The 141112-nt window shown below is 48.4% G+C and overlaps 4 protein-coding genes, 3 non-coding genes and 1 pseudogene across 17 annotated transcripts; 6 read left to right on the forward strand and 2 right to left on the reverse strand.

Annotated features, from left to right (window-relative positions):
* Positions 1-45474: 45474 nt before the first annotated feature.
* On the reverse strand, positions 45475-51302 carry LOC110569262 (small ribosomal subunit protein eS27-like). Its single transcript, XM_064379726.1, has 2 exons — positions 48525-51302; positions 45475-46957 (listed from the first exon to the last, which is right to left on the reverse strand). Exon 1 carries the CDS (start codon positions 49388-49390, stop codon positions 49208-49210), a length of 183 nt encoding a protein of 60 aa, XP_064235796.1. The 5' UTR covers positions 49391-51302; the 3' UTR covers positions 45475-46957; positions 48525-49207.
* A 419-nt stretch (positions 51303-51721) lies between these two features.
* Positions 51722-77496, forward strand: MSI1 (musashi RNA binding protein 1). 10 transcript variants are annotated; one of them, XM_021675482.2, is made up of 15 exons: positions 51722-51780; positions 51940-51980; positions 52542-52623; positions 52723-52807; positions 56055-56096; positions 57664-57756; positions 61450-61498; positions 62580-62662; positions 63434-63551; positions 66994-67074; positions 69231-69287; positions 72723-72791; positions 74207-74394; positions 74867-74929; positions 77028-77496. In XM_021675482.2, the coding sequence occupies exons 1-14, from the start codon at positions 51722-51724 to the stop codon at positions 74906-74908; spliced, it is 1089 nt and encodes a 362-aa protein (XP_021531157.1). In that variant the 3' UTR covers positions 74909-74929; positions 77028-77496. The 10 variants fall into 10 exon arrangements, with proteins under 10 accessions (XP_021531157.1, XP_021531160.1, XP_064235791.1 ...); XM_064379721.1 differs by lacking the exon at positions 51722-51780 and adding an exon at positions 53737-53869; XM_021675485.2 differs by lacking the exon at positions 69231-69287 and having other exon boundaries at positions 74240-74394.
* Positions 77497-90680: 13184 nt separating this feature from the next.
* On the forward strand, positions 90681-97815 carry PLA2G1B (phospholipase A2 group IB). Its single transcript, XM_012469452.2, has 4 exons — positions 90681-90822; positions 93033-93192; positions 94025-94152; positions 97621-97815. Exons 1-4 carry the CDS (start codon positions 90789-90791, stop codon positions 97734-97736), a joined length of 438 nt encoding a protein of 145 aa, XP_012324875.1. The 5' UTR covers positions 90681-90788; the 3' UTR covers positions 97737-97815.
* Positions 97816-113547: 15732 nt separating this feature from the next.
* Positions 113548-113654, forward strand: LOC135276312 (U6 spliceosomal RNA). The gene has a single exon (XR_010343880.1). It is a non-coding gene; the product is annotated as a U6 spliceosomal RNA (small nuclear RNA).
* On the reverse strand, positions 113643-125296 carry SIRT4 (sirtuin 4). 2 transcript variants are annotated; one of them, XM_064379485.1, is made up of 4 exons: positions 125239-125296; positions 123187-123411; positions 114752-115046; positions 113643-114002 (listed from the first exon to the last, which is right to left on the reverse strand). In XM_064379485.1, the coding sequence occupies exons 2-4, from the start codon at positions 123408-123410 to the stop codon at positions 113850-113852; spliced, it is 672 nt and encodes a 223-aa protein (XP_064235555.1). In that variant the 5' UTR covers position 123411; positions 125239-125296; the 3' UTR covers positions 113643-113849. The 2 variants fall into 2 exon arrangements, with proteins under 2 accessions (XP_064235555.1, XP_064235554.1); XM_064379484.1 differs by having other exon boundaries at positions 122914-123411.
* Positions 125297-129254: 3958 nt separating this feature from the next.
* On the forward strand, positions 129255-129395 carry LOC135276294 (U4 spliceosomal RNA). Its single transcript, XR_010343863.1, has one exon. It is a non-coding gene; the product is annotated as a U4 spliceosomal RNA (small nuclear RNA).
* A 625-nt stretch (positions 129396-130020) lies between these two features.
* On the forward strand, positions 130021-130161 carry LOC135276292 (U4 spliceosomal RNA). Its single transcript, XR_010343861.1, has one exon. It is a non-coding gene; the product is annotated as a U4 spliceosomal RNA (small nuclear RNA).
* Positions 130162-131948: 1787 nt separating this feature from the next.
* Positions 131949-132763, forward strand: LOC105709931 (small ribosomal subunit protein uS5-like; annotated as a pseudogene).
* Positions 132764-141112: the final 8349 nt, after the last annotated feature.

Raw genomic sequence — 141112 nt, forward strand, 5'->3', positions numbered from 1 at the left:
CACACCACACACCACACACACGCATTTTTTTGAAGCCTCTTGTTTCTCAGAGAGGTTTTATTTATAGGCCGCGCCTCATTGTGAATGTGAAAAGGAGAAAGCCCAGGCCCTCCGTAGACTTTTCATGTGTAAATCAGCCCGGGCCTGGAGCACGGGGTCACCAGGAGGAGGATTTCACTCTTAATTACTCCTAGAGAAGCGGGCGGGAGGGAGCCTCTCTGGGAGCCCAGGGCCTCGCCTGGCGCCGGCCCCTCGCTCTCCAGGCTGGGGAGGAGCGCTGGCTCTCCCGGGCCCGGGTCGGGCCAGAGCTGGGGCCGACGCTTCCTGGGCCTGGCCTTGATTTCTGCTGAACCTGGGCCAAGGCAGAGGCGCAGGTGCCTCCAGGGAGCAGGGCCCCAAGTAGGTTTCTTTGAGGGCAAGTTGTTTGGACGCAGAAAGAGGGCACACAGCTTGGCAGGGCTGGAGGTAGCCAGGGCGGTCTGCTGAAGGGCCAGGCAAGGGTCATTCAACACATTTTTTTTTTTTTTTTTTTTGAGATGGAGTCTCACTCTATTGCCCAGGCTGGAGTGCAGTGGCGCGATCTCGGCTCACTGCAACCTCTGTCGCCCAGGTTCAAGGAATTCTTCTGCCTCAGCCTCCCGAGTAGCTGGGATTACAGGCGCCTGCCACTGTGCCTGGCTAATTTTTGTATTTTTAGTGGAGAAGGGATTTCACCATCTTGGCCAGGCTGGTTTTGAACTTCTGATCTTGTGATCCTCCCGCCTTAGCCTCCCAAAGTGCTGGGATTATAGGTGTGAGCCTCCGCGCCCAGGCTCAACACATTTTTTAAGGTTTTAAAATTCATTTATGGTGTAAAAATAACACACTCTATTATAGAAAAAAAGAGTGAAAAGATTCCTACCCAGGCCTTTAACATTGTTTATTTCGAGGGGTAAATTAATTAATTAATTTATTTATTTAGAGATGGAGTCTCCCTCTGTCCCCCAGGCTGTTGCCCAGGCTGGAGTGCAGTGGCGCGATCTCAGCTCCCTGCAACCTCCGCCTCCAGGGTTCTAGTGATTCTCGTGCCTCAGCTTCCAGAGTAGCTGGGACTACAGGCACTTGCCACCACGCCCAGCTAATTTTTGTATTTTTAGTAGAGGTGGGGTTTCACCATATTGGCCAGGCTGGTCTCATCTCAGGTGATCCGCCCACTTCGGCTTCCCAAACTGCTGGGATTACAGGTGTGAGCCACTGCACCCGACCAAGGGGTAAGTTTAAAAGTAAAGAAAGGGACATTATTAACATTTTCTTTATATATTTTTTAAAAATTTTAAACTTATTAAAATGACTATGTATTGCTTTTTTTTTTTTTTTTTTTTTTTGAGACGGAGTTTCGCTCTTCTTACCCAGGCTGGAGTGCAATGGCGCGATCTCGGCTCACCGCAACCTCCGCCTCCTGGGTTCAGGCAATTCTGCTGCCTCAGCCTCCTGAGTAGCTGGGATTACAGGCACGCACCACCGTGCCCAGCTAATTTTTTGTATTTTTAGTAGAGACGGGGTTTCACCATGTTGACCAGGATGGTCTCGATCTCTTGACCTCGTGATCCCCCCGCCTCGGCTTCCCAAAGTGCTGGGATTACAGGCGTGAGCCACCGTGCCCGGCCCTATGTATTGCTTTTTTAAATGAAAAAGCACAAGGTTAGTTTTCACAGTATCCATGGTAGTGTTTGCTGATTACAGAAAAGAAATTATTTATTTATTTATTTTATTTAATCTTTTTTTTTTTTTTTTTTTAAGGCAGGGTTTCAGCTGGGCACGGTGGCTCGTACCTGTAATCCCAGCACTTTGGGAGGCCGAGGTGGGCGGATTGCCTGAGCTCAGGAGTTGGAGACCAGCGTGGGCAACATGGTGAAACCCCGTCTCTACTAAATACAAAAGATTAGCCGGGCATGGCGGCCTGCACCTATAGGCCCAGCTACTTAGAAGGCTGAGGCAGGAGAATTGCAAGAACCTGGGAGGCGGAGGTTGCAGTGAGCCGAAATCGCAACACTGCAGTCCAGCCTGGGTGCCAACCTGGGCGACAGGGCGAGACTCTGTCAAAAAAAAAAAAAAAAAAAAAAAAAAAAAAGGCGGGGTTTCACAGTGTTAGACAGGATGGTCTCGATCTCCTGACCTTGTGATCTGCCCACCTCAGCCTCCCAAAGTGCTGGGATTACAGGCGTGAGCCACCACGCCCGGCTACAGAAAAGAAATTAATATTCGATAAGACACTGAGAAAATAAAGTATAAAAACTGTGGCTCCACTGAAAAAATATCATTTTTTTCTTCCTTGATTCTGCATTAAAGGAAATCAAAGAAAAACGCTTTTAATATTTAGGTATATGGCCTTATATGATTTATATCTTGGCTAAGCTATTCATTTTTATTTTTATCTTTTGTTCATTTGGCATACTTATACCACAAAAACACTTTGGGTACAACTTCACACATGAGGTCTTCTTCTTCCATCATCTGAATGATGGCTGTGCTTTATATGCAGCCATCATTCAGTGTCCCTGGGGGATTGATTCCGGGACCTCCCTCAGATATCAAAATCCACAGATGCGCAAGTCCCTGATATAAAATGGCATAATATTTGCATATCATCTACGCATACCCTCCTGTATACTCTAAGACATTTCTAGATTACTTATAATCCCTAATACAATGTCAACACCCTGCAAATCGTTGCTATTCTGTGTTTTTTAGGGAATAATGGTAAGGAAAAAGTCTATATTCAGTACAAATGCAATTTTTTTTTCCAAATATTTTCCATCCAAGGTTGGTTGAATCCAGGGATGGAGAATAAATAAATGCAGAGGGCCAATTACATATATTTATGTTACTGGATGGCAATAATTTGAAATATGGAATACACAAGCCCTTGGGGTCCAGCAATTCCATATCTAAAATTCTATTCACGTGAGTAGAAGTAGGTAACTAGTAGAAACAAATTTGTTCATTTTGAAGGTGTTTATAAAAGCAAAGGCTAGGCAGGGCACAGTGGCTCATGGCTGTAATGACAGCACTTTGGGAGGCCGAGGCAGCTGGATCACTTGAGGTCAGGAGCCTAGCCAATATGGTGAAACCCCATCTCTACTGAAAATACAAAGATTAGCCAGGCTTGGTGGTGCATCCTGTAATCCCAGCTACTCGGGAGGCTGAGGCAGGAGAATTGCTTGAACCCGGGAGGCAGAGGTTGCAGTGAGCTGAGATAACGCCACTGCACTCCAGCCTGGGCAATGGCCTGGGCAACAGTGACTTATCTCAAAAAACAAAAAACAAAGCAAAAATAGCTAATAGGAATGTGGTTTAGGGATGGATGCAGTGACTCACGCCTGTAATCCCTGCGCTTTGGAAGGGTGAGGCAGGTGGATCACCTGAGGTCAGGAGTTCGAGACCAGTCTGGCCAACATGGTGAAACCCTATCTCTACTAAAAATTAAAAAATTAGCTGGTCTTGGTGGCGGGTGCCTGTAATCCCAGGTACTTAGGAGGCTGAGGCAGGAGAATCGTTTGAACCCGGGAGGTGGAGATTGCAGTGAGTGGAGCTCACGCCACTGCATACCAGCCTGTGTGACACAGCAAGACTCTGTCTCAAAAGCAAAACAAAACAAAAGAAATGTGGCTTTTCTATATATAATTCTAATATATATTTGTTAAAGAAAATACAATGTCCATTAAATAAACACAAAGTTCCCTAAAGAAATAGTGTTGGGCTGATGCCATTTTTGGCCTTAGCCCACCTGCACCCAGGTGATAAAAAATAATTTAAAAAAAAAAGGAAAAAAAAAAGAAATAGTGTTGATTAAATAAAATATAATCCCCATACCATTCAAAGACAACCATGTTAACATTTTAATTTATTTCCTTCTAGTTTTATCTCTAAATATATATATTTACACATTTTTAACATTTTACAAATTTTTTTTTTTTTGAGACAGAGTCTTGCTCTGTCTCCCAGTCTGGAGTGCAGTGGCGTGATCTCGCTTCACCACAACCTCTTCCTCCCAGGTTCAAGTGATTCTCCTGCCTCAGCCTCACAAGTAGCTGGGACTATATGCATGTGCCAGCATGCCTGGCTAATTTTATATTTTTAGTAGAGATGGGTTTTCACCATGTTGGTCAGGGTGGTCTTGAACTCCTGACCTCAAGTGAGCCATATGCCTTGGCCTCCCAAAGTCCTGAGATTACAGGCGTGAGCCACATGTTGCCTGGCAATATTTTACAATTTTTTTTTTTTTTTTTTTAAAGATGGAGTTTCACCGTGATGGCCAGGCTGGTCTTGAACTCCTGACCTCAGGTGATCCACCCACCTTGGCCTCCCAAAGTGCTAGGATTACAGGCATGAGCCACCAAACCCGGCCTACAATTTTTTTTTTTAAACAAATAGAGATGGAGGGTCTCAAACTCCTGGCCTCAAGCGTTCCTCCCATCTTGGCCTCCCAAAGTGCTGGGATTACAGGCATGAGCCACTGAGCCTGGCCTCTCTCTCTCTCTCTCTCTCTGTGTGTGTGTGTATATATATATATATATATATATATATATATTTTTTTTTTTTTTTTTTTTTTTTTTTTTTTGAGATGGAGTCTTGCAGTCTCGCTCTGTCACCCAGGTTGGAGTGCAGTGGCGCGATCTTGGCTCACTGCAACCTCCCCCTCCTGGGTTCAAGCGATTCTTTTCCCTCCACCTCCTAAGTAGCTGGGATTACAGGCACCCACCAACACACCCAGCTAATTTTTGTATTTTAGTAGAATCAGGGTTTCACCATGTTGACCAGGCTGGTCAGGAACTCCTGACCTAAGGTGAGCCACCTGCCTGGGTCTCCCAAAGTGCTGAGATTATAGGTGTGAGCCACCACACCCAGCCTAAATATATTTTTTTATCTTAAAAAATATACAAATGAAAAACATACACAAAGGGCATATCTATTAAAAAATAACTACCACTCAAACCTTATTATTCAGAAATAACCACTGTTGGCTGAGAGTGGAGGCTCAGGCCTGTAATCCCAGTACTTAGGGAGGTTGAGGCAGGAAGATCGCATAAGCCCGGGAGTTTGGGACCAGCCTGGCCAACATGGTAAAACCCTGTTTCTACAAAAAATACAAAAATTAGCCTGGTGCGATGGTGTACACTTGTAGTCCCAGCTACTTTCGAGGCTGAGGTGGGAAGATCACTTGAGCCTGGGAGGCAGAGGTTGCAGTGAGCCAAGATCACGACACTGAACTCCAGCCTAGGTGACAGAGCGAGACTCTGTCTCAAAAAAAAAAAAGAAAGAAAGAACTACTGTTTATATTTAAGTGTATAAACTAAATCCTCTGCAGAGCTTTCTTTGGGAAGGTGATTTTAGTCTTCGTTATACCATTCCTTCTATATGTATAAATTTTTGTTTTGCTTATCTTCATTAGATATTTCTATGCTTTTTCATGTTTTTATAAACAACATACAAATATAATTTTAAGAGTTATAAAATATCCTAGCGATAAATAATCCTTTCTTTAAACATTCTCTGTTAATGAACACACTAAGTTGTTTCCAAGTTTTTGTGATTATAAACAACTCAGATGAACATTTTATACTTACATTTTTTTTCCACGTATCTAATGACATCTTTATGTCTCAGCAGTGGAGTTACTGGGCTAAAGGAGATACCCATTTTCCAGGGTCTTAAAAACCGCTGTAAGCTGGGTGTGGTGCTCACGTCTGTAATCCTAGCATTTTGGGAGGCGGAGGTGGCAGGATCACTTAAGCTCAGGAGTTTGAAACCAGCCTGGCCAACATGGTGAAACCCCGTCTCTACTCAAAATACAAAAAATTAGCCAGGCGTGGTGGCAGGCGCCTGTAATCCCAGCTGCTTAGGAGACTGAGACAGGAAAATGACTTGAACCTGGGAGGTGGAGATTGCAGTGAGCCCAGATTGCCCGACTGCACTCCAGCCTGGGTGACAGAGCAAGACTCCATTTCAAAAAAAAAAAAAAATCGCTGTCAAATTATTTCTCCAAAGTGTTATACTTCTGGCCAGGCGTGGTGGCTCACACCTGTAATCCCAGCACTTTGGGAGGCCAAGGTGGACAGATTGCTTAAGCCTAGGAGTTCAAGACCAGCCTGGCCAACATGATGAAACCCTGTTTCTACAAAAAATACAAACATTAGCTGGGCACAGTGGTGCACACCTGTAGTCCCAGCTACTCGGGAGACTGAGGCAGGAAAATCACTTGAACCTGGGAGGTGGAGGTTACAGTGAGCCAAGATTGCGCCACTGCACTCCAGCCTGGGCGACAGAGGGGCTCCGTCTGAAAAAAACGTGTTACGCTTCTTTACATCTCCATGCACAGTGCATGAGACATCCTGTACGTTGCGTTAAGTATGAAGGGCACAGGCATTCTGGAGCGGGAGAAAAGATGGGAAAGGAAGGAGTTCTGCTTGGCAAAATAGGGTGGGAACACCTAGAATCTAAGTATCTACCTTTAGGTCTGGCTCGCAACTGTAATCCCAGCACTTTGGGAGGCCAAGGCAGAAGGAACGCTTGAGGCCAGGAGTTCAAGACTAGCCTGGGCAACATAGCAAGACCCCCATCTCTACAACAGATTTTAAAATTAGCCAGGCATGGTGGTGTGCACCTGTAGTCCCAGCTGCTCAGGAGGCTGATACTCGAGGATCACTTGAACCCTGGTATTCGAGGCCACAGTGAACTATGATGATACCACTGCATTCCAGCCTGTGAAATAGGGCGATAACTTGTCTCAAATAAGCACAGAAAGAAACAAACATCTCCACCTGTTTTGCTGCTAGCTCTCCCTTTTCCTTCCTTTCTTTTTTTTGAGACAGAGTTTCACTCTGTTGCCCAGGCTGGAGTGCAGTGGCACGATCTCGGCTCACTGCAATCTCCATTTGCCAGGTTCACGCAATTCTCTTGCCTCAGCCTTCCGAGTAGCTGGGATTACAGGTGCGCACCACCATGCTGGGCTAATTTTTTGTGTTTTTAGTAGAAACGGGCTTTCACCATGCTGGCCAGGCTGGTCTCGAACTCCTGACCTCGTGATCCGCCTGCCTCGGCCTCCCCAAGTTCTGGGATTACAGGCGTGAGCCACCGTGTCCGGCCCTGTCTTTCCTTTTCTCTAACTTTGCAACAATGACCACCAATCATTGAGCGTTTACTTCTTGCCTGGCACTGTGCTTCACACTTTACATGCACTATCTCATTTATTTCTCACAAAAACCCTATGTGGTTGGTGGTTTTATCACCCCCACTTTACAGATGAGGAAACCGAGGCTTAAAGTGGTAAGTGTCTTTTTTTTTTTTAGACAAAGTCTTGCTCTGTCGCCAGGCTGGAGTACAGTGGCACGATCTTGGTTCATTGCAACCTCTGCCTCCTGGGTTCAAGCTATTCCCCTGCCTCAGTCTCCCCAGTAGCTGGGATTCAGGTGCATGCCACCATCCTGGCCAACAGGGTGAAATTCCATCTCTACTAAAATACAAAAAAACCCTGTCTCTACTAAAATACAAAAAATAATTTTTTGTATTTTAGTAGAGATAGGATTTCACCCTGTTGGCCATTATGGTCTCGATCTCCTGGCCTCATGATTCGCCCGCCTCGGCCTCCCAAAGTGCTGGGATTACAGGTCTGAGCCACCGTGCCTGGCCAAAGTGGTAAGTGTCTTTTCCAAGGTTATTTAACTGGTCAGTGGTACGGCTGAGCTTAGAACCAGGCAATCCAATTCCCTTTGCCCGATTTTGCATGATCAAACTCTCCTTTACAGGTAGAAAAATTAAGGCCTGGAAAAGTGATGTGACTTGCCCAAAGTCAGGGAAAGAGCCCAGCCCAGATCACGGGATTCTTTCCACTGTGTTCCATTATCTGGTTGCAGGATGCTGATCTAGGGAATTGACACCTTAGGAACTTCAAAACACAGTCACAGAAAATCTTCCCGTAGGCCTTTTGGGTTACAGCAAGATTCAGAGCCTCTCAGAACCACGGTCTCAGCAGTGCGTCTCCCCTCCATACCTGAGTGCTGCCTGTCCATTTATTCCCCCTCTGTCTGTCTTAAAGGAAATAGCAGTTAAGCACTCACATGCCCAGACAGGGAGGAAGTCGGGCAACCCCAGTGCATGTTCAGCCACGGCCAGTCCACGGTGAGGACCATGAAGCATTGAGAGCAACAGAAGGGACATGAGAGAAGGGCAGAAAAGTACCTGAAGAAGGAGAGAATACTGGGGAAAGGCTGCAAAAAAAAAGCCGTGGAGAGGGAGACGATGCCCCGAAGAAGGGAACTGGGAATTGCCTGTTCTCCAAAGGTGAAAGAGCACCAAATGCCCTGGGCTGAGCTCCCACTTTAGTTTTCTTTTTTTCTTTATTTTTTGAGATGCAGTCTCGCCCTGTCGCCCAGGTTGGAAGTGCAGTGGTGTGATCTCGGCTCACTGCAACTTCTGTCTCCCGAGTTCAAGCGATTCTCCTGCCCCAGCTTTCTGAGTAGCTGGGATTACAGGCATGCGCCACCATGCCTGGCTAATTTTTGTATTTTAAGCAGAGATGGATTTTCACCATGTTGGCCAGGCTGGTCTCAAACTCCTGACCCTACCTGCCTTGGCCTCCCATAGTGCTGGGATTACAGGTGTGAGCCACCGGGCCCGGCTGCTACTTAAAAGCATTGTAGGGTGTCTGGACTAGAAGTTCTAGCTAGCGTATTTTACATATGAGGTCTCTGCGGCACAGCAAGGAAGGCTCTTTCCAGGCCACAGAGCCGGCAAGCCTGGGATTCTGCCATTGCCTGTGAGGTCTCATTCAGTTACATTGGCTCGTCGTCTTTTGGCTGAAGGTCTGAGCTCCAGGAGGTGAGAATCTCCATCTGTCCTTTTTACTAGGAGGGCTGAGCTGTGCTCCTTGCTGATGTGGACCCAGATGCTGCTATGCCAAGAATGGAGAGGAAACTCATAGGATGGACAATTCCAGGAAGGCCAGATAATAGGTATTCATTTATCTATCCATCCATCCATCCATTCAGTCATCCATTCATTCCAGGAAGGCCAGGATAGTAGGTATCCATCCATCCATCCGTTCATCCATCCATTCATTCCAGGAAGGCCAGAATAGTAGGTATCCATCCATCCATCCATCCATTTATCCATCCATTCATTCCAGGAAGGCCAGGATAGTAGGTATCCATCCATCCATCCATTCATTCATCCATTCATTCCAGGAAGGCCAGGATAGTAGGTATCCATCCATCCATCCATCCATCCATCTGTCCGTCCATCTGTGCATTCATCCATCCTTCTGTCCATCCACTGACTCATGGATATCCATCATCCATGTTAATACTCACCACTGATCACAGGGGCATGCTGGTTAAGACTGTGAGTTCTGAAACCAACTCTGAGTTAGAATACTGGCTTCATCACATACAACCTATGTGACTTAAAGCAAATTACCTAGCCTTTCTGTGACTTAGTTTCCTCATCTGAAAGTGCAGATAACAATATTGTATTTACCTCATAGAGTTGTTGTAAGCATTAAATGAGTTAATTCATGTAAAGTACTTAGAACAGGCTGGGCCCAGTGGCTCACGACTGTAATCTCAGCACTTTGGGAGGCTGAGGCCGGTGGATCACTTGAGGTCATAAGTTCAAGACCAGCTTGACCAACAGGGTAAAACCTCATCTCTACTAAAGAAAATACAAAAATTAGCTGGGCCTGGTGGCACACACCTATAATCCCAGCTACTTGGAAAGTTGAGATAGGAGAATAACTTGAACCCAGGAGGTGGAGGTTGTAGTGAGCTGAGATCATCACACCATTGCACTGAGATTGTGCCACTGCACTCCAGCCTGGACAATAGAGTGAGAGTTCATCTCAAAATATAAATAAATAAATAACGTACATAGAACTGGTTTATTTTTAAATTTAATTTAATTTTATTTTCTGTGAGACAGAGTCTCGCTCTGTTGCCCAAGCTGGAGTACAGTGACACAATCTCAGCTCACTGCAGCCTCCACCTCCTGGGTTCAAGTGATTTTTGTGCCTCAGCCTCCTGCGTAGCTAGGATTACAGACGCCTGCCACCATGCCCAGCTAATTTTTGTATGTTTAGTAGAGGGCTTTGCCATGTTGGCCAGGCTGATCTGGAATTCCTGACCTCAGATGATCTACCCACCTTAGCCTCCCAAAGTGCTTAGATTACAGGCGTGAGCCACCACGTTCGGCCATAAAGTGCTTAGATTTGGTTTATATATCACTTTTTTTTTTTTAACAGGGTCTCATTCTGTAGCCCAGGCTGGAGTGCAGCGGCACAATCTCAGCTCACTGCAACCTCCACCTCCTGGGCTCAAGCAATCCCCCTTTCAATCTCCTGAGTAATTGAGACTACTGGCGTATGGCACCACACATGGCTAATTTTTGTATTTTTTAGTACAGAGGGGGTTTTAACATGTCGCCCAAGCTGGTCTCGAAAACCTGACCTCAAGCCATCCACTCGCCTTGGCCTCCCAAAGTGCTGGGATTACAGGCGTGAGCCACCGCGCCCAGTCACATCGCTTATTATTATTATTCAAGGAATGTGCTACATGAAATAGTGAGGTTTGAACAAGGTACCCTGGAATACAGAAGCAAGAGCAAACAGCTTGGTGGGAGGCTCCTTGTTCCTTGACTGGCTGTTTCCAGGGGTCTTTGTTTGGAGTCCAGAGATGAGAGGAGGAAAAATGCTCCCACCACCTACCAGCTGTATAATGTAAGGGATCCAGCCTGATGTCCCTTTAGAATCCATGCATTTCTCTAGCTGCTGGAGGTGCTGGTTGCTGACAGCTCACAGCTGAGTCCCTCTGTGGTTTGGCCACACTGAAGGGAGTCATCACTCCGAGGTCACAGCCCCTTCCCAGCGCAGCTCGTATCCTTGGACTGGTCGGCACAGGTGTAAATACTCAGCCTCCTCAACTCAACACAGAACAACTCTGATGGGTCATCTCAGCTTCAGAACTCCCGAAGGGGCTGGCCGAGGTCTCCGCTGAGACTGGATCACAGCACCACCCTTCCCTCTGCCCGATCCGGCTTCCTTCCTTTTCTTCGGTGGGTGTTGCTCCCACAAGCACCTCCTGATGAAGTTCTACATCCCAATCTCCATCTCTGAGTCTGCTTCCCAGAGAAGCCGACCTGTTGGATAGAGGATATAGCATCACTTCAAGGCTGTTTATTGTGTGTGTGAGAGAGATCTCATATGTAAACCATACCAGCTAGAATTTCTAGTCCAGACACCTTACAATTCTTTAAACTCCCAACAGCAACCCAAAGGAACAGATGCTATTATTACGCTCATTTGCAGATTGAAAGATGACAGGGTTTGCCCAAAGACTCGGCTGGTATTTGGCAGAACCAGGATTCAAACCCAATAGTCAAGAGCAGAGTCCATACACTTGACCTAGCTATTCTGCCTAATGAGGTTCTTTTTTTTGAGACAGAGTCTCGCTCTGTCACCCAGGTGGGAGTGCAGTGGCGCGATCTCGGCTCACTGCAAACTCCACCTCCTGAGTTCAAACGATTCTCCTGCCTCAGCCTCCTGAATAGCTGGGATTACAGGCGTGCACCACCATGCCCAGCTAATTTTTTTTTTTTTTTTTTGTATTTTTAGTAGAGACGGGGTTCACCATGTTAGGCTGGTCTCAAACTCCTGACCTCGTGATCCCCCCTTCTTGGCCTCCCAAAATGCTGGGATTACAGGTGTGAACCACCAGGTCCTGCCCAGGGGCTGGACTCTTAAAACATCAAACTGGGCCAGGCGCGGTGGCTCACGCCTGTAATCCCAGCACTTTGGGAGGCCAAGGTGCGCAGATCCCTTAAGGTCAGAAGTCCTCCGCTCCCCTCCCCTCTCCTTCTGTTTCTCTTTCTTTCTTTCTTTCTTTCTTTTTTTCTTTTTCTTTCTTTCTTTCCTTCTTTCCTTCCTTTCTTCTTTCCTTCCTTCCTTCCTTCCTTCTTTCTTTCTGTTTTTTTTGACAGAGTTTCACCCTTGTCACCCACACTGGAGTGCAATGGCACAATTTCGGCTCACCGCAACCTCTGCCCCCCAGGTTCAAGTGATTCTCCTGCCTCAGCCTCCCAAGTAGCTGGGATTACAGGTGCCTGCCACCATGCCCAGTTAATTTTTGTTTTGAAGTTTTGCTCTTGTTTCCCAGCCTGGAGTGCAATGGCATGATCTTGGCTCACCGCAGCCTCCACCTCCCGGTTTGAAGTGATTCTCCTGTGAGCTCTGTTCCAGGCAGATATTTGCCGCCTACATGTCTTTTATTTTATTAAAACAAAAGTCATTAGAAATGACTCTTCAGCATATACTATTATTTTAATCAAGTAGCTGGGACTACAGGCGCATGCCACCATGCCCGGCTAATTTTTGTATTTTTAGTAGACATGGAGTTTCACTATGCACTATGTTGGCCAGCCTGGTCTCGAACTCCTGACCTTGTGATCTGCCCACCTCAGCCTCCCAAAGTGCTGGGATTACAGGTGTGAGCCACCACACAGGCCAATTTTTGTATTTTTAGTAGAGATGGGTTTTCACCATGTTGGCCAGGCTGGTCTCAAACTCCTGATCTCAGGCGATCCACCCGCCTCAGCTTCCCAAAGTGTTGGGATTACAGGTATGAGGAACCACGCCTGGCCCTATTTTATTTTATTTTTTGTTTTATTTTAAAGAAATAAGAGATGGGATCTCACTATGTTGCCCAGGCTGGTCTCAAACTCCCGGGCATAAGTGATCCTCCTGCCTCAGCCTCCCAAAGTGCTGGAATTACAGGTGTACACCACCGCACCCAGTCTGTGCCCATTTTATAGATGAGGAGACTGAGCTTGGCAGTATGAAGTAACTTGTCCCAGGTCACAGAGCAAGTAAATAACAAAACTGGATTTCAAATGCTGGTCTGCCTCCAATTCCAGTGCTCCCTCTGCTACCCCCAGCTGCCTTGCTGTTTGGCCTAGAAGCTTTAGGGTTGTGGCAACTCGTCCTGTAAGCTCTGTTCTGTGCAGATGTTTGCCATCTACATGTCTTTCTCTCATGTTGCCTGCTCACAAGAGAATGTGTAGGGATTTGCAGGTGGTCAGATTTTACAGAAAAAAAATAGACATTTCCACATAGAAACACGAGTGAGACAGTTGAGATAGTTGAGCAGGGAGTTCTTGGAGGAAAATGGGAGGTTAAAAGGCAATTAATGCTTCTGTCTGAAACTGTAAACAGATAGTTACTGGCTCTGACACCACCAGCGCATAGACAAAGGGCAGACAAACAGCGCACCACAAGGAAGCTGGGCACAGACCACGCCCAGGGTGGAAATTAAATGTTTTCCTGAAAGCAGAAAGGAGAACCATAGTTACAGCCAAGCCATGACTCTAAGTCTGTGACTCCATGACTGTGGAAGTTCACTGAGGAGAGGCCCTTAATTTGTACCTAGGTGGTGGTGTGAATCTTAAGGCCTTACTCGACATTCTCTCTTGACCTCAGTTTGTAAAACAAAAGCAATAATTAGAAATGACTCTTCAGCATATACTGTTATTTTAACCAAATATATATATATACACACACACACACACACTATAGATACATCTATCTATCTCTAGATATCACGCTATATATATATATATATTATCATATATATGGAGAGAGAGAGAGATGTATGGCTGGGCACAGTGGCTCACATCTGTACTTTGGGAGGCCAAGGTGGGAGGATCGCTTGAAGCCAGGTGTTGAAGATCAGCCTGGGCAACATGGCAAGACCCCGTCTCTACAAAGCAAAACAAATACATACACACCCACACTCACACACACAACCACACCCACATTTTATATATATACACATATATATATTATATATACATATATAATATATATATTTTGGACAGAGTCTCACTCTGTCACCCAGGCTGGAGTGCAGTGGCATGATCTTGGCTCACTGCAGCCTCTGCCTCCCAGGATCAAGCGATGCCTCCTGAATAGCTGGGACTATGTGTGCCACTGCATCCAGCTAATTTTTGTATTCTTAGAAGAGACAGGGTTTCACCATGTTGGCCAGGCTGGTCTCAAACTGCTGACCTCATGATCCGCCTGCCTAGGCCTCCCAAAGTGCTGGGATTATAGGCATGAGTCATTGCACGCATATATATATATATATATATATATATATATATATATATGCCAGGTGCAATGTGTGTGTGTATATATATATATATATATATATACACACACACACATAGAAAGAGAGAGAGAGAGAGAGAGAGAGAGAGAGAGAGAGAGAGAAGGCTGGGCATGGTGGTTCATGCCTGTAATCTCAGCACTCTGGGAGGCCAAGGCAGGTAAATCACCTGAGGTCAGGGGTTCGAGACCAGCCTGACCAGTATGGTGAAACCTTGTCTCTATTAAAAATACAAAAATTATCCAGGCGTGGTGGTGTGTGCCTGTAGTCTCAGCTACTCGGGAGGCTGAGGCAGGAGAATTGCTTGAACCCAGGAGGCAGAGGCTGCAGTGAGCCAAGATTGTACCACTGCACTCTGGCCTGGGTGACAGAACGAGACTCCTTCTCAAAAAATAAAATAATATAAAATAAATAAATATATATATGGAGAGAGAGAGAGGGCACACATTGGCACACTGGCACATTGTTGGCAAGTTTCCTCAGCATTCTTGGTTGTAAATGACAGAAAACTCAACTCACTGATGCAAACAAAGCAAATAATCACAATAATAATTATTATTTACTGACTTACAACTGGATCAAGGAGGTAAAAGATTCCATTTCATGTCTTTACCATGTCTTGGCTCTGCTTTCTTCTGTGGCTTCAGTCTCAGACAGACGCTCTCCTCCCCAGGGTGACAAGAAGGCTCTCAGAAGCTCCACCCATGCTTTTTCTTGTTGGTTAAAAAAGAGTGCCTCTCTCCAGCAAAAATCTCAAGTCTCCCACTGATTGGCTCCCATTGGGTCACATGCCTGTTCTTCCACCAATCCTTGTGGCCAGGCTAGATCCCAGGCCCTACCCTGGAGCCAAAGGTGGGTGGAGTAAGCTCCATCCCAGATACAGGAACTGATATTGGGGGAGGGGGAGTTCCCCAGGGAAAACTGGGGTGCTGTTTCAAGAAGACACACGTTCACCATCTGGTAGTTGCTGCCTCTCTGTTAACCAAGCTTAATGAGAGGCTGTCATCAGGAATAACAATAATCAATAACAGTAATAACAGCAACACTTACTGAGCACTCGCTATGTGCCAAACATTGCTCTATGCCTTATATATGCTATGATATTCATTCCACACAACAGCTCATGTTTCTTTCTCTTTTCTTTTTTTTTGAGATGGAGTTTTTGCTCTTGTTGCCCAGGGTGGAGTGTGGTGGCGTGATCTCGGCTCACCACAACCTCCGCCTCCTGGGTTCAAGTGATTCTCCTGACTCAGCCTCCTGAGTAGCTGGGACTACAGGCACATGCTACCATGCCCAGCTAATTTTTGTGTTTTTAGTAGAGACAGGGTTTCACTATGTTGGCCAGGCTTGTCTCGAACTCCTGACCTCGTGATCCACCTGCCTCAAACTCCTGAGCTCAGGCAACTGCCTGCCTCAGCCTCCCAAAGTGCCAGGATTATAGGTGTGCCACTGTGCCTGGCCATGTTTATTTCTTATCCTCATCTCACTTCATCAGTGGACAAATTGACAGAGACGTTAAGGAACTGGCCCAAGTTTACACAGAAAATAAGGAGTGGAGTCAGGACATTCTTTCCAAATTCTGTGCTTTAGTTTTTCCAGGAACTACACTTAGAGCTGATCTATCTCTTAGAATTGCCAGCTTTGTGCCAATGAGGAAGCCCTGAGCCTTCTAAAGGACCACCTTGCGAGGTTAACCAGTGTGGGATGACAGATATCATCTGGACACTCATGAGGGTTTGTCCTGGAGCAGCACCTGGACACTGACTGAGAGGTGTGACCACAAGGCAAGTCTGATCCCAGGATCATTGTGGACTCCGGAGCTGAGATTCCTTGGTAGCCCCGCTTGCCTCCCCACAGGATTGGAGGAGAAAGAGTGCAACACAGAGAGAAGTGCCAGGACTGAGCCCCTCACCTGCTGCTAACCAGTTGTTATGTGTCTAGAAGAAACTCCTTTAAAATATTTGCTGCTGGGCGCGGTGGCTCATGCCTGTAATCCCAGCACTTTGGGAGGCTGAGGTGGGCTGATTGCCTGAGGTTGGGAATTCGAGACCAGCCTGACCAACATGGAGAAAACCCATCTCTACTAAAAATACAAAATAATTCTTGCTTGTCACCCAGCTGGTGCTCCTGAGCTTGGTGCTCCTGAGCTTAGTGCTCCCCTCTCCATATTGTCCGCCTTCTCCATCCCCCAGACTCAGCAGGAGCAAGGCAAGAGAGAAAGGAAAGTACCTTTTATCGTTTCCCGGGCCTGATGGGATCTCCTCCCCTCCTCCTCCTCTGCCCGGCATCTACAACAGCACAGAAGAAGCACCAAACCTCGCGTCGTGTTCCTGGGTTGGAGTCCCAGCTCAGCCATCCTCTTCCTAGGCTTGTGACCTTGGATAAGTCCCTGTCACCCTCCGCAGCTAAAGAACATCCCTCCCTCCCCGAGTCTGATGAAAACACCCTCAGTAAGCGTGCCTGGCACATGGTTTGTTGATTTCCTGGGTCTGAAACGGTGAAAGGGACAGAGCTGGGTAGGTCGTGCTGCCTTGGGCAGGGCTTTGGTCAGCAGAGGGGCCGGCTTCACTCCACTTCCCATCTCCTGAATAATTCATGACAAACAAAATAACTGGGCCAGACCTGGGCCCTCCCTCCTCCTGTCGTGAAGGCAGAAAAGTTTCTAATTACAGATCAGCCGGCCAGGCTCCCCAGGGCCCCTGGGCGCTGCACACAGGGGGCATTTATGGGAAGAGACCATGGAGGGGAGGGGTTCCGTCCCAGCCCCTTTCCAGAAGAAACTCAACTCCTTTTGAAATTGTAGCCTTGGCCTGCTAAGGCCCAGGGAGGGACTGGGGAAAGAAGCTTAGAAGAGGAAGAGAAAACCCTGCCGAGGGGTCAGAGAGAAGTGCCCAGACAAAAACATCAGGTCAAGGAGGAGATCTGGGGAAGTCCTGATGAGAGGAATACACAGGCCATCAGGGGAAGAGGTTTGCTCAAGTCCCGTGGAAAGCACGACAAAGCTGGGCTTCAAAAAGAAGATGTCTGATGAAAATACAGATAGAAGGAATAAGATCTAGAGTTCTACAGTACAGTAGAGAGACTAGAGTTAATAATTTGTTTTAGAGTTCAAAATTGCTTGGCTGGGCGCGCTGGCTCACGCCTGTAATCCCAGCACTTTGGGAGGCTGAGGTGGGCTCATCACCTGAGGTCAGGAGTTTGAAAACAGCCTGGCCAACATGGTGAAAAACCCCATCTCTACTAAAAAAAATACAAAAATTAGCCAGGTGTGGTGGCGTGCGCCTGTAATCCCAGCTACCTGGGAGTCTGAGGCAGGAGAATCGAATGAACCCAGGAGGGGGAAGTTGCAGTGAGCTGATATCACACCACTGCACTCCAGCCTGGGCCACAGAGCGAGATTCCATCTCAAAGAAGAAGTAGAAGAAGAACAAGAACAACAGGAGGAAGAAGAAGGAGGAGGAGAGGAGAGGACGAGGAGGAGGAAGAGGACGAGGAGGAGGAAGAGGACGAGGAGGAGGAAGAGGACGAGGAGGAGGAAGAGGACGAGGAGGAGGAGGAGGAGAGGACAAGGAAGAGGAGGAGGAGAGGACGAGGAGGAGGAGAGGAGAGGACGAGGAGGAGGAGGAAGAGGAGAGAACGAGGAGGAGGAGAGGAGAGGACGAGGAGGAGGAAGAGGATGAGGAGGAAGAGGACGAGGAGGAGGAGGAGGAGAGAACGAGGAAGAGGAGGAGGAGAGGACGAGGAGGAGGAGAGGAGAGGACGAGGAGGAGGAGGAAGAGGAGAGAACGAGGAGGAGGAGAGGAGAGGACGAGGAGGAGGAAGAGGATGAGGAGGAAGAGGAGGAAGAGGAGAGGACGAGGAGGAGGAGGAAGAGGACGAGGAGGAGGAGGAAGAGTACGAGGAGGAGGAGGAAGAGGAAGAAGAGGAGGTGGAAGAAGAAATAATTGCTGGAGGAGAGGAACTGGGATGTCTCCACATGAAGAAGGGGTGAATATTCGGGTTGATGGATGTCCCAGTTATCCTGATTTGATCGTTACATATTGCATGTATGTATCAAAATACCACACGTGCCCCCAAAGTATGTACAATTATCATGTATCACTTTTAAAAAAAAAGGAAGATGTCTTGACTCCAAAACCACAGTCACTCAGTTACACTACAATTTCCTCATTTATCTATAAAATGGGGAGATGCCCAACACCTACCTACCTTACAGCATTATTGAGGAGTTGTACGAGTTAATATACGTAAAGTGCTTAGAATACTGCCTCGCACATAAACTAAAAATATATATTAGTAGTTGTAGGGTTATTTTTTACATTATGCTCCCTCCATAGAGTGGTCAGTAAAGGGTGAAGGTGACAAGAAGAGAAGATTGAGGGAGGTTGTTAGAGAGGGGAACGATTGTGAGGTAGTTTAGTATGGTGATTACGGTAAGGAGCCCATACATAATACCATAATAAATGATAAGAAAAGAGGCCAGGTTGGCCAGCTCGGTAGCTCACGCCTGTAATCCCAGCATTTTGGGAGGCTTAGGAGGGCGGATCATGAGGTCAAGAGATGGAGACCATCCTGGCCAACATGGTGAAACCCTGACTCTACTAAAATACAAAAATTAACTGGGCATGGTGGCAGGCACCTGTAATCCCAGCTACTTGGGAGGCTGAGGCCGGAGAATCGCTTGAACCTGGGAGGCAGAGGTTGCAGTGAGCTGAGACTGAGAGACTTCGCCTCCAAAAGAAAAAAAAAAAAGAGGCCAGGTGTGGTGGCTGATGCCTGTAATCCTAGTACTTTGGGAGGCTGAGGTGGGCAGATTGCTTGAGTTCAGGATTTCAAGACCAGCCAAGGCAACACGGTGAAACTCCATCTCTACTAAAACTACAAAAATTAGCCAGGCCTGGTGGAGGGTGCCTGTAGTCCCAGCTACTTGGGAAACTGAGGCATGAGACTTGCTTGAATCCAAGAGGCGAAAGTTGCAGAGAGCCAAGATGGTGCCACTGCACTCCAGCCTGGCAACAGAGCGTGATTCTGTCTAAAAAAAAAAAGACCAGGGACGGTGGCTCACGGCTGTAATTCCAGCACTTTGGGAGGCCAGGTGGGCAGATCACAAGGTCAGGAGTTCGAGAACAGCCTGGTCAATATGGTGAAACCCTGTCTCTACTAAAAATACAAAAATTAGCTGGGGTGTGGTGGCCTGCACCTGTAGTCCCAGCTACACCAGAGGCTGAGGCAGAAGTATCACTTGAACCCAGGAGGCAGATGTTGCAGCTGAGCCGAGATCATGCCACTGCACTCTAGCGTGGGTGACAGAGGGAGACTCTATCTCAAAAGTAAAATAAAATAAAATAGAGGCCAGGTGCAGTGTGGTGGCTCATGCCTATAATCCAGCACTTTGGGAAGCTGAGGTGGGTGAATTGCTTGAGTCCAGGATTTCCAGCCTGGTCAACATAGTAAGACCCTATCTCTACAAAAAATACAAAAATTAGCTGGGCATTGTGGTGGTTGCCTTAATTCCAACTACTTGGGAGGCTGAGGTGGGAGGATCACTTGAGCCTGAGAGGCAGAAGCTGCGGTGAGCCAAGATTGTGCCACTGCTCTCCAGTTTGGGTGACAGAGTGAGAACCTGTGTCAAAAAAATAAAAAAAGTAAGCACTACAGAACTAAGTTGCCTGGGTTCAAATCCCAGCTCTGCCTCTTACTAGCTGTGTGATCTTGGGCAACTTTGCTGCAGGTCTCCGAGCTCCTATTCACCATCTATAATAAACAGGAGCCACTGCAGTTAATGGAGAGTGGTGAACAAAATGGCCAAGGTCCCTGTCCTCATGGAGCTTACAGTCTAGCAGGAAGGGAATACTAAGCAAGAGCATTTATTGCATGCCAGCTGTGTGCGTGCAGGTCCTGTGCACTCTGCAGACATTCTCTCAATGAAATTTCACAGAATCCACCCCTGTTTTATAGAGGAAGAGGGTGAAACTCAAAGAGGTCACAAGCCGAGAGAGGATTTAGAACTGAGAGGTCACTCCACAGTATGGATGAATCACCACATTAGCATGGTGAGCGAAAAAAGCCAGATGCAAACGAATACACATTGTATGATTTCATTTATATGAAACTCTAGAAAATGCAATCTAACTTATAGTGAGAGAAAGCAGATCAGGGGTTGTGTGGGACGGGGGTGGGCCGGGCATTCACTGCGAAGAGCCTGAGGAACCTACTTGGGGAGATGGAAATGTTTTACATCTGACAGTGATACTAGTTACATGGGTGTATGCATTTGTCAATGTTCATTGAACTGGACACTTAAAATGGGTGCATTTTCCTGCATGTAAATTACACCTCAATGAAGCTGATCTTTTTAAGGGGGCGGGGAAGATATACCAGACTCCAGAGCCCTGTAACCCTTCTTACATTATTCAAGTGTCTGATTTCAAGTTCATTTGTGGGCAGAGACTGTATCAGATTCATCTTTAGGTCCTTCCCTCACTTCCCAGCCTGAGGGCCTAGCAAAATTCTTTTTTTTTTTCTTTTTGAGATGGAGTCTGACTCTGTTGCTCAGGCTGGAGTGCGATGGCAGTCTTGGGTCACTGCAACCTCCGCACCCCCTCCCCCCGTGCTGCTGGGTTCAAGAGATTCTCCTACCTCAGCCTCCCAAGTAGCTGGGATTACAGGCGCCCACCACCACACCTGCCTAATTCGTGTATTTTTAGTAAAGACGAGTTTCACCATGTTAGCCAGGCTGGTCTTGAACTCCTGACCTCAGGTAATCTGCCCGCCTCGGCCTCCCAAAGTGTTGGGATTACAGGTGTGAGCCACCGTGCCCAGCCAAAATTCTTAAACCCAATAGTTCAGATTACCAAATATACCCTGGGCACCTTCTTTGTCCTGGGTGCTGACGTCACAGAGCAATCAGTCTAGTGGGGAACACAGAAGGGAAAGGCCAAATAGACACAGTACAGGGGGGTAAACGTGCGGATGGAGTAAACAGGTCATCATTGGGCCTCAGCAATGAATCCTGCATAGAGCCTGGAACTTGGGATGTGAAACTCTCAAGCTTTCAATCGACCGCCTGCATTCAAATCTCCACCCTACTTCTTGCTGTGTGACTTTGGGTGACTCCTTCAGCCTGCCAAACCTCAGTTCCCATCTCTGGAAAATGGAGATCACAATAGCTCTAATCTAGAGGGTTGTTATGAGAATTAAAGACAGAAAATGTCAAATGTTTAGCATGGCAGGCATAGGAATGACTCCATAATTGATAGCCATTCTTACCGTGATTGAAGAGCAGGGAGGTGGGGAGAGGCACACAGGGTGTGCGCGTGTGTAGCGGGGGTTCACGACCCAACCTGAGGTGGGAGAGGGCTGAGAGGTACTTTCCCAGAGAGGTGATACTTGGAGGAGGAATTGGCTCATTTAAGTGGCCATGGAGGCGGTACGGAGTGGGAACAGCTTGGAGCAAATGCTCGATAAATATTTGCTCAATAAATAAAAAAATAGAGACTGTGCAAAACCTGCCTGTAACCAAGGGGACAGAGAGGGCCTGCCAGAGTAGACTGGGGGGTCCTCAGGAGGCGGGGCTGGGTGGCCCCCACAGGCAGGCTCCAGACTTTCCTAGCCTGGCCCGACCCCACCCTGTGCCCTGCCCAGTTCCCCTGATACCTTTGGATAGCCCCAGACCTGAGGCCTGGAACCCATGGGAGGAGGAACGGTGGGGAGGGCCGGCGGGACAGGGGTCCTCGAGGGCCTTCTCCCTCTAATGAGAATGGGCCAAGCCCCCGCAAGGCGCCTCCCGCGCCCCGTTGTCCGAGCCACAAAGGGCCAGGATCAATGGAAGGCGGGAGCGGCCAAGGGGCCTCCTCTTTGTGCGGCTGTCTCAGGCCTGTTTGCGCCGCCGTCTCCGCGCCCCCATTGATCAGGCATGTGGAAAGATTCCGCCTGCCGGGCTCCCTTTGTGGCTGCGTTGCCAGGCTGCGCCCGGCGTGACTACACCGCGCAGGGCGCACCGCCTGCGGTGGGCACCGGGCTGCGAGACGGGGCGGGATCCCAGGAAGGCAGGGTGGTCAGATTTAGCAAGTAAAAATACAGGACGTCCAGTGAAATGTGAATTTCTAATAAATAACAAACAAAAGCAAAAATAAATAAATAAATAAAGTATAAGTATGTCCCAAATATTGCATGGGACATACTTACACTGAAAAAGTATTTGTTGATGATCTGAAATTTCAGCTTAACTAGGCATCCTGTTTTATCTGGCACCCTTTGAGGGGGAAGCTGAATACATGTCCATTGCTTGGCACTTACATTACCCCCAACTTCGGTGGTTGAAGTGTTGTTTGCTGCGTTGTTTTTTGTTTTTGGCCATATTTGCATACCCCGAACTACTATTTAGATACAATTTTTCTTTAAATACATTTATTTTTTAAAAACTTACCCTGGCAGAGTGTGGTGGCTCAAGCCTGTAATCCCAGCATTGTGGGTGGCCAAGGGGGAATGATTGCTTGAAGCCAGGAGTTCAAGACCAGCTTGGGCAACAAAGCAAGATCCCCTCTTACAAAACAAAACAAAAAACTCCCTTAACCTATTAACGATGATTTATTGATGCATACTGCATATACATTAGCTTGAACAAATATGAAATGTACCTGTTGATGCATTTTTGCCTACAAGGACACTGATGTGACCACACCCACATCAAGATATAGAATATTCCAGGCTGGGAGAGGTAGCTCATGCCTGTAATCCCAGCACTTTGGGAGGCCGAGGTGGGCAAATCACTTGAAGTCGGGAGTTCCAGACCAGCCTGGCCAACAAGGTGAAACCCCCTCTCTACTAAAAATACAAAACTTAGCCAAGTATGGTGCTGGGTGCCTGTAATCCCATATACTCAGGAGGCTGAGGCAGGAGAATCGCTTGAACCTGGGAGGCGGAGGTTGCAGTGAACCAAAGTGGTGTCATTGTACTCCAGCTTGGGTGACAGAGCAAGACTCCGTCTAAAAAAAAAAAAGATATAGCATATTCCCTTCACCCCAGAAGATTCCCTGGGGTCCCTGGACAGTATCCACCTCCCCACTGGCAGCCATATATTTGCTTTAGCTGTTTTTGAACTTCATATCAATGGAATCTTATAGTATAATATGTACTCTTGAGTCTAGCTTCTTTCACTCAATATTGTTTCTGAGGACAGGCATGTGGCTCACCCCTGTAATCCCAGCACTTTGGGAGGCCCAGGCAGGCAGATCAGGATCACCTGAGGTCAGGAGTTTGACACCAGCTTGGCCAATATGGCGAAACCCCGTCTCTACAGAAAAAACAAAAACTAGCCGGGTGTGGTGGTAGGTACCTGTAATCCCAGCTACTCGGGAGGCTGAGATGGGAGAATCACTTGAACCCGGAAGGCAGAGGTTGCAGTAAGCCGAGATCATGCCACCGCACTCCAGCCTGGGCTACAGAGCGAGACTCCATCTCAAAAACAAAATGAAACAAACACGCAAAAAAATGTCTGTGATTTGTACCCATTGTAGGTTGACCAGTGGTTTGCTGCCTTTCGCTGCTGGCTGAGAATTCTGCTACACGGCTGTTCCATGGTTTGTTCCTCTATTCTCTTGTTGATGGGTGTCTCACTTGTTTCCAGTGTTTGCTGTTATGAATAAAGCTGCTATGACCATACTTGCACTGGTCACTGTATGAACTTAAATATATTTAACCTAAGCAATACTATTTGTGAATCATGAGCTTAAAATGCTACTTTTTTTTTTCTCCTGCACATTAAATATATACCGATGACACATGTTTCTGGGAACATCTTTCGACCAAGCTCACCTTTTGCACTGTCAATGGCCACATACCAAACTGCAGAATAGACGTTAAGGGAACACTGGCTTGGGGTAGATCCTGAGCAATGGGTCAATCCCTCTGGGCCTTGGTTTCTTCATCTGTGCAATGGGGATGATAATGTTAATTATCTCATAGAGTGACTGGAAAGGCCAAATGGGGTAATGCTTTATAAAAAAGCCAGCCATGGTGGCACACACTTGTAATCCCAGCTACTCGGGAGACTGGGGCAGGAAGAGTCGCCTGAGCTCAGGAGGTCGAGATCAGCCTGGGCAACACAGTGAGATGCCCTTCTTTTTTTTTTTAGATGGAGTTTTGCTCTTGTTGCCCAGGCTGGAGTGCAATGGCACGATCTCAGCTCACCGCAACCTCTGCCTCCCAGGTTCGAGCGATCCTCCTGCCCCTCCTGCCTCAGCCTCCCGAGTAGCTGGGATTACAGGCATGTGCCACCACATCCTGCTAATTTTGTATTTTTAGTAAAGATGGGGTTTCTCCATGTTGGTCAGGCTGGTCTTGAACTCCCAACCTCAGGAGATCTGCCCGCCTTGGCCTCCCAAAGTGTTGGGATTACAGGTGTGAGCCACTGCCTGGCAAAGAGGCTTTATAGGCTTTTTTTTTTTTTTTTTTTTGAGACAGACTCTCACTCTGTTGCCCAGGTTGGAATGCAGTGGCATGATCTTGGCTCACTGCAACCTCCGCCTCTCAGGTTCAAGCAATTTTTCTGCCTCAGCCTCCCAAGTAGCTGGGGATACAGGTGCCCACTACCATGCCCAGGTAATTTTTGTATTTTTTTCAGTAGAGACAGGGTTTCACCATATTGGCCAGGCTGGTCTTGAACTGCTGCCCTTGTGATCCACCCACCTCGGCCTCCCAAAGTGCTGGGATTCCAGGTGTGAGCCACCATTCCTGGCTTGTGAGGCCCCTTCTCAAAAAAAAAAAAAAAAAAAAGATACAGCACAGCACAGGGCTGACACACAGTGGGTGCTATACACGGGGTAGGGGGAGCTACTATCCAGTGCTCAACTTGGCAGAAGCAATTGAACTGGCTATGTTAGATACCTGTTCTCATTCTATTCTCATTTCAACCCTTTGAGGTAGCTACTGTTATTATCAACCTATTTTACAGATTAGGAAACTGAGGCTCTGAGAGGCAGTCACTTGCCTAAGATGGCATAGTTAGTAAGTGGCAAAGGCACCACCCAGTGTGTTTTTCAGAGCCCAAGGGGGCGGGAGGGACCAATGAAGCTGTCATGCCTGGAGATGAGAATGAGTTAAACAGGAGGAGGAGCTGGGTACCTTCTTTCTACCTCTGCGTCCCCAATTAGCGCCCAACTTGAAGGCAAGCCGGTTTCTCTCTGGAGGGTGGGAGGAGCTGGCCTGGACTTTTTGGACTTCCAGCCAACGGGCAGGTGGGAGGACAGGCAGGGCAAGTCTGACGGGATGCGGGGGGAAGAGAGGAAGCCCGAAGCCAGAGGAAAAGCCCGGCCTCCTGCAGCCACAGCCGCTGGGCAGAGCCCAGCCTCGCTACCTGCCATCTGAAGGGCACGGGAACTGCTGATCTCAGGCGATTAGCATAACAATCCCTGATCCAGCGTCCTCGGGTCCCAAAGCTGGGTCTGCACAATCCCATTTCAAGCCAGCTCTTTCTTTAGCTGGTTAATTAGGGAGGGCACCGCCTACTTAAAGGGACCCATACACAGGGCCCTGGCTGGAGCTGGGAGCAGGAGAAGGCCCGACAATACCTTCAGTCCTGGCAAGCATGGGTGATGCCATAGTGCTTCACCCCAGGCCGGGCAAAAAGGCTGCTCTCAGCAGGGGTTTCACCAGCCTCGTTTCCATCCTCCAAAGCCCCATTAGCACACAACAAGGATAGATGTGGCCTGTTCACAGCTTATGCCAGTGCTTGAACAGAATAGGTGCTCAAATATAACTTTTAAAATAAGTAACTGGGCCAGGCGCAGTGGCTCATGCTTATAATCCTAGCACTTTGGGAGGCCAATGCGGGAGGATCACTTGAGTTCGAGACCAGCCTGGCTAACATGGCAAAACCTCGTCTCTACTAACAACACAAACATTAGCCAAGCATGGTGGCACACACCTGTAATTCCCATCTACTTGGGAGGCTGAGGCATGAGAATTGCTTGAACCTGGGAGGTGGAGGTTGACGATTGCACCACTGCACTCCATCCTGGGCGACAGAGCAAGACTCTGTCTCAAAAAATAAAAATAAAATAAAATAAATTATCCAAGTGTGGTGGTGTGTGCTTGTGGTCCCAGCTACTTGGCAGGCTGAGGCTTCAGTGAGCTGTGATCGTGCCACTGCATTTGTCACAAAAATAAATAAAATAAGTAACTGAAGCCTAGAGCCCGTGGTCCAGAACTCAGGACTCTATCAACTCATATAATGAGGCTCCAGGTTGGATGCTAACAGAGGGTACAGGGGCAGCCCCAGCCTTGCAGTTCCCTCAGGGTCCTAAGCCCTTCCTTCCCCTTCCCTGGCACTGGAAGTCCAAGAGGGCACTTGGATTAGAGTAAGCAGAACACAGTCTTTGGGATGAGATCGAGGATAGAGCTGGGTTAGAATTCTGGCTCTGCTACTCATTAGCTGTGTGATCTTGAGGAAGTCTCTTAACCTCTCTAAGGCTGTTTTCTCTTCTGTAATTGGGGATGATCAAAACCTGCTTCAAAAGTTATTTAAAAGTATTGGTTAAAATACCATATGAGAGCGTCTGCCACACAGAGTTGGGGCTGAGGGAAGGGGAGTCCTCCCTCTTCTGTAGAAATATCCACTGCCTTTCTACTAGCGTGGCTAATGTTTCCCAGTGCCCATCATGTGCCCGCTCGGTGCTTACGTTCTCTCTGCCATCTTCTTAACACTCTTGTGAGGTAGGTTCTGTACTTTTTTTTGAGATGGAGTCTTGCTCTGTTGCCCAGGCTGGAGTGCAGTGGCATGATCTCAGCTCACTGCAACCTCCACCTCCTGGGTTCAAGGGATTCTCCTGCCTCAGCCTCCTGAGTAGCTGGGACTACAGGTGCACGCCACCATGCCCAGCTAATTTTTGTATTTCTAGTAGAGATGGGGTTTTACCACGTTGGCCAGGATGGTCTCAATCTCTTGACCTCGTGATCCATCCGGCCTCCCAAAGTGCTGGGATTACAGGTATGCGCCATCGCGCCGGATAGTTCTGTACTTTTTAAAGGGGCCCCGTGGCGCAGTGGCTCATGCATATAATCCCAGCACTTTTTTGTTTGTTTGTTTGTTTGCTTGAGACAGAGTCTCGCTCTGTTGCCCAGGCTGGAGTGCAGTGACGCAATCTCAGCTCACTGAAACCTCTGCCTCCTGTTCAAGTGATTCTTGTGTCTCAGCCTCCCGAGTAGCTGGGATTACAGGCATGCGCCACAACACCTGGCTAATTTTTATATATTTTTTAGTGGAGATGGGTTTCACCCTGTTGGCCAGGCTGGTCTTGAACTCCTGACTTCAGGTGATCTGCCCACCTCGGCCTCCCAAAGTGCTGGGATTACAGGTATGAGCCACTTCAACCGGCCAATAATCCTCGCACTTTGTAAGACTGAGGTGGGAAGATCATTTGAGGCCAGGAGTTTGAGATCAGCCTGAGCAATGTAGCAAGACCCTGTCTCTTTAACAAAATTATATATTAAAAATTTCAAGGCTGAGTGTGGTGGCTCACGCCTCTAATATGAACACTTTGGGAGGCTGAGGTGGGAGGATGGCTTAAACCCAGGAGTGCAAGATCAGCCTGGGCAACATGGTGAGACCTCATCTCTACAAACAAAAATTTTGTTAATAAAAAAAAAATAATTTGGCTGGGCGCGGTGGTTCATGCCTGTAATCCAGAACTTCGGGAGGCCGAGGCAGGCGGATCATGAGGTCAAGAGATAGAGACCACCCTCGACAACATGGTGAAACCCCATCTCTACTAAAAATTCAAAAAGTAGCTGGGTGTGGTGGTGCATGCCTGTAGGCCCAGCTACTGGGGAGGCTGAGGCAGAATTGCTTGAACCCAGGTGGTGGAGGTTGCAGTGAGCTAAGATCATGCCACTGCACTCCAGCTGGGCGACAGAGGGAGACTCCATCTCAAAATAATAATAATAATAATTTTTAGGCCAGATGCAGTGGCTCACACCTGTAATCACAGAACCATCGGAGGCCAAGGCTAGAGGATCACTTGAGGTCAGGAGTTCAAGACCAGCCTGGCCAACACAGTGAAAATCCGTCTCTACTAAAAATATTTTTAAAAATAGGACCTGGCGCAGTGGCTCACACCTGGAATCCCAGCACTTTGGGTGGCCGATGCTAGCCGATAACGAGGTCAGGAGATGGAGACCATCCTGGCCAACATGGTGAAACCCCATTTTGACTAAAAATACAAAAACTGGCTGGGCGTGGTGGTGTGAGCCTGTAATCCCAGCTATTCAGGAGGCTGAGGCAGGAGAATCATTTGAACCAGGAAGTCGGAGGTTGCAGTGAGCCAAGATCGCAGCACTGCACTCCAGCCTGGTGACAGAGGGAGACTCTGTCTGAAAAAAAAAAAAAAAAAAAAAAAAAGGCAGTGACTCATGTCTGTAATCCCAGCACTTTGGGAGGCTGAGGAGGGTGGATCACCTGAGGAGAGCTCGAGACCAACCTGGCCAACAAGGCAAAACACTGTCTCTACTAAAAATACAAAAATTAGCTGGGCATGGTGGTGGGCACCTATAATCCCACCTACTCAGGAGGCTGAGGCAGGAGAATCAGGAGGTGGCAGTCACAGTGAGCCAAGATCATGCCACTGCCCTCCAGCCTGGGTGACACAGCAAAACTCTGGCTCAAAAAAAAAAAAAAAAAAAAAAAAAAGACAAGAGTCTTGCTCTGGCACCATCTCAGCTCACAGCAACCTTCACCTCCTGGGTTCAAGCGATTCTGCTGCCTCAGCCTTCCGAGTAGCTGGGATTACAGGCATGCAGCACCACACCCAGCTAATTTTTGTATTTTAGTAGAGACGGGGTTTCACCATGTTGGCCAGACTGGTCTCGAACTCCTGACCTCAAGTGATCCTCCCTCCTTGGCCTCCCTAAGTGACGGGATTACAGGCATGAGCCACCGTGCCAGGCGCCATCTTTCTTTCTTTCTTTCCTTCCTTCTTTTATTCCTTCCTCTTTTTCTTCCTCCCTTCCCTCCCTCTGTCCCTCCCTTCCTTCTTTCTCTCTTTCCCTCCTTCCTTCCTTTCTTCCTCCTTCCTCCCCTTTTCCCCTCCCTTCCTACCTTCCTTCCTTCTTTCCTTCCTTCTTCCTCTCCTCCCTTCCCTCTTTCCTCTCTTCCTTCCCCCCTGCTTCCCTCCCCCCTTCCTCCTTCCTCTCTCCCTTCCTACCCTCCTTTCTTCCTCCACTTCTTCCTTCCTCCCTCCACTTCTTCCTTCCTCCCCTCCCTCCTTCCTTCTTTCTCTCCGTCTATGACTACTATTTCTCAAGCACTGGCCCAGGGGGCTGCAGGCCTCTGAGTCTCTCCCTGCCTCTCTCCCTCTGCCCTTCTCCCCTCCTCTCCCCTCCCCCTCCTCTTTTAACAGCTGCCCCACCCCCACTGGTCCAGCTCTTCCCCCTCCCCCCATCCTATCCCCTTCCCTCCACGCCACCCCCTCCCACTGACAATGGGGAGGAACCCTGGGCTCAGCTCCCCACAGTATTGTCCCTTTAAGGAATCCCTAAATCTGGACACCCTTCTCCTCCCCCACCTGAGAACCAATTAGGGTTCCCGAATTCAAGTAGAGGCTTTTGTGTGTCACGTGTTTGGGGAACAAAGCCCTCTCCGGCAGGAATAAAAGCTTCTATTCAGGAGCCAGTTTGTTCTCATTCTAATCGTTTCCACTCCAGCCTCGCCTCCTTCCCGGGTTCCCAGGGCCGCCCAGCTAGGCCTCACCTTCCCGCCTCAGCACCCCGTATTAGTACCCTACCCAAAAGCAGGTGGCCACCGACCCAGGGCTCTGCCCACTTTTCTTCCCGAGAGATCACGTGATGCCGACCGGCTCCGAGCTGGGCCCTGGGCTCAGCGCTGTGTAAGCATCATTGTATGGGACTGTGAATATCCTCAATGCAACCGAGGAAACTGAGGCTCAGAGAGGTTAGGGCACTTGCCTGAGGTCATACGGCTGGCAAAACCAGGAGTCTACACCCTTGGGCATTATTCTGCGGTACCCCCAGCTGGCCCTAGCATAGCACAGGGTGCAGAAGAAGGGAGCTGCCATTTTTATAAAGCCCATGGGGCCAGGCACCTGCTGGGTGTTAGAGACTCCTTACAATGCCACGTGAAGCAGCAACAATTGAGGTCAAAGTCACTGGCAAGTCCGAGGCAGGATAGCGTTGGGACTGAGAACTTGGAGGGAAACAGTGGAGCCCTCAGGTCTGAGGATGAAGAGACGAGGGAGTATGCGAAGCCCATATTATGAAGCCATTAAGAAAACTGTATTGATATGGAATGGTAATTGACACATTGCCAAAAGAAAAAGGCAGTACACTGAGTGGAATATAATCCCATTTGCATAAAAGGAAAAGGAAATATCTACACACAAACACATAGTGCACATTTTTATGTGTATAGAATAAATTTGGGGAAAAAGCATCATAAATTGTAGTATCCTTTATTTCTTTGAAGAGTGGAAATAGAGCATGGAAAGAAGTTACTTAGTACCATTCTGTGCTGTTCGAAAAAATGCATTTTCTTACTATGATCATGTATTTATTTTATAATAATTATTTTTGTTTTATTGAGGTTAACTATTTTAAAGAGTGCATTTCAGTTGCATTTAGTATATTTACAACGTTTTCATCATCCTAAAGGCAAACTTCTAATGTCGTATCCAGTAAGCAATTACTCCTCATTCCTTATCCCTGCCCCCCGCAATCACTAACCTGCTTTCTGTGTCTACAGATTTATCTATTTTAGATATTTCATAGAAATGGAATCAGTATGTGACCTTTTGTGTCTGGCTCTTTTCTTTTTCTTTTCCATTTATTTATTTATTTATTTATTGAGATGAGCTCTCACTCTGTCACCCAGGTTGGAGTGCAGTGGTGCGATCTCGGCTCACTGCGACCTCCGCCTCCCTGACTCAAGTGATCCTCTCGCCTCAACCTCCCAAGTAGCTGGGACCACAGGTGCCCGCCACCACACCCAACTAATTTTTTGTATTTTTGGTAGAGATAGTGTTTCACCATGTTGCCCAAGCTGGTCTCAAACTCCTGGGCTCAAGCGATCTATCCACCTTGGCTTCCCAAAGTACTGAGATTAAGGCCGGCAAAATGCACCCCTGAGCCCAGTCTGGCTTTTTTCACTTAGGATAATGTTTCTGAGGTTTATTCATGTTGTAGCATGTGTCCTGTTTCAATCCTTTTAACGGCTAAATAGTATTCCCTTGTATGGGTATACTATATTTTGTTTACCCATTCATCACTTGATAGACATTTGGGTTGTTTCAATCTTCTGGCAGTCATGAAAGGTGCTGCTATGATCCTGCATGTTTTTGTCTGAATACCTGTTTTTAATTCTTTCAGGTATATACCTAGGAGCTGGGTCATATGATAATTCTGTTTTAGTTTTTCAGAAACCATCAAACTGTTTTCCACAGTGCCACGCATTTTACGTTCACACCAGCAATGTACAGAAAGCTCCAATTTCTCCACATTCTTACCAACACTTGTCATTTCCATTTATTTATGCATAGTTGTGGTAGTAGGTCTGGAGTGATACCTCACTGTGGCTTTGCCTTGCATTTCACTAATGGCTCAAAATGAATATCTTTTCAAGAGCTTATTGGCTATTTGTGTATTTTCTTTGGAGAAATATCTATTCAAGTCCTTTGCCAATTTTTACTTCTTTATTAATTTATTTTTTGAGACAGAGTCTCGCTTTGTTGCCCAGGCTGGAGTAGAGTGGCTTGATCATAGCTCACTGCAGCTTCAACCTTCCTGGGCTCAAGTCCTCCTGTCTCAGACTCCCAAGTAGCTGGGACTACAGGCACACGCCACCATGCCTGGCTAATTTTTGTATTTTATTTTTGTAGAGATAGGGTTTCCCCATGTTGCCCTGGCCGGTCTTGAACTCCTAAGCCTCAAGTGGTCCTCCCACCTCAGCCTCCCAAAGTACTGGGATTATAGGCCTAAACCAGCACACTACACCCAGCCTTTTGCCTATTTTTATTTGGATTGTTTGTCTTTTTATTACTGAATTGTAAGAGTTCTTTAAATGTTCTGGATACTAGGCCCTCATAGATACATGATGTGCTAACATTTTCTCCCATTCTGTAGCTTTTCACTTTTTTTTTTTTTTTCTGTCACCCAGGGTGGAAATAGAGTCTTGCTCTGTTGCCCAGGCTGGAGTGCAGTAGCACGATCTTGGCTCACTGCAACTTCCACCTCTCCTGCCTCAGCCTCCCAAGTAGCTGGGACTACAGGCATGCACCACCACGCTGGGCAAATTTTTATATTTTTAGTAGAGATGGAGTTTCACTATGTTGGCCAGGCTGTTCTCAAACTCCTGACCTCAAGTGATCCTCCCGCCTTGGCCTCCCAAAGTGCTGAGATTATAGGTGTTACCAGTGTCACCCACACCGCACCCAGCCCTTTTCACTTTCTTTTTTTTTTTTGAGACAGAGTCTTGCCATATTGCCCAGACTGGAGTGCAGTGGCATGATCTTGGCTCACCACAACCTCCGCTTCCTAGGTTCCAGAGATTCTCCCACCTCAGCCTCCCGAGTGAGCCACAGCGCCCAGCCTCACTTTCCTGATAGTGCCTTTTGATGCACAAGGTTTATTTTAAATGAATTAATTAATTTTGAGACAGGGTCTCGCTCTGTCATCCACGAAGGAGGGCAGTTGCACAATCATAGCTCACTGCAGCCTCAAACTCCTGAGCTCAAACCATCCTCCCATCTTAGTCTTCCAAGTATGTGGGACTCCAGACTTGTGCCACCACGCCCAGCTAAATTTTGTCATTTTAGGTAGAGACAGGGTCTCACTATGTTGCCCAGGCTGGTCTCAAACTCCTGAGCTTAAGCAATCCTCCTGCCTCAGCCTCCCAAAATGCTGGGATTACAGGCATGAGCCACTGCACCCAGTCAAAAGTTTTACATTTGAGGCCGGGCACGGTGGCTCACGCCTGTAATTCAAGCACTTTGGAGGCCAAGGTGGGCGGATCACCTGAGGTCGGTAGTTCAAGACCAGCCTGACCAACATGGTGAAACCCTGTCTTTAAAAAAAATAAAAATAATAAAAAGTTTTACATTTGAATGAAGTCCAGTATATCTGTTGTTTTCTTCTGTTGTTTGTGCATTTGATGACATAACTAAGAACCCACTGCCAAATGTAAGGTCATGAAGATTTACCCCTGTTTTCTTCTCAGACTTCTATAGTTTTAGGTCTTTTATCCATTTTGAGTTTTTTTTTTACATGGTGCCAGGTCCAACTTTATTCTTTTGCATGTAAATATCCTATAATAATTGTTGTTAATCATTGTCTTTGCCGTCTTAACCAATAATCTCCAAATTTTTGTGATCATAAACACCTAAGAGGAAACAATCTTTGAGCCCATATTTCCAGCATGCATACATTTACATATTTACAAAGTATATACATATAAACTCTACTGTTATAATATCTATGTTAAAACATTTATGCAAAAGAAATTTTAAAAAGATGAAATAGGCTGTGCACAGTGTCTCAAGGCTGTAATCCCAGCACTTCTGAGAGGCCAAGATGGTCGAATCACCTGAGTTCAGGAGTTCAAGACCAGCCTGACCAAGATGGCAAAACCCTGTCTCTATTAAAAATACAAAAATTAACTGGGCATGGTGGCACATGCCTGTAATCCCAGCTACTTGGGAGACTGAGGCAGGAGAATCGTTTGAACCCAGAAGGCGGAGGTTGCAGTGAGCCGAGATCCCACAATTGCACTCCAGCCTGGGCAACAGGGCAAGACTCCATCTCAAAAAGAAAGAAAGAAAGAAAGAAAGAAAATGAAAGAAAAGAAAAGAAAAGCTGGGTGTGGTGGCACACACATATAATCCCAGATAGGCTGAGGCACAAGAATCGCTTGAACCTGGGAGATAGAGGTTGCAGTGAGCCGAGATTGGGCCACTGCACTCCAGCTTGGGTGACAAAGAGAGACTCTGTCCAAAGAAATAAATAAAATAAGAAATTAGCCAGACATAGTGGCATGCACCTGTTCTCCTAGCTACTCAGGAAGCTAAGGTGGGAGGAAGCCTTGAGCCCAGGAGTTCAGGGCTTCAATGAGTTCGGGAGGCTGAGGCAGGAGAATCATTTGAATCCGGGAGGTAGAGGTTGCAGTGAACCAAGATTGCACCATTGCACTCCAGCCCGGGTGAGAAAATAAAAAAAATCTAAAAAAAAAAAAAGCCATATAGCTATATTAAAAAGCAAAGTCCTAACAGACTTTATTTATTTATTTTTTTAGACAGGGTATTGTTCTGTTATCCAGACTGGAATGCAGTGGAACGATAACAGCTCACTGTAGCCTCCACCTCCGAGATGCCAGTGACCCTCCCACCTTATGCTTCCAAGTAGCTGGGCCCACAGGCAAGCGCCACCATGCCTGGCTAATTTGTAAATTTATGTAGAGACAAGATCTCCCTATGTTGCTCAGGCTGGTCTCGAACTCCTGGCCTCAAGCAATCCTCCCACCTCAGCCTTCCAGAGTGTTGGGTTTATAGGTGTGGGCTTCACACCTAGCCTTTTTTTTTTTTTTTTTTTTTTTGAGACAGAGTTTCACTCTTGTCCCTCAGGCTGGAGTGCAATGGTGCAATCTCTGCTTCCTGCAACCTCTGTCTCCCAGGTTCAAGTGATCCTCCTGCTTCAATCCTCCTGGATAATTGAGATTACAGGCATGCCCAGCTAATTTTTTTTTTTTTTTTTTTGTGAGACGAAGTCTTGCTGTGTTGCCCAGAACTGGAATACAGTGGCTTGATCTCAGCTCACTGCAATCTCTGCCTCCCGGATTGAAGCAATTCTCCTGCCTCAGCCTCCCAAATAACTGGGATTACAGGCACCCACCACCACGCCCAGCTAATGTTTGTATTTTTAGTAGGGACAGGGTTTCACCATGTTGGCTAAGCTGGTCTCGAATTCCTGACCTCGTGATCCGCCCACCTCGGCCTCCCAAAGTGCTGGGATTACAGGCATGAACCACCGCGCCCGGCTGGTTATTATTTCTTCAAGCTTAAAGAGGACAATGTGTCTTCCCCACAATTTATCTATTTGTTAGTTCAGCGAAGATGTAAAGAATGCCTACTATGTGCCACCCATAATGGGGAACAAGAAGAAAGCAGTCCTTACTTTTATTTTTTTAGAGGCGAGAGTCTTGTTATGCTGCCTAGGTGTTTGCAACGGTGCCTGGCTAACAGTCCTTTCTTTTAAGAAGCATATGACCTTAGGATACACAGGCATTACAATACACACACACACACAAATACACACTGTGTGTATTTATGCAGTGGAGTAATCATAACTCACTGCAGCCTCTACCTTCTAGACTCAAGGGATCCTCCCACTTCAGCCTCCCAAGTGGCTGGGCCCATATAAAGGCATGAGCCGCCACACTCTGCTAATATTCTATTTTTAGTAGAGGCAGAGTAATCAATCTATTGCTCAGGCTGGTCTTGAACTCCTGGCCTTGAGTGGTCCTCCTGTCTTGGGCTCCTGTCTAGCTAGGATTACAAGGACATGCGCACCACTCTCAGCTAACTTTACCTCTCCATTTCTGATGAGTGAGTTCTTTTTTTGTTTTTTGTTCAGATGGCATCTCACTCTGTTGCCCAGGCTCACTGCAACCTCTGCCCCCCGGTTTCAAGGATTCTTGTGCCTCAACTTCCCAAGCAGCCGAGCAGCTGGGATTACAGGTGCAAGCCACTACATCTAGTAATTTTTGCATTTTTAGTAGAAATGAGGTTTCACCATGTTGGCCAGTCTGGGCTCGAACTCCTCATCTTGGGTGATCTGCTCACCTTGGCCTCCCAAAGTGCTGAGATTACAGGTGTGAGCCACTGCACCCGGCCAAATCAGTTCTTTTTGTATTTTATTTTATTTTATTTTTTTCTGTCCCCAAAACCCCTCTGAATGAGTTTCATTCTGCATTAGTCAACTAATAATTTACTGTCGACCCAACACCATACTGAACACTAGAGGCAACAGTTGAGCCGATGGTGAATACACAGCTCAGCCAACACAGGTACCCACTGGCTCTCGTTTGAGGAGTGCCCACTCCTCTATTTGCTTTTCTGACCCAGCTCAGACACCAGCTTTCCCTTTCCTCTCCAACCCACTGTGCTCCCTCCCTCCCTCGAGCTTCCAAAGCTCGCTTAAGGCTCTCATACTTCGTTTTATATAATTTGTCCCTTTACTGGAGCGTAAACGCCTCAAGAACTGTCAGCAAGCCTTATTCAGGTGTGAATACCTCCAGAGTACGTGACACGGTGGAAAAGGCACATTTGATTCATTCACTGAGAAGTGAAGATGCAAAGATGTAGCCGCTGAGTACTAGCTGTGTGACCTTGGGCTAAATAATTCTTTCTTTGGATCTCTAAGTTTATCCGTAAAGCAAGAGGGGGGCCTCAGAGGCTCTCCAAGGCAGCCTTTCTCAACCTTTTTAAAATTGGGACACTCCTGATGAATGGCATTCCCACGTGACTCATGCTTTCATGGTGCTCAGATAAGACAGTCCGAATTCTACGGAACCCCAGCTCTTCCTCTCTCCCTCCGGAGAGCTTGTCCAAAGGCCAGGGAGCAAGAGTGATGTTATTTATAGACATAACCTTGACTCCACTTTTCCTCATTTGTTTATTTCTTTTTCTTCTTCATTTATTCATTTAAAGCAAAGAAAGCATTCTCAAGCTTCAGTAGAGGTAGCAGTTAAAAATACCAGGCCAGAAGCCAGAGACACCTGCCTTTGAACCCTCTCTTTGCCATTGCTGAGTGTGGTATACTTGGGTACGTTTGCTGAGCCTCAGTTTCCCCATCTACAACATGGGAGGATCGTCACAGAATCAACCTCAGAGGTCTGTAGATGCGATAAGGCAGGAAAGCTCTTAGCACCATGATGAGTATATGATAAGGGCTCAGTAAAGTTGTCAGTATCTACTTTGTTGTTATTAGTTACATGTTACTAATAACAAATTAGTTATTAACGGGATATGATGCTGAAGACCAAAAACATTGGGATACGATGCTGAAGACCGAAAAGAAAACTCTTGAATAGCTTCTGCCAAATTTGATCTTTTGTGGTTTTCTGACCCAGTCATGGGGACACTGAGCACTGGTGAATTTCTCTGCTGGTGGAAATAGATTCACGGAAGTAGCTAAATTCTTCTTTACCTTGGTTATTCTATCTCCACTCGCTCATCCTATTATTCCCCTTTTAATTTTTTCTGTTTTGTCTTTTTTTTTTTTTTTTTGAGACGGAGTTTCGCTCTTGTTACCCAGGCTGGAGTGCAATGGTGCGATCTCAGCTCACCGCAACCTCCGCCTCCTGGGTTCAGGCAATTCTCCTGCCTCAGCCTCCTGAGTAGCTGGGATTACAGGCACGCGCCACCATGCCCAGCTAATTTTTTGTATTAGTAGAGACGGGGTTTCACCATGTTGACCAGGATGGTCTCGATCTCTTGACCTCGTGATCCACCCACCTCGGCCTCCCAAACTGCTGGGATTACAGGCTTGAGCCACCGCGCCTGGACTTTTTTTTTTTTTTAGTAAAGTATCACTCTTACTTTTTTTTTGATATGGTCTTTTTTTGTCACCCAGGCTGGAACACAGTGGTTCACTGTTTCCTCAAACTCCCAGGCTAAAGAGCTCCTCCTGCCTTAGCCTCTCAAGTAGCTGGGACTACATGCTCATACAACTACACCTGGTTAATTTTCTTTTCTTTTCTTTTTTCTTTTTTGAGACAGTGTCTCACTCTGTCACCCAGGCTGGAGTGCAGGGGCATGATCTCGGCTCACTGCAACCTCCGCCTCCCAGGTTCAAGCAATTCTCCTGCCTCAACCTCCTGAGTAGCTGGTATTACAGGCATGCACCACCATGCCTGGCTAATTTTTGTATTTTTAGTAGAGATGGGATTTCATCATATGGGCCAGTCTGGTCTTGAACTCCTGACCTCATGATCCGCCTGCCTCGGCCTCCCAAAGTATTGGGATTACAGGCGTGAGCCACCATGCCCAGCCAATTTTCTTATATTTTTGTAGAGATGGAGTTTTGTTATGTTGCCCAGGCTGGTCTTGAATTCCTGGCCTCAAGTGATCCTCCCACCTTGGCCTCACAAAGTGCTGGGATTACAGGTGTCAGCCACTATGCCCAGCTTGGGCAAATTTCAAACACTGTATGTTGAGGCTGGGCACAGTGGCTCATGCCTGTAATCCTAGCACTTTGGAAGGTGGAGGAGGGCAGATCACTTGAGCCTAGGAGTTCGAGACCAGCTTGGGCAACATGGTAAAACACCGTCTGCAAAAATACAAAAATTAGCCAGGTGTGGTGGTGTTTGCCTGTAGTCTCAGCTACTCGGGAGGCTGAGGCAGGAGGATCACTTGAACTCAGGAAGTCAAGAATGCAGTGAGCCGAGATCATGCCACTGCACTCCAGGCTGTGTGGCAAAGTGAGACCCTGCCTCAAAACAACAAACTGTATGAGCAAAAGAAGCCAGATGCAAAAAAATACATACAGACAATCCATTTATTTGAAATTATGGAACAGGCAAATCGAATCTATAGGAAGACAGGTCATAACCGTGTTTATCTTTGGAAGAAGGGAAGTAGATATTGACCTGGAAGCAGGAGGTAACTTTCTGGAGGAAGGAAAGGTTCAATATCAGTGCTGCCCAATAGAAATAAAATGCCAGCTACAGCTGTAAACCGCATATGTAATTTAAAGTTTTCTAGGAACCACAATAAAAAGACATAAAGGCTGGGCATGGTGGCTCACGCCTGTAATCCTAGCACTTTGGAAAGCCAAGGTGGGTGGATCACCTGAGGTCAGGAGTTCGAGACCAACCTGGCCAACATGGTGAAACCCTGTCTCTACTAAAAATGCAAAACTTAGCCGGGTGTGGTGGCAGGTGCTTGTAATCCCAGCTACTCGGGAGGCTGAGGCAGGAGAATCACTTGAACCCAGGAGGCGGAGGTTGTAATGAGCCGAGATGGCGCAACTGCACTCCAGCCTGGGTGAAAGAGCGAGACAAAAATAATAAACAAGAGACATAAGATGAAACAGGTGAAATGTATTTTAATAGTATATTCAAAAATTATGTTTCAACATGTAATCAATATAAAATTATCGCTATATTTTACACTCATTTTCTGCATTCTTTGACATCCAATGTATACTTTGCACTTACAGCACTGGTTAGTTTGGGCCAGCTGCATCTCAAGTGCTTGGGCTCCGCAGCTGCACATGGTGAGTGGTCACTTTTGTTTGTTTGTTTTTTTTTTTGGAGATGGAGTTTCACTCTGTGGCTCAGGCTGGAGTGCAATGACACAATCTTGACTCACTGCAACCTCCGCCTCCTGAGTTCAAGTGATTTGCCTGCCTCAGCCTCCTGAGTAGCTGGGATTATGGGCGCCCACCACTACACCCAGCTAATTTTTTGTATTTTTAGTAGAGACAGGGTTTCATCATGTTGGCCAGGCTTGTCTACAACTCCTAACCTCGTGATTTGCTGTGCCCGGCCAAGTGGTCACTTTTATGGACAACACAGATCTGTATCTTAATCTGGGTTGCAGCTATATATAAAAATGTATATATAAAACTTGGGAGGCACTCCAACTTGGGTGACAGAGCAAGACTTTGTTTCAAAAAAAAGAAAGAAAGAAAGAAATTCATTTGGCCGGGAGTGGTGACTCATGCCTGTTATCCCAGCACTTTGGGAGGCCGAAGCGGGCAAATCACAAGGTCAGGAGATCGAGACCATCCTGGCCAACATGGTGAAACCCCATCTCTGAAAAAAAAAAATTCATTTGTATTGTTTTATGTATCTGTCATTCCTTTTTCTTTTTTTCTTTCTTTTTTATTTTGAGATAGAGTTTTACTCTCTTGCCCAGGCCAGACTTTTTTTCAAAAAAAAGAGAGAAAGAAATTCACTTGTATTATTTTATGTATCTGTCATTTATTCCTTTTTCCTTTTTTTTTTTTTTTTTTTTGAGATAGAATTTTACTCTGTTGCTCAGGCCAGATTTTGGCTCACTCCAATCTCTGCTTCCCAGGTTCAGGTGGTTCTCCTGCCTCAGCCTCCCAAGTAGCTAGGACTACAGCTCATGCCACCACGCCCAGCTAATTTTTGTACTTTTAGTAGAGACGGAGTTTCACCATGTTGGCCAGGTTGGTCTCAAACTCCTGGCCTCAAGCAATCTGATCTTCTTAGCCTCCCAAAGTGCTGGGATTACAGGTGTGAGCCACCATGCTTGGTCTTTTTTTTTTTTTTAAATGGAATCCCTGTCACCAGGCTGTGGTGCAGTGGTGTGATCTTGGCACACTGCAACCTCCACCTCCCAGGTTCAAGTGATTCTCCTTTCTCAACATCTCAAGTAGCTGAGATTACAGGCCTGTACCACCACATCCAGCTAATTTTTGCATTTTTAGTAGCGATGGGATTTCGCCATGTAGGTCAGGCTGGTCCTGAACTCCTGGCCTCAAGTGAGCCACTCCTAAAGTATTGGGATTACAGGCGAGAGCCACCGTGCCCGGCCGTTTTCATTTTTACATAGTATTCCAGTGTATGAATATATCGTCGTTTTTCCATTCTCCTGTTGATGGACATTTGGATTACTTCCAATTTCTGGCTATTATGAATAATGCTGCTATCAGTGTTCTTGAACAGTCTTTAAATAGACTCATTTAAATTATTTTTGCTGTTTTCTGGGTGTTAAGATAAATCCATACTCACAGAAAAAATTCATACTCATACTAAGACACAATATGTGCCCCCTGCCTCCCCACCATGTTAATGATGTGATGCAAATGGCTTATGGTTTGATGTAAATACTTTTCCTCCACATGTAGAATCATGTGTTTCTTCCCTGGGTTGCCTGACTCCTGGTGATGCTGCATAGCTCCTAGTTCTTGCCCTTCTTGTTCTAAAGTCTCTAGAAGACCCAAACCGGAAAAGAGGTAGTGATCATCTAGTTCAGAGACGACAACTCTATAGCACACCTTCCACCATTCCATGACTACCTGCACATGGCAGACATCACTAATCAATCACCGACTTCTATCCTTGCCCAGCCCCAGCCACTACCAGTCATTTTGAAGATACTTTGGGAGGGCGAGTAGAAAAACTGAAACCAATTTTCCATCTCAGGAATAATATGGCCACTTTCCATTTTGCACATGAATAAACTAGCACTCAGAGAGGGGAAGAGCCTGCTTCAGGGTCAGAGGTGGAGCCCCAGGATCCTGACTCCCTGATACTTTTTCCACTATGTTCACAAACTCCAAAAGAGATTTCCCTGGTCCCTGAAAACCTGGTCTCTAGGGAGTGCGCTTTGTTCTCCAGACAGGGCTCAGAGATGCGAACCTTCCCTCTAGCCAGCCTCTCATCTTTAGGTCTGGCCTAAGTGTTAAGAGAAGCCCCTGCCCGCGGCCTGGCACCCCTTCCCCACAGTCAGCACTGACAGACCTGCCCTTTCACTTCTCCAGGTCCTCAGTTTCAGTTTCCCAAAATAAACATTAAAAAAAAAAACACACATAAAGGAGGCATGCTCTTAACATGTTTGTCTTTGGCTCCTGAATTGTAGAATGATTAGTTGAGCAGATTAAATCACAGAGCTAATTACAGCAGAGAGGTGACTTCAGATGCTAAGACCATAAAACTCTGAAGCATCCCCCTTTCACCGGCACATCAAACCAGACCTGGCTGTCACTGGAAGCGACAGTGAGAAAGTGGGAGAGTCAGCAGGTCTGGACAGACTGTGGGTGTTCTCAGCTGGGCAAGCAGAACAGTTTATTTAATTCCCTCCCTGCCAGGGCAGCAGCGGAAGGTTGGGGGGTGGGGAATGGAGAGTGTAGCATGTTTGGGGCAGGTAGAGCTGGGCTTTCAGACTGGCCAGCTGCATGACCTTGGGCATGTCACTTCAGTGTGAGTCTCAGTTTCGTCATCTGTAAGGCAAGCACATTAATAGAACCTCCTACGTTGAATTATTGCAGTGATTCAAAAGACCTGGTTAAAAAGATGATGTATATCAGCCGGACATGGTGGTGCACGCCTGTAATCCCAGCACTTTGGGAGGCTGAGGCAACTCTTGCGAGTGTCTCCAGATTGTCAGGTCTGTGAAAGTAGGAATCACTGTCTCATTCACCGTCTCATCCCCCAGCCCTAGCACCGTGATGGCTTCTAGGCAAGTACAGCTAGTGAGGCCCGGCATGGTGGCTCATGCCTGTATTTCCAGCACTTGGGGAGGCTGAGGCGGGAACATTGCTTGAGCTCAGGAATTTGAAACCAGCCTGGGCAACATAGCGGAACCCTGTCTCTACAAAAAATACAAAAATTGGCCGGGCTAGGTGGCTCATGCCTGTAATCCCAGCACTTTGGGAGGCTGAGGCAGGAAGATCATGAGGTCAGAAGATCGAGTCCCATCCTGGCTAACACGGTGAAACCCCGTCTCTACTAAAACTACAAAAATTAGCCAGGCATGGTGGTGGGCGCCTGTAGTCCCAGCTACTCAGGAGGCTGAGGCAGGAGAATACCTTGAACACGAGAGGTGGAGGGTACAGTGAGCCGAGATCGTGCCATCGCACTCCAGCCTGGGTTACAAAGTGAGACTCTGTCTCAGAAAATTAAAAATAAAATAAAGTAAAAAAATTAGCTGGGCTTGAGCATGTCTCACTCTGTTTTGAGACCCTCAAAAAGAAAAAAAAAAAACAAACAAAAGCCAGCTATGGAGTACTTAGTGTAAGGTATGGTCCTGAGGATAAGGGGTAGCGGAGGAGAACGCAAAGAGCTTTAAGGGACTTCCCCTTAGAGAGCTCCCATTCCAGCAAAACAGACATTCCAGAACCATCTGTAATAATAGGTGCATTGCATGCCCATTAAATAGGTGGATGATATAAAAAGATTTTCGTGATATTCATGATGAAGTTCCTGATGGGAACTGTGGTATCAGACTTGAGTTCAAATCTCAGCTCCCCCGCTTATCACCCATCTGATCTTTATTAGCAAGTTGACCTCTCAGTGCTTCTGTTTCCTAATCTGTAAAATAGGGATCTACCTCAGACAGCTGTTGCAAGGACTGAGTTTTCCAATGCAAAGTGCCTGGGACACAATAATTGCTCAATACATCATAGCTATTAGTTTATCATTTAGTACAGATGATCTCTGATTTACAGGGGTGCAACTTATGATATTTTGACTTTATGGTAGGTTTTTCAGGGTATTAAATGTATTTTATGCATATATATGTGTGTAAATATATATATGTACATATATTTATGCATATTATGTACACACATATATATGCATAAAATACATTTTGAGACAGGATTTCACTCTGTTGCCCAGACTGGAATACAGTGGCACAATCATGGCTCATTGAAACTTCAATCTCTCAGGCTCACGTCGTGCCTCAGCCTCCAGAGTAGCTGGGACTACACTGCAGGGCGTGCCACATACCCGGCTTTTTTTTTTTTTTTTTTTGAGACAGGGTCTTACTGCTGTCACCCAGGCTGGAATGCAGTTGTACGATCATGGCTCACTGCAGCCTTGACTTCCTGAACTCAAGTGATCCTCCCACCTCAGCCTCCTGAGTAGCTGGGACTACAAGAATGTGCCACCACACCTGGCTAATTTTTTTGCATTTTTAGTGGAGATGGGATTTTATCATGTTGCCCAGGCTGGTCTCCAACTCTTAGACTCAAGCGATCCTTCCACCTCAGCCTCCCAAAGTGCTGGGATTACAGGTTTGAGCCACTGAGCCTGGCCTGAAAGTATTTTTGATTTATGATGGTTTTATTGGGATGTAGCTTCATTGTAAATAGAGGAGGATCTCTATGTGACTTTGGACAAATTCCAAGAAAACAATTATCTGAGACTTGTTTTCTTGATTAGTAAAATAAAAACACAGAAGTTCCTACCTTGTAGAATTGCTGGGAGAATGAAATGGGAGAATCCCTGAAAAGCCCGTAGCACCATGTCTAGTATGTGGAAAATGCTTAATAACTTCTAAATAATAATACTAAAAGTATTAGGTGCATATATATTTAGGACTGTGATATTAAAAAAGAAAATAATAAAAGTAAAAGCAAAGTGTTATGGGAGAAAAGAGGCAATTCATTTCCATGGATAGGCACTGAGATCAGGGAAAGGTTCAAACTAGGTAAATGGTTTGCTTTTTTTTGGTAACAGCTTTATAGAGATATAATTCACATGCCATCCAATTTACCCACTTAAAGTATATAATTCAACATTTTAAAATATATTCACAGAATTGTGTAACCATCACTATAACCAATTTTAGAACATTTTTATCGCTCCTGAAAGAAACCTGGACCCATTGGCAGTCACTCCCCATTTCCCTGTGTCCTCCCTCACCCTCCAAGCTCTAGGAAGGCACCTGTTTACTTCCTCTTTCTGTGGATTTGCCTATTGTGGACATCTCATGTAAATGGAATCATGAAACATGTGACCTTTTGTTTCTGGCTTCTTTCACTTAGCAAAATGTCTTCAAGGTTCATGTGTGTTGTAAAATGTACCAGCATTCCTTTTTATGGACGAATAATATTCCATTGTATGGAGCTGATGGACAGCTCTGTCCTTACCTTCCCATAGCGCTGCTTTGTGTTTGTATTGAGACAGAGTCTCACCCTGCTATCCAGGCTGGTGTGCAGTGGCAGAATCTCAGCTCACTGCAGCCTCCGCCTCCCGGGTTCAAGCGATTCTCCCACCTCAGCCTCCCCAGTAGCTGGGATTACAGGCACGTGCCACCACACCTGGTCAATTTTTGGATTTTTGGTAGAGAAGGGGTTTTGCCATGTTGGCTAGGCTGGTCTCAAACTCCTGACCTCAAGTGATCCACCTGCCTCAGCCTCCCAAAGTGCTGGGATGACGGGCATGAGTCAGCACACCCGGCACTCCCATAGCGCGTTGATGGACAGCTCTACCCTTACTTTCCCATAGTGCTTTAGAGTGTCTAAGGTGCTTTCAAATACATGCTCTCACATAAGTCTTGCAGCAACTCCGAAAGTAAATGGAAGCTCAGAAGGCTAAGTGGTGTATCCCTAGAACCACTCAACCAGAAACAGTGGTAGTCCCAAGACCAGCGTATGGATCTTTACGTTCTCAGTCAAGTGCTCTCATTACCCCAGCTGATAGCCTTCTGGTTGAGTCCAGAAATTTGAGAGAAGGAAAAGAAAAAAAAAGGACAAAAATTAGGACAAAAAAGTGAGGGATTGAAAACCTATGTCCATGCACCTGCACTTGGATGTTTACAGCAGCTTTATTCATAATTGCCAAAACTTGCAAGCAAGCAAGATGTCTTTCAGGAGGTGAATGGACGCGTAAACAGTGGTACATCTAGAGTACAGACTATTATTCTGCCCTAAAAAGAGACGAGTTATCAAGCTATGAAAAGACATGGTGGGGGCCAGGCCAGGTGGCTCACGCCTGTAATCCCAGCACTTTGAGAGGCTGAGGCAGGTGGATCACTTGCAGCTAGGCATTCCAGACCAGCCTGGGCAACATGGTGCAACCCTGTCTCTACAAAAAATACAAAAATTAGCCAGGGGCAGTGGCGTGCAGCTGTAGTCCCAACTATTCTGTAGTCCCAGCTGTCCAGGAGCCTGAGGTGGGAGGATCGCTTGAGCCTGGGAAGTTGAGGCTGCAGTGAGCCTAATCATGCCAGTGCACTCTAGCCTGGGCAACAGAAGGAAACTTGGTCTCAAACAAACAAAACAACAACAAAAAAACACAAGAAACAAAAAAAATGAAACACACACACACACAGACACACACACACACACAAAAGCCAACATGGAGGAATCTTTCTTCCTTTTCTTCTTCCTTTCCTTCCTCCCTGCCTCCCTCCCTCCCTCTCTCTCCCTCTCTCTCTTTCTTTCGACATGGACTGCAGTGGCCCAATCTCGCCTCACTGCAACCTCCGCCTCCCAGGTCCTGGTTCAAGCGATTCTCCTGCCTCAGCCTCCCGAGTAGCTGGGATTACAGGCACTTACCACCACGCCCAGCTAATTTTTTTGTACTTTTAGTAGAGACGGGTTTTACTATGTTGGCCAGGTTGGTCTTGAACTCCTGACCTCGTAAGCTGCCTGCCTCGGCCTCCCAAAGTGCTGGGATTACAGGTGTGAGCCACTGCCCGGAAACATGGAGGAATCTTGAATGTGTATTACTAAGTGAAAGAAGCCAGTCTAAAAGGCTACATACTTTATGATTCGAACTATATGACGTTCTTGAAAAGAGAAAACTATGGAGCGTAAAAGATCAGTGGTTGTCAGGGGTTGGGGGAGGGAAGAACGAATAGGTGGAGCACAGAGAATGTTGAGGACAGTGAAACCACTTTGTCTGACAGTACAATGGGAGATACATGTCCTTACACATGTATACAACAGGAGATACATGTCCAAACACACAGAATGTACAAAACCAAGAGTGAACTCTAAACTATGGACTCTGGGTGACAATCATGTGTCAGTATAGGTTCACCAGTTGTAACAAATGTACCACTCTGGTGGCGGATGTTGACAGTGGGAAAGGTTATACACATGTGGGGGCAGAGGGCACGGGGGAAATCTCTGTATCTTCTCGTCAGTAAAAATACAGTCTACTTTTTAGGCTGGGCACAGCAGCTTACATTTGTAATCCCAGCACTTTGGGAGGTCGTGGCGGCGGAGGATTGCTTGAGTCCAGGAGCTGGAGGCCAGCCTGGGCAACATAGTGAGACCCTGTTCTGCAAAACAAAACAAAACAGAAATTAGCTGGGCGTGGTGGCGTGCATGTGTAGCCCTAGCTACTTGGGAGGTTGCTTTGGGAAGACTGCTTGTGCCCAGGAGGTTGCAGCTACAGTGAACCCTGATCGTGCCATGGTGTTCCAGTCTGGGCAACAGAGTGAGACCCTGTCTCAAAAATAGAAAAGAAGAAAGAAAAAGTAAAATGTATATATATGTATTTTTTAAGTGGGGGAGTTTGTAAAATGCACTGATTATAAATGCATGGCTCTTAATTGGCTTACAGTAAATTTTTCTTGCATGGACAAGAAATGGAATGTTCTGGGCAATTCAGAGCTTTGCTTGGATGCTGCATTTTCTTTTTTTCTTCTCTCTCTTTTTTTTTTTCCGAGATAGAGTCTCAATCTGACACCCAGGCTGGAGTTCAGTGGCGCAATCTCGGCTCACTGCAACCTCCACCTCCTGGGTTCAAGCAACTCTCCTGCCTCAGCTTCCCAAGTAGCTGGGATTACAGCTGTGTGCCACCACACCCGGCTAATTTTTGTATTTTTTAGTAGAGATAGGGTTTCACCATGTTGACCAGGCTGATCTCTCGAACCCCTGACCTCGTGATCTGCCCGCTTCAGCCTCCCAAAGTGCTGGGATTACAGGCGTGATACTGTGCCTGGCTGATACTGCATTTTCAAAGAATGACAACACTGAAATACTCTGCACACTAAAACCACATGGACTGTAATTTAATCTTTACTTTCATTGTTATTGTCATTCTCAAAGGCTCTTCAATATATTTTAAAGCTGTGTTTCTCCAAGACTGGTCAAGGAAAACCCTCAGCTCTCAGCCTTCTCATCTGATAGAGGTGTTTGTTCAAAAACTACCATTTTCTGAGCTCCCATCGCGCTGAGTCTACTTGGCTCACAGTTTTAGGTAGTGAAAGTCAAAATATGAATATCGATTATCATTGCACTTAAGAGACGCAGACATTCTGCTTAAATGAGAGTTCTGTATCATAGAGTAGTTTCATCTCAAAGTCTTTGCTAAATAATCACCCTTCCCTTGAGAATATTGTTGATTTAAAATCTCATCTCAGTCTGGGTGCGGTGGCTCATGCCTGTAATCCCGGCACTTTTAGGGGCTGAGGTGGGCAGATCACCTGAGGTCAGGAGTTTGAGACCAGCCTGACCAACACAGCGAAACCCCATCTCTACTAAAAATACAAAAAATTAGTCAGGCGTGGTGGTGGGCGCCTGTAATCTCAGCTATTGGGGAGGCTGAGACAGGAAAATCGCTTGAATCCAGGAGGCAGAGGTTGCAGTGAGCCAAGATCACAACACTGCACTCCAGCCTGAGCGATAGAGCAAGACTCTGTCTCAAAAATAAAAATAAATAAATAAATAAATAAATAAATAAATAAATAAATAAAATGACATCTCACCTTCTACCCTATGGCGCCCACCCTCCCTATTCCCTTCCTTCTCTGTGACACTTACAACATCTAACTGAACACACCATTTATTTATCTACTGTTCATTAATCCATTAATTAATTCATTCATTCATTCATGTACTTACATGACTCCCGTCTCTAGAATGCAAGCTTTACAAAGGCAGTTGCTGGGACTACAGCACCCAGGACAGTGTCTAGTACGTAGAAGACATTCGGTACACACGTGTGCCAAGTTGCATAATATCATCTGCCCACTGTCTTTCTCAAGAGGATTTTTTTAAAACTATAAAGCAAATTCTTCTTTTATTCTCGGAGTGATGTTGTGTGTGTGTAGTACCAGAAAAAAAAAGCCGGAACCACATCCTCTAATCTCTTAATTCTGAAGTCTGGGCCAGTTGCTCTAAAGATCATTTTTCCTTAATACCACTGAGATCCTTAATTTACTATGAGGATCATGCATTTACAACTGCATTGGCCTGTGAGGGCTACCTCTAGAAGGACTTGTTGCCCCTACTGTGAACAAAGTGGACTGAAGCTGCGCTGCTGAGATAAACCTGCAGTGAAAGAGGACTTCTCTAAGTCTAACCTATGTTACTGTGATACAAACAAGCTACTGACTAAAAGAAACAAATGCTCCCCCTCCGAGATCCTGAATGAAGATGCTAATATATGGATCCTATCTCAAGCTACTTCTTACACAGCCTTGGCTGGCTCTGAACAGATGCCCTTACCCATTCCCCCCACTTTTTTTTTAATCCAAAATGTGTTTATTGAGATGGTTTCCCACTCATGTTGATTCAGAGTGCTTTTAGTGCTGTTTCCTCCTGAAGGAACATCCTTCTGTAAGCCTTGCTTTTCCTCCTGTAGGCTGGCAGAGGACAGTGGCGCAGCCAACACACAAAACTACCACTCGTTCGTGGCCAAAGACCGTGGTGATTTTATAGCATCTTGGGCATTTCATATCCATGGAGTAGGAATTAGGGCTCTGCATCAGGCATTTCTTCTTGTGTTTCTGCTTCTCCTCTTCTGGAGAGGGATGGAGATCCTTTGCGAGAGGCGTGTTCTCGTGGGTAGGTGGTCACCGCAGGAAAGGACCCATTTCCTATCCTTCAGGCTCATCTGTCCAGCAGCACCAGCACACAAATCAATGCCCAGGAACACTGGGAGATCCCTACTCCCTGCACCTCTCCATTAACCCTTTTTAAGTTCAAACCTAAGAACAGTCAGCTCCCTAATACTGCAGAGGCCACCTCTTCACCCTCTTCTGTCTTTCCTACGTATGACACACCCTGGAACGTTTGTGTTGGAATGGTAATAAATGCCTTGTGTGGGGTGGCCCCAATCCCCAGTTCAGGGGATGCTGGGAAACTGTGGGGCAGAGTAGGGACACAAACAGGAAAAAGCAAGTTTGTTCCCAGTGTTATGCTCACAGAGTGACAGGATATACCTGCTGAGCGTTCCCAGAAAGTCCCCAAGGAAACCGTTACTGTAAGTCTCTCCTGTTCTTCTCTGCGTGGTGGCTGGGGTAAGGGGAGGGAAGGAAGGCTAACAAGAGGGGGATGGGCACCCTTCCAGGGTCAGAGTTATGATACCCAGAGCTGCTGCACACATGAATAAAAGGTGTTGAATTCAGGATGGATGTGAAGGTGAACAGCAAAGGGCTTGTCACCAAGGGCTGTCACTGGATTACACCGGATGGATTAAGGCAGGGATGGGGGAGGGAGTAGGAGGAGAGTTGGGAGGGAGGGGCTTGTGTGGCACCGAGACCCCCAGCAGGGATGGGGAGTGGGGGTGTTGGCCGCCTTAGCTTCCTGCTTTGACCCTTTCTTGGCTGATTTCAGCCAGGGAAGTGGGGGGTCCTAAGGCTTGGATATGGAGAGGTGGAGAAAAGGAGCGTGGCCCCGCAGCTCCCCTGGCGATCCAGAATAGACTTTCTCAGAGTTGTTCCCAGGCTGGAGGGAGGGAATTTTAGGGGTACGTGAGGTGACTCCCAGGAGCCTTGAGTACAAGTACTGGGGGATCCCAGAGACCCAGAAGATGGGGGTAGGGAGGAAGGTGTTTGCTTTCTTGGGGAGTAGCCTCAAAATAAGAGGAACTGAGCGAAGTCATTCCAAACGCAGTGAGAAGGTAGTTTAGGCTCTTCCAATCGGATGGGGTGGAGCTTAGACCTCTGCAAAAGAAGGGGGTCATTCGGAGGGGACGGTGCACAGATGAGGCGTCGGGCTCCTAAACGGGAAACGCGAGGCTCTAAGAGGCACTGCCTTGTCCTCCAGCCTCGGTGTGGTGGGGGTGGTGAGCGTCTGGAACTGGGTTTCCCGAATCCGGACAGAAGTCTAAATGGAGCTCACAAAAACCAGCCAGGGAGGGAGAGAACCAGGGGAGACTCCTCACACAGGGGGTTGAGGGTGGCGGCAAACTGTGAACCCAGGCTAGGGGCGGGGGATTTTCTCAATAGACCATAGGGTCCACTACTGTGGACCGAAGGGATTCGGGGGAGCTAAAGGGGACTCTCACTTTGGCCAGCAAGGGCTGAGGACGGATTGGGGAAGCGGATACGGTTTCTACTGGGGTGGTGCTGATGGAGGTTCCCCACTCGGGACGCGAGCCACTGACAGGGTCCCCCAAACTGGATATGAGATACAGGGAACGGAGCGAGGGCTCTAAATTAGAGCCCTGGCTGGGGGGGACTCTAAATTAGGTTGGGAGGAAACTGGGGGCTCTGAGGGCGGCTTCTCGCTCCGACTGGGGAAATGGAGCGTGTGAGGGCTGGGGGGCACTGGGGCCGTCTCCCGCCCGACCCAAGGAGATTGGGGTTCTCTTCAATTCAGGACAACAGGGACCTGAGAGGGAAGACCGGGGGTGTTCTCGATCCGGAACCGAGCTACCTTGGAGGCACCGGGAAGCGCTTCATTCCGGGAGGGCGTTCCCGCGGCCAGGCCCCCGCGCCGGGGTGGGTGGGTGGGGGGTGCGGCCGCGCCCTGGTCCCGGCCCGCACCGGGATTCCGGGTCTGGCTCGGCCCCGGGGACCTGGGAGCCCCGCAGGAGGGGGGTCCCGGCGCCGCCGCCTCCGCGGGCGCCCGGGCGCGCGGGCGAGCGCCGGGCTTTATGCGCGCAGGGCGGCGGGGGGAGGAGCCGGCAGGTCGGCCCCCGGCGGGCCCTCCCCTCGGCCGTCCCCGCCCGCCCGCCCGAGCGGGGTCGGGGGAGGGGGCAGCATGGCCTGTCCGTCCGGCCCCCTTCGCCGCGCTCCTCATCTGCCCCGCGCCGAGCGCCGCCGCCGCCGCCGCCGCCGCCGCTCCGCTGCCCGCGCCGCCCGCGGCTCCCGATGGAGACTGACGCGCCCCAGCCTGGCCTCGCCTCCCCGGACTCGCCGCACGACCCCTGGTACGGCCCGGCCCGGCCTGCCTGGCCCGCGCCCGCCCCAGCCCCGCCAACATGGCCGATCCGGGTCGGGCCGGGCCTCCCCGGGGCCCGGGCCCGCGCCCCCTGCGCCCTGGCGCCCGGCGCTCACGCGGGCCCTTTGTGTCTCTCCTCCTCCCGCAGCAAGATGTTCATCGGGGGACTCAGTTGGCAGACTACGCAGGGTGAGCGATTCCGGGAGCGCCCGCCGGCCCGGCAGGGTACCCCGGACCCCCCGGCGCCCCGGACCTGGACACCCCAGCCTGGCCCTGCGCCCTGCTGACCCCGGGCGCCCTCGCGCCCTCTTTCGCGCCCCGCCCGGGGACCCTGAGAGGGCAGGGCGATCGGCGAGCGCACCCGGCCTGGCGGGTGGAGGGGAGCAGATGAGGGGTTCAGGGGATATCGGGGGGTGGGCTGGGCCCCCGGGACCCGCCGGCGGTAGCGCCAACTCTGCTCGCACCTGCGGCTCAAACTTTTGTGAGGCTGCTCCCGGAGCGGCGGGAACCCGGCCGGAGCCGTCCCCCCTCCAGCCCAGCTCGGCCCTCGGCTTCCCCGGGCCCCGGTGGGCGCCAGGAGGCTCCGCGGGAACGGGGCGAGGGCGGTGGGGGGGCGGCGGCAGTGGAGAGCGCGCGGGCAGCTTGGCGCGGGGGCGGCCGGGCCGCTCCAGGGTCACCGGGGGCAAAGGACGTGGGAGGGGGGAAGGGCGTGGGGCCCGGGCTGGTCCGAAGGCGGGTGTGTGGTTACAGAAGGGCTGCGCGAATACTTCGGCCAGTTCGGGGAGGTGAAGGAGTGTCTGGTGATGCGGGATCCCCTGACCAAGAGATCCAGGTGAGCCCCTCACCCCCTCCTCCTGCTCCCGGCTCGCCCCCCTCCACCCGCCACTCACTGCCTTGTAACCATCTGCCTCTCCCTCACTACGGCGCGCAGGGGTTTCGGCTTCGTCACTTTCATGGACCAGGCGGGGGTGGATAAAGTGCTGGCGCAATCGCGGCACGAGCTCGACTCCAAAACAGTGAGTGGCCCTCGGGGCTTCAGGGGTCCTTTGGGAGAGGGAGGCTGCCGGAGGAGAGGGTCAGGACTCTCCCCAGGGGACAGCCGGATGGGGTCCATGAGGAAGGAGGGAGTTCTGCGTAAGAGGGCTGCCATGCTCTGAAACTTTGTCACTAGAGTTGGGGGGGAAGAGGGAGGAGAAAAATCCCGGCCTGTGATGAGATGCTACATCCCCGCTTCCCTACTCCTGGTGAGGGGAGAGGCAGCTGCCACCCTCTCCCTAGAAGTACTAATCATGATGCCTCAGAGCAGAGCTTGGGGTGGGGCTAGGTCCCTCCCCCAGCCCAAATTGGGTGAGTCAGGGTAGCAGTGACCCACCCGGTGGCTTCTGTGAACTCTAACTAGTATTTGGCTCTGCGACACCCCCTCTTCATCCAGACCAATGGCAAAGCATCCCTGAAGCCCCCTCCCTCCCTCCTTCCCTCCTCCCCCGACTTTTGGTCAATGAGCTCCTTGCTTTGTGTGCAAGACAGGGACCTGCTTTGCCCACGGAGGGGATTTATGAGAAGGGCTCTCGCTTGCCTGGAAACAACCCTTCGGAAGACTAGATCTTAGGAGAAGCTGCTTGGTTGGCATTCAAACTCCTGGAACATTTTGCTGTTGTCCCACAGCGCCTTCTTGTCTTCGACCCTGCAGGGGGCGCTGGCTTCAGGGGAGATGGGAAAGGAGAAAAGTCAGAGGAGGGGGTTACCCTCATGTGATGGGGGTGTCTGTCTGCCGGGGGCAGGGATAGTGTGGATCTCTTCTCTCCTCACTTCCCGGTTGTCCCCCAGCCCTGGGCCTCTCTGCTTGGGTCAGTCCCTGGCTCCTGTTTACCTGCAACAATAGCTGCTTGTGCCCAAGAATTTGTCAAATTACCGCCTGTCCCCAGCTCCTGTTATCTCTGCCCAGTGGCTCCCACTCCCGCTCGCAGTAATGAGCAAATGAGGCCAGGCCTCAACTTTGCCGGCTCTGAAAGGATCTTCTTGGCGCAGCCTGAGTGACCCAAGCCTGGAAATGGAGAGACAGTGGCCTATTGTTTTTGGTGATTATCTGCCATCAAGCTGCCTGTTCTCCTACCATCCCCTGTCCTCAGAATGCACCGATGGCTTCTGCAGTGCTCAGGAAGCTGAGATTTAGGGGCTGGGGGATGGAGGAGTGGAAGATTGATACAGGGGAAGAGAATGAGGGAGGAAGGAGGGCGAGATGAGTATCCTTAGGAGATGGGGCCGAGGAGGGCCAGGGCTTTGTGTTTGGCGTCCTCCGGCCTGGGAAAGGGGGTGGGAGGGACGTTTACTGTGGAGAGTCTATTTTGAGTTCTGACTTTCACCTTTTATTTACTCGTTGGGTTTTATTTATGTTGCCAGCTGTGAGTCAGAGTGGAGGTGGGGTGTGTCAGGGATTGGGTGTGCGTGGGTCTGTGGGAACGTGGCTTGGGGACTGTCTCCCCATCGGGGTCTGTGCAGGGGGACTGTTTGTTGTGTGCTGGTGGCTGGGGCAGCTGCTTCTGGGAGAAACAGAAGGATAAACATGTCCATAGAGGTATGGAATTGAAACTTCAGACAGGAGAAACAGGCAGTTGTGATTTTCCCGGGAGCCCAGTGGGACTTGGCAGGAAAGGAGGCATTGCCCTAGCATGGATTTTGGAGGTTCCGTCTCTGTGGACAGATTCCAGTGGGGGAGCCTAGTTCCTGGTTCGTGCCATTCAGAGGGAAGCCAGAGCCAGTTGCCTAGAACGAGGCTGAGTTTTGAACAGAAGGAACTTTGGGAAAAGATAGATCTTCCCTGCGATTGGCTGGTGAACTTATGAATGACGTCCATCCATGTGGGTGGCAAAAAGCTCTGGCCTGACCTGGCCCGGTAGGCCCTGCATGGATCACAGTGTCTCATGCCCTGGCTGTTGCTGTTTGTCGTACAGCTATAGTACCCAGGAGTACACCCAGATGCATCCTGATTTTTCCCTCTGGTTGTTCACAGCCAAGGGCAAAGGTGACCTGCTGGTAATAGCACCTTTGTTTGTGCAATGAAGGGCAGTTCACAAAGGGCCGCTTTCACCACGTTATCTCATCTGATTCCCCGAAGCTGCCCCTGGGAAAAGCGGGTGTGATTGTCCCCACTTTGCAGATGAAGGAACTGAGGCTCAGAGGGTTCGAGTGCATTACCAAGATCACAGGCTTGGCAAGAGGCCCAGAGTTTCTAAGTTCAAGTCCCATGCCCTTTCACATCACCGAAGACTGCATTCTGCCTTGCCCCAAGCCTAGCTGCATTATCAGGGAGCTGTTTGCTCACAGCATCAAGGAGAGCTGTTTGATGTTGATAGTACTGGGAAAACAGAACCTAGCCTTCTCCTGATGGTTATGAACTCTGTCTTGTGGCCTTTTGCAGACAAAGAGCATTTGCATTTGCAGGGTTTCCAAAGCCTGAATTACATACCTTACCTAGATAGGTAATCTGTGAAGTCAGTTACGAAAGGAAGGCCCTCAATTTACCTGATACTTGAAGGAATAAGACTTGGCTTACCTTTTTTTGTTTTTGTTTTTGCTGTGAGCTAGACACCATGCCAAGTGCTTTGTATGCATTATCTCCAATAATCTGCTGATGACCCTTTGAGGTGGGTGTTATTATTTGCCCATTTTGCAGGTGAACTTGACCCTGACATTCAAAGAGGGGAAATAACTTATCCATGGTCTCACAACTGAGAAGCAGTGCAAATGGGATTTGAACCCAACAGTGGGATGTTGGGGTCTAAATGCTTAACTGGCTGGGTGCAGTGGCTCATGCCTGTAATCCCAGCACTTTGGGAGGCTGAGGCGGGTGGATCACCTGAGGCCAGGAGTTCGAGACCAGTCTGGCCAACATGACAAAACCCCATCTCTACTAAAAATACAAAAATTAGATGGGTGTGGTGGTGCATGCCTACAATCCCAGCTACTCAGGAGGCTGAGGCAGGAGAATCACTTGAACCTGGGAGGTAGAGGTTGCAGTGAGCTGAGATCATGCCACTGCATTCCAGCCTGGGCAATAGAGCGAGACTTTGTCTGAAAAAAATGAATAAAATAAAATAAAATAGGTGCTTAACCACTATTCTCTCCTCCTAGAGGCTTTTGGGGTTTCTGGCACCTTTGTGTCCCGGGAGGAGAGAGGTCCTGAGGGCTGAAGGCTGGCTGTGTGGTCACAATTCTGAAAAGTGCAATAATCAAGACCCCTTTTACCTCTCTCTTTTCTTGTAGATTGACCCCAAAGTGGCCTTCCCTCGGCGAGCACAGCCTAAGGTAGGTGTGTCTATGTCTGGGAGGAGTTCTCTTACTTCGGGCAATACTGGGAAGTGATTTTCCCAGTATTCCCTGCTCTGGAAGATGCTTCTGGAACCTCTACTTGGAGTGTTTGTGGAATGGGCTGGGCTGGGAAGAGGGGATTCTTGAGGTCCTTGCTCTGTGGCCTGAAGACACTCCACGTGAGCTCTGGGGCGGACTGGAGAGGGGCTTGAGTGTGCTGGGAGAAAGGGGAGCTACTCCAAGGATTCATTGTCCTGTATTTGAAGCCTACAGTAGAGTTTAGAGCCTGAGTCTAATTCCACCATCGTAGGCCACAGTCCTGATGCCCAGGCCTCTGGAAGTGAAATACAGCACAGACTTAGACCCCAAGGCCGAGCTACCGTCAGGCTAGGCAGTGACACTTTGGTCCTTCCAGTCACCCTTTGCAGAGGCAGAGGGGACCACGGACTCTGTCACCTGTTGTCTTTCAGTCTAGATGTCTCTGGCTGCTTTCTCAACACTCTTACCCTGGCGCTCTGGCGAGTTCTCTGGGCGAGAGGGGCAAGGTGTGCCGAAAATGGATTTCTGAGCAGTTGAGCCATACAGCACTCAAAAACTTTTGGTGCAGGGCAGGGGCCTAAGAATCTATTCCATGCCTCAGGGCAACTAGCCAGGTCTTCATTTTGAAGTGACTGAATATAGAGGACAGGAGGAAAGACTGGTTGCAAAACAGGGGGTCAGGACCCCTGAGTTTACTGACTTATCATGGGTCCTGGGACGAGGTCCCTCTCCAGGAGAGCTCAGTCTCTCCCTCTGCCAGGTGGAACTAGAACTCTTTAAGATTCTGAGCCTGTGAGTTCCATCAAGGACCCCAGCTCCTGCCAGGGCTGAAGGAGAGGAAGAATTTGGGGAGACAGGAAAGGGGCATCTCTGGAAGGGTCCAGTAGAGGGCCTGAAAGCAATTATGGAGCAGGTATTCGAAGGAAGCCGCACCAGGGAGCACATGGTCGGAATTGGGTTAATTCCATTAAGCAGTTTGGTGACAGAAGGTGCTTTAGTGTTAGGATGGGGCTGGGAATTGCCGCGGATTAGCCATGCGCTCCTGGGGTAATTAGGACCATGTGTTCTTCCTAAAACAGGGCTGGGGCCACGGGGCTGCCAGAGGTTGTGTTGGGAGGAGGTTGATGAGGAAAATGTCGGCTTTCAGCTCAGGGAGACTCTGTGATGGAGAGTGGGGGGGTCTCCCAGGAGGGCCAGTGGGGTCTTAGACTTAGGCTGGGGGTCTGGGTCACCGGCCTGCCCCCTGCCCTGTGTTAGTCCTTAGGGAAGGCATTTTCTGGACATAGTCCCTAGGGAGGGAGGCAGGAAGGAGGCACATTCGAGCCAGCCAGGGTGTGGGTGCACAGCTGCCCATGACAGGCCTAGAGGCGGGGGTCCAAGAGGGAGCCTGGGGGGGGGGACTTTCAAGAGGCTGGGGCCACAGAGAGCTTGTCAGCTGGCATCCTGGCAGGGGGGCTCGAGCCCCTGCTGGTGGCAGTAGGCCACAGGACTCAGATGCCCACTTTCTCATTCCCTCCCCTAACAGATGGTGACTCGAACGAAGAAGATCTTTGTGGGGGGGCTGTCGGTGAACACCACAGTGGAGGACGTGAAGCAATATTTTGAGCAATTTGGGAAGGTGGGTTTAAACTGGGGGTGCTCGCTGCTGGGGCTGTGAGCGCGCTGTAGAATGGGGCAGTCAAAAGCTGGACCCAGCCAGGTCATTCAATTCCTGCCAAAGATGAGAGCGGGGCTGGATCCTGCTGTGTGTGTGGGGAGACGAGGAAATCCACCTTGCAGCCTCCTGGCTCATCTGTGAGCCTCAGACTCTGGACTTCCCTAGGGACCGGGAAGCCACACAGTAGCTGGCCCTGTTGTTGCCCTTCCACTGTATTTTTCTCTTGCTTATCTTCATTCTCCCAAGGGAGGCAGCGCTCCGGCAGCCAGTTCAGTCAAGTCACCCCGTGGCCCCCTGGGAGTCTGCACCTGTCCAGGTCACGGGCTATTGAACCCTTCCCCACTCCTTCCTGGAGAGGATGATAAGGAGGCAATAAATATGACTCCCAACTTCTCCTGGTACCCTATTTGCACAGGTGGGGAGCTTGGAGCAGGAGCTGGGAGGCTGCTGGTCCCCTGGGTATTGCGGGGAGCTGATGAGAACACCCTCAATTCCTGATCAGGCCCAGAAGATTGGCTGTGAGCTCTGAGGGGCTCACAGCCAATCTTCTGGGCCTGATCAGGAATTGAGGGTGTTTTATTTGAAGATTTAATTTCTGGGCCTCTGAAGAGGTAGTAGTTGTGCCGACATCAGACGATAGGGTGTCCTCTGAAAGGGGAACAATGTGAACTTTGGGGTCCCATGCGGAGATGGCAGAGAGGGCCCTAGGTTTGAAGTCTAGGAGGGAAAGAGGGTTGTTTTGCTTGGCGCAGGGGTCGCTGGTCTTTCTTTTCTTAGGTGAGACAGGAGAGAGGCTGGGTCTCCACTTTCCCATCAAGACACTTCGAGTCACCCCCAGGCAAGCCAAGGGGAACGTGGCCTGGGAAATGGGCCTGGGATTGTGTGTGTCGGGAGGTGTCCCCTGGCCAGCGGAGGCTGGTGGTGTGGGGGATCAGAGGCCTCGGCTTTCGTGCCTCGGTGGGCACCTGGGTCAGGGAGGAGGGCAGGTCGAGCGGGTCCGGGCCCCAGAGGGCAGGGCGCTCCTGGGAAGCAGCAGGCCCGGCTCGGCTGCGGCGGGGTGTCTTTGTGTCTGAGCGCCGAGCATTAGAGCTCACACTAATCTGATCCAGCAGCTGTGATTGGAGGCCGCCTGCCCCCGGGGCCGGCGTTGCCATGGCAACCGGGCCCCAGGAGAAGCCGTCAGCGGCCGCGTCTTTTGTTCGGGCCTAAATCGGCGTTGGCATGTGAAACCGGCCCGGGGAGGCCAGGGGGAGCCGGAGAATAGGCTGCCAGGGAGCGAGGGGGACAGCCGGGAATGCCAAGGGCCCCGCGGCGGGGGGCCCCCGCCCGGATCGAGGGGCCGCCGCCGAGGGGGGAACAATGGTCAGCCGCCATGGCTGCCACTCAGGCTTAGCGGCCGCCGAACTTGGCGGCTCGGCTCCCACTGGTCAGCGGGCCTCGGCTGCCTCCCCTCCCCCGTCCGATCCCCCCTGCCCTCGGGTTCCCATGGAGACCAAAGCCTATTAAGGACACTGGGCCCGGAGCCTCCCTCCCCTCAGCTGGCCCCACGAGGGGACACCGGTGGGGGTAACCTGGACCCCCAGCCATCTTCCTTGCCCCCTGCCCTGGCCTCAACCCCACCGCCCCCCTGGGGGCCTCTCCAGCCAAGGCCCAGGTTGAAGGGTGTAGTGGGGCCAGGGATGTGACCTTCCTTGCAGGGTTGGTGGAGGAAGGCGGGAAAGGTTGTGGATTTGGGCAGAATCCATCTGTGGGTCAGGCAGGAACTGGGAGCTGTAGGATAGGGAGGAGAGTGTGGCTGGTTCTTCCCTTCATTTCATTCATTCATTCATTCAAAAAATGATTGAGCTCCAGTCAAGGTGTTCAATAGGATGGTGGTCATGGCCCTAAATGACACAGGCGCTGTCCTCATGCAACCTTCAAACCAGTAGTATCCGGCTGCTCTCTCTCCAGCTTTGCCTCGCTCCCCGGTGTAACTATGGGCAAGTCCCTCCCTAGTAAAGATAACAATAATAGCTATTATTTATTAAGCACTTACTGTATCCCAGGTGCTGTGAGTTAAGAGTGTTACATGCACTGTCTCATTAAATCCTCCCATAGCCAGGCTCAGTGGTGAGCACCTGTAGTCCCAGCTACCAAAAAGGCTGAGATGGGAGGATTGCTTGAGCCTGAGTTCAAGACCAGCCTGGGCAATATACTGAAAACCCATATCCAAAAAAAAAAAGTGTCTTTCATTTAACTTCAGCCTGTGAGTGTGAGATAGACACTGTTATGCCTATTTTGCAGATAAGAAACCAAAGCCAGACAGACAGCAAGTCACCTGCCCAGCAAATGCAGGATCCTGGATCCAAGCAGCAAATGCAGGATCCAGGATTCCAGCTCAGGCCTGTCCTACCGAAAGCCTGTGTTTTGATCACAATCATTCTTTCTGGGTTTCTGATTTTCCATTGGTTAAGCAAGGGGTGGGGAAGATGTGCTGAGCCTGAAATGACTGTCCTGTTTGGATGGTGCAGCTGATTTGGGATTGGGACTCAAATTGGGTCCATAGGATGGGAGTGAGAGTGCCACTCTGCTGCCCGGGCCCCAGTGCAGGGAGCGCTTTGAGAAGAGCGATGTCATGAGATTCTCGGGACCTTGTTGCCTCCTGGCTCAGTGGGGTCCTGGTTTCCCCAGCGGGAGTCGAGGCCCACTGCATCTTGATGCCTAAGGAGAGCTGGAGGATCACTGTAGTTCAGGGTCTTTAATGAGGCAGGGGAGGGCCTTTAGAAGGTGAATGATGGGCCTGGACGTAGAGGGAAGGAGCTGGTAACCCATAGCTTGAGAGAAGCTTTTTTTTTTTTTTTTAATCCTTTGGATGTCTGGCCATTTGGGAGAGGGTCGGGGCCTGGAGTGAAATTGGGTTGGGTATCAGAGACAGCCCCTGATTTATACCAAGCATGACTCAGACCTTAGCTAAGAAAGAGGGCAAGGAGGAGGCACCAGATGCAGGCAAAAGGAAGGTGGCCCCAAGGCCTTCGGCATCCCGTGTATCCAAGGGGTACCTGGAGGAAGTCCCAAGAGTGGACTGGGGTCCAAGAGAAGATGGATGATGTAGACCCTCCCCCTTCCCCAGTCTCCTTCCCCTCCCCCAGTCATTGGGAGGCAGGCAGCCCAGGCACTGAACTCTACTTGCTTTAATTACAGCCTCTAGCAAAAGGAAACCTCAATTAGAGGAAAAGATCTATACCCGGAGAGGGGAGTCCAGTCTGGTCGCTGCCCTCCTGACCTTTTGCAAAAAGGTCTGCCCATTTTCCTCCCTCTCGTGTTTCCTTCTCTAGCATCTTCTCTGTGCCTCCCCAGGTTGGTCAAGGTCTTGCTGTGTGATCTCGGGCAGGCAACTTCACCTCTCTGAGCCTATTCACTACACCATGGGGCTCTTACCATGTAGGGAATGTGGGGAGGATGTTGGAGCTTAATAAATGCAGGCTGGTCCAGTGAGATTATGGTGATTGAAAAGGGGGCACTGTGGCATCAGTGGGGTTGCAGAAGGAAAGTTGTACCCTGCGCAGGGAGCAGGTTTAAGGTCAAGTCTGGAGTGGGCAGGAGGGCAGTGGGTTCCTCGGTCGTGGCGGGTTCCCCTGGTGTCTGCTGCGTCCTCCATGGCAGGCTGTGTTTCAGGTGGACGATGCCATGCTGATGTTTGACAAAACCACGAACCGGCACCGAGGTGAGTGTGGCCCCTCCCCCTTCCCAGGCTGGGCCTCGTGGTCAGCCAGGGGGCTGCAGGTCACAGCTGCCCTTTCATCTCGCCTCCTGACATCCTATCCCCCAGGATCTGCGTCCTCTCCCGGGCCTGGCCTTACAGAAGGCTTTTGTCCCGCCATTTCCTGTACTAGAAACTTGCCGAATTGCAGACACCCGAGAGGAACAGAGTAGTACCCGCCCCGCCCCCTGCAACCCACTGAGCCTCTCGCCCCCACCCTAGTGCTGTCTGCCTCTGCTGGAGCTTACCTTGTCCCTGGTAACCGGAGCTTAGGCCAGGCTGCACAGGGTCAGGCTGACTCCACAGCCCCAGGCGGACACCTCCCACCCAGCCCTCAGCCCTCTTGCCTCTGAACCTGTGAGCGTCCAGGCCACACCATGTGCGCTGCCTGGCTTTTTTCTCCCGAGGGCCTTACCTTCTGAGAAACCCCTTTCCAGCCCCTGGGGCACCCCCAGGAGGAGACAGGGTTGTTTCTCCAGTTGTTTTGGGGGCTTATAGTCCATTTTGGGAGTGGGGTATGTCCTGTGTGTGTGTATATATATCTGTGCATAAGGGGGTGTCTGTGCCTAAATATCTGTGTATATTTGGTATGTCAGGGTAACTGCACGTGTAGAGCACCCCAAGAGTCTGTGTGATATGCAGGTACCTAGGTGTGTGCATGTGTGTATATGTGTGTGTCTGTGTACATTTGTATGTTTGGACATGTACACCTTTGCGTAAGTTTAAATGAGTATGCATGTGTGTTCTTTCTTCCCTTTTTGGAAAATACTCGAGGACAAGAAAAAGCATGTTGAGTGTATTCTCATCACAGCTCTACCACTTTCTAACTTGCTGTGTGACCTTGGGCAGATTACTTCACTTATAACTTGGGACTTGAAACCCTGTGTCAGTGGGTAGCTGAGAGGCTTCCAGGCTGTGAGCAGAGCCTTTAATTAACTCTCACTCACCAGAGAGAGAGGAGCAGGGGTATTGGTGTGACCTGGGGTTGGGTTTTGACCCTGTGCTCTGGTTCTGACCTTGCCTTTGTCCTTTGTCCAACTTCTAGGGTTCGGGTTTGTGACATTTGAGAGTGAGGACATCGTAGAGAAAGTGTGTGAAATTCATTTTCATGAAATCAACAACAAAATGGTGAGTTGGGACCAGGCGCGGTGGCTCATGCCTGTAATCCCAGCACTTTTGGGAGGCTGAGGGGGGCAGATCACTTGAGGCCAGGAGTTCGAGACCAGCCTGGCCAATGTGGTAAAACCCCATCTCTACTAAAAATACAAACATTAGCTGGGTGTGGTGGTGTGTGTCTGTAATCCCAGCTACTTGGGAGGCTGAGGCAGGAGAATCACTTGAACCCAGGAGGCAAAGTTTGCAGTGAGCTGAGATCATGCCACTGCATTCCAGCCTGGGCAACAGAGTGAGTGAGACTCTGTCTGAAAAAAACAAAACAAAAACAAAAACAAAAAAAACATGGTGAGTTGAGACCGGATGGAGCAAGGTACAGAGAAGACTGGGGCTACTAGGGGCCTGCCAGGGAAGCTGAGTTTCTAAAGGCAGGCAGAGGGGCTCAGAGTGAGTGGAGGCAGAGCCAGTTCTCCTACCCCTTGAAAACCTAGATAGGAACGCAGTGTCACATGATAGTTAATCGGGCAGATGACTTCCCTTCTCTGAGCCTCAGTTTCCGCATCTGTCAAATGGGAGTGGAAAAGCTCCTCTATCATAGTATCGGTGTATGCGTTCATTGAACGATTGCATGCAAAGCCATTTACACAGACCCTAGCACATAGTGAGCGCTCCATGAGTGGTAACCATGAAATTGCTTTCAGATGGACAATGAAATTAATAAAGAGGAGCAAGAGGGATAATGACCCTAGCTCTGTAGGAAAGGCTCACCGCCAGGTCTCATTGCAGGTGGAATGTAAGAAAGCTCAGCCAAAGGAGGTGATGTCGCCAACGGGCTCCGCCCGGGGAAGGTCTCGAGTCATGCCCTACGGAATGGACGCCTTCATGCTGGGCATTGGCATGCTGGGTATGCACAAGCCTGCGCCTGCGGCTTCTTTCTGCCGGAACTGCTCCCAGGGCTAGCAGGGGCTGTATGGGTGTTGCACCTCCTCTGTGGTCTGCCCTCCTCCTGTCTGAGTCATTGGGCAGGAGTGGGGACTAGGGATCCGTCGGGTCTAGCAGTCCTACCCAAGGTGGGGTGATTTGGTTGGGGGGGTGCTGCCCTCTGGTGGTGGCCAGAAGAAAGGTCCAATCATATTAATTGGTCCTGTCAATCTGTCCATGCTCTCCTTCATCCATCCCTCCATCTGTCCATTCCTCCATCCATTCATTCATCCAGTACACAGTTATTGAGCAACTCTATATGCCAGACATTATGCCAGGAATTGCAACAATGACTTTCCTTGGGGCTTTACAATCTGGCAGGGAAAACAAGTAAGAAAAATAGATTTCAGATGCAGAAGTGTAGGGTGCCAAGGGAGTGTGGTCATAGGGAGCTTGACCACGACTTGGAGTGGTCAAAGTGGGAAAAGAAGTTACATTTGAGTTGAGTCTGCAGGTGGAGTAGGAGCCAGTTATGGGGAGGCTGGAGAGAAGGGAAGGGGAAGTGTTCCAGGCAGAGGGAACAGCATTTGCAAAGGCCTTTGGAGGGGCGAAAGGAAGGCTACCTGGTCTTATTCATTCAAGTGACACTTATTGAGTAACTTCTGAGAAGCAAAACCTGCTTTCATGGGGCTCTCCTTCAAGTGAGAGACAGCAGTAAATGGGCACTGCCACTACAGAGTGACTAGAGGCCCTGGGGGGCCCAAGGAGGCATCTAAACCCACCTGGAGGCTGGGGAGACTTCCTGGAGGAGCTGAAGGCTGCCACGAACCTTGAGAGCTGAGGAGTCAGCTGTGCTTTGGGTGTAAGACTGAGGGTGGTAAATCTGAGTTTGGCCCCCAGGAAGCTCAGAGGCTCCCTGGGGAGATGAGATGAGTACACACAGAACCAGAACAGTACAAGGGGGTCTTTATGCCAGGCATGGGGGAGGGGCGCACAGAGAGGTACTCTGGGAATTCAGAGGAGGGGGCACGTGTGGGCTAGAGGGTCGGAAGTGGGGAGGTGAGCAGCCTCCTAATCGGGCATGGTCTTCCTTGAAGTTTTTCTTTTTTCTTTAACATGTTATTTGTGCTATTTGGAAGTCATTCCAAACTCACAGAGGAGTCGAAAAAATAAAATAGTACAAAGAACATCGTTTGCCCTTTTATCAGATTCACCTGTTCTTAACATTTTGGCCCATTTTGCTTAATCAGTTTTACTCTATGTGTATATATGTGTGTGTTTATGTGTTTGCAAATATGTATGTACACATGTATACACACAAACACACACACTTGTGGTTTTTCCCTGAATCATTTGAGGGTTAGTTCCATGCCTCATGGCCCTTTACCCTTTGATGCTTCCTAGGATTCGGGGTATTCTTTCACGTAACCATAGTTTAGTTATCAACTTCCAAGGTTTATAATTGATACAATTTTTTTTTTTTTTTTTAAAGATGGGGTTTCACCATGATGGCCAGGCTGGTCTTGAACTCCTGACCTCAGGTGATCCACCCACCTTGGCCTCTCAAAGTGCTAGGATTACAAGCGTGAGCCACCACACCCAGCCTTTTTTTTTTTTTTTTGATACAATATTTTTATCTAATCTACATTCTGTTTTCCAATTGTGTCAATTAATTGATGCAATAATGCTCTTTTTCTTGTTTTTTTTTTGGTAGAGACAGGGTCTCACTATGTTGCCCATGCTGGTCTCGAACTCCTGGCCTCAAGCAGTCCTCTTGACTCAGCCTCCTAACGTGTTGTGGTGGTAGGCATGAGCCACCAGGCCTGGCCAGACCCAGTAATGCTCTTTATAGAATATTTTTGTCCTTCAGAACAAGATCCAGGCTAGAAGCAGGTATTGTAGTTAGTTTACCTGTCTCTTTCACCTTGTTTTAAATAGAACATTGAGAAAGTTTTCTTCTAAGGTGATTCATGAGCTGGTTTCACCCCCCAATTAAAAGGTGGAAAAAGAAAAAAAGAAAGAAATTCTCTAACAAATAGTGAGATTGGTGGTTAAGAGGCTTGTAGCCAGTCAGCTCTGAATTTCAACCTTAATTACATCATTATTGCTATTTGATTTTTCTCTGAGAAGACAGAAAATCAGCCGCCAGAAACGGTGGCTCATGCCTGTAATCCCAGCACTTTGGGAGGCTGAGGTGGGCGGATCACAAGGTCAGGGGTTTGAGACCAGGCTGACCAACATGGTGAAACCCCATCTCTACTTAAAAATACAAAAATTAGCCGGGCGTGGTGGTGTGCACCTGTAATCCCAGCTACTTGGGAGGCTGAGGCAGGAGAATCACTTGAACCTGGGAGGCGGAGGTTGCAGTGAGCTGAGAGCACACCATTGCACTCCAGCTGGGGCAACAGAGCAAGACTCTGTTGCCAAAAAAAAAAAAAAGAGAGAGAGAGAGAAGACAGAAAGTCAGCACTTAAATAAATCATTACTACCCATTCTGTATTTCACTCCCCCCCGCCAACCAAAAAGAAGAAAAATCATGAGTACTTTCTGGCCAGGTGTGGTGGCTCATGCTTGTAATTCCAGACAAGGCAGAAGGATCACCTGAGGCTAGGAGACCAGCCTGGACAACATAGCAAGACTCCATCTCTACAAAAAAATTTAAAAATTAGCCAGGCATAGTAGCACACGCCTTGTAGTCACAGCTACTGGGGAGGCTGAGACAGGAGAATCACTTGAGCCCAGAAGTTTGAGGCTGCAGTGACCTATGATTGTGCCACTCTGCACTCCAGCCTGGGCAAAAGAGCAAGATCCTGTCTCGAATAAAAGAAAAAAAATCATGCTATAAGTTCAGATAATGATCATCAGTACTAAGAGAAAAACCAAGGTAACATGATAGAGTTTGTAACTGACGGAAAGGAGGACTCCTATGGGAAGATGTTTTAGAGTCTTGCACGGTGAGAGGCACTCAGACATGTGGTCATCTGGGAAGAGTGCTCCAGGCAAAGGCACCAGCATGTGCAAAGACCCTGAGGTGGGAATGAGCTTGGCAACGCTGAAAAACAGCAAGGAAGCCATTTGTGCCTGGAGCGGGGGCGGGGGGGCGCAGAGTGCAGGAGACGAGGAGAAGAGGGAAGCAGGATCCAGAGCGCAAACAGCGTTGGATTATTCTCAGCCAAAAAATGTCACCTTTCAGAGCCTCAGTTTCCTGTCTGTAAAATGGGGCTCCTAGCAGTACCTACCTCTAAGGCAAATTTAACAGGATAATAGTGTGCAGTGCGCTCAGCACAGGGCTTGGCATGAAGAAGGTATTTGGAAGGTACAGCTATTATTCAGGATGCAGGAAGGCGAGGGGGCATGAGTGGCTCAGGTCCTTCTCAATGAGAAGGATCTGCCCTGTGGATGACACTGACCCCTTCCCCCATCAGGTTACCCGGGTTTCCAAGCCACAACCTACGCCAGCCGGAGTTATACAGGCCTTGCCCCTGGCTACACCTACCAGTTCCCCGGTAAGTTCTGCTCGGTATCCCTCTGCTGCCAGCATGCCCCTGGTTCCTGGGCAGTCTGACTTCTCAGGGTGGTGTCTAGGGGCGCATGGCTGGGGGTCTGCCTGCTGGAGGCTTGGAAGGAAGGGCATGTCTGAGGAAGGAGGGCCTCTTCCCACCCATCGCCCCAATCCCCTCCCCAGAAGCTGGGGACAGGGGCTCCCAGCGTGGCCCTGCATGGCAGCGTTCTCTCCCAGGCCATCCTCTGCCTGCCTCCTGCCTGTCTCTCCTCTCCACCCAACTCCGGGGTTGCCACTTCCACCAGAGAGGGCATCGGGCTTGTAGTGGGGGCCTCTCCGAGGGCCGCTGTTGGTTGCATCATCACAAGCTCCTAGAATGACCAGGCTCTAGGCTGAGCCCTTTCAAGTTCAGACAGGGTACTATGTTGAGACCCTAGATGCTGAGAAACAACTGAGAAGCATGATCATTCCCACTCTTGTTTGTAAGCCAACGTAAAGATAACACCAGACCTGAAAGTAACTGTCAGGAAGCCCAGCAAAGCTCTGGACTTCCCCATGAGGACTATTCAATGAGCTTTTCTTTGAAATAGGAAATACCAAACTTAGTCAAGGCTATTCATTTAGGATCTTATTTATTTGGAGGGCCCTCTAAGCACTTATGTGCTCTGCCCCAGGGCTGTTGAGCTTGGAGAAGTTTGTGTACGTGATGTTGCCTAATTCTCCAAATAATCTCACGGAGGAAGGATGCATCTCCTCATTTTAGAGACGAGGACATAGGCTCAGAGAGGAAGAATGACAAGCTAAGATGAGCCAGCTAGGAAGTGGCAGAGCTGGGACCTGAACCCAAGCCTGACCTATCCTACCTATTCCAGGGCCATCGCTTTTCATCAGGCTGCCTCCTCAACACACACACACACGTACGCACACACATATACACACATACACGCATACACACACGCACTCACACACATGCAGACATGCACACATGCGTACACACATACACATACACGCATACACACGCACACACATACACACATACATGCATACACGCACACATATACGCATACACGCATACATGCATACACACGCATACACACATACACACATACACACATACACATACACACACATACACGCGTATACACACACACGTACACATACATATACACATACACGTGCATACACATACACACGCACACACATACACGCATACACACATACACATACACACGCGCACATACACATGCACATGCATACACACGTACACACATACACACGTACACACATACACATATACACACATATATAGACATGCACGCACACACATACACACGTACACACACATCCACGTACACACATACACATATACACATATACACACATACACACACATGCACACGTACACATACACACATACACATGTACACATACACACATACACACACATGCATACACGTATACACATACATACACACGCACACACACATATACACGTGTACACACACATACACACATGAGAAGAGGAGGATTCTGGGAGATGTTTTTAGTACAATCCTAAGCCTTTTAGAGACACCCGTGGCTGGGCATGGTGACTCACCCCTGTAATCCCAACACTTTGAGAGGCTGAGATGGGAGGACGGCTTGAGCCCACGAGTTTGAGCTCAGCCTGGGCAACATAGTGAGGCTCTGTCTCTACGAAAAAATGGAAAAGTTAGCCAGGCATGATGGTGTGTGCCTTTGGTCCCAGCTAGTCAAGGACCACTTGAGCCCAGGAGGTCGAGTGTGTAGTGAGCTGTGTTCATGCTACTGCACTCCAGCCTGGGCAGCAGAGTGAGACCCTGTCTTAAAAAAAAAAAAAAAAGGAAAGAAAGAAAGAAAAAGAAAAGAAGGAAACAAACACCTGGAATCCAGCCCTGCCCCATGCCCAGGGTATAGGTGGCAACTCTGCTCTCTCTCTCGAGCTCTCTCTCTCCTCTCTCTGTGTCTGTCTCCTTGCCCTCCCCTGCCTGCTGGGAACTGTGCTGTCCCCTCCCCAGGTCTTGGGTCCTGTGCATGGCCTGTCTCCTCACCCAGTGTCCCTGTGGGTGCATTTGTCCTCCCCGGGCCATGACCGAGGGGCCTCCCCTGCTTCTTCCTAAGCTGTTTTACGTTTCATTTTAGAATTCCGTGTAGAGCGGACCCCTCTCCCGAGCGCCCCAGTCCTCCCCGAGCTTACAGGTCAGTCGCTCGGATTTTGTATACCTTTCAGGCCACATGGGGAGAAAGAGAAGGGGCCCAGGGAGCTTCCTGGGGAAAGCTAGCGGGATCCTTTTCTCCTGCCCGCCAGCCCTCGGCTGTGGGGAAACAGCAGACTGTGCCTGGGCACTGGCCAGTCTGGGCGGCGACATGGCCCTTAAGGGTGGGGCATAGGGCCAAGCCAAGCAGATGGAGGCAAAGTCACTCATTCATCCATTTGGCAAATATTTATCTAGCACCTCCCATGTGCCAGGCTCCATGGAGGCTCTGGGATCCTGCAGTGAACAAGCCAGGGTCTCAAACTCAATGCAAAGTGGGCCGGGTGGGGATGTCTGCACACCGGCGTGGGCATACCTGCATTCGGTGCCAGCCAACTCTTGCCGGGAGGGGATACAGACTCACTATGCTCAGAACTCATTTTTTTCCAGAGATGCCAGAAACCTGGCTTTTGCTTTCGTATGAATTTTTCCATTATTTTTCAATGTTGGCAACAGATTCCAAATGTTTAAAACACTATGAGCCAAATGAAATATTGCCAAGGCCTGAATCCAGCCCTTGGGTGATTTCTGGGCAAGCGGGGTGAGGGTGACAGGGGCCCAGTTCCCTGGCTGGAACCTTCCCGTGGGCCAGCCGGTTCAGCTTCAGGGCCGGCCTTGAGCCGAGGAGACAGCAGGCACGTGGGGTGGGCTGCAAGGGGTTTCTCTGTCCCACCTGCTTCTCCCCCACCCCACCCAGACTCTCCCCTCAACCTGGCCATGTGTGGAAGACGTGAGCATGGACACCACTTTAGATAAGACCTTCCTTCCAAGGGGTGCTCAAGGATCCCCCAAAATGGGGCAGAAGAAGAGAAACCTGGAGTGAAGGAAGGGGAGGGAGAAGAACTCTAGAGATGCAGGTGCAGAGGCTCTTCCCTGAAAAGAGGGAGAGCTTGACCAGTAACTGTGGGGGTGGAGGCTGGAAGGAGGTCCTCGTTACTCATTTAAGAACTATGTGTGCTGGGCGCGATGGCTCACACCTGTAATCCCGGCACTTTGGGAGGCCACGGCAGGAGGATCCCTTGAGGCCAGGAGTTCAAGACTAGCCTGGGCAACATGGTGAAACCCATCTCTACTAAAAAAGAAAAAACTAGCCAGGTGTCGCGGTGCATGCCTGTGGTCCCAGCAACTTGGGAGGCTGAGGTGGGAGGATCCTTTGAGCCCAAGAGGTGAAGGCTGCAGTGAGCCAAGATTGCACCACCGCACTCCAGCCTGGGCGACAGAGTGCTATGTGTTAAGGATCTACTGTGCACAGGATGCTCTGCCAGACCCTGGGGACAGAGCAGGGATAAGACAGAGGCAGGCCCTGACCTCACAGAACTAGCAATTTAGAGAGGGTGGCAAAAACTGTAGAAATAAGTCATTCTTCACAGTGTGGTAAGTGCATGCTGGGGTTGGTGCCTCTGACTTCATGGAAATGCCCAAGTGAGCCAAAAACCAGACCTCAGAGCCCAGTCCCTGGCCTTAAAGAAATGACAGAAGAGATGTCCCCTTTAAAGATATCTTGGCAGGCAAGGGAGGAGGTTCAAGGATCAACAGTGCTTGGGCATCTGGGCTCTGAACTTTTCCCTAGCCTTGGAGAAAAGGAGACTTGGGTGGTTTTTCATGCACTCAATAAATATTCATTGTGCCAGACACCACTCGAGGCACTGGAGACAGCAGTGAATGAGACGGACAAGGTTCCGGCCTTCCTGGAACCGATATTCCAGAGGAAGGAGACAGCAATAAACAAGTAAACAGGCCGGGCGCGGTGGCTCACACCTGTAATCCCAGCACTTTGAGAGGCTGAGGCGGGCGGATCACTTGAGGTCAGGAGTCCAAGACCAGCCTGGCCAACATGGTGAAACCCTGTCTACTAAAAATACAAAAATTAGCTGGCTGTGGTGGCTCATGCCTGTAATCCCAGCTCTTTGGAACCTGAGGTAGGCAGATCACCTGAGGTCAGGAGTTCAAGGCCAGCCTGGCCAACATGGTGAAACCCCATCTCTACTAAAAATATTTTAAAAATTTGCCAGGTGTGGTGGTGCATGCCTGTAGTCCCAGCTACTCAGGAGGCTGAGCCAGGAGAATCACTTGAACCCAGGAGGCAGAGGTTGCAGTGAGCTGAGATCATGCCACTGCACTCCAGACTGGGCAACAGAGCTAGACTCTGTCTCAAAAAAAAAAAAATCAGGTAAACAAGGAAAGATTCCCCAAATATTCCCAAAGCAAGTAATATTTTTGGGCTGGGTGCTGTGGCTCATGCCTGTAATCCCAACACTTTGAGAGGCCAACACAGGAGGATAGCTTGAGGTCAGGAGTTCGAGACCAGTCTGGGCAACATAGCAAGATCCTATCTTTAAAAAAAATAAGAATTTTTTGTATAAAAGATATTTTTGGAGGGTGAGAGTTTCCATGAGGAAATTAAAGCAGGGAAATGTGCTAAGGCATGAGGGTTGGGGACAAGGGGCTGCCTTAGTGGGGGTATCAGGGAAAGCTTCTTAGAGGAGGTGACATCTAAGTGAGAAAGAGCCCCCACTGAATGACATTTTTAGGAAAGACTCTCAGCAGGGCGTGCTCACCTCTCAGCCCTGGGGAGCTCCAGGCTCAAGCTACCTGGTGTTTTAAGCAGAGACCCTTTCTACTCCTTCAGCAGTTATTAAACATCTGCTGTGTACAAGGCAGGGTTCTAGGTGCTGCAGAGGTGAGGATGATGGCAGACAGCAAACAAGGGGATAGTTCCTGTATCTGAAGAGGAGATGGCAAAAAAAGAGGCTGGGGGGATTTGGGGGAGGCAGCGGTCATTTCTGGGTGGTCAGGGAGGCCCTTGGGAGTGCTCTCAGGGGACAGGGGTGAGGGAAGCAGGACAGGCAGCAGAGGGTGTGGCGCAAAGCTGTGGCCTCAGTGGGAGTCCAGCCTCAGCCTGACCCCTGGGTCGCCCTACCTGGAGGCAGCAGACCTGGGGGGCTGTCCCCTGTGTCATTCCATCACTAACTGTCATTGGCTGGGCTGGGAAAAGAGACGTGAGCTCCCGGGCATCTCTGGGCCAAGTGGCCCCTGTTTTGCCAAAGGCACCCTGGAGAAGGGGACAGCTGTGGGCAACCTGCATAGCTGCTCAGGCTTGGGTGCCCTGTCCCCACCCTCTATGAGCAGTCCGGGGGAGAAACTGAGGCTCAGCTGCTCACTGGGAAGCTGTCCTCTCTCCCACCTTTTTCTTTTCCATCCATGCCACGGGTCAGAACACAGATGGTGGCCCATGGTAGCCTTTTCTGCCTTGACCCTGGGGCTACATGGACCCCTCTGAGTTAGGGCCAGGCTAGAGAGGCTCTGCCTAGAAGGTAGGGCCTTCTTCACCCCTCTCCCCCTCACCACCACACTGATGTGCCCATCCCTTTCCTTTCAGCCATTCCTCTCACTGCCTATGGACCAATGGCGGCAGCAGCAGCCGCGGCAGCTGTGGTTCGAGGGACAGGTGAGCTCCCCTGGGGTTCAGGAAGAGAGATGAGGAAGCACGGGGAGCAGAGAAGTCCAGGGGAGTGGAGGTGGCCACTGCCACCCCTTTGCAGAGGGACACTTGTTCATTCCCTCAAGTATCAACCGATGACCTGCTCTGTGCTGGACGTCATGTAGCATGGGCGAGCCAGCCAGCAGTAAGACCGACAGGCTCTGCCAGGCACGGTGGCTCATGCCTGTAATCCCAGTACTTTGGGAGTCCGAGGTGGGCAGATCACCTGAGGTCAGGAGTTCCAGAGCAGCCTGACCACCATGGTGAGACCCTGTCTGTACTAAAAATACAAAAATTAGCCGGGTGTGGTGGTGCATGCCGGTAATCCCAGCTACTTGGGAGGGCGAGGCTGGAGAATCGCTTGAACCTGGGAGGTGGAGGTTGCGGTGAGCCAAGATCACATCTCTGCACTCCAACCTGGGCAACAGAGCAAGACTCCCTCGTCTCAAAAGAAAAAAGATGGCCAGGCGTAATGGCTCACGCCTGTAATCCCAGCACTTTGGGAAGCCAAGACCGATGGATCACCTGAGGTCGGAGTTGGAGACCAGCCTGACCAACATGGAGAAACCCAGTCTGTACTAAAAATACAAAAATTAGCCGGGTGTGGTGGCACACGCCTGTAATCCCAGCTACTTGGGAGGCTGAGGCAGGAGAATCCCTTGAACCCAGGAGGCAGAGGTTGCAGTGAGCCAAGACAGTGCCATTGCACCCCAGCCTGGGCAACAAGAGTGAAATTCTGTCTCAAAAAAAAAAAAAAAAAGACTGACAGGGTCTCTGCCTTCCAGGGCTTGCAGCCTGGTGGTGGCATCAGGTATTAAAAAGGCAATAATGCTGATGGCTGATGCTGCTGCTCTCGAGGCGTCTGGTACCAGAGGACCTCCCAGCTGGGGCCTCTAGGAAAGGCCAGGGAAGGCTTCCAGGAGGAAGGGGCTTCTAACTTTGCATTCAAAGGCAAAGAGGAGGAACAGTGTTTCTGGTTGAGGGAATAGCATATGCAAAGGCTTGGAGACCAGTGGGTGGGGAGAGTGCAGAAGTGGGGAGTGGAGAAAGGAGGCAGGAGGAGCTGGGGTGCTGGGAAAACAGTGGAAATTAAAAGTAGCAGAGGGACACGGGTCAGGGTTTAGAACGTGCATTCAGCTGCCAGGTGGAGAGAGGTTGGGAAGGGGCTTGGGAGAGGAGGCTGCTGAGTGGTCATACGAGATGATGGGGGTCAGGGCTAGGGGTGACTGGGTGGATGGGTGTGGGGAGATCTCCAGGAGATAGGCCCACAGGATTTGCTGAAATCTGGGGGTCCAGGCTAGAGTGGGTGGGACAGGCTTGGTGGGTGCCGTGGGGTGGCAGAGGGCGCTGGGGCTATCACTGTCTTCTTTCTGGGTTGCCAGGCTCTCACCCCTGGACGATGGCTCCCCCTCCAGGTTCGACTCCCAGCCGCACAGGGGGCTTCCTGGGGACCACCAGCCCTGGCCCCATGGCTGAGCTCTACGGGGCGGCAAACCAGGACTCGGGGGTCAGCAGTTACATCAGCGCCGCCAGCCCCGCCCCCAGCACCGGCTTCGGCCACAGTCTTGGGGTGAGTGGCCAGGCCTGGTGGCCTCCACCTCACCCCCCACACCTTGAGAGACCCCCAAGTTGGGGAAAGGAGAGACCATCTTTATCTTTGGGGCAAAAGGAGGGTGGGAGAGGATGAACAGAGAGTCACTAAGGAAGAACAGTGGGGGCTCTCATTCATTCAGTGGGCACTTAGTCATCGCCTCTGAATGCCAGGCATAACAGGCTCTAGGTGTAAATGAGACATATGGTATCTCTGCCCACATGGAGGTTCAATTCCAGCCTGCGGTGCCCTGGTTTTATCCAGGGTGCTGGTTATGTGCAGATTCCTTGGCCCTCTGTTGGAGAATCTTTGAGCAGACCTTCGTTGGGGGTGATCCGGGCAGGTAGAGAGGGGTCTGCACCTCACCTCGGATTTCCTGCAGAGACAGAAGGAGCCCCTGGCCTTTCTCTACTTTCCCAGGAATCTAGGAGTCAAATTCTTTCCTTTTCAGGGCCCTTTGATTGCCACAGCCTTCACCAATGGGTACCACTGAAGCAGGGGACGGTGGCAGGAGGTGAGGATGTGGGGAGGGGCGGGTGGCAGGGTAGCACTGAGGAAGCCTGTCCTGGGCCATCGAATCTGGGACACGGGCCCCATCCTTGCCCTCAAGAAACCACAGTCTCGCAGGAGACAGATCTTTATAGCAGCTGTGGTCAGTAAACATGTAAAGCTGCTCAACCTACTCCATTTAAACGCAGAAAGCAAAGCAACAGGTTGGCAATGATTCTTCTTATTATTATTAGTTTTGAGACAAGATCTCGTTCTATCACCCAGGCCTCCTGGGCTCAAGAGATCCTCCCACCTCGGACTCCTCCTGAGTAGCTGGGACTACAGGCACACGGCACCGTACCTGGCTAATTTTTTTTACTTTTTGTAGAGACAAGGTTTCACTGTGTTGCCCAGGCTGGTCTCAAACTCCTGGACTCAAGGGATCCTCCTGCCTTGGTCTCCCAAAGTGGTGGGATTACAGGTGTGAGCCACCAGGCCAGGCCACAAAGATTTTTTAAGATGAACAATGCCCAGCCTTGGTGAAGATATGGGAGGAACAAGTGAGTACAGTGGCTCAGCGGTTCCCGGAGCAGTTTGGCATGTTTGTCCCAGTTTCAAACATTCATGCCCTTGGACCTAACAATTCCACTTCTAGGCATTTATTTTTAAACCTGCAAATAATTGAAATACCCATCAAAAGGAGGTGGTTAAACAGATCGGTGTATGTGTACAGTGGTGTAGTATACAGCTATCCAAACAGGATACTTTGGCCAGGCCTGGTGGCTGACGCCTGTAATCCCAGCACTTTGGGAGGCCAAGGCGGGCAGATCAGCTGAGGTCAGGAGTTCGAGACCAGTCTAGCCAACATGGTGAAACCCCATCTCTACTAAAAATACAAAACTTGGCTGGCGTGGTGGTGCGTACCTGTACTCCCAGCTACTTGGAAGGCTGAGGGCCAAGAATCGCTTGAACCTGGAAGGCAGAGGCTGCAGTGAGCCAAGATCAGGTCACTGCACTCCAGCCTGGGCAACAGGGTGAGACTCCATCTCAAAAAATAAAAAACAAAAAAACAGGATACCTTGACTTGTGGGACTGTGTACATGGCCATCACAGTGTCTATCTAGATGATGGGAGATGAGACCGTTCATTCACCCATTCATTTATGAGCCCTATTCCAGGAAAGAGGGATGAGCAAGACGGACAAATTCTTCTCTATTTCACAGGACAAAAATCAAGTGAACATATGCAATAATTCCAGAATGTGCGTGAGAGGGTTATTTTAGATGTGGGGTTCAGAGAAGGTATCTCTGAGAAGGTGACATTTGAATAAATCCAACCATTCAAAATCTGGGGAAAGAGCCATCCAACCAGGGAACAGAATATGCTAAGTCTGGCTGGGTGCAGTGGCTCACATTCATAATCCCAGATCTTTGGGAGGCCAAGGCAGGAGGATGGCTCTAGGCCAAGAGTTTGAGACCAGCCTGGGCAATATAGTGAATCCCCATCTCTGCTACAACAACAAAAATGAGCGGGGTGTGTTTGCCTTCACCTGTAGTCCTAGATACTACCTGTAATCCCAGATTCTCAGGAGGCTGAGGCAGGAGGATTGCTTGAGCCTAGGACGTTGGGTTTGCAGTGAACTATCATCGCTGCCACTGCACTCCAGCCTGTGCAACAGGGCCAGACCCTGTATCTAAAAAAGTAATAAGGAAGTAGCCAGGCATGGTGGCTCACGCCTGTAATCCTAGCACTTCGGGAGGCTGAGGCAGTTGGATCACCTGAGGTCAGGAGTTCGAGACTAGCCTGGCCAACATAGCAAAACCACGTCTCTACTAAAAATACAAAAATTAGCCAGCCGGGCGCGGTGGCTCATGCCTGTAATCCCAGCTACTCCGGAGGCTGAGGAAGGAGAATCGCTTGAACCTGGGAGGTGGAGGTTGTAGTGAGCCAAGGTCGCGCCACTGCACTCTGGCCTGCGCGTCGGGAGCGAGACTCCCATTCCCAAAAAAACAAAAAAGCAAAGCAAAGAAAGAAAGTGAGTAGTGAGCAAAGCTGCCTAGAGGGAACTGGGGAAAGCTGCGCGTGTCCCGGGAGCCGCCATAACCTCCCCGCTGTGTTCCCAGCGCCCCAGCCTGCAACTGACTGAGGACCGCGAGTGAGCCAGCCAGGGGGCGGGAGACCTCAGCCGCAGCCGCCGCCCCCTCCCCCGCAGCGACTCGGACCCGCTACTGCCTGCCCCCCACTCCCCGGGCCCGGCCCCTGCCCTGCCGCCCCCGACGGCGTCTGGCTCCCTTACTAACGTCCCCCTCTTCCGCCCTCGCCCCGGCCCTACCTGCCCCTCTCCCGGCCCCACCCGCTTTTATTTATTTTGGATTAGCCGGTTGCCCCCCCAGCCCTCTGGTCCACCCCTCTCGGGTCTGCGCCCCTCCCTCCCTGCCTCGCCCCCCTAGGACCGCCCCCTCCCCAACAGGCTTCGGATTTGTGCATAGCTAGAGTGAAGGCGGAGGGAGCCTGCTACAGGCCGCAGCCCAACCCCTGTTTTTTATTCTGATTTCCCCTCCTTTGCTCTTTCCTTTTTTTTTTTTTTTTTTTCTTTTTTAAAAGAAACTGTTTTTAAACTATTTCTAGGTTTGTGAATGTGAAGCCCCAGGCCGCAGGGGGCAAGGGGCCAGGTGCCCCCCACCAGCTGAGAACAAAGTATCTATCTGGGTGTGGGCCCCTGGCTGCCTCCCTCCAGCCCTGGAGAGGAGGGCAGGGCTGCGGGGAGGCCAGGCCGAGCCCCTGGAACCATCCCGTCCTGTATCATATGTAAATACTGTGAGGTGATGCGCCCACCCCTCTCGAAGGCCCCTGGGGGTGAGGGCTCCCCCCTCCCCTGTTTCTGTCCCCTCAGACACCGTTACTGTAAGCTTGCAGGCCTCAGCTGTGGCCGCGGCAGGCCCGCTCTCTCAGGCCCTCTGGGTCCAGGCCTTGGTTGGGCCTGCCCACCCCAAAAACCCGGTGTGGGGGCGAAGGGCGCGGGAAGAGAAAGGCTTGCCCGAGACACTGCTGGACGGGAATTAACTCTCCAAAGGGCTCCCCTGCCCCTACCTAGGTTGGGTCTTCGTGGTTTCTGCTCTGAGCCTCTCCCCCTTCCCCCTCGACCCCCGCCATGAGTGGGCACCAGGGGACGCTCTGGCGAGGGCAGCCCCTAGGGGAAAGCAAAGGGCGTCTCAGGGAACCCCCACATTCTCTCACTGACGTTCCCCACCAGGATGACCCCACAGCCAGCGTCCCTTGGCAGCCCTTCACCCCAGAGCCCCCTTCTAGGAAAGAGAGAGGCTCCGGGCGTGAGGCCTTCATGAACAGTGGCCTGGCTGGCGTGGCAGGGCCGAGGCCCACCCACTGCCATCCCCCTTCTCTGTGTCCCTGTCCCCCAGGTCTGAGGCCCAGGGCCCCAGCTCTCTTCCTCAGCATCGCCCCACCCGGAAACCCGGCCTTTGGAGAGTTAATTGTCTGTGTGAGGTGCTTAACCTATCAGCCCTGAGAACACAAAGCAATAATCTTTGTTACTGAGATACGCGGCGGTTCGTTTTGTTTTTTTTTTTTTTTTTTTTAATGTTTCCTAATAAAAGAGAAGCTGCATTTTATTGGTTTTTATTTTTAATTTTCTACATGTTTGAGCTGAGTCCTGAGACACTTAGCTCCCCCTCTCCCATCCCCTCACCCTTCCACCCCACTGGGCCCCACCACGGGCTCAGGACCCTGGAATTCCGTTTTCTGATTTGTTTGGGATTTTTTTTTTTTTTAAGATGTTACATGGTGTTTCCAAGCCAGCAAGTTACCACCCTCCGGTGTCTCTTCTCTCCACATCTGTAACTTCTTTTTCCAGGTTTTATTTTCAGTTTTAAATTCCTAATAAATTATTTGAAAACGGTGCTGGGCTTGTGAGTGTCTTGTATCTCTGTGCATTCAAGGATACCTTATTTTCCTGCTGTAGGGATGGCAGGACTCACCTCCATCCTCTTAGAGTCCTGGCTGGGTCCAAGAATTAAACTGACATAAAATAGATGAAGAGGGACAGGTGCGGTGTCTCATGCCTGTAATCCCAGCACTTTGGGAGGCTGAGGTGGGCGAATCACTTGAGGTCAGGAGTTCCAGACCAGCCTGGCCAACATGGCAAAACCCTGTCTCTACTAAAAATACAAGAATTAGGCAAGTGTGGTGGTAGGCGCCTGTAATCCCAGCTACTCAGGAGGCAGAGGCAGTAGAATTGCTTGAACCCGAAAGGTGGAAGCTGCAGTGAGCTGAGATCATGCCACTGCACTCCAGTCTGGGTGACAGAGTGAGACCGTCTCAAAAAAAAAAAAAAAGAACAGGAAAAAAGCATGCACATTTATCAAAAGTTCTGTGTGGCATGGGAGCCTTCATAAAGAAATGAAGGTGGAGTGTGGTGGCCCACACCCATAATTCCAGTACTTTGGGAGGCAGAGGTGGAAGGATTGCTTGAGGCCAGGGGTTCAAGACGAGCCTGGGCAACATTTCAAGCCTATTGTCCCAGCTACTCAGGGGACAGAGGTAAGAAGATTTCTTGAGCCCTGGGAGTCGGAGGCTGCAGTGAGCTGTGTTCTTGACGTTGCATTCCAGCCTGGAGGATAGAGCAAGTTGCTCTCACTCTCAAAAAAACAAAACAAAAAAGAAGTGAAGACCTAAAGAAGCAGTTAGAGTTACTTATGTACTGGATTGGACAAAGAATAGTAAATTATGAAAAAGCCACTCAATTATGTGGAGAAGCTTAAAAGATAAGAGCTATTTTGGGCCAGGCAAGATGGCTCTCGCCTGTAATCCCAGCACTTTGGGAAACCAGGAGCTTTGGGATCGCCTGAGCTCAGGAGTTTGAGGCTGGGCAACATGGTGAAACCCCGTCTCTACTAAAATACAAAAAATTAGCCAGGTGGTGCACACTTGTTAATCCCAGCTACTTGGGAGGCTGAGGCACAAGAATCACTTGAGCCTGGCAGGCAGAGGTTGCAGTGAGCCAAGGTCGCGCCACTGCACTCCAGCCTGGGTGACAGAGTGACTCTGTCTTAAAGAAAAAGAAAGCTATTTTAGCTGGGCACAGTGGCTTACAACTGTAATCGAAGCACTTTGGGAGGCTGAGGCAGGCAGATCCCGACACTTTGAGTCCAAGAGTTCGAGACCGGCCTGGGTGATGTGGTAAAACCCCATCTCTACAAAAAATACAAAAATTAGCTTGTTGTGTGGTGGCACATGCCTGTAGTCCCAGCTGCTTGGGAGGCTGAGGTGAGAAGATTGATTGAGCAAGGGAGGCAGAGGCTGCAGTGAGCCAAGGTCGCGCCACTGTACTCCAGCCTGGGTGACAGAGCAAGACCCTGTCTCAAAAAAAAAAAAAAAAAAAAGTTACTTTAACAAGGTCTGCACAGAATTATCTCCGTGTCTACTTCTCACCCTTGAAGATAGGGTGTTGACTTTCCTTCTAGCATAGGCTGGGGGTCTTTCACTCAGGAATTTCATCGTCTTCTGCTTTTCAGAAACAGCACAAACGTGAGCATGATCGTCTTGTTCCTGCTGTTTTTCAAGTGCCTTTAACTTAAATAGCGTGAATATTTTTAAATATTCTCTGCACTTTCTCCCTCCTGTTTTCTCCTGGGAAGGTCTTTACTTTCCACTTGACCTAGAGATTAGTGTTGATGATAAGATACCACTTCACATTCATTGGGAAAGTGACTATTTAATAATTTTTTTTTTGAGACAGGGTCTTGCTCTGTTGCTCAGGCTGGAGAGCACTGCTATGATCTCAGCTCACTGCAGCCTCTGCCTCCTGGGTTCAAGCAATTCTCCTGCCTCAGCCTCCCGAATAGCTGGGATTACAGATGCCCACCACCACACCCAGCAAATTTTTGTATATTTAGTAGAGATGGGGTTTAACTATGTTGGCCAGGCTGGTCTCGAACTCCTGACCTCAGGTGATCCACCCACCTCAGCCTCCCAAAGTGCCGGGATTACAGGTGTGAGCTACCGCGCCTGGCCTAAAAATAATTTTTTAAATGGACAGGGCCAGGTGTGGTGGCTCACGCCTGTAATCCCAGCACTTTGGGAGACTGAGGTAGGCAGATTCACTTGAGATCAGGAGTTCAAGATCAGTCTGGCTAACATGGTGAAACCCTGTATCTACTAAAAATTAAACAGCCAGGCCTGGTGGCACACGCCTCTAATCCCAGCTACTCTAGAGGCTGAGGCAAGAGAATTGCTGAAACCCGGGAAACAGGTTGCAGTGAGCCGAGATTGCCCAACCGCACTCCAGCATGGGTGACAGAGTGACTGTCTCAAAAAAAAAAAAAAAAGTTGGTGAGGCTCTGGAGAAATTGAACCTTTGTGCCTGCTGGTGGGAATGCAGAATGGTGCAGCTGCTGTGGAAAACATAGCAGCAGCTCCTCAAAAGACTAAACAGGATTAACATAGGATCCAGCAATTCCACTCCTAGGTATATACCCTAAGGAACCGAAAGCAGAGATTCAAACAGATTTTTATTTTCTTGAGACGGGGTCTTGCTCTGTTACCCCAGGTGGAGTGAAGTCTTGACCTCCTGGTCTCAAGTGATCCTCCCACCCTAGTCTCCTGAGTAGCTGGGAATACAGGTGCGTTAACACCATGCCTGGCTAATTTTTGTATTTTTTTGGTAGAGACAAAGTTTTGCCACGTCACCCAGGCTGGTCTCAAACTTCTGAGTTCAAGTGATCCTCCTGCCTCAGCCTTCCAAAGTGCTGGAATTACAGGTGTGCACCACCACACCCAGCCCTTCAAACAGATATTTGTACACCTGTATTCACAGCAGCAGTATTCATGATAGTCAAAAGGTAGAAACAACCCAAAAGTCCATTAATAGATAGATGGATACATAAAATGTGGTCTATCTATACAATAGATTATTTATTCAGCCCAAAAAAGGAAGGAAATTGGGCCGGGCACGGTGGCTCATGCCTGTAATCACAGTACTTTAAGAGACCGAGGCAGGCAGATCACCTAAGGTCAGGAGCTCTAGACCAACCTGGCCAACATGGTGAAATCCCGTCTCTACTAAAAATACATAAATTTGCTGGGCGTGGTGGCAGGCACCTGTAATCCCAGCTACTTGGGAGACTGAGGCAAAAGAATTGGTTGAACCTGGGAGGTGGAGGTTGCAGTGAGCCAAGATAGTGCAACTGCACTCCAGCCTGGGTGACAGAGCAAGACTCTGCCTCAAAAAAAAAAAAAGGAAGGAAATCCTGTCACATGCTACAACATGGAGGAAGCTTGAGGACATCACATTACACTGTGTTACGTCAAATAAGACTGAATGAAATATTGTATGATTCCCCTTATATGAGGTACTAAGATTAGTCAAATTCATAGAAACAGAAAGCAGAATGGTGGTTACCAGGGCCTGGGGGAAGGGAGAAAGGAGAGTTGTTTAATGGGTGCAGTTTTGGATTTGCAAGATGAAAAAGGTCAGCAGGCCGGGCGCAGTGACTCACGCCTGTAATCCCAGCACTTTGGGAGGCCGAGGCGGGTGGATCACAAGGTCAAGAGATCGAGACCATCCTGGTCAACAAGGTGAAACCCTGTCTCTACTAAAAATACAAAAATTAGCTGGGCATGGTGGTGCGCGCCTGTAGTCCCGCTACTCGGGAGGCTGAGGCAGGAGAATTGCCTGAACCCAGGAGGTGGAGGTTGCAGTGAGCTGAGACCGCACCATTGCACTCCAACCTGGTTAACAACAACGAAACTCTGCCTCAAAAAAAAAAAAAAAGAAAGAAAAAGCTCAGCAATGTGAACATACTAAACATTACTGAACTGCCTTTTCAAATATGGTTAAGATGGTAAATTTTTTGTGTTTTTTACCAGAACAAAAAACTTCTGGCCAGGCACAGTGGCTCATGCCTGAAATCCCAGCACTTTGGGAGGCTAAGTTGGGTGGATCACAAGGTCAGGAGTTTGAGACTAGCCTGGCCAATATGTTGAAACACGTCTCTACTAAAAATACAAAAGTTAGCTGGGGATAGTGGCATACACCTGTAATCCCAGCTATTCAGGAGGCTGAGACAGGAGAATTACTTGAACCTGGAAGGCGGAGGTTGCAATGAGCCGATATACCACTGCACTCCAGCCTGGGAGACAGAGCAAGACTCCATATATATTAAAAAAAAATCCTTGTAAGTTTGAACTGCATACAGAAGTGCTTATGAAATGAGAGCTATGATTTGCTTTAAAATCGTCACTGAAAAAGAAGCATGTGGGTGATATAGTCTGGCTCTGTGTCCCACCCAAATCTCATCTGAAATTGTGATCCCCACATGTCGAGGGAGGGACCTGGTGGGAGGTGATTGGATCATGGGAGTGGTTTCCCTCATGCTGTTCTCACGAGAGTGAGTGAGTTCTCACAAGATCCAACTGTTTAAAAGAAGCACTCGCCTGGGCTTGGTGGTTCACGCCTGTAATCCCAGCACTTTGGGAGCCTGAGATGGGTGGGTCACTGAGGTCAGGAGTTCAAGACCAGCCTGGCCAACATGGTGAAACCCCCATCTCTACTAAAAACACAAAAAAATTGCTGGGTGTGGTGGTGGGCACCTGTAACTACTGGGGAGGCTGAAGCAGGGGAATTGCTTGAACCCAGGAGGTGGAGGTTGCAATGAGCTGAGATTGTTCCATTGTACTCCAGCCTGGGCAATGAGACCAAAACTTCATCTCAAAAAAAAAAAAGTAGCACTTCTTACTCTGCTCTCTCTCTGCTGCTGCCGTGTAAGAAGTGCCTTGCTTCCCCTTTGCCTTCTTCCATGATTGTAAGTTTCCTGAGACTTCCCAGCCACGTGGAACTATCAAATCTTTCTTTTTTTTTTTTTTTTGAGATGGAGTTTCGCTCTTGTTACCCAGGCTGGAGTGCAATGGCGCAATCTCGGCTCACCGCAACCTCCGCCTCCTGGGTTCAGGCAATTCTCCTGCCTCAGCCTCCTGAGTAGCTGGGATTACAGACACGCGCCACCATGCCCAGCTAATTTTTTGTATTTTTAGTAGAGACGGGGTTTCACCATGTTGACCAGGATGGTCTCGATCTCTTGACCTCGTGATCCACCCGCCTCGGCCTCCCAAAGTGCTGGGATTACAGGCGTGAGCCACCACGCCCGGCCCCAAATCTTTCTTTATAAATTACCCAGGCTCAGGCAGTATCTTTATAGCAGTGTGAGAATGGACTAATACAGAGAATTGGTACCAGGTGTCACAAGATCTGATGATTATATAAGGGGGAGTTTTCCTGCACAACATCTCCTGTCTTGCTGCCACGTGAAACATGCCTTTCACCTTCTGCCATAATTGTGAGGCATCCGCAGCAAGGCGGAACTGTAAATCCATTAACCTTTTTTTTTCTTCCCAGTCTGCTGCAGGGGCAGAGCCCTCACGGAAAACCTCTGCTAGGGCAATGCAGAAGGGAAATGCGGAGTTGGAGCCCCCACACAAAATCCCCACTGGGGCACTGCCTAGTGGAGCTGAGAAGAGGGCCGCCATCCTCCAGACCCCAGAAAGGTAGATCCACTGACAGCTCACACCACGTGCCTGGAAAAGCCACAGGTACACAGCCCATGAAAGCAGCCATGGGGGCTGTACCCTGTAGAGCTACAGGATGGAGCTGCTCCAGGCCTTGGGAGCCCACCCCTTGCATCAGTGTGCCCTGGATGTGAGACATGCAGTTAAAGGAGGTCATTTCAGAACTTTAAGGTTTAATGACTGCACTGCTGGGTTTCAGACTTGCATGGGGCCTATGACTCCTTTGTTTTGGCCAATTTCTCTCATTTGGAATGGGAACATTTACCCAATACCTTTACCTGCATTGTTTCTTGGCAGTAACTGACTTGTTTTTTATTTTACAGGCTCATAGATGGAGGGACTTATCTTGTCTCAGATGAGACTTTAAACTTGAACTTTTGGGTTGTTGCTGGAATGAGTTCAGACTTTGGAGGACTGTGGGGAAGACATGATTGGTTTTGAAATGTAAAGAGGACATGAGATTTGGGAGGGGCTGAAGGAGGAATAATACGGTTTGGCTCTGCATTCCCACCCAAATCTCATCTCAAATTGTATTCCCCACATGTGGAGGGAGGGACCTGGTGGGAGGTGATTGGATTATGGGGGCATTTTCCCCCTGCCGTTCTTGTGATAGTGAGTGAGGTCTCCATCATGATCGTAAGTTTCCTGAGGCCTCTCAGCCAGGTGGAACTGTGAGTCAATTAAACCTCCTTTCGTTATAAATTACCCAGTCTCAGTCTCAGGTAGTATCTTTTTTTTTTTTTTTTTTTTTTTTTTTGGCAGAATCTCACTCTGTCACCCAGGCTGGAGTACAGTGGTGCAACCTCAGCTCACTGCAACCTCTGTCTCCCAGGTTCAAGTGATTCTCCTGCCTCAGCCTCCTAAGTAGCTGGCACTACAGTCATGCACCACCATACTCAGTTAATTTCTGTATTTTTAGTAGAGACCATGTTTTACCATGTTGGCCAGGCTGGTCTCTAACTCCTCACCTCAAGTGATCCACCTGCCTTGGCCTCCCAAAGTGCTGGGATTATAGGCATGAGTCATTGTGCCTGGCCTCAGGTAGTAGTATCTTTACAGCAGTGTGAGAACAAACTAATACAGTGGAAGTGTAGATGAAATAACACTGGGAAATGTTGATAAGAACTGAAGCTGAGTTTGGGTGCAGTGGCTCACTCCTGTAATCCCAGCACTTTGGAAGACTGAGCCAGGTGGACTGCTTGAGCCCAGAAATTTGAGAGCAGCCTGTGCAGCATAACGAAACCCCAGCTTTACTGAAAAGTATAAAAAATTAGAGGGGTATGCTGGTGTGCACCTGTAGTTCTAGTTACTCAGGAGGCTGAGGCAGGAGGATCACTTGAGCTCAGAAGGCAGAGGTTGCAGTGAGCTGTGATCACACCACTGTACCCCAGAGGCAAACATATTTTGTCTTAAATATGAGACAGAGGCAAATCCTCTCTCAAAAAGAAGAAAGAAAGAAAGAAAGAAGGAAGGAAGGAAAGAAAGAAAGAAAGAAACTGGGTTAGTTACATGGGTTTCAATATACTATACTCTTTACTTTTGTATATTTGGTATTTTCATTAATAAAAATTTAAATTAAAGAAAAAAGGAGAAAGAGAAAAAATCTATAGTATATATGAGTTTTAAAGCATAATACTATAAAAATACCCAGGAACCTCTACCCAACCCAATAGTCATTTCTAAAAAATTAAAAAAATAAATAAAAATAAAAGTTTAAAACTACATAATTATCAGAATCACCTAGACAATTTTTTTAAATAAAAAAGAGCAGCCAGGTGTGGGGTTCATGCCTGTAATCCCAGCACTTTGGGAGGCTGAGGCTGGCAGATGACCTGAGGTCAGGCTTTCAAGACCAGCCTGGCCTACATGGTGAAACCCCATCTCTACTAAAAATACAAAATATTACCCAGGTGTGGTGGTGCACGTCTGTAATCCCAGTTACTTGGGAGGCTGAGGCTGGAGGATTACTTGAACCCAGGAGGCAGAGGTTGCAGTGATCCAAGATCGTGCCACTTCTCTCCAGCTTAGGCAACAGAGCCAGACGTTGTCTCAAAAAAATAAAAAGAGAGAGACAGCACAAATTTCAGATCCTTTTTTTTTTTTTTTTGAGACAGAGTTTCACTCTTTTTGCCCAGGCTGGAGTGCAATGGTGCAATCTTGGCTCATCGCAACTTCTGCCTTCCAGGCTCAAGCGATTCTTCTGCCTCAGCCTCCCGAGTAGCTGATTACAGGCATGCGCCACCATGCCCAGCTAATTTTGTATTTTTAGTAGAGAAGGGGTTTCTCCATGTTGGTCAGGCCAGTCTTGAACTCCTGAACTCAGGTTATCTGCCCGCCTCGGCCTCCCAAAGTGCTGGGATTATAGGTATGAACCACCATGCCCGGCCTAGATTTTATATCCTTATACCCAACCTGCATATCTTATGTTCCAATCATCTGTATTACTTTTTTGTTTTTTGGAAACAGGGTCTCCCTCTGTTCCCCAGGCTGGAGTACAGACATGCAATCACAGCTCAATATGGCCTTGAATTTTTGAACTCAATCAATTCTCCTGCCTCAGCTTCCCGAGTAGCTGGGATTGTAAGCCTAAGCCACCATGCCAGGGCTGTATCACTCTTTAAAGTTTCCCAGGGGAGTTCAGGGCTCAGTCAAGTTTGGGAACCACTGGCTGCACTATCCCTTCTCTGAATAGACGGGGAGGTTGACATTGCCATTGTAGCAGTTAGGAGGCTGTCAGGAAGATCTGGATACTGAGGATGGTGGCTTTGGGAGTGGAAAAAGGTTTAGATACACTGGTATACTGCCTCAATTTGCTTATTGGCACCTGATGGTGGGCCAGCCTATGTAAGGCTCTTAGTATCCTTCCTGGCACAGCTTCACGGCATGTTAACTGCTGCTGCTGCTGTTGTTATCACTGGAGATAGCAGGAATAAAAGGCAGGTAGACACAGGTTCAAATTTTATCTCCACCACTTTCTAGCCATGTGACTTTGAGCAAGTTACTTAAACTCTCTGAACGTGCTTCATCATCTATAAGATGGGGAAGATGATGACAACCATCACAGCAATAATAACTATATCAGAAGAGTGTTAGGCTGAAAGACAACGTATGTAAAGCACAGCGCTTACACAGTGCCAAGCGTATAGAAAGACTCAGCAAATGGTATTTGGTTGCTGCTGTTAAGCAATTCCCAGAAACAGGAGCCTTAGCTTTTAGAAGTCAAGTAGACATGACCTTGCTAAAGTGTGGGTATGCCGTCACCTGAAGGAGTCAAGAAGCTATCCTTAGCTGTTCTTTCCATTAAAGAGGGTGTTTTTCCCAGGCTGGGAGAGGCTGTGCTTCACACACCTGTGCAGGGATCTGGGGTTGAGAAAGGTCAAGGTACAAAGAGCGTAGGAGTTTGGGGAGCTACCCAGTGCCCTTCCAGGTCCCTTCTGCTGTCACCTCTGTGGCAGGGGCTGCAGAGGTCCAGGCTGTCACAGTTAACATGTCTCTTTCCAGGGGGAGAGGGTTGTGGCAACAGCCTGACCCCCTCCCTACCACATGCTTTGCCTAAACTCCACCACGTGATCATTTGCCCAGATTGTCCTTTGGAAGGCTTTCATTGCCTGGGGAAGGAGGGAAGTCATAGGTTGGACTGAATCCCTTCCTGTACTCAAGGGATTTTCAGCACTCCCTGGCCTGAGATGGTAGCATGAGAACCAGAGTCAACTCATATCTTGGTCCTGCTGTGTGACTATGGGACAGTCACTTAACCTCTCTCAGCCTCAGCTGTCTTCTCTGTAAAATGGAGTTTGTAATTGGACCTACATCAAGCTTTGTGCCAGGTTCTTATCATGTGGGACCTGGGATGGAGTTAGCAATTAATTAATAGTAATTCATAGCCAGGTGTGGTGGCTCACACCTATATTCCCAGCACTTTGGGAGACTGAGGTGGGTGGATCACTTGAGGCCAGGAGTTTGAGACCAGCCTGGCCAACATGGCAAAACCCCATCTCTAATAAAAATACAAAAATTAGCCAGGCATGGTGGTGCATGCCTGTGATCCCAGCTACACAGGAGGCTGAGGCAGGAGAATCACTTGAACCTAGGAGGTGGAGGTTGCAATGAGCCGAGATTGCGTCACTGCACTCCAGTCAGGAAAAAAGGGTAATTAATAACTTTACTTGCCCCAAAGGACTTTACACAACCACAGATACTGCACCTCCTTTGGGCCACCCCAATCACCCACTTAGCATCCTTTAGGCTTAAATCTAGGAGCAATGCCTGGTCCTCTGTCTTGTTATGACCCCAAGGAACCCACATAAGAGGGACTGAACATTTTGCTGGCCAAGGATTTCCTTTGCTCAAGCAGCCTTCACTCATTCTGGGGCTGCAGAGGCAGGACCATTCAGTCAAGCTGATGTGGGATTCTGAGCTACCTGGGTCCCCCTCCAGTAGTCCTCATAGCCCCCACCACCCAAGGGGCAGCCCTGAGACAGGCTCTGTGACAGTCTACAGCCACCCTGTCCAACACAACCTTCTGTGATAATGGAAACATTCTGTGGCTGCCAACTCGCCACATGTGTCTATGAGCCTCCAAATGTGACTATTGTGACCAAGAAACTGAATTTTTAAGGTAATTCATTTTTATTTTTATTTACTTATTTTTTGAGATGAAGTCTCGTTCTGTCACCCAGGCTGGAGTGCAGTGGTGTGATCTCGGCTCACTGCAACCTCTGCCCCCTGGGTTCAAGTGATTCTCCTGCTTCAGCCTCCCTAGTAGCTGGGATTACAGGCATGCACCACCACACCCATCTAATTTTGTATTTTTAGTAGAGGTGGGGTTTCACCATGTTGATCAGGCTGGTCTCGAACTTCTGACCTAAGGTGATCTGCCCGCCTCGGCCTCCCAAAAAAACAGATAAATAAATTTAAATAACCAGGCCCTCCTTACCCTACAGGGTTGTTGTAGAGACCACACAGGAACACGAGAGCACCAAGTAAACCAATTATAAATCTATATAGAGAGAAGCAGATTAGAGACCAGGTACGGTGGCTCACACCTGTAATCCCAGCACTTTGGGAGGCCAAGACGTGTGGATCACCTGAAGTCAGGAGTTCAAGACCAGCCTGACCAACATGGTGAAACCTTGGTTCTACTAGAAATACAAAAATTAGTCGGGCATGGTGGCCGGCACCTGTAATCCCAGCTACACAGGAGGCTGAGGCAGGATAATCGCTTGAACGTGGGAGGCAGAGGTTGCAGTGAGCCAAGATCACACTATTGCACTTCAGCCTGAGCAACAAGAGCAAAATTCCATCTCAAAAAAAAGAGAGAGAGAGAGAAGCAGATTAGCAGTTACTAGGGCTGAGGGAGCATGACTTCTAATGGGTACAGGGTTTCCTTCTGGGGTGATAAAAATGTTCTGGAACCCCATAGAGGTGATGGTTGCACAATATTGTGAATGTACTAAATGCCATTGAATTGTTTATTTAAACTTGGTTAATGATATGTGAATTTCACCTAAACAATATTATATAGACATCTGATATGACAGTTCTAAAGCCCTTTATTATTTTATAAGTCAGACCCTGGCCTTTGGAATCCAAAGCCCAGGTTTTTCTCACAAACCCACTCTGCGGAGGGAAGCGGTATTGGCATGGTGGGAAAAAATAAAATCTGTGACCAGGCGCAGTGGCTCACGTCTCCTGGGTTCAAGCAATTTCCTGCCTCAGCCTCCCGAGTAGCTGGGATTACAGGCACGCCATGCCCAGCTAATTTTTGTATTTTTAGTAGAGACTGGATTTCAACATGTCAGGCTGGTCTCGAACTCCTGACCTCAGGTGATTCACCCACCTTGGCTTCCCAAAGCATTGGGATTACATGCATGAGCCACCGTGCCCAGCCAACATGTTTTTTTAGAGATGAGGTCTCTCTATGTTGCCCAGGCTGCACTTCCTTCTTGTCTCCCTTATCCCAGCGTCCGACTGAACTGACAGCTTTGCTTTCCCCCGAGCAGCCCATGAAGCTGGACTTAGTATAAAGTGGTAGGTATGAGGGTCAAGATGCTAAGATCTGAAAATTCAGAAACCATCCCTTTGGTTCACAGTTGCTAAGGAAAAATGAGTAACATTTTTTTCCAGTGATCCCATGCTGACAAACTGTCAGCGTCATTCCCGCGACAGACAGATTCAAGGCCAGCCCCAGGCTCAGCCAAGAGCAAAGCAAACACTCCAGCCTTATCTCAGGGCGAGGCTGTGGAGACTGATTATAAGCAGGGGAGGACTGGTCATCTCAGTTCTCTTCTCACCTCGACTGCAAGATGAAACTCCTTGTGCTGGCCGTGCTGCTCGCAGGTAGGCAAGTCTCCCCGGCTTTGCCCGCCTCTCTCCCAAGTGAGCTGAGATCTCACTCCTCCAGAATGGGGGCCACAGACCACAGCAGACAGGGCTGGCCAGGCCCGCAGTCTCAATTCGAGGTTCCCAGTGGGGCTTAAGAGCTCCTCTATTAGGGTTCCCTCAAGGCTGCCACCTTTTCAACCTGCAAGTCTGAACTCAGACTGCCTGAGCTAAGAAAGCCTGCCTGTATGTTCTTTTTTTCCAGACAGGATCTTGCAGTTCAGTGGCGGAATCATAGCTCACTGCAGCTTCCAACTCATGGGCTCAAGCGATCCTCCTACCTTAGTCAACTAAGTAATTGGACCAATCTCCATTTTATATTTTATTTTATTACTTTATTTTATTTTTGAGACAGGGGCTCTGTCGCCCAGGCTGGAATACAGTGGCGTGATCTCAGATCACTACAACCTCCGCCTCCTGGGTTCATGATTCTCTTGCCTCAGCCTCTCAAGTAGCTGGGACTTGTAGCTCTCAAGTAGCTGGCATGCGCCACCACACCTGGCTAATGTTTTTGTATTTTTTTGGTAGAGATGGGGTTTCACCATGTTGGCCAGGCTGGGTAACCTCCCTTTTAGATTCGCCTCATCCAGCTCTATTTTTCCCCTTTCTAACGCAGTATCCAGTTTCCTGACTTACCACATTTATTATTTATTGTTTTTCTCTCCCACTAGGTTGTAAGCTCTATGAGGTTAGAGATTTATTATTATTATATCTGTCTACTGCTATATCTCTAGCTCCTAGGACAGAGCTTGGCACGTAGTAAGTGCTCAATAAATAGTCACTGGATAGGCCAGGCACAGTGGCTCACGCCTGTAATCCTAGCACTTTGGAAGGCTGAGGCAGGTGAATCACCTGAGGTTGGGAGTTCAAGACCAGCATGACCAACATGGAGAAACCCCATCTCTACTAAAAATACAAAATTAACCAGGTGTGGTGGTGCATGCCTGTAATCCCAGCTGAGAGAGGCTGACGCAGGAGAGTCATTTGAACCTGGAAGGTGGAGATTGCGGTGAGCCGAGATCGTGCCACTGCCCTCCAGCCTGGGCAATAAGAGGGAAACTCCGTCTCAATAAAAAAAAAAAATTAACTGGATAAACAATGCAGATAGTTTAAAACTCTCTGGCCTGGCTTGGTGGCACATGCCTGTAATCCTAGCCCACTTTGGGAGTCTGAGTCGGAAAGATCCCTTGAGCCTAGGAACCCAGAGACCAACCTAGAATATATGGGAAAATCTTGTATCTACAGACAATACAAAAAATTAGCCGGGCGCGGTGACTCATGCCTGTAATCCTAGCACTTTGGAAGGCTGAGGTGGGTGGATCACCTGAGGTCAGGAGTTCAAGACCAGCCTGGCCATCATGGTGAAACCCCATCCAGCCTGGGTAACAAGAGCGAAACTCCGTCACAAAAAAAAAAAAAAATTACTGGGGTGTGGTGGCTGGTGCCTGTAGTCCCAGCTACTTGGGAGGCTGAGGTGGGAGGATGGCTTGAACTCCCACCAGGAGGTTGCAGTGAGCCATGATCATACCACTGCACTCCAGCCTGGGCGACAGAGTGAGATCCAAAAAGAAGCATATATGTGTGTGTGTGTGTGCGCGCGCGTGTGTGTATACAATACATATACATATACACATATAAACTTTATATATATAAAGTTTTCATTAAAAAAAAAAAAACCCTCAGCCAGGCGAGGTGGCTCATATCTGTAATCCCAGCACTTTGGGAGGCCAAGGCGGGTAGATCAGGAGATCAAGAGATCGAGACCATCCTGTCCAACTTGGTGAAACCCCGTCTCTACTAAAAATACAAAAATTAGCTGGGCGTGGTGACACACGCCTGTAGTCCTAGCTAACCTCGGGAGGCTGAGGCAGGAGAATTGCTTGAACTTGGGGGGCAGAGGTTGCAGTGAGCTGAGATCATGCCACTGCGCTCCAGCCTGGGCGACACAGCCTGGGCGACACAGCGAGACTCGTTTCAAAAACAAACAAACAAACAAACCAATAACGCCTCTACCCACTTTCACTTTGCCAGGTTCCTGAGTCCAACGGTCTTCGGAGGAGGCAGCTGGCAGGGATCAGGGAGGCAGTGTGGGGCCTGAGGGACAGGCAGGCAGTGTTTCCCCGGGGTGCTGGCAGACGGATTTGAACTCTGGCTGTGTCTTCTTGCAGTGGCCGCCGCCGAGAGCGGCGTCAGCCCTCGGGCCTTGTGGCAGTTCCGCAAAATGATCAAGTGCACGATCCCGGGGAGTGACCCCTTGTTGGACTACAACAACTACGGCTGCTACTGTGGCTTGGGAGGCTCAGGCACCCCTGTGGATGAATTGGACACGTGAGTGATCCACCTGGAGGGAAACTGGAGTGGCTACTAGGGGCAGGGAGGGCACACGCCAAGGATCTCACGAGGCATACAAAGGGGACTTGCATATCTGCTAATGATAACATATTTTCACCTCTTGTCATATAAAGAAACGTGTTCCAAGAGAACCCTGTAGCGAATGCTCCTAGTTAGAGATGGAAACAATGCCCGACGTACAAAACAGTGGGCGACGCTGCCCTGCAGTGGCCGAATATGGCACCAGTAAACGTCACAGCGACAATCCACGTGTCATTTTTCTAGCAGTGGTTAAAGTGTCACTGCACCTTCCGAATACAGGATTTTACTGTATTCTTGCAACCATGTATCGCTTTCAGGGGCCGGGCGCGGTGGCTCACGCCTGTAATCTCAGCACTTTGGGAGGCCGAGGCGGGGGTATCACGAGGTCAAGAGATCGAGACCATCCTGGCCAACATGGTGAAACCCCGTCTCTACTAAAAATACAAATTAGTTAGCCGGGCGTGGTGGCGCGCACCTGTGGTCCCAGCTACTCGGGAGGCTGAGGCAGAAGAATCGCTTGAGCCCAGGAGTCGGAGGTTGCAATGAGCCAAGATCCTGCCACTGCACTCCAGCCTAGGCAACAGTGGGAGACTCTGTCTCAAAAAAAAAAAAAAATTGCCTCCAATAAACATATGATAAAAAGGATTTATATTTTTTCAAGGCATAGGACCATTTCCCCCGGAGCATCTTGGTGAAGCCATCGCCATCTTTCCTAAGAGAGAGCAGGTGAGGGCTGACCTACTGCTCTGCCCTTACTCCTGTTTCAGCTGTCCCTCTCACTTTCCAGGTGCTGCCAGACACATGACAACTGCTACGACCAGGTCAAGAAGCTGGACAGCTGTAAATTTCTCCTGGACAACCCATACACCAATAGCTACTCATACTCGTGCTCTGGCACTGAGGTCACCTGCAGCAGTAGGTTTACCCCTTCCTTGACCTATGAATTCTAGTAGGTTCTCAGCAGGCTGAGGGCAATAACAGTACTAACAGCCATCATTTAGTGATAATTTTCTCGGTGCTGGACAGTGTCTCCTTTAATCCTCACAACACCACTATGGGATTGGTACAATTATTATCCCCACTTACCAGATAAGAAAACTGAGGCTCAGGCTGGGTGTGGTGGCTCACACCTGTAATCCCAGCACTTTGGGAGGCTGAGGAAGGCAGATCACCTGAGGTCGGGAGTTCAAGACCAGCCTGACCAACCTGGAGAAACCCTGTCTCTACTAAAATTACAAAATTAGCTGAGCATGGTGGCACATGCCTGTAATCCCAGCAATTTGGGAGGCTGAGGCAGGAGAAACGTCTGAACCCAGGAGGCGGAGGTTGCAGTAAGCCAAGATTGCGCCACTGCACTATAGCCTGGGCAACAAGAGCGGAAACTCCATCTCAAAAAAAAAAAAAGAAAGAAAAGAAAAGAAAACTGAGGCGCCAGGTGTGGTGGCTCACACCTATAATCCCAGCACTTTGGGAGGCCGAGGCGGGTGGATCACTTGAGGTCAGGAGTTCAAAACCAGCCTGTCCAACATGGCGAAACCCTGTTTCATTGAAAAAGAAAAGAAAAGAAAAGAAAACTGAGGCTCAGAGGCTGAGCTATTTGCCCAAGATCACATAGCTTGTAAGTGGTGATGGGTTTTTTGTTGTTGTTGTTGTGTTGGGTTTTTTTGAGATGGAGTCTCACTCTGTCACCCAGGCTGGAGTGCAGTGGTGCAATCTTGGCTTATGGCAACCCCCGCCTCCTGGGTTCAGATGCTTCTCCTGCCTCAGCCTCCTGAGTAGCTGGGACTGCAGGCATGAGTCACCACACCTGGCCTTGTTTTGTTTTTGTTTAGAGACAGGGTCTCACTCTGTCACCCCAGCAGGAGAACAGTGGTGCAACCATAGCCCACTGCAGCCTGAACCTCCTGAGCTCAAGGATCCCCTGGTCTCAGCCTCCAGTGTAGCTGGGACTACAGGCCTGCATCACCATGCCTGGCTAATTTTAAATTTGTTTTGTAGAGACTGGGTCTCACTACATTGGCCAAGCTGGTCTTGAACTCCTGGCTTCAAGCAATCTTCCCACCTTGGCCTCCCAAAGTGCTGGGATTACAGGAGTAAGCCACCATGCCTGGACACTTATTTATTTATTTTCCATCTTTCCAATAGACTGTAAGATCCACAGAACAGGGATTACTGTCTATTTTCTTCCTTTCTTTTTTGAGACAGAGTCTCGATCCATCACTGAGGCTGGAGTGCAGTGGTGCAATCTCAGCTCACTGAAACCTCCGCCTCCCAGGTTCAGGCAATTCTCCTGCATCAGTCTCCTGAGTAGCTGTAATTACAGGCATGAACCAACACTCCTGGCTGATTACTGTCTGTTTTCTTTATTGCTATATCCCCAGATCTAGAGTAGTGCCTGGCAAATAGTAGGTGCTCAATAAATATTTGATAAATGCATAGCTTAGATATAAACTTTCCTTTTCTTTTTTAAATACAATCTTGCATTCTGCCTTTTCTCACTTACCGCCTTGTCATGACTTTTACATATGCCTCAAACCTTTATTGTTACTGTTTTTATTTGTTACTATTTTAATCACTGAATAATTTGCTTACACATGCTCCTGCTCCACTTTAGAAGGCCAAATTTACAAATCTGATGAAAACTATGAACCCTCTCCCCAGGGAAACACACACACACACACACACACACACACACACACACACACAATTTCTTTTTAATGTTTGCAACTAGGACAAGAAATCTGCATTAGAGGATGTTTGTTTGTATTAATTAAAAATAACTCAGGTCAGATGTGGTGGCTCAAGCCTGTAATCCCAACACTTTGGAAGGCTAAGGTGGGCGGATCACGAGGTCAGGAGATCAAGACCATTCTGGCTAACACGATGAAACCCGTCTCTACTAAAAATACAAAAAATTAGCCAGGTGTAGTAACACGTGCCTGTAGTCCCAGCTACTCAGGAGGCTGAGGAAAGAGAATCGCTTGAATCCAGGGGTGGAGGTTGCAGTGAGCTGAGATCACAACACTGCAGTCCAGCCTGGGCAATAGAGCAAGACTCCATCTCAAAAAAAGCAAGCAAACAAACAAACAACAACAACAACAAAACCTTAGCTAGGCACAGTGACTCACACCTGTAATCACAGTACTTTGGGAGGCCAAGGTGGGCAGGTCACTTGAGGTCAGGAGTTCCAGATCAGCCTGGCAAATATGGTGAAACCCCATCTCTACTAAAAATACAAAAATTAGCCAATGTGGTGATGCACACCTGTAGTCCCAACTACTCAGGAGGCTGACGCAGGAGAATCGCTTGTACCTGGGAGGTGGAGGTTGCAGTGAGCTGAGATCGCACCACTGCACTCCAGCCTGGGTGACAGAGCAAGACTCTGTCTCAAAAAATTAACTAAATAAAATAAAATAAAGGATCGGAGAGAAACAAAACTAATAAGATTGTTGACGGCAAGCAGAGATACATAAATTATATATAATAAAGTTTAAATGCATTTTAAATGTAATCATATTGTTTCTTTTGGTCACAAAAGTAAACAAGCCAAAAGGAATGCAACTTCAAACTCTACATAAATATCTATTATGGAAAGTGGAAGGCATCTATAATCCTACCACCCAAAGATAACCAGTTAGATACATATTCTTCCAGATTTTGTTTGGCATACACTAGCTTCTTTTATTTGGGAAAGTTTCCATGTGCAGGCATACCTGATTTTTCTAAATGCCTATGTAATATTCCATTTAAGGACGTTCCATAATTTTTTAAATACATGCTTTAAAGTAGAAAAACTAGGCCGGGAGTGGTGGTTCACACCTGTATCCCCACACTTTGGGAGGCCGAAGCAGGCAGATCACTTGAGGTCTGGAGTTCGAGACCAGCCTGGCCAACATAGTGAAACCCCTTCTCTACTAAAAATACAAATATTAGCCAGGTGTGGTGGCAGGCACCTGTAGTCCCAGCTACTCAGGAGGCTGAGGCAGAAGTATCGCTTGAACCCAGAAGGCGGAAGTTGCAGTGAGCTGAGATCGCCCCACTGTACTCCAGCCTAGGCAACAAGAATGACACTCCGTCTCAAACACACACAAGCACACACACACACACACACGCACGCACGCACACACAAGATGCCCAGATAAATTTGACTTTCAGATAAACAACGGCTAATTTTTTTGGTATATGTCCCAAACATTGCATTCATTGTTTATCTGAAAGTCAAATTTAACTGGGCATCCTGACGTATTTTATTCACCTAATCTGTCAACCCTAAATGTACATCAGTGGAATGCTGCCAGCTTATTCCATTCAATTCTTCTTGCCCCTGGATTGTACAAAGCAGGGTCCACCTTGGCTCAGTCCTCTTCTCTTGTCCCTCTCCAGGCAAAAACAAAGAGTGCGAGGCCTTCCTTTGCAACTGCGACCGCAACGCTGCCATCTGCTTTTCAAAAGCTCCATATAACAAGGAACACAAGAACCTGGACACCAAGTATTGTTAGACTTGAGTATCACCTCTGAAAAGCATCGCCTCTACCTGCTCATCTCACACTGTGTCCTCCAATAAAGCACCTTATTGAAAGACCTCATGTTTGGAGATTGTTTTTTATTTCCTGTCTATAAACTAGGTCTCTTCCTAGTCTTTTGTTTATTTTTATTTTTTTGAGACAGGATCACACTCTGTCACCCAGGCTGGAGTGCAGTGACGCAATTTCGGTTCACTGCAACCTCCGCCTCCCGGGCTCAAGCAATCCTCCCACCTCAGCTTCCTGAGTAGCTGGGACCACAAGCGTGTACCACCATGCCTGGCTGGTGTTTGCATTTTTTGTAGAGACAACATTTCACCATGTTGCCCAAGCTGGTCTCAAACTCCTGAGCTCAAGCAATCAGGCCACCTCTGCCTCATAAAATGCTGGGATTACAGGAGTGAGCCGCCACACCTGGCTACTCTGCCTAGTCTTTTGTGAGCATGCTTTCTTCCAGCCTTGGAAGCTAAGCTGAATTAGAAGGACACTTCCAGGAACCAAGCAAGCACCTTGAAATCAGAAAAATGATGAACAATCACCATTTACTGAATATTTACCCTGTACGAGGACTGTGTCCATAGATCGTCTTGACAGCCCTATGAGGTATTGGCACTGTTAGCAAATCTTCTTTTCCTAAGCTGAGGCTCAATAGGAGTGGTCACTTTTCCGATGCTATCATCCAGCGAGCAGCAGAGAAGAAATTTGAACCTGGCAAGTCTGACAACAAACCACTACCCTTTCCTGCCTGAAGTGGTAGGCTTTAGTTTGAGCCAGATCTTGCTCCTGTCTCATGATTCTGCCTCCATTTTCAACTGTATTAAACCATTTTTCTACAATGATTTTCTTTTCTAAACCCATAAAAGACTTCACCACACTCTACAAGCTAATTTTGATATCGTAGTCATGAAATATAATAAACATTAACAAGCTGGGCATGGTGGCGTGTGCCCATAGTCCCAGCTACTCGGGAGGTTGAGACATAAGAACCACCTGAACCTGGGAGGCAGAGGTTGCAGTGAGCCGAGATCGTGCCACTGCACTGCAGCCTGGGTGACAGAGCAAGACTCCATCTCAAAAAGAAAAGAAAAGAAGAGTTGAGAAAAAACCATAGGAACTATGAAAAGGCACCATTGAGCAGTTTCAGACCACTGGAGACGGACAGAACAGCCACCACTTCTGGGTATGTGGTGGGCAGTAAAAGACCTTCTTCCATTTGAAGAGGGGAGTGTATGAGGATTTATCTTTTGGCATAATTTCTCCCTCGTTTTATTCATCCATTCAATGGTTATTGAACACTTACTCTGGGCCAGGCACCACACAAAATGCTGATGATATAATGTATTTGGGTCTGGCCATGAGACAATAATTCAGTGTTAGTATCTATCTACAATTCAGTCTTCTCTGAGACTTTTGTTCCTACTCTTCAAACTGGCATCCTTATATATGATATGCTGTATGCTCCAGAGGTGTCATGTCTTTTGCACAATTATCCTGTCTTCCTTGAAGTTCTATAGTTGTAGGTACTGTTATATCCACAACTTACAAATGAGGAAACTGGCTTAAAGACGCAAGGGGTTGCCAAAAGTCACTTATTCCTGGGTGGCACAGCTGACCTTGGAACCCAAATCTAGATAATTCAGACGAGAAGTGCTATCAGATTATGAACTTGTTGAAGGTAGACTAAGGTGTCTTAGCCACTTTCGTTTCTCTACCTGCCTGTAGGAGACATTCAATAAATGATTGCTGAATGCTAAATGAAGTGTTAGTCACATCAGTGCTCAGGGTGTTATTTTTTCTCTTTTTTCTTAATTTTTCTTTTTATCCTTTTATATTCTTTTTTATTATCTTTTCCTTTTCTATTTTCATCATTTTGTTTATCTCTTTTTAAAACTTTATAAATTTCTTAAAAATTTTCTATTTTTTTTTTTTTCTATTTCTCTTTCTTCTTTTTTTTTTTCAGGGTCTTTTTGATTCTTTGGCAGGTAAGATGGGTCTGTTCTCAAATTCAAATTCAATAAGCATAAACTGAAGAATTATTTTTTGCATACTGTGCTGTGAAGAATTTCAAGGGATGCAAAATCAAGTTAGACCTGGCCTTAGTCTTCAACGAACTGTGAAGACCATAAAAAAGTATTTCTTCAGTGGAAAGAAATTGGAAGTCCCTGTTGGATCGAAGAAAAGTGGGCTTTTAGGAGAATGGGGCTTACTTCTTTCTTTTTTCTTTCTCTCTTTCCTTTTTTTTTTTAGGTAACAGAACAAACAAGAGAGAGAACAGTCGCAGGGCTATTGAAGGCTCTAAAGATATCCTCTGATGTAAAAATCTATCTCTTGGGCTGGGCGTGGTGGCTCAGGCCTGTAAATCCCAGCACTTTGAGAAATTGAGACAGCTTGCTTGAGTCCAGCCTAGGAAACCAGTGAAACCCCCTCTGTAAAAAAATTAGCAAGGTGGTGTGTGGCTGTAGTCCCAGCTACTTGGGGGACTGACATGGGAGTATCACCTGAGCCCAGAAGTTTGAGGCTGCAGTAAGACTGCACTCCAGCCTAGGTGATAGAATGAGACTCTGTCTCAAAAAAGACAGAAAGAAAGAAAAGAGAGAGAGAAAGAGAGAGAGAGAGGAAGGAAGGGAGGGAGGGAGGAAAGAAAGAGAGGAGAGAGAGAGAAAGAAAGGCGTGAGTGAGGGAGGGAGGGAAGGAAGGAAGGAAGGAAGGAAGACAAAGAAAAAGAAAAAAGCAAACAGGCCAGTCGCGGTGGCTTACGCCTGTAATCCCAACACTTTGGGAGGCCAAGGTGGGCGGATCACCTGAGGTCAGGAGTTTGAGACCAGCCTGACCAACATGGAGAAAACCCGTTTCTACTAAAAATACAAAATCAGCCGGGCGTAGTGGTACATGCCTGTAATCCCAGCTACTCGGGAGGCTGAGGCAGGAGAATCGCTTGAACCCGGGAGGCGGAGGTTGCGGTGAGCCGAGATCGCAACATTGCACTCCAGCCTGTGCAACAAGAGCTAAACTCCGTCTCAAGAAAATAATAATAATAAAGCAAACAAAACACCAACAACAAAATACCCTCTTTTTCATTTAAGGCTTGTAAGAGACAGAATAAATTCTCTTAACAATCTTTAAATGAGCATTTGTATGAAAGTACTATACGGGAAATCAGTTGAACGGCTAGGATGATTTGAATGAAGAAACAAGGAAATAAGCTGGACAGAGTAATTTGACGGAGAGATTACAAATCCTAGCAACCACGGTATCTTCAGTGTCTAGTGCATCACATATGTTCATTAAATAATTGTTCAGCGAAGGTACCCTGTAACGTAATGGTTCGCGGAAGCCAAGAAAAAAAAGCCACGTGGCTGTATTTACCTTTTCATGTCACGTGATGCTGCGTGCCCAACCCAAACTCTAGTCCACGCCCCCATCCCTGGCCAGAGGATTTTATTGTAATTGGTTATCTTATGGGCACGTGGCTCTCGATCTCTCTTTTCTATTGGTGAATAGCGGCCCAGCCCCCTGGTCTACTTCTGCCTGGCCCGTCCGTCTCAAGCTCCGCCCTTCTCGCGCGCACGAGAAAAGCAAGTCTGCGCAGGCGCAGTGGATGGTAATGAGCGTCCCGGGTGGCGTCTGCTTGAGGTGGTGGCGGCCGCAGCGCGTGTTTGTGGCTTCTTGGGGTCCTGGCGGCGCTCTTCTCCTGAGCCAGAATCCAGGAGGCAAGACAAAGTGAGCGTTAGAGTGTAAAAAGAGGGCGAACCCACGTGGATGTGACTCTCGAGGTCACTTTTCCCTGTCCCCCAGCTCCCCTCAGCTCCACCATGTCGGTTTCCTGTGGGCATCGCCTTCTTTGCTTTTATCCCGGGGACGGATTAGCGGGTAGGGAAAGTGGGGTGCAGGGAACGAAGGGAAGCTGAGGAGAGATGCCCATGCAGAGAGGCGAGGGGCTGTTGGGCGAGCCGCAGGCCCCTGAGGCGCCCCAAATCTACACTTAAATTTTCACCCAAACGTTGAAGGGGTAAAAAACCCGAAGAGATTTGCTGGTCTAACCTCCATGGTTTTGCATGGGCTGCTTCCTCCGTTTTCCTACCTGGTGAAGGCATGTTTGTCTTTCAGAACCCAGCCTGGGTCACTTGTGGAAGTTTCCTGAGCTTTATCCTTCCCCAGGTACAGCTGCTGTTACCCCAACGGGTTTCTACAGCAGAAAGTCCAAGAGCGAGCTTAGAACTGGACAGACTGGCCTAGTCACGCTCTTGGTAACCTTGGGCAGGTTACCCAAGGTCTCCAAGCTTAAGTCTTCATCTTCAAAAAGAAATAATAGTGCTCATATATGTCATAGGGTTGTGGGAATCAAGTGTGCAACTGTGTTGTGTAAATGCTTCCCAAGTGCTTGTTGTATAGTAAATGTTCAATAAATCTTATCTTCCTAAGGGGAAGGAGAGGAAAGGATACACACTTTAATTTTTCTTTAGAAAGTCTTTATTACATTAAGCAAACCTTGATTTGTAATCTTTTCCAATTTTTTTTTTTACCTATTATTATTTGAGATGGAGTTTTGCTCTTGTTGCCCAGATTAGAGTGCAATGGCGAGATCTTGGCTCACCGCAACCTCCGCCTCCCAGGTTCAAGCAATTCTCCTTTCTCAGCCTCCCGAGTAGCTGGGATTACAGGCGCCTGTCACCATGCCTGGCTAATTTTGTATTTTTAGTAGAGATGGGGTTTCACCATGTTGGTCAGACTGGCTGGTTTCAAACTCCTGACCTCGGGTGATCCACCTGCCTCAGTCTCCCAAAGTGCTGGGATTACAGGCATGAGCCACTGTATCTGGCCTATTATTATTATTATTATTTTGAGATGGAGTCTTGCTCTATGGCCCCAGCCAGAGTGCAATGGCACAATCTCAGCTCACTGCAGCCTCTGCTTCCCGGGTTCAAGCGATTCTCGTGCCTCAGCCTCCTGAGTAGCTGGGACTACGAGTGTGTACCACCACACCTGGCTAATTTTTGTATTTTTAGTGGAGGCAGAGTTTCACCATGTTGACAAGGCTGGTGTCAAAGTCATGGCCTCAAGTGATCCACTCACTTTGGCGTCCCAAAGTGCTGAGATTACAGGCATGAGCCACCTTGTCTGGCTACCTAAGAGTTTTAATTTCATGCTATATTCCTTTTCTAATAAATTGAGGGGCGGGGAGAGAAACCTAGGCCAGGTGTGGCTCACACCTGTAATTCCAGCACTTTGAGAGGCCAAGACAGGCAGATTGCTTGAGGTCAGGAGTTCAAGACCAGTCTGACCAACATAGTGAAGCCCTATCCCTACTAAAAATACAAAAACATAGCCAGGTGTGGTGGCACATGCCTGTAATTCCAGCTACTTGGGAGGCTGAGGCAGGAGAATTACTTCAACCTGGGCAGGGCGGAGGTTGCAGGGAATGGAGATCATGCCATTGAACTCCAGCCTGGTTGACAGAGCGAGACTGTCTCCAAAAAAAAAAAAAGGTTAGTTTTTTATTTTATTTATTTTTTATTTGTTTATTTATTTTTTTGAGACGGAGTCTTGCTCTGTCGCCCAGGCTAGAGTGCAGTGGCACCATCTCGGCTCACTGCAGCCTCCTGCCTCCCAGGTTCCAGCGATTCTCCTGCCTCAGCCTCCCAAGTAGCTGGGATTACAGGCACACACCACCACTCCTGGCTAATTATTTTTGGATTTTCAGTAGAGACAGTGTTTCACCATATTGGCCAGGCTGGTCTCGAACTCCTGACCTCAGGTGATCTGCAAGCATTGGCCTCCCAAAATTCTGGGATTACAGGCATGAGCCACCATGCCCCACCTCTTAGATTAGTTTAATTTCTGTCTTCATGAAGTGGAATTTAGCTGTTCTGCGATGTAAATATTAAGTAAAAAATCTATATCTCAAAGCAGTGTATTGAATCTCAGCAAGGATAGTATATTTTGAATTAATTATTATATTTGGGCTTGTTGTGTGAGTTGGATGATGGTCAGGGTGACCAACTCATCCTGGCTTTAACACTGAAAGTCCTGCATCCTGTGAAACTCCCTCAATACTGGGCAATCTGTGACAGATGGTCACACTACCTAGGAGTGTTGGATTTCCTATTGGTCCTTCCTTTGATCCACTCAGAAAAGCTTCAGGATAGTTCACTTTTGCAACAGTTCACCTTTATGTATGCCCAAGCATCTCTTGGGAGGTACTGTCATTAAGTGAGTTAATGTATTGTTAAATGCTTTGCACAGTGTTTGGGTTATGGTATGTGCTCAATAAATGCTTGTTTTTTTGTTGTTGTTGGTGGTGGTGGTGGCAGTTTTTTGAGACAGACTTTTTTACACTTGTTGCCTAGGCTGGAGTGCAATAGCACGATCTTGGCTCACCGCAACCTCCGCCTCCCAGGTTCAAGCAATTCTCCTGCCTCAGCCTCCCGAGTAGCTGGGATTACAGGCACCTGCCACCACGCCTGGATAATTTTTTGTATTTTTGGTGGAGATAGTGTTTTGCCATGTTGGCCAGGCTGGTCTCAAACTCTTGACCTCAGGTGATCCACCCACCTCGGCCTCCCAAAGTGCTGGGATTACAGGCATGAGCCACCACACCCGGCCAATAAATGCTTGTATTTGAGAGGTGAGAAAAGGATATCTGTTTATGAGAGCACTAAGAGGAAGAATATGAGTTGGTGGGGAGGAAGTTTCCAGTCTTATGTACCTATTTGCTTATATGAATTCCACTTACTAAAACCATGACAGCAGAGCAGAACTGCCGAAGCAACTGAGTGGAGACACGACCCAAAGTCATGCCCAAGGCTGGTCTTGTGCAGTTGGGACCACAGAACCAGGCCAGTGGCAAACTGATAGCACCCCCTAGTTTCTTACTCTAACCAAGGGCACATACAAGTGGGTTAGGGGCTGCCATGATGGTAGAAAGCAAAGGACTTAAAGCAAAGAGACAGACATGAGGAGTGGCAGCTTCAGGAAATACCGGGTTCCTCTTGGGATGCATTTTTTGGTGGAGAGAATTCCATCTCAGGAGGAAATATGAACAAAGCAAGCATTCCAGAGGCTCTCCAGACTTGATTTCGTCATTCGTGCCAGTTCTGAGGTGCTGAAAGAGCCTGCCTTCCCTCCCTGGCTGCCTCATCTGCTCTCCGTTGGGCACTACATTTTTTTCTTTTTTTTTAAGTGCAGAAATCCTGGGCAAGGCCACTCCATTGTAACCATTCCTGGTCTCCTTGGCCAGGTGTACTACGGGTTTTTACTTCAACTTTAGGCTGGACCACCTTTGCAGTGGTCCATAATCTGCAGACAAATTAGATTACTAAAAAAAGAAAAAAAACTACTCCACACACAGTGGCTCATGCCTGCAATCCCAGCACTTTGGGAGGCCGAGGCAGGCAGATCACTTGAGGTTAGGAGTTCAAGACCAGCCTGACCAACATAGTGAAACCTCATCTCTACTAAAAATACAAAAATTAGTTGGATATGATGGCGCACGCCTGTAATCCCAGCTATTTAGGAGGCTGAGGCAGGAGAATTGCTTGAACCTGGGAGGCAGAGGTTGCATTGAGCCAAGATGAAGCCATTGCACTCCGGCCTGGGTAACAGAGCAAGACTCTATCTCAAAAAAAAAAAAAAAAAAAAACTGGAAGGAAAGTCTACTTGGATTCTCGTCCTGGCTCTGACATTATATAGTGTGGCCTTAGGTAAATCTGGATTTTAGTTTCCCAAGAAATGAAATGAGGCTAGGCATGGTGACTCACGCCTGTAATCCCAGCATTTTGGGAGGCCAAGGCAGGTGGATCACCTGAGGTCAGGAGTTCAAGCAGACTGATCAGTATGGTGAAACCCCATCTCTACTAAAAATACAAAAATTAGCCGGGCATGGTGGTGTGCTCCTGCAGTCCCAGCAACTTGGGAGCCTGAGGCAGGAGAATTGCTTGAACTTGGGAGGTGGAGGTTGCAGTGAGCCAATATCACGCCACTGCACTCCAGCCTGGGTGACAGAGCAACGCTCCATCTCAAAAAAAAAAAATTACAAAAAAAAGAAAAAAAAAGAGTAGGATAGACTAAATTTTCTCTGATTCTGTCATTCTGTGTGATACTCTGATGTTTTTTATTAGAGAATGGGGTGGGAGGGGTGGCGGTGGGGAAACAGTATATTCTTTGCCAGCCACTTGAGGACAAGAAGTTGTATCTTTGTATCCTTGGTACCTTAATACTACTACTGTGTCTGTCAATAACTTGATGAAGCTGGGCACTGTGGCAAGTGCCTGTGATCCCAGCACTTTGGGAGGCCGAGCCAGGTGACTTGCCTGAGCCTAGAAGTTCAAGACCAGCCTGAATAACAGAGTGGGACCCTGACTCTACAAAAAAATTTTAGTTCCAGCGCGGTGGCTCACGCCTGTAATCCCAGCACTTTAGGAGGCCAAGGCAGGCGGATCACCTGAAGTCAGGAGTTTGAGACCAGCCTGGCCAACGTGGCAAAACCCTGTCTCTACTAAAAATACAAAAATTAGCCAGGCATGGTGGCACATGCCTATAATCCCAGCTACTCGGGAGGCTGAGGCAGGAGAATTGCTTGAACCCGGGAGGCGGAGGTTGCAGTGAGCTGAGATCACGCCATTGCACTCCAGCGTGGGCAACAAGAGTGAAACTCCATCTCAGAAAATACTACTACTACTAATATTTTTTAATTGTTGATGAGATTTGTGGATGACAGTGGCTTGAGATTCAAGCCAGATTTTAATACAATTGTTAGTACTAACTTTGGGTAACTGAGGAAATCTGGTTGAAAGCAAATCAGGATCCCCATCCACAAAAAAGTTGGAAAGAGATTTACTTACAGCCTTACACCTCTTCAGATTAATGACCATGAGCAAACCTGCAGTGGTTCAGGTGAAAAGAACTCTGTGTTTTCACAATCTTAGATTATCCTAGTTGACTGAAATTTGCTTCCTGGGCAGGTGCAGGATGAACAGGTATTGACTGCCCTAATTTTAGACAAAAAGCTATCAGGGCTGGGCGCAATGGCTCATGTCTGTAATCCCAGCACTGTGGGAGCCCGTGGCGGGTGGATCACGAAGTCAGGAGTTCGGGACCAGCCTGACCAACATGGTGAAGCCCCATCTTTACTAAAAATACAAAAATTAGCCGGGTGTGGTGGTGCATGCCTATAATCCCAGCTACTTGGGAGGCTGAGGCAGGAGAATCACTTGAACCCGGGAGGAGGAGGTTGCAGTGAGCTGAAATCATGCCACTGCACTGCAGCCTGGGCGACAGAGCAGACTCCGTCTCAAAAAGAAAAAATAAAGGAAAAGAAAAAAAAAAAGGCTATTAGGAATGTGGATCTTTCTTTCATCCACCTCACTTTTTTTTTTTTAAAGATAGGGTCTTGTTCTGTGACACAGGCTGGAGTGCAGTGGTGCAGTCATGGATCACTGCAGCCTCGACCTCCTAGGCGCAAATGATCCACCGCAGCCTCCCGAGTAACTGGGACTGTAGCCACTTATCACCACGCCCGGCTAATTTTCAATTTTTTTGTAGAGATGGGGTCTCACTATGTTACCCAGGCTGCAGCTCACTTTTGATAAGATTGTGCAGAAAGCTTTAGCCTGGTACATGGATTCTTTTTGGCTAACTCGGGCATCTAACAAGTCTTGCTTCTTTCCTCTGTGGAAACAAATCAACTTAAGTGCCCATTTAGGAATGAACTGTTTCTACAGACTAGGTTCAAGCCAGGTGTCTACTCTGACAGCTGAAATGGAACAGAAGTCAATCCTTAGAAAACTGTCAAAAAGCCTCATTCTCTCCAGGCATGGTGGCTCATGCCTGTAATCCCAACACTTTGGGAGATTGAGGCAGGCAGATCACTTGAGGTCAGGAGTCTGAGACTAGCCTGGCCAACGTGGTAAAACCCCGTCTCTATTAAAAATATGAAAATTAGCTGGGCGTGATGGTTCATGCCTGTAGCCCCAGCTAATTGGGGGCTGAGACAGGAGAATTACTTGAACCCAGGAGGTGGAGGTTGCAGTGAGCCAATATCGTACCATTGCACTCCAGCCTGGGTGACAGAGTGAGACTCTGTCTAAAAAAAAAAAAAAAAAAGAGAAGGAAGGAAAGGAAAGAAAGAGAGGCCAGGCATGGTGGCTCACACCTGTAATGCCAGATCTTTGGGAAGCCTGGGCAGGCAGATCATGAGGTCAGGAGTTCCAAACTAGACTGACCAACATAGTGAAACCCCATCTCTACTAAAAATACATAAATTAGCCAAGTGTGGTGGTGCACACCTGTAATCCCAGCTACTCGGGAGGCTGAGGCAGGAGAATCATTTGAACCCGGCAGGTGGAGGTTGCAGTGAGCCAAGGTCACACCACTGCACTCCAGCCTGGGCGATATTCCATCTCAAAAAAAAAAAATTCATTCATTGCTTATTTTTTCAAAAATTATATCAAAATCGTTCAGTTAAAGACACTTAGTCATTTGGATTATAAATTTAGTCATTTCCTTCTACCCTTGCCCCCAAAATTAGTGAGATCCTTGGGTTAGCAGCACTCCAGAGACCATTCTGGCCTTCATATGTCCTAGGCCATTTCTCCTGCCAGGTGAAATAAAAAGGAAATGAATGCAGCTGCTTCTTCAAAAAAGTCTTTCTTCAGGGGCAAATCTCATCAGCCTAGACCTTAACTCATGGTCTGGGAAAGCTGCCGGGTGGAGACATGGGATGGCAGAGAGATAGTGGTTTGTCGCCCTCGACAGGTTGCACTCAGTGAGCTTCGTTTAGGTTTGAGAAAAAAAGGATGCTCCATAAACAAGTTAATGTCAAGATAAGCTGGGGTGGGATGCAGGAAATGCTTGTGACCATCAGCCTATCATTCAAAATACCATAGCACTTAGGACATGGAAAGATAACCACTACATATTGTTAGGTGAAAATAGGATGTAATAAAACACTAAGCACAGCTTGATTCAATTTTCAGAAAAACAGATTTAGTTACACCAGAATGTTAAGCTTCAGCTCTCTCAGTGGTGAGATTATGGGTAATTTATATTATCCTCTTATACGTACTGCTTAACTTTCTACAATAAATATATATTATTCTAGTCGTAGGAAACTAAAAGTGTTTTGTTTTTTTTGTTTTGTTTTGTTTTGTTTTTGAGACAGTCTTGCTCTGCTGCCCATGTGGGAGTGCAGTGGCACAGCCACCACTCACTGCAGCCCTGACCTCTTGGGCTTAAGCGATCCTCTCACCTCAGGCTTCTGAGTAGCTGGGACTAAAGGTATGTGCCACCATAGCTGGCTAATTTTTTTATTTTCGTAGAGACAGGAGTCTTGCTATGTTGCCAGGGTTGGTTTTGAACTCCTGGGCTCAAGCAATCCTCCTGCCTCAACCTCCCAAAGTCCTGAGAGTATAGGCATGAGCCACCAGGTCCAGACAGTATCTTTTATTTTATTTTAATATTTATTTTATTTTTTGAGGCAAGGTCTCATTCTACTGTCCAGGCTAGAGTGCAGTGGCAAGGCCATGGCTCACTGCAGCCTCGACCTCCTGGGCTCAAGCAGTCCTTCCATCAACCTCCCAAGTAATTGGAACTACAGACACACGCCACCATGCTGACTAATTTTTTCTATTTTTTGTAGAGATGGTGTCTCACCATGTTGTCTAGCTGGTCTTGAACTTCTGGGATGAAGCAATTCTCTCACCTCAACCTTAAAAGTATCTTTTATTTTTATTTATTTATTTATTGTTTTGAGACAGGATCTTGCTACGTCACCCAGGCTGCAGTGCAGTGGCACAATCACGGCTCATTGCAGCCTGGACCACCTGAGCTCAAGTGATCCTCCCACATCACCTCCAAAGTAGTTAGGACCACAGGTTTGTGCCACTATGGCTGGACAATTTTTTTGCATTTCTTTTTGTTTTGGAGACGGAGTTTCGCCCTGTCACCCAGGCTGGAGTGCAATGACGCCATCTCGGCTCACTGCAACCTCTGCCTCCTGGGTTCAAGCAATTCCCCTGCCTCAGCCTCTCAATCAGCTGGGATTACAGGCACCCACCACCATGCCTGGCTGATATTTTTGTATTTTCAGTAGAGATGGGGTTTCACCATGTTGGCCTGGCTGGTCTCGAACTCTAGACCTTAGTGTCAAGGAAACAAAGGCTTAAGGCCGGCATGGTGGCTCACGGCTGTAATCCCAGCACTTTGGGAGGCCAAGGAGGGCAGGTCACTTGAGGTCAGGGAGTTTGAGACCAGCCTGACCAACATGGTGAATCCCCATCTCTACTAAAAATACAAGAAATTAGCCAGGCATGGTGGCGGGCACCGGTAATCTCAGCTATTCAGGAGGCTGAGGCAGAAGAATCTCTTGCACCTCTGAGGCAGAGATTGCAGTGAGCCGAGATCATGTCACTGCACTCCAGCTTGGGCAACAGAGCAAGACTCCATCTCAAAAAAAAAGCATATTTTTAAAAGTGGTGGTGCCAGTAACATTGTTTTCCTTGATCTGGATGCTGTATGTCTTCATTAAGTTGTCCACTTATGTTATGTGCATTTCTCTGTGTGTACAGTATACTTCAATTAAGATAGTTTTTCAACGGCCAGGCATGGTAGCTCACGTCTGTAATCCAAGCACTTTGGGAGGCTGAGGCAGGTGGATCATGAGGTCAGGAGTAAAGATCAGCCTGACCAATATGGTGAAATTCTCTACTAAAAATACAAAAATTAGCCAGGCGTAGTAGCACGTGCCTATAGCCCCAACTGCTCGGGAGGCTGAGGCAGGAGAATCACTTGAACCAGGGAGGTGGAGGTTGCAGTGAGCCAAGAACGTGCCACTGCACTTCAGCCTGGGCAACAAAGCAAGACTCCATCTCAAAAAAAAAAAAAGATAGTTTTAAAAAAATAGGCCAGGTGTGGTGGCTCACGCCTGTAATCTCAGCACTTTGGGAGGCCTAGGTGGGTGGATCACCTGAGATCAGGAGTTCGAGATCAGCCTGGCCAACATGATGAAAACCGTCTCTATTAAAAATACAAAATTAGCCAGTATGGTGGCACATGCCTGTAGTCCCAGGTACTCGGGAGGCTGAAACAGGAGAATCATTTGAACCTGGGAGGCAGTCTGTAGTGAGCTGAGACCAGCCACTACACTCCAGCCTGGGCAAGACAGAGCAAGACTCTGTCTCAAAAAAAAAAAAAAAAAAAAAAAAAAAGGGCTGGGTGCACTGGCTCACGCTTGTAATCCCAGCACTTTGGGAGGCCAACTGGGGCAGATCACAAGGTTACGAAATTGAGACCATCCTGGCCAATATGGTGAAACCCCGTCTCTACTAAAAATGAAAAAATTAGCTGGGCGTGGTGGGCTCTGCCTGTAGTCCCAGCTGCTTTGGAGGCTGAGGCAGGAGAATTGCTGGAACCCCGGAGGTGGAGGTTGCAGTGAGGTGAGACCATGCCATTGCACTCCAGCCTGGGCAACAAAGTAAGACTCCATCTTAAAAAAAAAAAGAAAAAAATAAAGGTTGTACAGAAACTCTCATTCATTGGTGGTGGGGATGCAAAATGGTACAACCACATATGGAAGACAGTTTGACAGTATGTTACAAAACTAAACATACTTTCACCATATGATCCAACAATTGGAGGCTCCTTACTATTTATCCATGAGTCCATAGAAACCAGAACATGGATATTTACAGCAGCTTTATTCATAATTGCCAAAACTTGGAAGCAACCAAGATGTCCTTCAGTAGGTGAATGGCTAAATCCTGTGTGGCTGTGTGGGAGAAGGGCATACGAGAACTCTGTAACATCTGCTTGATTTCACTGTCAACCTAAAAACCGCTCCAGGCTGGGCACGGTGGCTTGCGCCTGTAATCCCAGCACTTTGGGACGCCGAGGTAGGTGGGTCCCTTAAAGTTAGGAGTTCGAGACCAGCCTAGCCAACATGGTAAAGCCCCATCTCTACTAAAAATACAAAACTAGCTAGGTGTGGTGGTACATGCCTATAATCCCAGCTATTCAAGAGGCTGAGGCAGGAGAATTGCTTGAACCTAGGAGGGGGAGATTGAAGTGAGCCAAAATCGCACCATTGCACTCCAGGCTGGGAGATGGAGCAAGATTCCATCTCAAAAAAAAATAAAAGGAAAAGAAAAAAGAGATAATCCAGGGAAATCTTATAACTGAGGGAATATTTGATGATGTTATGGAATTATTTTTATTTTTTTCAACAATGATTTTTGTCAGTGATATTTTTAATTTTTTAAATGTGATTATGATATTGTAATTATATTAAAAAGAGATACATATTAAAGTATATAAATGGAATAAAATAATGTTTGATATTTGCTTTAAAATAATCTAGTGGCAGGAGTGTGAGAAGTAGGGGGCATAGAGATGAGACAATTGTCCTTGTGCTATTACTAAAGCCTGGTGATGGGGACACAGTGATATTTACATATACAAAAACAGATACAAAAGTAGAATAGTGTACATTTCCTGTACACGATTCTCTCTATTTTTGTATATGTTTGAAATTTACTAAAATTGAGAGGTAGAACTATTTTCCCTCTATTTTTCTTCATTTTTCACACTTCCTGATACTTTAACCTATTTTATACCTATTTTTTTTTTTTTTTTTTTTTTTTTGAGACAGGGTCTCACTCTGTAGCCCAGGCTAGAGTGCAATGGCACAATCCAGGCTCACTGCAACCTCTTCCTCCCAGGTTCAAGCGATTCTCTCACTTCAGCCACCCACTTCAGCTGGGATTACAGGCGTGTACCACCACTGCCCCTGGCTAATTTTTGTATTTTTAGTAGAGACAGGGTTTCATTATGTTGGCCAGTCAGGCCTCAAACTCCTGGCCTCAAGTAATCTGCCCACCACAGCCTCCCAAAGTGGCGGCATTACAGGCACCATGCCCAACCTCTATGTTGCATTTCTGTTAAAAATGTTTATCCAGAATGTAATAATGGGAAAACAGACAAATACAAACAATCTGCAAAGCAATTCACCTGGACTCTTCAAAATGCCCTGAAAGACAAAGTCTGAGGAACTGTCCTAGATTAAGAGCAGCTAAAGAGACATGATAACTAAATGTAGTATCTGAACCAGGATTAGATCCTGAATCATGAACAAACTTACCGAGGAAATTATTGGGACTACTGGGACATTTGAATATAGGCTGAATATTACATACAAACATTTTATCAGCCGGGCATGGTGGCTCACACCTGTAATCCCAGCACTTTGGGAGGCAAGGCGGGTGGATCACAAGATCAGGAGTTCGAGACCAGCCTGGCCAATATGGTGAAACCCCACCTCTACTAAAAATACAAAAATCAGCCAGGTGTGGTGGCATGTGCCTGTAGTCCTAGCTACTCAGGAAGCTGAGGCAGAAGAATCACTTGAACCCGGGAAGCGGAGGTTGCAGTGAGCCAAGATCATGCCACTGCACTCCAGCCTTGGGCAACAGAGCAAGACTCTGTCTAAAAAAAAATAGTTTTGGCTGGGCATGGTAGCTCATGCCTGTAATCTTAGCACTTTGGGAGGCTAAGGCGGGCAGATGGCTTGAGCTCAGGAGTTCAGGACCAGCCTGGGTGACAAAGTGAGACCTGTCTCTACAAAAAATACAAAAAATTAGCTGGGCATGGTGGTGCACACCTATAGTCCCAGCTACTTGGGAGGCAGAGGTGGGAGGATGGCTTGAACTTGGGAGGCAGAAGTTGCAGTGAGCCAAGTTCAGGCCATTGCACTTCAGCTTGGGTGACAGAGCCAGACCCTGTCTCAAAAATAATTTTAGTGATCCCTTCAGCAGTACCTATACTTAAATTGGAACAATATGGAGAAAATTGGCATGACCCCTGTGCAAGGATGACACACAAATTCATGAAGCATTTCATATAAAGCCAACAATTTATTTAAAAAATGAGTTTTAATTAAGAATAGTCACACATTAAGATACCTAGAACCTTCTGTATTTTGTCAGTGCACCCTACTCTGTCGAATGGGAACTGGAATCCATTATCTGAGAAGGCATTTACCTTTAGCAGCAAGATTCAAGTGAAAGTCCCTGTTCCAGGTCCTGGAACATGAGGCTGTAGTCAGTGTGGGTCTATCAAAGGCAGCAACTCTCCACAACGAGAATTCAGTTTCAGACATGCCAAGTCATCTGACCGTGTGGGCCCAATGTTCAGTATTGCAATTGGCAGCTTCTTCTCCTGGGCAGTGAGGATAAACCTGTAACCAGAGTACACCTGCACGGGAAAAGACACACATAAGAATGTATAGGTTCTCCAGATCTAGAAAAAGTTAAACCACCTGGGCACGGTGGCTCGTGCCTGTAATCCCAGCACTTTGGGAAGCCGAGGCAGGCAGATCATGAGGTCAGGAGTTCGAGACTAGCCTGGCCATGATGGTGAAACCCTGTCTCTACTAAAAATACAAAAATTAGCCAGGCGTGGTGCTAGGTGCCTGTAATCCCAGTTACTTGGGAGGCTGAGGCAAGAGAATTGCTTGAACCTGGGAGGCGGAGGTTGCAGTGAGCTGAGATTGCACCATTGCACTCCAGCCTGGGTGACAGAGCAAGACTCTGTCTCAAAAAAAAAAAAAAAAAAAAAAAAAGCCAGGCTTAGTGGCTCAAGCCTGTAATCCCCGCACTTTGGGAGGCTGAGGCAGGAAGATCACGAGATCAGGAGATCGAGACCATCCTGGCTAACATGGTGAAACCCTGTCTCTACTAAAAATACAAAAAATTAGCTGGGCATGGTGGCACGTGCCTGTAGTCCCAGCTACTCGGGAGGCTGAGGCTGGAGAACCGCTTGAACCTGGGAGGTGGAGGTTGCAGTGAGCCGAGATTGCGCCACTACACTCCAGCCTGGGTGACAGAGCGAGAGCAAGACTCCATCTCAAAAAAAAAAGAAAAAGTTAAACCAAACAGGGAGGGTCTCTCCAGGACTTCCAATCCCACACAAGGGGTAGTTACCACTCTAGCCAACTTAGATACCTGCAAGGATGATCCCACCACCAAGAGGGAGTCGGCTTCCTTTACACGCTTGTGCACAAAATCAACCTTGTCAGGATTCACTGTGTCTCCGAAGAAAACGACATCTGGTTTCAGATGGCCTCCACATTGAACACAGGATGGGACCTGAAAGCTCCGGACTTGCTCCTCTGAGAGAAAGACGTCACCATCGGGAGCCAGGCCATGGGCCTCTGCACTCCAGGTGGGGTTCAGGACTTGGAAGCGCTCCTGCAGCACGCCCCGGGGAGTCTGTTCCCCACAATCCAAGCAAAGGACCCTGGAACCAAGGAAGACGCCGACTGAACAGCCTGCCCTTGGGAGGCACACAGCTGCCAGAGACGTTTCCTCCCCAACCATTTCCAGCCCTTCCGGCACTGCTTCTTTCCCTAACACACAATCCCCACCCCGCTTTAGGCATACTTTCTATTTTTTATTTTTGGAGACAGGGTCTGGCTGTTGCCCAGGCTGGAATGCAGTGGCATGATCTCAGCTCACTGCAGCCTCGAGCTCCTGTGCTCAAGTTATCCTCCCACCTCAGCCTCCTGAGTAGCTCAGACTACACTACAAACATGCACCGCCATGCTAAGCTAAGTTTTGTATTTTTGGTAGAGACGGTGTTTCACTATGTCACCCAGGCTGGTCTCAAACTCCTGGCCTCAAGTGATCCTCCCACCTTGGCCTCCTAAAATGCTGGGATTACAGGCGTGAGCCACTGCACCCGGCCCATCTGTTTCCTTCCTGTACACTCCTTCCTAACCTTCTGCTGTAGCTCACTAATATCCTTAACATAACTGCAAATGTCTTGCCTGCCATTTCCTTAGTGCCCAAACCTGTGTTTTTCCCTTTATCCTTTCCCTTGTTCATCTGCTCCATTTGCCACTGTCTATTACCATCCTCTCTAAAATGCTTCTCCTTCTTGGTTTCCAGGACACAGTGTCTCCTGGTTCCCTTCTCACCTCTCTAATCACCAATCACCAGAGCTTAAGCTTGAGCCGCTGATGGGGAGCAGTTTGTGTCTGTGGTTTTTTTTTAGACAGTCTCACTCTGTCACCCAGGTTGGAGTGCAGTGGCACAATCTCGGCTCACTGCAACCTCCACCTCCCAGGTTCAAGCGATTCTCCTGCCTCAGCCTCCCGAGTAGCTGGGATTAAAGGTGCGTGTCACCACGCCCAGCTAATTTTTGTATTTTTAGTAGAGGCAGAGTTTCGCCATATTGTCCAGTCTGATCTCGAACTCCTGACCTTGTGATCCGCCTGCCTTGGCCTCCCAAAGTGCTGGGATTACAGGCGTGAGCCACCACGCCTGGCCACTTTTTTTTTTTTTTTTTTTAAGAGACAGGGTCTTGGCCATGTGTGGTGGCTCATACCTGGAGTGCAGTGGCATGATCATAGCTCACTGCAACCTTGAACTCCTAGGCTCAAGAGATCCTCCTGCGTTGGCCTCCTAAAGTGCTGGGACTACAGGTGCGAGCTACCATACCCAGCCTCATTTTTCTCCTTTTAGTTCTAGTCAGCCATCAGATTACATTGATCTTCTTCTTTTCAAAGGCCCCCCGTGGCCAGGCGTGGTGGCTCACACCTCATAATCCCAGCACTTTGGGAGAGTGAAGTGAGAGAATTGCTTGAGCCCAGGAGTTCCAGACCAGTTTGGGCAGATAGCAAGACCCTGTCTCAACAAAAAAGACAGGGTCTTGCTCTGTCACCGGCTGGAGTGCAATGGCATGATCTCGGCTGACTGCAACCTCCACCTCCCAGGCTCAAGCAATTCTCTTGCCTCAGCCACCAGAGCAGCTGGGATTACAGGTGCCTGCCACCACGCCCGACTAATTTTTATATTTTTATTAGAGATGGGGTTTCGCCATGTTGGTCATGCTGGTCTTGAACTCCTGACCTCGTGTACTGCCCACCTTGGCCACCCAAAATGCTGGGACTTCAGGTGTGAGCCACCACACCCAGCCAAATAGTTTTTTTTAACTAGCTGGACGTGATGGCATGTGCCTAGAGTCCTAGCTGCTCTGGAGGCTGAGGCCAGAGGATTCCTTGAGCCCAGGAGTTCTAGGTTACAGGGAGCTATGATGGCACCATTGCACTCTAGACTGGGTGTCAGAGCCAGAACCTGTCTAAAGAAAAAAAAAAAAAAGGCCAGGCCAGGCACAGTGGCTCATACCTGTGATCCCAGCACTTTGGGAGGCCAAGGAGGCAGGCAGATCACCTGAAGTCAAGAGTTTGAGACCAACCTGACCAACACGGTGAAACCCTGTCTCTACTAAAAATGCAAAAATGAGCCAGGCATGGTGGCGGGTGCCTGTAATCCCAGATACTCGGGAAGCTGAGGCAGTAGAATTGCTTGAACCTGGGAGGTGGAGGTTGGTTGCAATGAGCCAGGATCACAACACTGCACTCCATCCTGGGTGACAGAGTGAGACTATCTCAAAAACAAAAAAGGCCGGGCACGGTTTCTCACGCCTGTAATCCTAGCACTTTGGGAGGCCAAGGCTGGTGGATCACCTGAGGTTAGGCGTTTGAGACCAGCCTAGCCAACATGGCAAAACCCCGTCTCTACTAAAAATATAAAAATTAGCCAGGCGTGGTGGTGCACACCTGTAATCCCAGCTACTCAGGAGGCTGAGGAAAGGGAATTGCTTGAACCTGGGAGGTGGAGTTTGCCATGAGCTGAGATCTTGCCACTGCATTCCAGCCTGCATGACAGGAGCGAGACTCCATCTAAAAAAAAAGGTCCCTGTGAAATGTCAAGAAGTCCTGGATTTGTTTTCAAATGCTTAAGAAGAGACAGGGAGAGCATGGATAAAGCAGGCATGACAAAATATTGATAAAACCTTGGAATCTGGGTGATGGTATACGAGAATTCATTTACTATTCTCTTTTGTGAATGTTTGAAATTTTCATTACTAAAAAAAGATTTTTATCATGAAAAAATTATTGTAATGAACCCATAAGCAGCATTAACTCAAATTCCCTAGATACTCTTAGTCTAGGTCCTTCAGGTTGACCTCCCTGACGTGCTCTTTTAAATCCTGTCTAGCCTTCCTCAAATGCTATTTTTATCATGTTGCTTTCTTGCTCTGAAACCACTAATAAACCCCTTTGGTGTCTCACAACAGACCCAGCTGCACTGCCTGATTTTCAAATGCAACCATGATTTGGGTCTAACTTTCCTAGACAATCTGGTTTCTATAATTTCCAGGTCCAAACCTCTAGAGAGGCCAGGCCAGAGTCTTCTTGGGTCTACAATTTCCCTTCATCTGGAAAGCCCTGCTTCCCCCTTTTGCCTAGAGAAATCTGAGCTAGTCTCAAACCTCCTATGCCCATAAAAGCTTTCTTGGGGCTGGGTGCCGTGGCTCATGTCTGTAATCCCAGCACCTTGGGAGGCTGAGGTGGGCGGATCACCTGAGGTCGGGAGTTTGAGACCAGCCTGACCAACCTGGAGAATAAACCCTATCTCTACTAAAAATACAAAATTAGCCCGGCGTGGTGGCACATGCCTATAATCCCAGCTACTCGGGAGGCTGAGGCAGGAGAACCCCTTGAACCCGGGAGGCAGAGGTTGCAGTGAGTCGAGATCCTGCCATTGCACTCCAGCCTGGGCAACAAAAGTGAAATTCCATCTCAAAAAAAAAAAAAAAAAAAGCTTTATTGGACCAGGTGTGGTGGCTCACACCTGTAATCCCAACACTTTGGAAGACTGAGGCAGGAGGATGGCTTGAGCTCAGGAGTTTGAGACCAGACTAGACAACACAGCAAGACCCTGTCTCTATTTAAAAAATAAATAAATAAATAAATAAAAAGCTTTCTCAACTGATTATCCAATCTTTACTAAATTTGTGTATTTGAACATGCACAGCATATAAATCAAGAACCACACTATTTAGCAATCATGCGTTGTCACTTACCATTAATTATGGGTTTTGTTTGTTTTGTTTTTGAGAAGGAGTTTCGCTCTTGTTGCCCAGGTCGGAGTGCAATGGCGCAATTTCGGCTCACTGCAACCTCTGCCTCCCAGGTTCAAACGATTCTCCTGTCTCAGCCTCCTGAGTAGCTGGGATTATAGGCATGTGTCACCATGCCCAGCTAATTTTGTATTTTTAGTAGAGACGGGGTTTCATTATGTTGGTCAGGCTGGTCTTGAACCCCTGACCTTAGGTGATCCACCCACCTCAGCCTCCCAAAGTGCTGGGATTATAGGCGTGAGCCACCCTGCCCGGCCAATTATGTTATTTTCATGTACCCCCAAATATTACAAAGTTCTTGCCTATAACGTGGACCATGCTTTATACTTTGTTGTTGTTGTTTTGTTTTTGAGACAATATCTTTCTGTCGCCCAGGCTGGAGTGCAGTGGTGTGACCTCTGCCACCCATGTTCAAATGATTCTCCTACCTCAGCCTCCCGAGTAGCTGAAAATACAGGTATGCACCACCACGCCCAGCCAATCTTTGTACTTTTAGTAGAGATTGGGTTTCCCCATATTGGCCAGGCTGGTCTCAAACTCCTGAGCTCAAATTGTCCACCCCCCTCAGCCTCCCAAAATGCTGGGATTACAGGTGTGAGCCACTGCGCTCAACCTATACTTTGGTTTTGACCTCTCCACACCACTAAGAAGCACAATAGTGTTATACTGTACTTCACAGTATAATGTATGTACACCATACATTATTAGGCACCCAGTAAATATTTCACCATTGGCTGACTGATTTCAGTCCTCAGAGAAGCCTCTCCGGGGCTTAAAGAAATAGTCTCCAGGCTGGGCACAGTGGCTCACGCCTGTAATCCCAGCACCTTGGGAGGCTGAGGCAGGCAGATCACGAGGTCAGGAGTTCAAGACCAGACTGGCCAACACAGTGATACTCTGTCTCTACTAAAAATACAAAAAATTACCCAAGTGTGGTGGTGCACTCCTGTAGTCCCTGGGAGACTGAGGCATGAGAATTGCTTGAACCTGGGAGGCAGAGGTTGTGGTGAGCCGAGATCATGCCACTGCACTCCAGCCTGGGCTACAGAGCGAGACTCCATCTCAAAAAAAAAGAAAGAAAGAAAGAAAGAAAGAAAAAGAAATAGTCTCCAATTAGCTACAATTATTGCCAGACCCACGAGCATGATACCCTCCCATGGATTTGTTTCCTCATTATTTATTGACTTCTGACTATATGCCTGGCTACATTGTGTTCTATGTGTCTAGGCATCCTAGGCATCGGAGACCAGCAGTTTGTAGCACATGCTATTGGTGATGAGCTCATGTCTTCCTCAGAACATGCTAAAGGCCACTTGCAAACAGTTTCCTTTCTTTTCTTTTTTTTTTTTTTAATTGAGATGGAGTCTCACTCTGTCACCCAGGCTGGAGTGCAGTGGCGTGATCTCGGCTCACCACAGCCTCTACATCCCAGGTTCAAGCGATTCTCGTGCCTCAGTCTCCCAAGTATCTGGGACTACATGAGTGCACCACCACACTCAGGTAATTTTTTGTATTTTTTTAGTAGAGACAGGGTTTCACTGTGTTGGTCAGGCTGGTCTTGAACTCCTGACCTCAAGTGATCCGCCTGCCTCAGCCTCCCAAAGTGCTGGGATTTATAGGCATGAGCCACCATGCCCAGCCCAGTTTCCTTTCTTAAAAAATTTTTTGTCTGGGTGCAGTGGCTCACTACTGTAATCCCAGGATTTTGGGAGGCTGAGGCCTGCAGATAACCTGAGGTCAGGAGTTTGAGACCAGCCTGGCCAACACGGAGAAATCCCATTTCTACTAAAATACAAAATTCACTGGACGTGGTGACTCATACCTGTAATCCCAGCTACTCAGGAGGCTGAGGCAGGAGAATCGCTTGAATCTAGGAGGTGGAGGTTTCGGTGAGCCAAGATTGCGCCATTGCACTCTAGCCTAGGCAACAAGAGCGAAACTGTCTCAAAAAAAAAAACCAACAATTTTTTTCAGCTACTTGGGTGGCTAAGGCAGAAGAATTGCTTGAACCCAGGAGGTGGAGGTTGCAGGGAGCCAAGATCCTGCCACTGCACTCCAGCCTGGGCAACACAGCAAGACTCCATCTCGGAAAAAAAAAATTTTTTTGTAGAGACTGAGTCTGGCTGTGTTACGCAGGCTGGTCTTGATCTTCTGGCCTCAAGCAATCCTCCTGTCTTGGCCTCCTGAGTTGCTGGGATCACAGGTATGAACCACAGCACCTGGTGGTGCACAAGCAGTTTCCTGTGTCTCTCTTGCCTTGGGTGTTCTCTGCCCACGGAAGCCTCCTTGCGAGGAGCAGAGTCAAAATGTTAAGGAGTTATTTCCCCTAGAGCAATCCTGGCCCAATGAGGGATGAAAGATGGTGAATAAATACCCCAGCTTCAAGGCCAAGCGCAGTGGCTCACGCCTATAATCCCAGCACTTGCAGATGCCAAGGCAGGAGGATCACATGAGCCCAGAAGTTCGAAACCAACCTGGGCAACATGGTAAGACTTTGTCTCTACAAAAAATAAAAATAAAATTAAAAATTAGCTAGGTGTGTTGGTGTTTGCCTGTAGTCCCAGTTACTTAGGAGGCTGGGGTGAAAGGATCACTTGAGCCCAGGAGATTGAGGCTGTAGTGAGCTGTAATCACACCACTGCACTCCAGACTGTGTGACAGAGTGAGATTCTGGATTCTGTCTCACACACACACACACACACACAAAGAAAAAAAAGAAAAAAGAAAAAATCACCCTAGCTTGCTCAACTTTCTTTCTTTCTTTTTTTTTTGAGACAGAGTCTCACTCTGTCGCCCAGGCTGGAGTGCAGTGGCATGATCTCCGCTCACTGCAACCTCTACCTCCCAGGTTGGAGCAATTCTCTTGCCTCAGCCTCCTGAGTAGCTGGGATTAGAGGTGTGTGCCACCACACCCAGCCAATTTTTGTATTTTTAGTACAGATGGGGTTTTGCCATGTTGACCAGGCTGGTCTTGAACTCCTGACCTCAGGTAATCTGCCGGCCTTGGTCTCCCAAAGTGCTGGGTTTACAGCCATAAGCCACCATACCTGGCCTCAACTTTCTTTTTAAAAAAAGCCTGGGTGTGGTGGCTTACGGCTGTAATCCCAGCACTTTGGGAAGTTAAGATAGATGGATCACAAAGTCAGGAGTTTGAGACCAGCCTGGCCAATATGGTAAAACCCTGTCTCTACTAAAAATACAAAAGTTAGCTGGGTATGGTGGCTATAGTCCCAGCTAATTGGGAGGCTGAGGCAGGAGAACTGCTTGAACCCAGGAGGCAGAGGTTGCAGTGAGCTGAGATCACACCAGTGCACTCTAGCTTAGGTGACAGAGAGAGATTCTGTCTCAAAAAAAAAAACCCATTATTTTATTTACTTTATTTTTATAGAGACAGGATCTCTGTTTTGAGCCTGCCAAGAAAAAGAAAAAAAAATAAAAATAAAAAAGACGGCATCTCACTATGTTGGCCAGGTTGGTCCTGAACTCTTGGCCTCAAGCAATCTTCCTGCCTCAGCTAGGATTACAGGCAGGAGTCATCGTGCACAGCTCTCAACTTCTTTTTTTCTTTCCTTTCCTTTCCTTTTTTTTTGAGATGGAGTCTTCTCTGTCACCCATACTGGAGTGCAGTGGTGTGATCTTGGCTCACTGCAACTTCTGCTTCCCAGGTTCAGGGGATTTTCCTGCCTCAGCCTCCCAAGTAGCTGGGATTACAGGCGTGTGCCACCACACCCGGCTAATTTTTATATTTTTAGTAGTAACGGGGTTTCACCATGTTGGCTGAAGCTGGTCTAGCACTCCTGAGCTCAAGTGATCTGCCCGCCTCAGACTCCCAAAGTGCTGGGATTACAGGCGTAAGCCACAGCACCCAGCCCCAGCCCTCAAGTTTCAATGAGACAATCCTCAGCATGTCCTAGACAGTTGGAGGGTCCTCACAGGACTGAACCCCAGTGCCCAAAGCAGTAACCCACTCATTAACACACCCTTTCTTGGCTTTCCTCTCTTTCCTGTTTTATGTCCCCACTCCGTCAATGAATTGACAGGAGTCAACTCCAAAATAAACAACTTGCTCTGAAATCCTTTCTCAAGGTCTAAGACTGTGGTGATCAAGTCAGCCAAGGTCCCTCCTCTCCCAAAACAACACATGTGTTTGCGTTCAAACTGTCTACACCTCCTGCACCTGTGCATGCATCCGTGGAGCTCTGTCAAGCGCCGACTCCCTGCCTTGGTGTGCAGGGCATCCACATTTTGGGTCACCAACCAGTACAGCTTTCCAAGTTTCTCCCAGGTGCTCAAAGCCCAGTGTGCAGGGTTAGGCTGGTGGGAGGAGAACTGAGGCCAGCCCACAAAGCTTCTTGCCCAGTACCGCTGGCGGATTCGGGCACTTCGGACAAAATCGCTATGTTGGATGGGCCTGCGGTCAGTGCGGGCATAAAGCCCCACGTTTTCTGACCTGTAGTCTGGTATTCCTGACTCAGTGGAGATTCCTGCCCCAGTCATCACGAGGAGTCTCTTGGAAAGGGTGATGAAGCGCTGTAACTCTTTGACCTTCTCAGGATCCAAAGGAGGACTTGCTGGCACAAATAACCCAGTGGAGCCTTTTGAGCACTGCCGGCTGGGGTTTGCAATCCCACGGCCTTTTGCTGACCTGAAAGTCAACCCAAAGCTCATCTTCATTCTAGAGAAAAAGAAACCTCATATGAGAAACGGGTGTTTTTTTCCCTCTCTCTCTCTTTTTTTTTTTGAGACAGCTCTCCCTCTGTCGCCCAGGCTGGATTGCAGTGGTGCAATCACAGCTCACTGCAACCTCCACCTCCTGGGTTCAAGCAATTCTCTTGCATCAGCCTCCCAAATAGTGGGATTACAGGTGTGCACCACCACACCTAGCTAATTTTTCTGTATTTTAGTAGAGACGGACTTTCACCATGTTGGCCAGGCTGGTCTTGATCTCCTGACCTCAGGTGATCTGCCTGACTCGGTCTCCCAAAGTGCTAGGATTATAGGAATAAGCCACTGCGCCAGGCCATGGTTTTTTGGGTTTTTTTTTGAGACAGAGTCTGTACCCTCCACCTCCCGGGTTCAAGTAATTCTCCTGCCTCAGCCTCCCGAGTAGCTGGGACTATAGGCAAGCACCACCATGCCTGGCTAATTTTTGTACTTTTAGTAGAGACGGGGTTTCACCATGTTGGCCAGGCTGGTCTCGAACTTCTGAGCTTTAGTGATCCACCTGCCTCAGCATCCCAAAGGGCTGGGATTACAGGCGTGAGTCTCGGAGCCTGACCCTAGTAGGTCAGGTTTTGATGAAGTCCTTTTCAGTGTCCAAAGGAGGACTTGCTGGCACAAATAACCCAATGGAGACTTTCAAGCACTGCCGGCTGGGGTTTGCAATCCAACGGCCTTTTATACCCTTCAGGGTTTTGATTTTGTTCATGTAATTAAGCACACACACACTCCTTTTATTTGTTCTTTTTTCTTTTCTTTTCTTTTTATTTTTTTTGAGACGATGTTTTGCTCTTGTTGCCCAGGCTGGAATGCAATGGCTCGATCTTGGCTCATCTCAACCTCTGTCTCCCGGGTTCAAGCAATTCTCCTGCCTCAGCCTCCCAAGTAGCTGGGATTACAGGAATGTGCCACCACGCCCCGCTGATTTTGTATTTTTAGTAGAGACGGGGCTTCTCCATGTTGGTCAGGCTGGTCTCAAACTCCCGAACTCAGGTCATCTGCCCGCCCCAGCCTCCCAAAGTGCTGGGATTATAGGCGTGAGCCACCGTGCCTGGCTTCCTTTTATTTTTTCATTTCACCCTTATCATTTTAGTTTACCCTCCCCTGCAAACTCTGCTACTTGGACACAGCAGAGAGGCAAGATCCCTTGCCAGTCAGCTTTTCTAGCTGTAAAAATAGAGGGCTGGGCGCGGTGGCTCACGCATGTAATCCTAGCACTCTGGGAGGCCAAGGCAAGTGGATCATTTGAGGTCAGGAGTACGAGATCACCCTGGCCAACATGGAGAAACCCCATCTCTACTAAAAAAAAAAAAAATTAGCCAGACGTGGTGGCACGTGCCTGTAATCCCAGCTACTGGGGAGGCTGAGGCAAGATAATTGCTTGAACCCGGGAGGCAGAGGTTGCAGTGAGCCGAGATCGCGCCATTGCACTACAGCCTGGGAAAAGAAGCAAGACTCCGTCTAAAAAAAAAAAAAAGACTTTGACATATTATTTGATAAAATGCACAAATCCTCTGGTGACAGGCACCCCGTATGTAAACATTATTTTATGCTTGGCTTTCCAGATTTGAGATCAGGACCCCGCTTTCTCCTTGACATTCCACAGCAACACGTGAACAGCTAAACAAACGCACAGTCTGGTTTCCTGAGACCAAAGGGCCAGAGAAACCCGGCTGAAAACGTCCTTCAGTGGAACAGCTGCTCTCTTCCAGGTCCCCCCAAGGGCAACCTCACAGGAAATCCACAACTTCAGAAACCCGCAGCCCTCACAGAACACACTTACCTCTCACAGTTCCGGGACCACCTCACAACCCACAGTGGGATTGCCTGATTACACTTGCATTTTGGGACATGTAGTCCAGAAAGCTTAAGTGATGCGAGAAAAACTACGAGTCCCACAATCCTCCGCGTCTCGCAATTGACGGCCCCAGATCGTCCAGGATCGCCTCCTGTCGGCTCTTTCTGGTCAGAAGTTCTCCCTTATAAAAGCTTTTAATCATGGATTTTTTTGTTTTATTTTGTTTTCAATTTTTGTAGGCACATGGTAGATGTATATATTTATAATGTACATATGATTTTTTTCTTTTCTTTCTCTTTTTTTTTTGAGAGGGAGTTTTGCTCTTGTCGCCCAGGTTGGAGTGCAGTGGTGCGATCTCGGCTCACCGCACCCACCCCCCTCCCGGGTTCAAGCAATTCTCCTGCTTAAGCCTCCCGAGTAGCTGGGATTACAGGTGCCCGCCACCACACCCGGTCAATTTTTTTTTTTTGTATTTTTGGTAGAGACGGGGGTTTTGCCATGTTCCCCAGGCTGGTCTTGAACTCCTGACCTCAGGTGATCTGCCCGCCTGGCCCTCCCAAAGTGCTGGCATTACAGGCGTGAGCCACCGCGCCCGGTCATCTTTTTTCTTATTTTTTGTCTTTTTTTCTTTTCTCTGTGCCTATCTATGCTTTACCCACATGAGACGTTTTGGTACAGACATGCAATGAGAAATAAGCACATCATTAATCATGGATCTAGATTTGACTTTTTTTTTTTTTTAAGTTTTTGTGTCTTTAGTAGACAGAGTTTCACCATGTTAGCCATGCTGGTCTCAAAGTCCTGATCACTCAAGTGATCCGCTGGCCTCCACCTCCCAAAGAGCTGGGATAACAAGCCTGAGCCACTGTGCCCGGCCTAGATTTGACTCATTCTAAATGTCAGTGTTCATGATCCTTTTCATTCACAATGACAGAATCAGGTTCTCTGCTTTTGATAAAATACCTTAAACTTGTGAAGAAATACGTTTATAAATATCTGAAAAAGTGATGTTTTTGCAGTTAATATGAAGCCAAATATATTATACATGGACTAATGTACTTAACTTGCTTGGATTCTCCAATTTTATTTATCATCTTGGTTTTTTATTAAGTTAATCAGCACAATGCCTGCATCTCACTCCCAGTGATTCTGATCTACGAATTTCCTAATTGTCCCTAATGTGTAGACAACAGAACCGCTGCTGCTCTACGGCATAACCTAAATAAGATGTCAGTAAATTTATGAGTGTTTTTGGACATAAAGATGGCAGCTAGCAAGGGCCTTGAAGACCACCTAAGGATTCCCTTCCCCCATTTTAAGATGAACTGGGCCAGGCCCAGTGGCTCGCATCCTGTAATCCCAACACTTTGGGAGGCCAGGACAGGAGGATCACTTGAGCCCAAAAAGTTCAAGAGCAGGCTGGGCAAAATAGTGAGACCCGATCACTACAAAAAAATTGAATTAGCTGGGTGTGGCTGTGCGTGCCTCTAGTCCCAGCTACTCAGGTGGGAGGCACTTTTTGCTCAGGAGGTCGAGGCAGCCCTCAAACTCCTGAACTCAAGGAAAGCTGTCGCCTTGGCATCCCAAAGTGCTGGGATTACAGGTGTGTGCACCACGCCTGGCCTTCTTATCGACTTGCCAGAATCCTTTCACAAATCCCCTGACTCTGTGACAACATGCAGCGTTCCAGAAAGATGCTTTGAAGACAAGACAGGATAGAGCACACGGCCCTCCATGTCTCTTCCCTAAGTTGCTATATTCATTGAAAGATAAATGACCCCGGTCCTTGCCTTTTCTGCACAAGATAATGTCTGATGGGGTTAGCAATGATATCTCTGTAACCTATAACCAGATATGCTCTTGCACCCAAACCTTGATGTGATTGTGCTTTAATGTAACTTTCAAGCAAGTTTAATGTGATTTCGCAGGTACTGAACACTTACCACTTGTATGTAAGTAGGCTGAAATTCTGTGTTGGACCGGTCTGATGGGACTGCTCCCACTCAATAGCCCTTGGTCTATAATCCTCAGTAAGACTTGTAAGTAAAACTAACTTTAATTCTTTTTTTCTTTTTTAATTTGAGACAGAGTGCAGTGGCTCCATCTTGGCTCACTGAAACCTCCCCCTCCTTGGCTGAAGCTATTCTCCTGCCTCAGCCTCTGGAGTAGCTGGGATTATAGGCACCTGCCACCACACCCAGCTAATTTTTATACTTTTAGTAGAGATGGGGTTTCATCATGTTGGCCAGGCCGGTTTTGAACTCCTGACCTCAGGTAATACACCTGCCTCAGCCTCCCAAAGTGCTGGGATTACAGGTGTGATCCACTGTGCCCAGCCACTTTAATTCCTTTTTTTTTTTTTTTTTTTGTAGAAATGGAGTGTTGCTCTGTCGCCAGGCTACAGTGCAGTGGTGCAATCTCGCCTCAGCTCACTGCAACCTCCGCCTCATGGGTTCAAGTGATTCCCCTGCCTCAGCCTCCCCAGTAGCTGGGACTACAGGCTCACGCCACCACGCCCAGCTAATTTTTTTTTTTTTTTGGAGACGGAATTTCGATCGTTACCCAGGCTGGAGTGCAATGGCGCGATATCGGCTCATCGCAACCTCCGCCTCCTGGGTTCAGGCAATTCTCCTGCCTCAGCCTCCTGAGTAGCTGGGATTACAGGCACGCGCCACCATGTCCAGCTAATTTTTTGTATTAGTAGAGACGGGGTGATCTGCCTGCCTCAGCCTCCCAAAGTGCTGGGATTACAGGCGTGAGCCTCCGCGCCCAGCCAAGAAAATTCTTTTGAATTAACATATGATCCAGCGATTTGACTTCTAGGTATATGCCCCAAGGAATAGCAAACAGGAACTTAAACTGATGCCTGTGCACACCAATAGCAGCATTACCTAGGCAACAGGAGTGAAACTTCATCTCAAAGGAAAAAAAAAAATGAATGAATGAGCCAGTTACGGTGGCTCACACTTGTAATCCCAGCACTTTGGGAGGCCGACGTTGGCAGATCACCTGAGGTCAGGAGTTTGAGGCCAGGCTGGCCAACCTTGTGAAATCGTGTCTACTAAAAACACAAAGAAATTAGGCAGGTAATCCCAGCTACTTGGGAGACTGAGGCAGGCGAATCGCTTGAATCCGAGAGACAGAGGTTGCAGTGAGCCGGGATCGCAGTGAGCCGACATCGCGCCAGTGCACTCCAGCCTAGGCAACAAGAGCAAAAACTCCATATGAAAAAAAAAAAAAAAGGTAAACAAAATCTCATACAATGAAATATTATTCAGCCATAAAAGTAATGAAATCCTGACATGCTGCAACATGGATGAACCTTAAAAACATTATTCTAAATGAAATAAGAGTGACCCCAAAGGTCAGATATTGTATGATTCCATTTATATATATATATATAAAGTACCTACAGACTCATAGAGATACAAAGTCGAAAAGAGGTTGCCACGGGCTGGGAGGAGAAGGGAACAGGGGGTAAGAGTTTAATGGATACAGTCCCAGTTTCCACCCTTGGGCATGGAATATAAAGTTCTGGAGATCAGTGGTGGTGATGGTTGCACAATGAGAATATATATTCCATGCCGGTGAATTTACACTTAAAGGTTAAAATGGTACATTGTATGTTTACTTTGCCACAAGTAAAAAAAAAAAGACAAAACAATAATTGTCTTTGGAGAAGTCAGTTACACTGAATCTGGAGCCAAGTGAACAGAACCCTGACTTAAATCCCTTTTCTCTCAACAGCCCTGTGCAATCTCTGAATTAAGTCTATTAGCATGTTCCTCCCATAATGCTTTGCTTCATATCCGCCAAAACCTAGTTAAGTGAAATTAGCAACAAATATGTAGAAACTACCTACGTAGTTCAAAAACGTATTCTTATGAGGGCATACTTTTCAAACAAACAATAATTGAAGATTTTTCCATGGGCCCTAAACTCAGCTTTGTGAAATAGGAAGCAGGCTTATTGGGAGTGATGGGCATTGGGTGGAACATTTCAGCTTTGCGCAGTGGCAGTATCGTAGCCAATGAGGTTTATCCGAGGCGCGATTATTGCTAATTGAAAACTTTTCCCAATACCCCGCCATGACGACTTGCAATACAGTCGGCACTGGCAATTTTTGACGGTCTCCACGGAGACTGAATTTTTTTGTACAAAAAGTAAGACTATCCGCAGGATTTCTCCTAGTATAACAACCGGTAACTTGCTTAGTTGCTGTTCCTCTCCGGGTAAGCAAGCGCTTTGCGGTTTTAGGTAGGTGCTAGTTGCTGTTGCCGTGTTATCTGCTTACATAGGACGATATTGTGGTGAAGTTTCTTATCAGCCAGCTGTTCGTTCTATTTTCTTGGTCTCGCGCTGTGTTCTCCATTCTGATTTTGTCAGAGACGTTTTAAGATTTTTCCCCGCTCTCCCTGCCTGGTGTTTCTGCACCCTCGAACAGTTTGTTCCTCTGTGCCCCCCGGCTCACTTTTCTCACCGCCTACTCTCGCTCAAAATTCGAGTCTCAACCCTGTCATCTCTGTGACGTCACGTTGATTTGCATAAGATTCCCCAGCGTCCCAAGCGAATGTTCTTACAGTTTCCCAAATCTGAATGTTCGACACGAGATGTTCCAACAACAAGAAATCTCCCACGCGGATGGGCCTTAAATACAGTCGGTGGAGTGGGAAGACGTCGTATCTACGGACGCGCTGGCAGGCACTCACCCTCAATGAAATAAGAGTCATCATCCGTCGGGGAGCGGTGTGTGGCTCGCGTTTGTTTAGCTTTGCGCAGTGGCAGTATCGTAGCCAATGAGGTTTATCCGAGGCGCGATTATTGCTAATTGAAAACTTTTCCCAATACCCCGCCATGACGACTTGAAATATAGTCGGCATTGGCAATTTTTGACAGTCTCTACGGAGACTGAATTATTATAAGTTTAAAGAAAGCTTATGGAAACTTGTGAATTTATTTCAGGTTGAGTTGTGTTCCTGTTTTTGAAACTATATTTTGGTAAAATTTAGTTCTTTCTTCCGTTTTCATTAGAAATTGAGTGTTTTGAGTTTTTTTGTGAGTACTGTGCCACGTTTTTCAACATGTAGGACGTGCTGTTTGGGAATTGGGTTCCCAGTCATCACTGATCTTTATCGACATGCATCTAGCAAGTGAAGCCGATCCACCTCGTTTGTCACTGAAGGTCACAGATTCCCATAAAGGGAAAGGGTACTCTGAAATTAACACATTCAAAGTCTTTTTTTTTTTTGAGACGGAGATTTCGCTGTTACCCAGGCTGCAGTGCAGTGGCACGATCACGATCTCGGCTCACTGCAACCTCTTCCTCCCTGGTTCAAGCCATTCTGTCTCAGCCTCCGGAGTAGCTGGAATTTACAGGCCTGCGCCACCACCCCCGGCTCGTTTTTGTATTTTTAGTAGAGACTGGGTTTTGCCTTCTTGGGCAGGCTGGTCTCGAACTGACCTCACGTGATCCACCTGCCTCAACCTCGCAGTGTTGGGATTACAGGCGTGGGCCACCAAGCCCGGTCCAAAGTCTTCCTTTTATTTATTTTTTAAAAAAATAATTTTTTCTTCTTTTAAGATGGGGTTTCACCATGTTGGTCAGGCTGATCTTGAACTCTCGACCTCAGGTGATCCTCCCACCTTGGCCTCCAAAGTGCTTGGATTACAGGCGTGAGCCACCATGCCCAGCCCAGTCTTCCTTTTAAAGCGACTAAGAGGGAAAAGGGCACAGGAGACTTGTTTAGGTCCTACTTGTGGAGTCCCTGGCAGAGCTGGGGCTGATAGCAGGTCCTCTTGCCCCTAGTGTTGTACTTGTTTCCACTACACCAATTTCTTCCCAGGAAGACCTGGGCTGTCCATGGACAGAGGTCCTCAGGAGTCATAACCCTGGGCATGGTGGATCCAGCTAGACCTGCTTAGGACACCACCGGTCAAACACTCCTCCATTCTGTAGCAAGAAGGGTGGCAACAATACCTACAGGATCGAAGGCCATGCTGGGAAATACAACTCTAGTGGCAAGTTAGACTCAGTCCCCAGTTCAAGGACCTCACAGTCTGGAGACATGGAGGTGGAGATTGCAGTGAGCTGAAATCGCGCACCCCTGCACTCCAGCCTGGGTGACAGAGTGAGACTCTGTATCAAAAAAAAAAAAAAAAAAAAAAAGGCCGGGCACGGTGGCTCACGCCTTGTAATCCCAGCTCTTTGGGAGGCTGAGGTGGACGGATCACGAGATCAGGAGATCAAGAACAGCCTGGCCAACCTGGTGAAACCCTGTCTCTACTAAAGATACAAAAAATTAGCTGGGTGTGGTGGTGAGTGCCTGTAATCCCAGCTACTTGGGAGGCTGAGGCAGGAGGATCCCTTGAACCTGGGAGACGGAGGTTGCAATCAGCTGAGATCAGACCATTGCACTCCAGCCTGGGCGACAGGGTAAGACTTCATCAAAAAAAAAAAAAAAAGAAAGAAAGAAAGAAAGAAGAAAAAAAGAAAAGAAAAAATTCCTGGCCAGGTGCAGTGGCTCAAGCCTGTAATCCCAGCACTTTGAGAGGCCAAGGCGGATGGATCACGAGGTCAGGAGTTTGAGTCCAGCCTGGCCAACATGATGAAACCCCGTCTCCTTCTTCTCCGAGAAAACACCAAATGGTGGATGACGCTAGTGCAGTGTGGCAGGGGTGGGGAGGGGACCGGAGGCCCCAGTGGCCCTTGGATGGGGAACCTCAGTGGCTTCTGCGGAGGTTTCAGCAGTGGCATCCGGGGCCAGGCAAGGCCGCAGAGCTCGCGGAGGCAAGGCTGAGGATAAGGAGTGGATGCCTGTCACCAAGCTGGGCTGCTTGGTCAAGGACATGAAGATAAAGTCCCTGGAGGAGATCTATCTCTTCTTCCTGCCCATCAAGGAATCTGAGATCATTGACTTTTTCCTGGGGGTGTCTCTCAAGGACGAGGTTTTGAAGATTATGTCAGTGCAGAAGCAGACCCGGGTGGCCAGTGCACCAGGTTCAAGGCATTTGTTGCCATTGGGGACTACAATGGCCACGTCGGTCTGGGTGTTAAGTGTTCCAAGGAGGTGGCCACTGCCATCCGTGGGGACATCATCCTGGCCAAGCTCTCCATTGTCCCCGTGCACAGAGGCTACTGGGGGAACAAGATCGGCAAGCCCCACACTGTCCCTTGCAAGGTGACAGGCCGCTGTGGCTCTGTGCTAGTGTGCCTCATCCCCGCGCCCAGGGGACGCTGTGCCCAAGATGCTTGCCTGTGCCCAAGATGCTGCTCATGATGGCTGGTGTCTACTGCTACACCTCAGCCAGGGGCTGCACTGCCACCCTGGGCAACTTCGCCAAGGCCACCTTTCATGCTATCTCTAAGACCTACAGCTACCTGACCCCCGACCTCTGGAAAGAGACTGTATTCACAAAGTCTCCCTATCAGGAATTCACTGACTACCTCCTCAAGACCCACACCAGAGTCTCAGTGCAGAGAACCCAGGCTCCAGCTGTGGCTACAGCATAGGTTTTTTGTTTGTTCGTTTTTTTTAACTCATAAAATTACAGAGCTATCCTAAACATAGGGTTTTTATACAAGAAAAATAAAGCAAATTAACCCTGAAAAGAAAAGAAGAAAGAAACCCCATCTCTACTAAAAATATAAAACGTAGCTGGGCACGGTGGCACACATCTGTAATCCCAGCTACTCAGGAGGCTGAGGCACAAGAATCACTTGAACCTAGGAGGCAGAGGTTGCAGTGAGCCGAGATTGTGCCAATGCACTCCAGCCTGGGTGACAGAGACAGTCTGAAGAAAAGAGAAAAGGGAAGGGAAGAGAGAAGAGAAGGGAAGGAAATTGTATCATCCCTGAGTAAGATAAATTAACGTCAGTTCTCTGGAACCCAGGGTAGGTTTCTGAGGACCAGTGTGTCAGAACTGAGCAAAAGTGATGGAAAGAGGGACTTAGAACAACTCAAAGAGGCATCCTGGAGACCCCAAGCTGACGATGGGAACTGCAAGAGGAACTGGTGTGTGCTGCCTGGAAGCTGAACTATCAAGAACCCTTAACTAGCCGGGTGTGGTGGCTCACGCCTGTAATCCAGGCACTTTGGAGGCCAAGGCAGGTGGATCACCTGAGGTCGGGAGTTCAACACCAGCCTGACCAACATGGTGAAACCCCGTCTTAAAAATAAGAATAATAATAATAAGGCCGGGCGCGGTGGCTCACGCCTGTAATCCCAGCACTTTGGGAGGCCGAGGCGGGTGGATCACGAGGTCAAGAGCTCGAGACCATCCTGGTCAACATGGTGAAAACCCGTCTCTACTAAAAATACAAAAAATTAGCTGGGCATGGTGGTGCATGCCTGTAATCCCAGCTACTCAGGAGGCTGAGGCAGGAGAATTGCCTGAACCCAGGAGGCGGAGGTTGCGGTGAGCCGAGATCGCACCATTGCACTCCAGCCTGGGTAACAAGAGCAAAACTCCGTCTCAAAAAAATAAATAAATAAAAATAAAGAATAATAATAATAAAAAAATTAAATTACATTTTAAAAAAAGAAGCCTTAACTAAGTCTAAAAATACGCTCCAGTCATTTCTCGGTCTCAATTGGTTGCTGAGATGGCCCATCTGGGTGTCACTTCAAGCATGGAGGAAATAAAAGATGAGTACTCCCACCCATGGCAAATTTTACATTGATCAGAAAGGCACATGATGCCCTGGGAGTCTAAACATCATAATTCTCTCCATTTACCTAGCATCAGGTTGGAATTCAATAGAGCTGAGTTCCCCCTTTTTTTTCTTTAGATACGGGGTCTCAATCTGTCACTCCACTCACTTGCACTACACAGCTGGAGTGTAATGGTGCAGTCAAAGCTCACTGCAGCCTCAAACTCCTAGGCTCAAGCAATCCTCAGAGCCGGGTTCTCAATCCACTGCCTTCTTTTTCTTTTCTTTTCTTTTCTTTCTTTCTCTCTCTTTCTTTCTTCTTTCTGTGTAGTATTGCTCTGTTGCCCAGGCTGGAGTGCAGAGGCACGATCTCGGCTCACTGCAACCTCTGCCTCCCAAGTTCAAGCGATTCTCCTGCCTCAGCCTCCTGAGTAGCTAGGACTACAGGCGCATGCCACCATGCTGGCTGATTTTTTTTTTTTTTTTTTTTTTTTTTTGAGACGGAGTTTCGCTCTTGTTACCCAGGCTGGAGTGCAATGGCGCGATCTCGGCTCACCGCAACCTCCGCCTCCTGCGTTCAGACAATTCTCCTGCCTCAGCCTCCTGAGTAGCTGGGATTACAGGCACACGCCACCATGCTCAGCTAATTTTTTGTATTTTTAGTAGAGACAGGGTTTCACCATGTTGACCAGGATGGTCTCGATTTCTTGACCTCCTGATCCACCCACCTCGGCCTCCCAAAGTGCTGGGATTACAGGCGTGAGCCACCACGCCCGGCCCTTTTGTATTTTTAGTAGCAATGGGGATTCACCGTGTTAGCCAGGGTGGTCTCGATCTCCTGACCTCGTGATCAGCCGGCCTCTGCCTCCCAAAGTGCTGGGATTACAGGCATGAGCCACCGTGCCCAGCCTGGGAACAGGAACTCATACTTTGCTTTCACTCTTGGAGGCATATGTTTGCAAAGTCACTTTGGAGGCTGGGCACCGTGGCTTACACCTGCAGTCCCAGCACTTTGAGAGGTTGAGGTGGGCGGATCACCTGAGCCCAGGAATTTCAGACCAGCCTGGACAACATGAGGAAACCCAGTCTCTACAAAAAATTCAAAAATTAGCCGGGCATGGTGGCAAGTGTCTGTAGTCCCAGCTACTTGGGAGGCTGAGGTGGGAGGATTGCTTGAGCTGGAGAGGTAGAGGCTGCAGTGAGCTATGACGCTGTCTCCAGCAAACAAACAAACAAACAAAAAAAAACGAAACAAAACTTTGGAGAGGAATTTACAATGCACTGACAGTTAAAGGACCAGGGTAGGGATGAGAAGGCAAGTGAAGACTTGAAGGTAAGTGAGACTCCATCTCAAAAGAAAAAAAAAATGGCCGGGCATAGTGGCTCATGCCTGTAATCCCAGCACTTTGGAAGGTCAAGGCAGGCGAGTCATGAGGTCAGGAGTTTGAGACAAGCCTAGCCAACATGGTGAAACCTCTTCTCTACTAAAAATACAAAAAAAATTAGCCAGGTGTGGTGGCAGGTGCCTGTAATCCCAGCTACTTGGGAGGGTGAGGCAGGAGAATTGCTTGAACGAACCCAGGAGGTGGAGGTTGCAGTGAGCTCAGACCATACCATTGCACTCCAGCCTCAGTGACAGAGCGAGACTCGGTCTCAAAAAATCAAAAACTTAGAAATAACATGAAAAGAATAGTGCATGTCCTTTCAAGATCAAACAACAACAATTTCTTAAATTTTGACATGCATGAAAATAAGCTTGAGAATTTCTTAAGACACAGATCGAATCCCCATTCATAGAGATTCTGATCCAGGAGGTCTGGGATGGAGCCTAAGATTCTGCATTTCTACAAGTTCCCAGGTGCTGGTCCAGGGTCCACAGCTTGAACAGCAAGAGAACTGTAGCACTGTCTCATTAGCATCATCACACTCTAGAGGAAAACTTGACTTACTGTTTACTATATATTTTTTATTAGAGATGGGTTCTTGGCCGAGAATGATGGCTCACGCCTGTAATCCCAGCACTTTGGGAGGCCAAGGCAGGAGGATCTCTTGAGCCCAGGAGTTCAAGACCAGCCTGGGCAACATTGTGACACCCCTGTCTTTTTTTGGTGGGGGGAGGGAACGGAGTTTCACTCTTGTTGCCCAGGCTGGAATGCAATGGCTTCCATCTCAGCTCACCGCAACCTCCGCCTCCCAGGTTCAAGCGATTCTACTGCCTCAGCCTCCAGAGTACTGGGATTACAGGAGCCCACCACCACGCCGGCTAATTTTGTATTTTTAGTAGAGACGGGGTTTCTCCATGTTGATCAGGCTGGTCTCAAACTCCGACCTCAGGAGACCCGCCTGCCTCAGCCTCCCAAAGTGCTGGGATTATAGACGTGAGTCACCACACCTGGTGAGACAAAAAAAAAAATGAGACTCTTTTTATTGTTGTCGTTGTCACTGTTTTGGAGACAGCAGCGTCTTGCTCTGTCACCTCAGCTGGAGTGCAGTGGTGCAATCTCAGCTCACTGTAACCTCCACCTCCCAGGCTCAAGTGATCCTCCCACCTCAGCCTCCTGAGTAGATGGAACTACAGGCATGTGGCACCACACTTGACTAATTTTATTTCTTTTTTTCTTTTTCTTTTTCTTTTTTTTTTTGTAGAGAAGTGGGTTTTACATATTGCTCAAGCTAGTCTCTAACTCCTGGGCTCAAGCTATCCACCTGCCTTGGCCTCCCAAAGTGCTGAGATTACAGGCATGAGCCATCGTGCCTGGAAAAATTTAAAAATTAGCTGGCATGCTGGTAAGTGCCTGTAATCACAGCTGCTCAGGAGGCAGAGGCACGAGGGTTGCTGGAGCCTAGGAGGTCTCGGAGGTTGCAGTGAGCCGAGATGGTGCCACTGCACTCCAGCCTGGGCAACAGAGTGAGACTCTGTGGGAAGTAGAAAAGTTCCTTTTTAAAGTTTCATTTCTTGTTAAAGAATAAGTGTGCTAATAACTCTTTGTTAAGCCCCATCCAATGTAGCTGTTAGACATGCCAGGCTTACAGGCACGTAGTACATTCTATGTCTTTGTACTTTAACCAAGATATCCGTGCTGGACGTGCTCCCAGGCATGTCCCAGCTCTCCATTGCTTTTAAAGTTTTAAGTTGTTAGCCGGTCGGGTTTTAGTTTAGATTGTGAGGTCTGGCTTCAGCCAACAGAGATCAGACATAGCGGTAAGGACGACCCCAAATGTGTAAGGGATACATTTGTGTGTGTTGCTTTATTCTTTGTACTCTCATGGCAAGATGGCTAGTGAAAGTACCCTTCCTGCAGTCCAGGAAGTAAAAATTTCATTGCTGAAAGATCCTTTGTCTCAGGGCTAATTTTCTTTGCGGCACCGAGCATCTATTTCCAACATCTATTTCCAGCACTGTCTCAAAACCCCCTACAATGAAAAAGCAAACAAAAAAATTGAGGCAAAATTTACGTAACATAAAATTAACCATATTAAAGTGGATCCTTTTTTTTTTGCTTTATTTTTCAGGGCAAGGAGGGGAGGGAGGGTTCCATGTGATTTTTACATATTACTGTTTTCTGTTTTGCAACCTAAATTCTTTTTTCTGGATACAAAATTACTGCATGTTCGTATATAAAATTCAGATATACACATGAAACAGTGACAAACACTCCCACAATAATCTCACCTCGACTCCAAGGGGTTAGCCACAGGTAGGTGAGATTATTCCTCCAAAATGTTCTACTCATAGGTCAACACAATTATTAACAAAAATTGGATTACGCTCTACATACAGTTCTTTTTTTTTTTTTTTTTTGAGACGGAGTTTCGCTCTTGTTACCCAGGCTGGAGTGCAATGGCGCGATCTCGGCTCACCGCAACCTCCACCTCCTGGGTTCAGGCAATTCTCCTGCCTCAGCCTCCTGAGTAGCTGGGATTACAGGCACGCGCCACCATGCCCAGCTAATTTTTTGTATTAATAGAGACGGGGTTTCACCATGTTGACCAGGATGGTCTTGATCTCTTGACCTCATGATCCACCCGCCTCGGCCTCCCAAAGTGCTGGGATTACAGGCTTGAGCCACCGCGCCCGGCCTCTACATACAGTTCTATCACTTCCTTTTTCTTTCTGCTAAACAATACATTGTGGACACAATTGCCATGCCAGCACCTAATTCCCCTCTGTCCCATATGAATGTGACCTGCCAAGGTTACCAATCCCCCATTAATGCGCATGTGAATTGTTTCCAGTTTTTCCCATAAGCAATGCTGTAATGAATACGCTTGACGCTACATCATCTTTGCTTACTCTTGGCGTATTTTGGGAGGGAAATCTCTTTCCTTCCTTCTCTTCCTCTCTCCCTTCCTTCCCTCCCTCCTTCCTTCCTTCCTTCTCTCTTTCTCTCTTTGAGGGGAGTTATGCTTATTTTTTTTTTGGTCTTTTCTGTTTTTTTCCTTTTTGTGGAGAATGAGGTCTCGCTATATTGCCCAGGCAGGTCTTGAACTCCTGGGCTCAAGCTATCCTCCTGCCTCTGCCTCCCGAAGAGCTAGGATTACAGGCGTAAGCCACAGAGCATGGCCTTCTTTCTCTCTCTTTCTCTCCCTTTCTCTTTCCCTTTCTCTCTGTCTCTCTCTCTCTTTCTTCTTTCTTTTCTTTTTTTTTTCGAGACGGAGTTTCACTCTTGTTACCCAGGCTGGAGTGCAATGGTGCGATCTCGGCTCACCGCAACCTCCGCCTCCTGGGTTCAGGCAATTCTCCTGCCTCAGCCTCCTGAGTAGCTGGGATTACAGGCATGCGCCACCATGCCCAGCTAATTTTTTGTATTTTTAGTAGAGACGGGGTTTCACCATGTTGACCAGGATGGTCTCGATCTCTTGACCTCGTGATCCACCCGCCTCGGCCTCCCAAAGTGCTGGGATTACAGGGATGAGCCACTGCGCCCTACGCTCTTTTCTTTTCTTCTTGAGATAGGGGCTTGCTCTGTTACCAAGGCTGGAGTGTAGTGGTGTGATCTCAGTTCACTATAGCCTTGACCTCCCAGGCTCAAACAATTCTCCTGTCTCAGCCTCCTGAGTAGCTTGGATTACAGGCATGTGCCAACACACCGGCTAATTTTTGTATTTTTTGTAGAGATAGGGTTTTACTATGTTGGTCAGGCTGGTCTCTAACTCCTGACATAGTGATCCACCCACCTTTGCCTCCCAAAGTGCTAGGATTACAGGCGTGAGCCACTGTGCCCAGCCCTGTTCTGTAGCTTTCACGGGGCTGTCACGGGTCAGGGAGGGGAAGAAGTGGGAGGGTGAGCATGCCCCCATTCTCCTGCACCCCTGCTTGTACAATCCAGCTTCAACCTAGGTTTGTCTTCCAGCCATTTTCCAGGTGGGGAGCGGGGAGAAGGGGCCGAGGTGTGTGAGACAAAATGTCTCGGAGGGAGGGGGAATCTGGACTCATCCAGAACTCACCTTCTCCCCCTCCACCAAGTGTGGGAATATCCTTGGATACATTAGCCACCTACCCTACCCGCCATGAGGCCAACCCCTCCACCCTCCCACCCACTGGCTCCAGGGGATGGAAAAGCCCCACTACAAGGACTATCTCAGCAGGGAAAGGGTCCACAGGCCCCTAAACCATCTGCTCAGTGTCCAAGGCATTGCAGAATGTTTGCAAGAATCACCAGCTTCTGGGTTAAAAATATCCCATGCCCAAGGGGCCCTCAGTGTCTGTCTCAGAACAGAGCTGGCTCTAAGCTCTACAGTTTCTCTGTGGCTGGGGATATTAACTGAGGCCAACTGATTTTTTTTTTCCTCATGAAACTTTGAAGCCAGACTAGTTGGGTTCAAGACCTTGCTTTGTTATTCTCTGCTTGCATGATGATAGGCCACTCACCTACCCTCTTGGGCCTCAGTGTCCCTGGATGGGAGAAAAAAAAAAAGGCCAGGAGCCGTGGCTCACGCCTGTAATCCCAGCACATTGGGAGGCCGAGGCAGGCAGATCGCCTGAGGTCAGGAGTTCTAGACCAGCCTGACTAACATGGTGAAACCCCGTCTCTACTAAAAATACAAAAATTAGCCAGGCATGGTGGCGGGTGCCTGTAATCCTAGCTACTTGGGAGGCTGAGGCAGGAGAATCAATTGAACACGAGAGGTGGAGGTTGCAGTGAGCTGAGATCACACCATTGCACTTCAGCCTGGGCAACAAGAGCAAGACTCCCTCTCAAAAAACAAAACAAAACAAAAAAAGAGAGTTCTGATCCTATCTCAGAGGTCAGTAGGTCTCCACCTTGGCTGTGTGCCTATGAAAGCCACCTGAGGAGCTTTACAAAAATCCCTGTGCCCTGGCTGCATTCCAGACCCATTAAATCAGAATTTCTTTCCTTTTTTTTTTCTTTTTTTTTTTTTGAGACAAGTCTTGCTCTTGTTGCCCATGCTGGAGTGCAATGGCACGATCTCAGCTCACCACAACCTCCGCCTCCCGGGTTCGAGCGGTTCTCCTACCTCAACCTCCTGAGTAGCTGGGATTATAGGCATGCACCATCATGCCCGGCTAATTTTGCATTTTTAGTAGAGATGGGGTTTCTCCACGTTGGTCAGGCTGGTCTCAAAATCCCAACCTCAGGTGATCCACCTGCTTCAGCCTCCCAAAGTGCTGGGATTCCAGGCGTGAGCCACCGTGCCCAGCCCTAAATCAGAATTTCTGACGAATGGGTCAGGGCAAAAAAATGTTTGTTGAAGCTTCTGATATTTCACCAAGGATGAGACCCACCTCCAGGGAGATGTGGTGAGTAGTGAGCCAGGTGGTACAGGAAAGGTGCTGCTTTTGGCGCCTGATTCAGAATTAAGTACTTTAGTGGGGGTGGGGTTGTTGGGGAACTGACTCGCTAAGCCTGGGTGGTTATCAGGGAGGGCTTCCTGAAGAAGTGGGTAGCTGAGCTGTGAACTGAAGGAGGAGAGGCATTAACCAGGACAAAGGGCAGGATGGAATTTTAGTAGCAGTAACAGCACTGGCTGGGGCCTGGAGCCAGGAATGTGTGGCCTTTCTTTTTCTTTCTTTTTTTTTTTTCTGAGACTAAGACTCACTCTGTTTCCCAGTCTGGAGCAGTGACACAATCTTGGCTCACTGCAACCTCCACCTCTTAGGTTCAAGCAATTCTCCAGCCTCAGCCTCCGGAGTAACTGAGATCACAGTCACCCGCCACCATGCCTGGCTAATTTTTTGTATTTTTA

The sequence above is a fragment of the Aotus nancymaae genome, unplaced genomic scaffold, assembly GCF_030222135.1.
Source record: "Aotus nancymaae isolate 86718 unplaced genomic scaffold, 86718_ANA_hifiasm-v0.15.2.pri h1tg000021l, whole genome shotgun sequence".
Lineage (NCBI taxonomy): Eukaryota > Metazoa > Chordata > Mammalia > Primates > Aotidae > Aotus > Aotus nancymaae.

What these genes read in the sequence shown, in the direction of transcription:
- MSI1 (XM_021675482.2), top strand. Translation starts at nt 51,722, where the DNA reads ATGGAGACTGACGCGCCCCAGCCTGGCCTCGCCTCCCCGGACTCGCCG. An exon ending in GACTCGCCGCACGACCCCTG is followed by an intron (nt 51,781 to 51,939) that starts GTACGGCCCGGC and finishes CTCCTCCCGCAG; the next exon opens with CAAGATGTTCATCGGGGGAC. An exon ending in CCCCTGACCAAGAGATCCAG is followed by an intron (nt 52,624 to 52,722) that starts GTGAGCCCCTCA and finishes TACGGCGCGCAG; the next exon opens with GGGTTTCGGCTTCGTCACTT.
- PLA2G1B (XM_012469452.2), top strand. Translation starts at nt 90,789, where the DNA reads ATGAAACTCCTTGTGCTGGCCGTGCTGCTCGCAG. An exon ending in GCTGGCCGTGCTGCTCGCAG is followed by an intron (nt 90,823 to 93,032) that starts GTAGGCAAGTCT and finishes GTCTTCTTGCAG; the next exon opens with TGGCCGCCGCCGAGAGCGGC. An exon ending in CCTGTGGATGAATTGGACAC is followed by an intron (nt 93,193 to 94,024) that starts GTGAGTGATCCA and finishes CTCACTTTCCAG; the next exon opens with GTGCTGCCAGACACATGACA.
- LOC110569262 (XM_064379726.1), bottom strand. Translation starts at nt 49,390, where the DNA reads ATGCAGAGCCCTAATTCCTACTCCATGGATATGAAATGCCCAAGATGC.
- SIRT4 (XM_064379484.1), bottom strand. Translation starts at nt 123,410, where the DNA reads ATGAAGATGAGCTTTGGGTTGACTTTCAGGTCAGCAAAAGGCCGTGGG. An exon ending in CTCCACGGATGCATGCACAG is followed by an intron (nt 115,047 to 122,913) that starts GTGCAGGAGGTG and finishes CCTTGGTTCCAG; the next exon opens with GGTCCTTTGCTTGGATTGTG. An exon ending in TGGTGGGATCATCCTTGCAG is followed by an intron (nt 114,003 to 114,751) that starts GTATCTAAGTTG and finishes TTTCCCGTGCAG; the next exon opens with GTGTACTCTGGTTACAGGTT.